This window comes from Coregonus clupeaformis, chromosome 9 (assembly GCF_020615455.1).
Source record: "Coregonus clupeaformis isolate EN_2021a chromosome 9, ASM2061545v1, whole genome shotgun sequence".
Taxonomy (NCBI): domain Eukaryota; kingdom Metazoa; phylum Chordata; class Actinopteri; order Salmoniformes; family Salmonidae; genus Coregonus; species Coregonus clupeaformis.
Genome location: NC_059200.1, coordinates 30,016,675 through 30,146,210, shown reverse-complemented (window position 1 = coordinate 30,146,210; position 129,536 = coordinate 30,016,675). Strand labels below are relative to the sequence as shown.

The 129,536-nt window shown below is 42.1% G+C and overlaps 3 protein-coding genes and 1 non-coding gene across 4 annotated transcripts; 1 reads left to right on the top strand and 3 right to left on the bottom strand.

Moving 5' to 3' along the window:
- Nucleotides 1-25,433: 25,433 nt before the first annotated feature.
- LOC121574367 (protein Wnt-11-like) lies at nucleotides 25,434-27,924 on the bottom strand. The gene is made up of 5 exons (XM_041886988.1): nucleotides 27,705-27,924; nucleotides 27,316-27,551; nucleotides 26,920-27,197; nucleotides 26,412-26,704; nucleotides 25,434-26,261 (listed from the first exon to the last, which is right to left on the bottom strand). Exons 1-5 carry the CDS (start codon nucleotides 27,776-27,778, stop codon nucleotides 26,087-26,089), a joined length of 1,056 nt encoding a protein of 351 aa, XP_041742922.1. The 5' UTR covers nucleotides 27,779-27,924; the 3' UTR covers nucleotides 25,434-26,086.
- Nucleotides 27,925-38,903: 10,979 nt separating this feature from the next.
- On the bottom strand, nucleotides 38,904-102,986 carry LOC121574366 (ectodysplasin-A). Its single transcript, XM_041886987.2, has 8 exons — nucleotides 102,587-102,986; nucleotides 57,797-57,905; nucleotides 42,487-42,522; nucleotides 41,925-42,110; nucleotides 41,797-41,819; nucleotides 41,659-41,710; nucleotides 41,256-41,377; nucleotides 38,904-40,700 (listed from the first exon to the last, which is right to left on the bottom strand). Exons 1-8 carry the CDS (start codon nucleotides 102,647-102,649, stop codon nucleotides 40,440-40,442), a joined length of 852 nt encoding a protein of 283 aa, XP_041742921.2. The 5' UTR covers nucleotides 102,650-102,986; the 3' UTR covers nucleotides 38,904-40,439.
- Nucleotides 102,987-109,095: 6,109 nt separating this feature from the next.
- trnae-uuc lies at nucleotides 109,096-109,170 on the top strand. Its single transcript has one exon. It is a non-coding gene; the product is annotated as a tRNA-Glu (tRNA).
- A 1,938-nt stretch (nucleotides 109,171-111,108) lies between these two features.
- Nucleotides 111,109-112,321, bottom strand: LOC121573731 (transmembrane protein FAM155B-like). Its single transcript, XM_041885925.2, has 2 exons — nucleotides 112,147-112,321; nucleotides 111,109-112,002 (listed from the first exon to the last, which is right to left on the bottom strand). The coding sequence occupies exons 1-2, from the start codon at nucleotides 112,214-112,216 to the stop codon at nucleotides 111,692-111,694; spliced, it is 381 nt and encodes a 126-aa protein (XP_041741859.1). The 5' UTR covers nucleotides 112,217-112,321; the 3' UTR covers nucleotides 111,109-111,691.
- Nucleotides 112,322-129,536: the final 17,215 nt, after the last annotated feature.

The following is a 129,536-nucleotide window of genomic DNA, read 5'->3' as shown; positions in this document are numbered from 1 at the left end:
AGGGGTTTTTAAAGGGAATACAATGCCACATAATGGGACACAGGTGTAAACAATAAAGACCCAACAAGACAAACACCGAAACATAGATTGGTAGCAGCTAGTACCTCGGGGACGGCCAGGAGGACGCAGAGCAGGGCGAGTCGGATGACTCCGGTGGAAATCCCTCAACATGGAGGGATCTAGGACGCCCCTCCTAGGGACCCAGCACCGTTCCTCCGGACCGTTTCCCTCCCACTCCACGAGATACTGCAGGCCCCCCATCCGACGCCTCAAATCCAAGATGGAACGGACTGAGTACGCCGGGGCCCCCTCGATGTCCAATGGGGGCGGAGGAGCCTCTCGTACCTCACTCTCCTGGAATGGACCAGCTACTACCGGCCTGAGGAGAGACACATGGAACGAGGGGTTAATGCGGTAATTAATGGGCAGTTGTAACCTATAACATACCTCGTTCAATCTCCTCAGGACTTTAAATGGCCCCACAAACCGCCGACCCAGCTTCCGGCAGGGCAGGCGAAGGGGCAGGTTTCGGGTCGAGAGCCAGACCCTATCTCCCGGTGCATACACCGGAGCCTCACTGCGGTGGCGGTCGGCGCTCGCCTTTCGCCGCCTGATAGCCCGTTGCAGATGGACATGCGCAGCGTTCCAGGTTTCTTCAGAGCGCAGAAACCACTCGTCCACCGCAGGGGCTTCGATCTGGCTCTGATGCCAAGGTGCCAGGACCGGCTGATACCCTAGCACACACTGAAAAGGCGTAAGGTTAGTGGAGGAGTGGCAGAGTGAGTTTTGGGCTATCTCTGCCGAGGGGATATATCCCGACCACTCCCCCTGCCGGTCCTGGCAATAGGACCTCAGAAACCTACCCACATCCTGGTTCACTCTCTCCACCTGCCCATTACTCTCGGGGTGAAAACCTGAGGTAAGGCTAATCGAGACCCACAGACGTTCCATAAACGCCCTCCAGACTCTAGAGGTGAACTGGGGACCCCGATCAGACACTATATCTTCAGGTACCCCGTAGTGCCGGAAGACGTGTGTAAACAGGGCGTCAGCAGTTTGTAGGGCTGTAGGGAGACCTGGCATAGGAATGAGACGGCAGGCCTTTGAAAACCGATCCACAACGACCAAGATCGTCGTGTTCCCCTGGGAGGGGGGAAGGTCCGTGACAAAATCCACCGATAGGTGAAACCACGGCCGTTGTGGAACGGGTAGGGGTTGTAACTTCCCTCTGGGCAGGTGTCTAGGCGCCTTACACTGGGCACACACAGAGCAGGAGGAAACGTAAACCCTCACGTCCTTAGCTAAAGTGGGCCACCAGTACTTCCCACTAAGGCAGTGCACTGTCCGACCAATACCAGGATGACCAGAGGAGGGTGACATGTGAGCCCAATATATCAATCGATCACGAACCTCGAGCGGCACGTACTTCCGACCCTCTGGACACTGTGGGGGAGTAGGATCGGTACGTAACGCCCGCTCGATGTCCGCATCAACCTCCCACACCACCGGTGCCACCAGACAAGACTCCGGAAGTATGGGAGTGGGCTCAATGGACCTCTCCTCTGTGTCATATAGTCGGGACAGGGCGTCTGCCTTAGCGTTCTGTGACCCTAGTCTATAGGTGAGCTTAAATACAAATCGGGTAAAAAACATAGCCCACCTTGCCTGGCAAAGGTTCAGCCTCCTCGCTGCCTGGATGTAGTCCAGGTTACGATGGTCAGTCAAAATGAGAAAAGGGTGTTTAGCCCCCTCAAGCCAATGCCTCCACACCGTCAGGGCTTGAACCACAGCTAACAGCTCCCTGTCCCCCACGTCATAATTGCGCTCCGCCGGACTGAGCTTCTTAGAATAGAAAGCACAGGGGCGGAGTTTTGGTGGCGTACCCGAGCGCTGAGACAGTACAGCACCGATCCCAGCCTTGGACGCATCCACTTCAACTTGGAACGCCAAAAAGGGATCCGGATGTGCCAGCTCTGGAGCCGAGGTAAACAGGTCCTTCAGATGTCTAAAAGCCCTGACGACGAACGCCGAAGCCTGCCCGAGCAAGGAGGAGGAGCAGCCTCGGCTGAATCCGTGACAATGTATGATACATGATAACCATACATAATGACTCGTTATTGCTAATTGATTTCACATAGTGATTACCACAATTGATCACCATATAAAAGGGCGTGTGTGATCAAAGAGCTCGTAGACAAGGGGCCCGTTAGTGAGGTGGGCATGGGCCCCGTCAAAGAGGTGGACATCAGAGAGAGGGAGGCAGATGGCAAGGAACTGTTGTGTCTAATGAAGTCCGGCCCATCGTCGTTGACCATGTGGTAAACAAAGGCCTTACCATGGCAGAGGCTGCCAGAGTAGTTCATCCCAATCTGAAAAGATCAACTGTCAATTTGATCATGAGAACATTTTGCCAAGAAAACAGGTAAGTCTGCAGGATATGCACTATACTTTACCCTTACATGTACAGGATGCAATCTACTGTAGAGATAGCCTGCAGAGCTCTATCGTACTATCCAGGTCTGTGCCCAAACAGTTTCAGCTTCTACTTCTAAAAATCCACCTTTCCAGAAATAAGTCTCTCACTGTTGCCGCTTGCTACAGACCCCCCTCAGCCCCGAGCTGTGCCCTGGACACCATATGTGAACTGATTGCCCCCCATCTATCCTCAGAGTTCGTACTGCTTGGTGACCTAAATTGGGATATGCTTAACACCCCGGCCATCCTACAATCCAAACTAGATGCCCTCAATCTCACACAAATTATCAACGTACCTACCAGGTACAACCCTAAATCCGTAAACATGGGTACCCTCATAGATATCATCTTGACTAACTTACCCTCTAAATACACCTCCGCTGTCTTCAACCAGGATCTCAGCGATCACTGCCTTATTGCCTGCGTCCGTAACGGGTCCGCGGTCAAACGACCACCCCTCATCACTGTCAAACGCTCCCTAAAACACTTTAGCGAGCAGGCCTTCCTAATTGACCTGGCCCAGGTATCATTGATGGATATAGATCTCATTCCGTCAGTAGAGGATGCCTGGTTGTTCTTTAAAAGTAATTTCCTCTCAATCTTAAATAAACATGCCTCATTCAAAAAATACAGAACTAAGAACAGATATAGCCCCTGGTTCTCCTCAGACTTGACTGCCCTTGACCAGCACAAAAACATCCTGTGGCGTACTGCATTAGCATCAAATAGCCCCCGCGATATGCAACTTTTCAGGGAAGTTAGGAACCAATATACACAAGCAGTCAGGAAAGCAAAGGCTAACTTTTTCAAACAGAAATTTGCATCCTGTAGCACTAACTCCAAAAAGTTTTGGGACACTGTAAAGTCCATGGAGAATAAGAGCACTTCCTCCCAGCTGCCCACTGCACTGAGGCTAGGAAACACTGTCACCACCGATAAATCTACAATAATCGAGAATTTCAACAAGCATTTTGCTACGGCTGGCCATGCTTTCCACCTGGCTACCACTACCCCGGCCACCAGCTCTGCACCCTCCGCTGCAACTTGCCCATGCCCCCCCGCTTCTTCTTCACACAAATTCCGACAGCTGATGTTCTGAAAGAGCTAAAAAATCTGGACCCCTACAAATCAGCTGGGCTAGACAATCTGGACCCTTTCTTTCTAAAATTAGCCGCCGAAATTGTCGCAACCCCTATTACTAGCCTGTTCAACCTCTCTTTCGTAATGTCTGAGATCCCCAGAGATTGGAAAGCTGCCGCGGTCATCACCCTCTTCAAAGGGGGTGACACTCTAGATCCTAACTGTTATAGACCTATATCCATCCTGCCCTGCCTTTCGAAAGTATTTGAAAGCCAAGTTAACAAACAGATCACCGACCATTTCGAATCCCACCGTACATTCTCCGCTATGCAATCCGGTTTCCGAGCTGGTCATGGGTGCACCTCAGCCACGCTCAAGGTCCTAAACTATATTATAAACGCGATCGATAAAAGACAGTACTGCGCAGCCATCTTCATCGACCTGGCCAAGGCTTTCGACTATGTCAACCACCGCATTCTTATTGGCAGACTAAATAGCCTTGGTTTCTCTAATGACTGCCTCGCCTGGTTCACCAACTACTTCTCAGATAGAGTTCAATGTGTCAAATCGGAGGGCCTGTTGTCTGGACCTCTGGCCGTCTCTATGGGCGTGCCACAGGGTTCAATTCTCGGGCCGACTCTATTCTCTGTGTATATCAATGATGTCGCTCTTGCTGCTGGTGACGCTTGGATCCACCTCTATGCGGACGACACCATTTTGTATACATCTGGCCCTTCATTGGACACGGTGTTAACAAACCTCCAGACGAGCTTCAATGCCATACAACACTCCTTCCGTAGCCTCCAACTGCTCTTAAACACTAGTAAAACTAAATGCATGCTCTTCAACCGAACGCTGCTTGCACCCGCCCACCCGACTAGAATCACTACTCTCGGCGGGTCTGACCTAGATTATGTGGACAACTACAAATACCTAGGTGTCTGGTTAGACTGTAAACTCTCCTTCCAGACTCACATTAAGCATCTCCAATCAAAAGTTAGATCTAGAATTTGATTCCTATTTCGCAACAAAGCCTCCTTCACTCATGCTGCCAAACATGCCCTCGTAAAACTGACTATCCTACCGATCCTTGACTTCGGCGATGTCATTTACAAAATAGCCTTCAACACCCTACTCAGCAAATTGGATGTAGTCTATCACAGTGCCATCCGTTTTGTCACCAAAGCCCCATATACTACCCACCATTGTGACCTGTACGCTCTTGTTGGCTGGCCCTCACTACATATTCGTCGCCAAACCCATCTATAAATCACTGCTAGGCAAATCCCTGTCTTATCTTAGCTCACTGGTCACCATAGCAACACCCACCCGTAGTCTGCGCTCCAGCAGGTATATCTCACTGGTCATCCCCAAAGCCAAAACCTCCTTTGGCCGCCATTCCTTCCAGTTCTCTGCTGCCAATGATTGGAACGAACTGCAAAAATCTCTGAAGCTGGAGACTCTTATCTTATTTTGCTAATTTGCACCCCAGTATCTCTATTTGCACATCATCTTTTGCACATCTATCATTCCAGTATTATACGAAATTGTAACTATTTTGCACTATGGCCTATTTATTGCCTTACCTCCATAACTTACTACATTCACACACACTGTATATACATTTTCTGTTGTATTTTTGACTTTATGTTTTGTTTACCCCATATGTAACTCTGTGTTGTTGTTTTTATCGTACTGCTTTGCTTTATCTTGGCCAGGTCGCAGTTGTAAATGAGAACTTGTTCTCAACTGGCTTACCTGGTTAAATAAAATAAATAAAAATAAAAACAGTAAATGACATGTTGTAATGCATTCACAAAACATTATTCTTACAGTATGATCTATTGACAGTATACTCTGTTCTACCCTCAGAATTGACAGATGGCCCCATGGTGGTGGCCGTGTGCTGACCGACCAGCAGGAGTGGGCAGTGGTGAAAATGGTGAGGGCCAGAAATGACATACGGCTGTCTGAAATAAAGCAGGCCATTGAGGAGAACGATGACACCTTTGCCAATGTGGCATCCATCAGCCTACCAACAATCGCCCGCCTTTTGAAGAGTCACCAGGAATCTATGAAACACATTTATCTGGGGCCTTTTGAGAGAAACAACGACCGGGTGAAACTAAGACCAGGTGAAACAACTGCGGGCCGAGTATGTTCAGCACTATATACTGTATAACTGTTACTATTTGATGTACATGCTACTTCACAATATCCTATTTGAACTATACTGTAAGAATAACTAACCAAAATATATGTTTAGAGGGTGATGGCGCTTGATGCTGCTGTGAACCATCACAAGTATACAGTGGCGATTTTAGCTTGTAAATCTTGGTGGGCCAAACTCAAAAACAAACATGCCAGCAAAGCCACTACACAGCACAACACTAAACAATACATTTATTGCACTATAACGGTGACAAACGGTGCCCACAAACTGTTAGGGCCTTCATAAAGCTGTCCCAACAGCAGAACTTTCTTTTCAGCACCATGGAGTGAATCCTTACCACCGGTAGCGAAACTGTTCATTCAGCCTCATTTACTGCCTTTTTAAAAAACATAGCTGATATGGCTGACTTGCTTATGTCACGTTCGTTCATCGACGGGTCAGACCAAGGCGCAGCGTGATATGCATACATGTTTATTTAAATTTAATAAACACAACGACAAAACAAGAAACGAAACGAAACGTGAAGTCCAAGGTAGACACCAACAACATACCTGTCACGGAACAAGGTCCCACAACCCACTAGTGCCAATAGGCTGCCTAAGTATGGTCCCCAATCAGAGACAACGAGCGACAGCTGCCTCTGATTGGGAACCACCCCGGCCAACATAGAAATACACATACTAGAAATTACAACATAGACAATCACAACATAGAAAATCACACCCTGACTCAACAAATAAGAGTCCCCAGAGTCAGGGCGTGACAGCTTAAACAAATGTGGTTTCTACTGACAATTGAGATGTACAAACTATGGCATAAGCGAAAGATGAGCGGATAAGAGGCAATCCGTAATTTAAATTAAGACATTAATGAGCGAGCTAAGATGGACGTAGTCAATATAACTATTTGTTCAGCATTTTTCAAATGTACAGCGACAGAATTCAGAACTTGGGCCGTTCTTACAGTATTCTCCCTGTACACCAAGTCAGAACCGTAGGAGAAATAAAGGGGGCATATAAGCAGACAATGAAAGCTCTTACAATATTCAATGATGACATTTCTCTAAAACAGGCTATAGGCTACATGTGCACCACCAAGTCAGAACAGTAGGCTAAGTTATGAGGGGAAAAGGGACCAAATTATTAGGGTGAGGCACATGGGCTATTAACAGCTTACTACACAACATACACTTAGTATTACTTTCTTAGCTACAGTATACATATCTCCCTGGCATATTACATAATTTATGCAGCAGCATACAAAACATTTATGGACTCACCGTTGTGCTCACTTGAACAGGAAGGTGGCGCGGCGGTCCTTCTTGTGGGCGAATTCTGTCATGAAACTTTGTCATAAAAGTCTGACATTCTCTGGATTTATGGTGCTTTCAAGACAACTGGGAACTCTGGGAAAAAAACGAGCTCTGACTGGAAAAATACGTTTTGAATGCTCATCCAACTTGGAATTCCAAGTCGGGATCTTGGGCCTCTTTCTAGAGTCCCGACCTGAAGATCACTGACGTCATGATTCGATCTTGTTTTCTTCAGAGTTCCCAGTTGTCTTGAACTCATTGAAGTCTGAGATTTCCCAGTTCCGAGTTTCCAGTTGTTTTGAACGCGGCAGAAGTCATGCTGGATTGACATCATCGCCAATGTACTGTATTCTACCTTTTCTGGCCCGTGGTGTTGCGTGTGAATGTTTATCCTTTTACGCTTGGAAAAGAGACCCTTAAACCCAGACTTGGACCACACACCCACTCCACCGAATAGCAGGCAGGGGAAGCAAAATAGTGATTGCTTTGCAGCGCTTGCAGTGAGCCACTGATTCCTTCCAAACCACTCATTGTTGAATTAGCGATTTCCAATTTGTTGTGTAATGTTTATGTCCAATGGCCGATGAGCACCGATACGTTTTATCTATAATTGATCTTCATATGATAAGGACTGAAAATTATTTGCAAGTAGATTGTCGACGTGATTCATGATGATGACTGCTTGTTTAGCTTGCTAGCTAAGATTTTGAAAGTATGCTGTTGACATGATCAGTCCAATCAAAGCTACAGTAGATATAACTTGATTTGACACCATTTTATCTGTGGCCAATGACCTTGAGCCTTCTTCAATGGGCACTTCTAATGTAAATCTATGGCAGCACCCAAGGGGGCTTGAACTTACTAGCTCTCCCTGTAGATTTTGCGGTGACGTAGTGTCCCCATGAGTGACAGAACACTGAGCCAATCACGGAGCAACTAGAGAAGATGACCAACCCATACGCTCTGTATTTCCACTGGCTGCCCCTCTACCACAGAAAGCACTGAGCTAGGCTGAAACACATGAATTTTGGAGCTGCCTTACTCAAGAATGCAAAAAAGAGACCATGTTTGTATGTCTTTAACTCAATAATATTTTTTTTTACATTGTTTGCAAACTGATATGTGACACGTATTAATTTATAAATTTTTTGCTAAACAGGTGGGGCTCAAAACAGGTGGGGCTCTGCCCCACCTGCACAGAATAACGGGTTGCCACTGCAAATATTTAGTATCTTTGTTGATGAAGCGGACTTCAACCTGGCCAAAACTCAGCGCTGTGGGTGGAACGTCATCGGCAAACAGGCGACCGTCTACGTGCCTGGACAACATGGGGGAAACATCTCCATGTGCGCAGCAATCTCTGAAGATAGTATGGTAGGACGTAGGCCATTACTTGGATTCTACATTGTGTTTCTCTATGAAATTGAGCTGGCCTGTCAAGGTGAAGGGGTCACCTATGTCATTGTGTGGGACAATGTCAGGTTCCACCATGCAGAGGTGGTTCAGGCATGGTTTCGGGCCCATCCCTGATTCGTGACCCAATACCTGCCCCCATATTCTCCTTTCCTCAACCCTATTGCAAAATTATTTTCAGCATGGAGGTGGAAGGTGTACGATCGCCATCCCCATGAGTGTGCCACCCTCCTTCTGGCCATGGATGAGGCATGCGACGACATCAATGCAGACCAACGTCAAGCTTGGATTCGTCATGCCAAAAGGTTTTTCCCGCGGTGCATGAACAATGAGGACATTCACTGTGATGTGGATGAGAATTTATGGCCAAATGCTCAAGACAGGCTTGATGCAAATGAATGTGTGCTAAATGTTATGTTTTATTTTCATTCATTTAATTTGTTTCATTTAATTTCTAACATTTGATTACAGACAGTACACCTATGTTTTTTTTGCATGAATGATTGTAGAGGATGTCTTCATTGATCACGCCATTGATTACACATTGGATAGATATTACGGAAATTATTACTTTTCTGTCCATTTTGTTGGGTAATGTAAGTGTATTGCCTAAAGTGAAAACTGTGTAATCTACTGTAATTTACAGTACTGTAGCATATTAGTTTCAGCTCTTCTAAGGGTGATTTCAAACATGTATCTTGCATTGTTTGCCATTGGATTAACTCGTAGTTAAAACAACTAAATTGAAAAGATATCATTATGTTGTGTGTTGGTGATTAAACCAATGCTCTCATTACATTTCACAATAAGCGTATATTTTGAATCAATTGTTGTGTGGTGAGAGATGTTTACAATCCAAATTAATGCACAATGACAGGTTTTGAATGAAAGACTGGCTGCGTTACAAGTGTGACCAGTTTGGAGTTTTGTACTAAAAGTTGTGAAAATGTACGACATACTTCTGAAAATAGTACCAAAGCGAAAAAAAAAAACTGTAAGCTATAGATATTTTTTGCATTGGATGCGTCTCAATCCACCATATCCGCCTGTCGCACTTCCGCATCTGTGGTGAAAGGTGGGAGAGCTAGAGTGGTGTTTGTCAGACCATGAGACATCCCGTAAATCGGTGTTCTCACGAAAACGTCTGTAGCATCTGTACAAACTATTATGACCACTCTATGGAAAGGGGAGACTCTCACGAACACGATGGTCTAATCCTTTTGCTCTACGACCCCCACAAGTGTCAGACTCGCCTGAAGTCGGTACCGTCGATGTGCCAACTTCTGTTTGTAGTGTCCGAACCGTGTGGGCTACAAACATCTAAAAAAAAAAGAATCGGTCTTCTCACAAAAATGTCTGTAGCGTCCGTACAAACTATTATGACCCCACCGTGGAAAGGGGAGATACTCATGAACACGATGGTGTTCTCCAGATTACTCTATGACCCCCACAAGTGTTACGGGACTCGTCTGAAGGTAACCGGTACCGGTTTTAAAAAATTAATGGAAGTATGAAGGTAGTTTTGTGCCTACCCAAAAAAGGGGTTAAATATGTATATATAAAAAAAACTGTGAATATTTCCTGAGCTTTCTTATATCTCCTAGATATAGGACAAACACTTCAAAACCTTGTTTCCTATTATTTATTTTTTTACTGTCTTTTTTGCCATTTATGAATGTGTTATTCAATGCGTTTCTCTGGGCTATGGTAAAGACCAAACTCAATATTTTACCAACGACTTAGACTTTTAAAAATGGAATTGAATCTAAATGGTGAGCCTATCATTATCTGATGTATTGATGACTATATGAAATGTTCTCATGGTATTTCCCGGAAAACATTGATTTTGCATGAATGACTCAGGGGTGAGAAATGTGTGAAACCCCAATGAATGCACAATCAAAGGTTCTGAACATAAGATAGGGGGCATTGCAAGTGTTATCAGTTTAGAGTTTTGTACTTAATTTTGAAAATATACCACTTACATCTGAAAAATTTGCAAAAGTGATTGAGAAAAACTATGTAGTTCTCAAAATCTGTAGTAGACAAACCAGTTTGAAATCTATAGGTTTACCAAACAGTTAAGTTATTATCAATTAAGAGCAGTTGGATTAAGTAATAGTAAAATGCATTTTAACAAATGAGAAGACAATCATAACATAAAATGACTTTATATGAACATGTATTGCAATGTATTTCTAGATGAAACCCTGATTAAGTTTGGTAAAAAATTGACTGTTATTGTGTTTGTTTTACTTTGTCAATTGAAAATGTGCTTAGAGTTTTGAAACAACTGCCATTTTGATGATCTGTTTTGAGTTTTGTACTAAGTGTTGTGAAAATGTACCACATACTTGTGAAATTTGCATCAAGCAATTGAAAAAAATTGGGGGAAAAGTTACCTCCTAAATCATGTTACCCACAAAAAATCAACACTAGTGAAAAATAGGGGTAGGGTTGTAGAGAATCGAAGGACCATGAATGTAATAAGAAACCTTAGGTGCTGGCTTAAGGCCGGTAGCAACCACTACAGAATATCAGGTCAGAACAAGGATGAGGCGGATGTCCAGGTTAAGGGAATTTAATGGAAGAAGATGTCCACCTTTACACACACACATCTGACCACTCATGGTCTCAGATAACTAGGGCCTCCTGTAGCTCAGTTGGTAGAGCATGGCGCTTGCAATGCCAGGGTTGTAGGTTCGATTCCCACGGGGGGCCAGTATGAAAAATGTATGCACTCACTAACTGTAAGTCGCTCTGGATAAGAGCATCTGCTAAATGACTAAAATGTAAATAACTGAGAATCATGTCCAGTGAGAACTGACATTAACTATGGGGTCCTGAAAGAAAAGAGGAGAAAGAAAACTTAGGCTATAGCACTGCTATAATATTGTAACGACCCTGGTTTATAAGCGCGGATATCGACTCTGCCACGGGAGCATGCTTTTGGGGCACAGTCAATGGCGTGCTGGCTAGAAGGTTGAGGGTTCGAGACCTGCTCCCTGCCTGTTTCATTACAATATGAATGACATGGCTGTATAAGCTAGCACAGGTAAGTATATAACAGCAAGGGCTATACACTACAGCAGGCATGATGCCTAGTCACATGGCAATAGACTAAACAGCCTGTTTGACCTGTACACATGAAACTCAGGCAAATGTGCTCAAATAAACATTACAGTAATGTTGAAATGTATATATAATTACAATGAGCATGAGTGATATATACACTACCGGTCAAAAGTTTGGTGTCACTTAGAAATGTCCTAGTTTTCCATGAAAACATACATGAAATGAGTTTGAATAGGAAATATAGCAAAATGAATAGGACATGTAGTCATTGACAAGGTTAGAAATAATGATTTTTAATTGAAATAATAATTGTGTCCTTCAAATTTTGCTTTCGTCAATTACAACCTTGCAGACCTTTGGCATTCTAGTTGTCAATTTGTTGAGGTAATCTGAAGAGATTTCACCCCATGCTTCCTGAATCACCTCCCACAAGTTGTATTGGCTTGATGGGCACTTCTTACGTACCATACGGTCAAGCTGCTCCCACAACAGCTCAATAGGGTTGAGATCCGGTGACTGTGCTGGCCACTCCATTATAGACAGAATACCAGCTGACTGCTTCTTCCCTAAATAGTTATTGCATTGTTTGGAGCTGTGCTTTGGGTCATTGTCCTGTTGTAGGAGGAAATTGGCTCCAATCAAGCGCCGTCCACAGGGTATGGCATGGCGTTGCAAAATGGAGTGATAGCCTTCCTTCTTCAAGATCCCTTTTACACTGTACAAATCTCCCACTTTACCACCACCAAAGCACCCCCAGACCATCACATTGCCTCCACCATGCTTGACAGATGGCATCAAGCACTCCTCCATCATCTTTTCATTCAGTCTGTGTCTCACAAATGTTATTTTTTGTGATCTGAACTGCTCAAACTTTGATTCGTCTGTCCATGATACTTTTTTTCCAATCTTCCTCTGTCCAGTGTCTGTGTTCTTTTGCCCATCTTAATCTTTTATTTTTATTGGCCAGTCTGAGATATGGCTTTTTCTTTGCAACTCTGCCTAGAAGGTCAGCATCCCGGAGTCGCCTCTTCACTGTTGACGTTGAGACTGGTGTTTGGCGGGTACTATTTAATGAAGCTGCCAGTTGAGGACCTGTGAGGCAACTGTTTCTCAAACTAGACACCCTTATGTATTTGTCCGCTTGCTCAGTTGTGCACCGGGGCCTCCCACTCCTCTTTCTATTCTGGTTAGAGCCAGTTTGCGCTGTTCTGTGAAGGGAGTATTACACAGCGTTGTACGAGATCTTCAGTTTCTTGGCAATTTCTCGCATGGAATAGCCTTCATTTCTCAGAACAAGAATAGACTGACGAGTTTCAGAAGAAAGTTCTTTGTTTCTGGACATTTTGAGCCTGTAATCGAACCCACAATTGCTGATGCTCCAGATACTCAACTAGTCTCAAGAAGGCCAGTTTTATTGCTTCTTTAATCAGCACAACAGTTTTCAGCTGTGCTAACATAAACGCAAAAGGGTTTTCTAATTATCAATGATCCTTTTAAAATGATAAACTTGTATTAGCAAACACAACGGGCCATTGAAACACAGGACTGATGGTTGCTGATAATGGGCCTCTGTACGCCTATGTAGATATTCCATTAAAAATCAGCCGTTTCCAGCTACAATAGCCATTTACAACATTAACAATGTCTACATTGTATTTCTGATCAATTTGATGTTATTTTAATGGACAAAAAAACTGATTTTCTTTCAAAAACAAGGACATTTCTAAGTGACCCCAAACTTTTGAATGGTAGTGTATATAGAATAGAAAATAGCCTAGCACCATAAATGAGCAATTCTAATAAATGGCTAATCGCTAACGGCATGCTAAAATGCTCATGCATTCCAATGCAAAATGCTAACAGTAGTGCTAACGCTAGCGGGAACGCAAGCTAGCTATCAAGCTCAACACATTTTACATTTACATTTTAGTCATTTAGCAGACGCTCTTATCCAGAGCGACTTACAGGAGCAATTAGGGTTAAGTGCCTTGCTCAAGGGCACATTAACGTCATTTAGCAGACGCTCTTAGCCAGAGCGACTCACAAATTGGTGCGTTCACCCTATAGCCAGTGGGATAACCACTTTACAATTTGGGGAGGTTAGAAGGAATACTATATCCTATCCCAGGTATTCCTTAAAGAGGTGGGGTTTCAAGTGTCTCCGGAAGGTGGTGAGCGACTCCGCTGTCCTGGCGTCGTGAGGGAGCTTGTTCCACCATTGGGGGTGCCAGAGCAGCGAACAGTTTTGACTGGGCTGAGCGGGAGCTATGCTTCCGCAGAGGAAGGGAGCCAGCAGGCCAGAGGTGGATGAACGCAATGCCCTCGTTTGGGTGTAGGGACTGATCAGAGCCTGAAGGTACAGAGGTGCCGTTCCCCTCACTGCTCCATAGGCAAGCACCATGGTCTTGTAGCGGATGCGAGCTTCAACTGGAAGCCAGTGGAGTGTGCGGAGGAGGGGGGTGACGTGAGAGAACTTGGGAAGGTTGAACACCAGACGGGCTGCGGCATTCTGGATGAGTTGTAGGGGTTTAATGGCACAGGCAGGGAGGCCAGCCAACAGCGAGTTGCAGTAGTCCAGACGGGAGATGACAAGTGCCTGGATTAGGACCTGTGCCGCTTCCTGCGTAAGGCAGGGTCGTACTCTCCGAATGTTGTAGAGCATGAACCTGCAGGAGCGGGTCACCGCCTTGATGTTGGCGGAGAACGACAGGGTGTTGTCCAGTGTCACGCCTAGGCTCTTCGCACTCTGGGAGGAGGATACAGCGGAGTTGTCAACCGTGATGGCGAGATCATGGAACGGGCAGTCCTTCCCCGGGAGGAAGAGCAGCTCCGTCTTGCCAGGGTTCAGCTTGAGGTGGTGATCCGTCATCCATACTGATATGTCTGCCAGACATGCAGAGATGCGATTCGCCACCTGGTTATCAGAAGGGGGAAAGGAGAAGATTAGTTGTGTATCGTCAGCGTAGCAATGATAGGAAAGGCCATGTGAGGATATGACAGAGCCAAGTGACTTGGTGTATAGGGAGAAAAGGAGAGGGCCTAGAACTGAGCCCTGGGGGACACCAGTGGTGAGAGCACGTGGTGCGGAGACAGCTTCTCGCCACGCCGCTTGGTAGGAGCGACCGGTCAGGTAGGACGCAATCCAGGAGTGAGCCGCGCCGGAGATGCCCAGCTCGGAGAGGGTGGAGAAGAGGATCTGATGGTTCACAGTATCAAAGGCAGCAGACAGGTCTAGAAGGACAAGAGCAGAGGAGAGAGAGTTAGCTTTAGCAGTGCGGAGAGTCTCCGTGACACAGAGAAGAGCAGTCTCAGTTGAATGACCAGTCCTGAAACCTGATTGGTGTGGATCAAGAAGGTCATTCTGAGAGAGATAGCAAGAGAGTTGGCTAAAGACGGCACGCTCAATAGTTTTGGAAAGAAAAGAAAGAAGGGATACTGGTCTGTAGTTGTTGACATCAGTGGGGTCGAGTGTTGGTTTTTTGAGAAGGGGAGCAACTCTCGCTCTCTTGAAGACGGAAGGGACATGGCCAGCGGTCAAGGATGAGTTGATCAGCGAGGTGAGGTAGGGGAGAAGGTCACCGGAGATGGTCTGGAGAAGGAGGAGGGGGATGGGGTCAAGCGGGCAGGTTGTTGGGCGGCCTGCAGTCACAAGTCGCAGGATTTTATCTGGAGAGAGAGGGGAGAAAGAAGTCAAAGCATAGGGTAGGGCAGTGTGAGCAGGACCAGCAGTGTCATTAGACTTAACAAACGAGGATCGGATGTCGTCGACCTTCTTTTTCAAAGTGGTTGGACGAAGTCATCCACAGAGAGAGAGGGGGGGGGGAGGATTCAGGAGGGAGGAAAATGTGGCAAAGAGCTTCCTAGGGTTAGAGGCAGATGCTTGGAATTTAGAGTGGTAGAAGGTGGCCTTAGCAGCAGAAACAGATGAAGAAAATGTAGAGAGGAGGGAGTGAAAAGATGCCAGGTCGGCAGGGAGTTTAGTTTTCTTCCATTTCCGCTCCGCGGCCCGGAGCTCTGTTCTGTGAGCTCGCAATGAGTCATCAAGCCACGGAGCTGGAGGGGAGGACCGAGCCGGCCGGGAGGATAGGGGACACAGAGAGTCAAAGGATGCAGAAAGGGAGGAGAGGAGGGTTGAGGGAGGCAGAATCAGGAGATTGGAGGGAGAAGGATTGAGCAGAGGGAAGAGATGATAGGATGGAAGAGGAGAGAGTAGTGGGAGAGAGAGAGCGAAGGTTGCAGCGGCGCATTACCATCTGTGTAGGGGCAGAGTGAGTAGTGTGGGAGGAGAGCGAGAGAGAAAAGGAAACAAAGTAGTGGTCGGAGACATGGAGGGGAGTTGCAGTGAGATTAGTAGAGGAGCAGCATCTAGTGAAGATGAGGTCAAGCGTATTGCCTGCCTTGTGAGTAGGGGGGGACGGTGAGAGGGTGAGGTCAAAAGAGGAGAGGAGTGGAAAGAAGGAGGCAGAGAGAAATGAGTCAAATGTGGACATAGGGAGGTTGAAATCCCCCAAAACTGTGAGGGGTGAGCCATCCTCAGGGAAGGAACTTATCAAGGCAACACACGGTAATTATACACAATGGACCACAAAACTTAGCTCCACATAACGACACAGATCTCAAGGCACTTATGTTTAGATGCACTCACAATTATACAATTATATACAATTAAACTTCAGACATACAGGGATTCAGTCCACAGGAGGGAAACTGTGGAAGTGCTCATCAGGATGGGGAAAGCACGTTTCTGACCACACAGGCGAGTGTTGCCAACTGCTCAGTAAGGAAAGTAGCTATTGGCTGTCCTAAAAGTCGCTAGAAGTCGCTAAATGACGTCATCACCTAATTTGCATAATTGGCCATGTGCATGTAATTCTGATAGACGCTGTAGGAGAGAGGAATAATGTCGTGGGAGAGACAAAAAGTGAGTAACAAACACCCTAAATATGTTTAGAACTATAAATGAACTTTCTTCTGTCGATTCTTGGTTTTTTTTATGTCACTATTCCAACCCTCCTCCTTTATCCGGGCTTGGGACCGGCAAAAGTGACCCAAAAAAGACACTCTGACGGAGTTACTTATTTTATTTTATTTTATTTTAGTTATTGCATAGTTTGGAGCTGTGCTAGTTTAGTTTTCTTAAGTTTGGTTTGGTTTTTAACCTTATGGTCCACTTAGGAGCCTACAACAAGTCACAGTAAAACATGAACATTTTTAACCATAACATTAAAAAAAATGTTTTGTATACAATCTACATTAACAATCTAAATTGACCAAAAAGAGACAATAGAAAAAAAAGTCAATGGCAATGTCAGAAAATGATGGTAACTAGTCTGGCCCTAATTCAGGTTAATTGTTGTTGTTTTTCAGACCCCCCTCCACACACACACAGGCTGTGCTGGCTCACAGAAAGAGTGGGTCATCGTCATTTTGGTCAAGGCTCTCTATGGCAGGTTCAGCAACTGAGGGAGCTGACTTAAATGAGTAAGCAGCTGATGTGCCAAAAAGCTGCAAAACATTATCAGGCAGCTGGTACTCATAGCAAGCCTCACCAGACAGCTTCAGTCCATATCGAATGTACAGGATGGAGTTAATGGTCTGCAAGGACATCCGATTTCTAAGTTTGCTTTTTACCACACTCATCTGGCTGAATACTCTCTCGACTTCAGCATTCGAGTGTGGCAAGGACAACACAGACACAGCAGCCATGGCAAGTTCTTGAAACGGGTTGATATCAGCTGCATCCCTGAACTTCCAAATCTCACTCCAGAAGCCCAGTGTGTTTTTTGTCTCATTCCATTCACTAAGATGGATGGCACGCCATTGCTGGACAATATTGTCTATCTCTGCAGGGGAGTAGCCAAGGAGCTTGGCTATTTTTTCTATTTCTCCAGGGCTCTTATTGTGCTTTAGAGTTTCCTCCACATTGAAAACGGACATGTACTGCAATGCTTCCATGTTGTCTGGCAGTCTTACCCTCAACTCATTAGTGAGGGAGATGGTGAAGGCTACACACTGCTTTCTGACATTGTTTTCATCCTCAGGCGCAAGGTGGAGCTCAGCTGCCTTTGACTCAAAAAGTTAACCAAGGTATGGTTTGGGACTGATGTATCCATCTATTGGCCCTTTGAGTACATCAACATTTGCCTGTGGATTCAGCACCCTGTTGCTCACAGACTTGATCAGGCTAACCAAGCTGTCAAGTAGCTTAAGAGGATCTACTTGCTCTCCCTCAAAAGCCTTGATGGCCAACTGTACCTCGCCCAGCACTGACTTCAAAAAAGTCCGATACAATATGTTTTGAGGATCACTGGAGTACAAAACCTCAGCCATGTAGCAGTGTTCACTGGACTTGGTGACTGCGAAATGCAGCCTAAGCTCCTCCCACTGGTTCAATGGAGAGGCAACGTGTGGCACACACCTTGGTTATCTGTAAAGGTTTCTCCCCACAGTTGATGGTCTCATATATGGCCTTGTAGGCCTCCCTGCGCTTTGGAGACACTGAAAACCAGTTATAAGTCTCTCGTACCAAGTACTCCACACTACGAGGGATGGTGTCATTGGAAGCATGACTTACAGCAAGCTGCAGAGCGTGGCACACACAGCGAATAAGAACCAGATCTTTGAGGCCATACTCCTCCTTCAGCACTTTATGGACCCCATTGTTAATCCCGTCATAACAGAAGCATTGTCAGTCCATATCCCCAGGAGTTTCTCTTTTTTAAGACAACACTTCTCGAGGAAAGCCACAACAGCACGGGCTATAGATTTGGCATCTCCTCCCTCCAACTCAACAAGCCCCAGAAATGTTGATACAATTGTCTGCTTGGTGTCACTAAAATACCTTATTACAACCCCCAGGTACTTAGAAACACTTACATCCGTGGACTCATCGAGGAGGAGGCTGAAACACTGGTCACCCACATCTGCGACCAACTTTTTCAGAAGGTATGGTGCTAGAACACCATTAATCATTTCTGTGCACTTTGTCCTGTGCATTTTGAAGTGGGTAGCAGCAGTGGAGTCTGAGAAAGCAGCTCTACATGCTTCTCCAATGTGATCACATGCCAGCATGGAACAGTGTTCAGCGATAGCTAATGCCATGGTGGCCTCAGCCTTTTTTGCAGAGTCGATTTTTTTAACCATAAATGGCAGCTTGTTTTGGGTGGAACTGTTATAAGGCTTTGCCTTTTGAGAATGTTTTTGAGTCATCATGTGTTTTTTTACATCACTAAGTTTGGCGTAGAAATCAGCCTTACAATACAGGCAGTATGCCGTGTATCATCTCCAATAAACGGCTTCAACCAGCCTTTGAATTCAGGGTTTGATTCCCACTCCTTTCTGTATTTTTGAGTGTACAGTTTAGACTGAGACATGATGAGCTAGCCAGCTAGATGTTTAGCTTATGTCACAGAGAGGCACACACACAGTGGACGAGGTGAGTAAGTGACTGAGGCTGTGTGAGTGAAATGCAGTGATTTATTTTTGACAAAGAACATTTTACATTTACATCCCGCCCTGAATGTAAGCCAGGGCGGGATCAGCCAGCGGCGTCTTCCCGCATGCGCGATTAATTTGCAGTCTGGACGCGGAGAGGTGAACATCTCCTGCTCTGACTACAGCTGGGAGGGAGTGCTGTGCGAGGACTGGGTCGCCTGTGAGTGCTTTGGGACGGGGGTGGGGCCCGGGTGGGGCCCTCGGCAGCACCCGCTGCTCGTCGAGAAGAGTAAGTTTCCAAAAGTCTCCAAAAACACCAGAAAAAGTCGCTAGATTTATCGCTAGTCGCTTTTTTGAAAATGTGTCGCTAGAAGGGTCTGAAAACTCGCTAAATATAACAACAAAGTCTCTAAATTGGCAAGACTGCCGACTCCCGGGAATCAGGGTTGCTGATAGGCTGAACGAGATGTGGTGATAAGTATTTGGCGTGACCTTGACCAATAAGTGGGGGTCCTCTGAATAGGAGACTAAACTCGTACTCCCTTCTATTCTCCAACTCTCTGCTCCATAACATCCCTGAAAATAATCCCATATAGGTACAGTTTAAAACGTTCTCTCATCTATCTTTTTAAATGTATCAGATTACGCAAACTAATGATATTAAAGTTTAAACACTGAGATAAACACTAATGCGCAGGCACTATTTAAAATAAAATAAAATATGGTCACACTTTATTTGGATAGTCCCATATACAGTGGGGGAAAAAAGTATTTAGTCAGCCACCAATTGTGCAAGTTCTCCCACTTAAAAAGACGAGAGAGGCCTGTAATTTTCATCATAGGTACACGTCAACTATGACAGACAAAATGAGAAAAAAAATCCAGAAAATCACATTGTAGGATTTTTAATGAATTTATTTGCAAATTATGGTGGAAAATAAGTATTTGGTCAATAACAAACGTTTCTCAATACTTTGTTATATACCCTTTGTTGGCAATGACACAGGTCAAACGTTTTCTGTAAGTCTTCACAAGGTTTTCACACACTGTTGCTGGTTTTTTGGCCCATTCCTCCATGCAGATCTCCTCTAGAGCAGTGATGTTTTGGTGCTGTCGCTGGACAACACAGACTGTCAACTCCCTCCAAAGATGTTCTATGGGGTTGAGATCTGGAGACTGGCTAGGCCACTCCAGGACCTTGAAATGCTCCTTACGAAGCCAATCCTTTGTTGCCCGGGCGGTGTGTTTGGGATCATTGTCATGCTGAAAGACCCAGCCACGTTTCATCTTCAATGCCCTTGCTGATGGAAGGAGGTTTTCACTCAAAATCTCACGATACATGGCCCCATTCATTCTTTCCTTTACACGGATCAGTCGTCCTGGTCCCTTTGCAGAAAAACAGCCCCAAAGCATGATGTTTCCACCCCCATGCTTCACAGTAGGTACGGTGTTCTTTGGATGCAACTCAGCATTCTTTGTCCTCCAAACACGACGAGTTGAGTTTTTACCAAAAAGTTATATTTTGGTTTCATCTGACCATATGACATTGTCCCAATCCTCTTCTGGATCATCCAAATGCACTCTAGCAAACTTCAGACGGGCCTGGACATGTACTGGCTTAAGCAGGGGGACACGTCTGGCACTGCAGGATTTGAGTCCCTGGCGGCGTAGTGTGTTACTGATGGTAGGCTTTGTTACTTTGGTCCCAGCTCTCTGCAGGTCATTCACTAGGTCCCCCCGTGTGGTTCTGGGATTTTTGCTCACCGTTCTTGTGATCATTTTGACCCCACGGGGTGAGATCTTGCGTGGAGCCCCAGATCGAGGGAGATTATCAGTGGTCTTGTATGTCTTCCATTTCCTAATAATTGCTCCCACAGTTGATTTCTTCAAACCAAGCTGCTTACCTATTGCAGATTCAGTCTTCCCAGCCTGGTGCAGGTCTACAATTTTGTTTCTGGTGTCCTTTGACAGCTCTTTGGTCTTGGCCATAGTGGAGTTTGGAGTGTGACTGTTTGAGGTTGTGGACAGGAGTCTTTTATACTGATAACAAGTTCAAACAGGTGCCATTAATACAGGTAACTAGTGGAGGACAGAGGAGCCTCTTAAAGAAGAAGTTACAGGTCTGTGAGAGCCAGAAATCTTGCTTGTTTGTAGGTGACCAAATACTTATTTTCCACCATAATATGCAAATAAATTCATTAAAAATCCTACAATGTGATTTTCTGGATTTTTTTCTTCTCAATTTGTCTGTCATAGTTGACGTGTACCTATGATGAAAATTACAGGCCTCTCTCATCTTTTTAAGTGGGAGAACTTGCACAGTTGGTGGCTGACTAAATACTTTTTTCCCCCACTGTAGATGATTTACAGATGGTCATACTATCAACAAACTATATGTTGATAAGCAACTGCTTGCTAAGGTTACAGTTAGTGGTAGGGTTAGGTTTAGAATGAATCAAATCAAATCAAATCAAATTTTATTTGCCACATGCGCCGAATACAACAGGTGTAGACATTACCGTGAAATGCTTACTTACAGCCATTAACCAACAATGCATTTATTTCTTAATAAAAAAGTAAAATAAAACAACAACAACAAAAAAGTGTTGAGAAAAAAAGAGCAGAAGTAAAATAAAATAACAGTAGGGAGGCTATATACAGGGGGGTACCGGTGCAGAGTCAATGTGCGGGGGCACCGGCTAGTTGAGGTAGTTGAGGTAATATGTACATGTGGGTAGAGTTAAAGTGACTATGCATAAATAATTAACAGAGTAACAGAGAATAAAGGTTAGGGTAAGGGTTAAGGTTAGGATTAGGGTTAAGTTTAGGGTTATGATAAGAGTTAAGGTTAGGGTTAGGGTTAGGGCTAGGGTTAGTGGAAATGTTGTTGACAGTTATTTAACATCTAAAAACCATCTATAAACAATCTACTTGGGACTATCCAAATGAAGTGTTACTAAAATTACAAATAAAAGCTTATTCAGATTCAGAAGGGTTCTTTGTATAACACTTATTGCATTCCAAAGAATCCTTGTTGCCTTCCAAAGAATCATCAAAGAACCCTTTCTTACAAAAATGGTTCTTCAGATGAAAAGAGTGTAGGGCTAGAGTGTAGGGCTAGGAGATAGACTGAATGTAATTCTCAAATTGTGTTAGTGGTAACTGTATCTACTGCACTCTTCAAACAAACATAAAAAAGGTATGCTCTCTGTATGTCAATTTCTGTCCTCTGGGAGGAAATAAGGGGTTCAGAGTGCACCATATCCTTAAACGTTAGACTATAAACAAGGCTCTAAGAGGGCAATTAATCTACTGGTTCCCTGGCCTATGTTTTGCTTTTGGAAAGTGGTCCTCTGGAAACCCCATGGAGATTAATTGTTTTTTTTTTTTTTTACGCAGTCTATGAAAAACTAGTAAGTCATTTGAAACAGTGTAATGGAATAGTGAAGTGTCCCCCCCGTCCCCCCCATAGAGTAAGCAGAGCTAATTAGGCAGTAATTCTACCCTATAGCTCCCCTTCTGCAGTCTATAGAATTCTATAGAATTCTAACCAAAGATTGCATGCTGTTTTTTCTTTTGCCATCTACAAATGTAACACTCAAAAAGAACAATGTTTTTCAGCAATTAGCTACACAACAGGGCAGGCTAAAACATTAGTGTATTTTGGAGGCAGAAATAATTTAAACACCTGTTTCTTTTGTAATTAGTCTCCATGGAGGGTTTTAAAACATGTGAAAGACTAACAACAGCCCTATTGTAAATAGTTGTCCACACATTTCCACCAAAATACTGTTAGGAGCCAAGTGTTGCCACCATCAATCATATTTGAAATACTCCAACACAGACAGAAAACCTTTATATTTAGTGACCACTGACCAATTCCATATAATTTTGTTTTACAGTTTTTATGTAATTTTCTTGTTTATAATAGTAATCAATCTTTACCACCAATAATGATGAGGATATAACGGTATGTGCCCATATGTCTGTGGCTCATGACCGTTTGAAGAGGCCATCACCAGTTGAAAAAATAACAAAGCGCACTCCCCGCCCGTTTCTGTAAAAAGCTGCACGATGGGGCTGGAGAAATGTAACCACTCTCAAGTTCCTATAGAGAGCTACGGATGCAAGGACTGATCAAAATTATAGTTTTAATAACAATGTTTTGAGACTATATAGTGTTTGTTTACATTTACTTTGTTAACAAGCTTATATTTTGGATTCTGATTGGGTACGACAGTTAAACTAAGCTCATGAGGCATTTATAAATTATGTTCTTCAGGAATTTATACACTTAGGTTGGAGTCATTAAAACTCGTTTTTCAATCACTCCACAAATTTCTTGTTAACAAACTATAGTTTTGGCAAGTCGGTTAGGACATCTACTTTGTGCATGACACAAGTAATTTTTCCAACAATTGTTTACAGACAGATTATTTCACTTATAATTCACTGTATCACAATTCCAGTGGGTCAGAAGTTTACATACACTAAGTTGACTGTGCCTTTAAACAGCTTGGAAAATTCCAGAAAATGATGTCATGGCTTTAGAAGCTTCTGATAGGCTAATTGACATCATTTGAGTCAATTGGAGGTGTACCTGTGGATGTATTTCAAGGCCTACCATCAAACTCAGTGCCTCTTTGCTTGACATCATGGGAAAATCCAAAGAAATCAGCCAAGACCTCAGAACATTTTTTGTAGACCTCCACAAGTCTGGTTCATCCTTGGGAGCAATTTCCAAACGCCTGAAGGTACCACGTTCATCTGTACAAACAATAGTACGCAAGTATAAACACCATGGGACTACGCAGCCGTCATACCACTCAGGAAGGAGACGTGTTCTGTCTCCTAGAGATTAACGTACTTTGGTTCGAAAAGTGCAAATCAATCCCAGAACAACAGCAAAGGACCTTGTGATGATGCTGGAGGAAACAGGTACAAAGTATCTATATCCACAGTAAAATGAGTCCTATATCGACATAACCTAAAAGGCCACTCAGCAAGGAAGAAGCCACTGCTCCAAAACCGCCATAACATAACCAGACTACGGTTTGCAACTGCACATGGGGACAAAGATCGTACTTTTTGGAGAAATGTCCTCTGGTCTGATGAAACAAAAATAGAACTGTTTGGCCATAATGACCATCATTATGTTTGGAGGCAAAAGGGGGTACCTTGCAAGCCGAAGAACACCATCCCAAACGTGAAGCACGGGGGTGGCAGCATCATGCTGTGGGGGTGCTTTTCTGCAGGAGGGACTGGTGCACTTCACAAAATAGATGGCATCACGAGGAAGGAAAATTATGTGGATATATTGAAGCAACATCTCAAGACATCAGTCAGGAAGTTAAAGCTTGGTCGCAAATGGGTCTTCCAAATGGACAATGACCCCAAGCATACTTCCAAAGTTGTGGCAAAATGGCTTAAGGACAACAAAGTCAAGGTATTGGAGTGGCCATCACAAAGCCCTGACCTCAATCCTATAGTAAAGTTGTGGGCAGAACTGAAAAAGCAGGTGCGAGCAAGGAGGCCTACAAACCTGACTCAGTTACACCAGCTCTGTCAGGAGGAATGGGCCAAAAAACACCCAATTTATTGTGGGGAGCTTGTGGGAGGCTACCTGAAACGTTTGACCCAAGTTAAACAATTTAAAGGCAATGCTACCAAATACTAATTGCGTGTATGTAAACTTCTGACCCACTGGGAATGTGATGAAAGAAATAAAAGCTGAAATAAATCATTCTCTCTACTATTATTCTGACATTTCACATTCTTAAAATAAAGTGGGGATCCTAACTGACCTAAAACAGGGAATATTTATTAGGATTAAATGTCAGGAATTGTGAAAAACTTAGTTTAAATGTATTTGGCTATGGTGTATGTAAACATCCGACTTCAACTGTAAATCCAAAAATGGATGTTAGCAACTGCAGATTGCCCCTTTCAAATTATCACCACAGTTGATACCCTTCTGGACTGAACTCAGTTGGGAGGGCTTGTGTGCATTCCAAGCATATTCACACCAGGTTCTGAATCAACATGGGGGACTTTTACAGTTGGATGTCAACTCTTTAGTTATCTCAAGCACTGGAACTCCATGCTTCAGACACATTTAGAAAATGGGTCTGTGTAGTTGACTGAAACGTCATTAAGCTGAGGCACTTGACTTAAATATTTCAGAGATTGAAGTACCACGATTTAACTTTTAGCTGACTGTGGATGGTATAAACAGCGTGAGCCTTACGTTCAGTGTAATTAATGAAAGTGTGGATTTGTTATTGTGTCGTGTTACTACAGCTTCTGCTGCATAAATACTACAGTTACTATTGCTTTGCCCAAAGACAAATTAGGCCTACAAGTTTGGCAGCACCTGTCATAGGCAGTCTCATATGATACACAGATGGTTAAAACTAAACAGGACACATTGTGTGTAGTTTTTTTAATAAAATAAATATACAATTGCACTTATCTACATTAACATGTCCAATGTAATCATAAAAAAAACTAAAAATACAGCTCAAATTCATACTGTTGATATTATGTGTGTTGCATGCCTATGATCAGAATATGCCTAAACTGAGTAGTATGGCATTAACCCAGTGTGATTAAAATGGATATAAGATCAATCAGCTATTCTGCTTCTCATTTGCAATTTAGTTAACGTGTAAGATGTAAAATTGTTAAAAGCTTTTCATTATCAGTTGGAAATCTTAAAGCTGACTGGGCAGTTAGCATTTGGGGAAGCTTCTGGGCGGTCTTTATTGTGATTCATGCCCTTTGTCATCTATTCAACTTGTCCTACTGCGGAACATTTTACTAATCAAGCACGAATAGCCTACAGCTCCCAATCAATCACATTTGCTCTTCAAGTAACACAATCTTCTTCACAGTAGTCCCCTCCAGTCTCTTTAAAACAGCTAATGGAGTCCAGATCATCTGCTTATCTTTGGTAGTGTCTGTGAGTTGCTCCTCTTGTTTTTCATTGCACTTAGCCTGTAGGCTATGTAGTAGCACGGAAGCACACAGGGAGTCAGGTCAGGTGACTGCTGGGTCTGCACAACTCGACAAGATAATGGTGGTGAAAATAGTGCTTCATGTTCACTCACGTCTCTGGGCAAAGTTCATTTGCATACATATCTCTCCACTGTCCTTTCGCACCTCTTGCAGGTGACATAGCAGCACCAGTGGTACCTGCACTGGCATCTCTCCACAATCCTCTCAGTGTAGGCATTGTAGCCGCGACCACAGCACATGAGATTGCAACTCCCACTGTCATTGGATGTCTTATTGCACTGTCTGGAGACAAAAAAGATTGTTCCAATCAATAAACAACAATATAAAACTCTTATGAATGGGGGAGAGGATCAACATATTAGACCTTGAAGGTGTCAAAGGTAGAGTAAAAATCACATTTTCCACTGAACCTTGAGAGAAACACAAACATACCTGTCCTGTGTGCCGAGTGAGCCATGGTTCTCATTGTGTGTGCAGTAATCCGGAGAGCTGACCAGGTAGACCAACTCACTCTCTCTCACTGGTCGAACATTCAACTCTCTGGGGACCAACTGCTTCCTTGTCCCAACATGACGATGGATCACCTTAGTGGCAGACAGGTACTTGGATTTGAGATCCATGGCAATGTAGTTAATATCACGGAGGCCCTTCCAACATGTTTTGACAGAGCAGGACCCGGACACCCCGTGGCATTTGCATTTGGTCTCCTGAGCCTCAATAAGTGCCTGAAAGTAGAGCAAAAATGATATTAGGATGTTAAAATTTGTTGCCACCTTTTGCAGATATTAATAACATAATATGTTGTTTATTATGTAAAAAAAAAAAAACAGTGAGTCAAAAATGCAATGCCACTATTAAAAACAATGGGCACAATAACTCGTGCATAATTACCCATGCATAAAAATGTACCTTTCATGTCAATGTGAGATTAGACCATTACCTGTCTTCCAACTGCATTATTGTGCAAGTGCATCAGTCTGAACGCCTGAGAGCCAGATCTGCTGTTTCTCATCGGTGCATCAGAAAAGGCAGATCCCATTTGGAGACCGTAGCGCAGGTTATCACCGCATCCTCCCCATATGAAGTCGGGCCCGGCCTGTTCAGCAGGGGCTGGGGCGCACGAGCAACTGGGGAGCTCTCCAGACGAGCAGGCTCTGGCAATGGAGTGACTCACTAAGGCAGCCGCTAGTGAGAACACAAATGCCGACTCCCTGGTGCCTGCAATAGAGCACAGTCAACAGATAAATCAATGCAAATCACAGCCAATCACAGAAGTTTACAGGCCACATGATATTCTCCAATTTATAAGATACTTTTTAAAGTGTCTTTAGCCTACCTTTTGCTAAATCTGGTGTAAAACGAGGGGCTTTTTCAACAGATGAACAATTCCATCGCATGTCATTGAAGGTGTTCTGACAGGTATTTTTGGTCAACTTGGCTGCGTGGACAATACTGTGCATCAGCTCGAGATTTCGCCGGCAAAGTTGCGATTGATCAGGGGCCAACTCATCTAGTAGCTTGCAATGATGAGTTTGATTCCAGCCTACAGAGCTCCCCTTTACAGTAAGTCCACTGCAAAGGTAAAAACAACATTTAATTAGGTCATCAGCTATTTCATATGGCATAGGCCTATCAAATGAACAAAAATATGTCAGTAAACAAAGTAGCGTAGGCATCTGAATAGACCCATAACTACATACAAATTAAAAAGTAAGGAATACTTACAGCCAATATATAGCAGCACAGCAGTTCGCGTTCACAATAAACGTCAATATAAATAAATCCATGTGGAATTTCATTGTAAAAAAAATAATTAGTGAATCCTCTGCCTAAAATAAAATTATAGATCCAAACGATTCTTTTGGTAGTCCAATGTGATTATCCAGTGATAAGTGTTGTTTTTAGTTTGCCTATGCGGTCTGGGCTGGGGTCTGGAGGTATGGCCCTCCTATAGCCTATGCTGCAAGCCACTGGTGGTGTGACCTCGGCTCCAGGGAGTCTTATGTCGCCGCCACGATAGCCACGCCTCATTCAATTGGCGATTTGTGAATGACAAAAGCTGAAGAACATATGCACATCCAGGTACTTTTTGCAGGTGCTGGAGTTGTAGGTGAACTCATGGAAAATAAAAAGGAAAACGCCGCACACTGCTGCTCATGCTCCCAGGTGATTTTATTTTTGAATGAACCATGGAATGAACACAGGCACACGGATCCGAACACAGGCACACGGATCCGAACACAGGCACACAGATCCAACTCGAATCATGGGGATGGAACTGTAACATAGGCCTATTAGAAGTTATCCGATGCATTTCAAAAGATGGCCATTAATGTGCCATTACTCATGATTGATTAAAAGACAGCCATCCAAAGTGTTAGACATGTAGGCTAAAGCGGATAAAATCATTGATATTCAACACTTCTATTAACTAGCCCTGAAGTCATTTGAAGATTTCCTTTGAAAAAGGATCTGCAACATTGTAATCTAATCTAAATCAATGTGTGACAATCTGACACTGATAACATTGCCAATATTTGCCAGTAAAATATCCTTCACAATTTTACAATTATATTTAAACTCTGCTCTGTGTTCGAAGGATATGTGAAGGCCTATTTTGTGCAGTCCAAGGAGTATGAGAAAGTTTGATAATTTGACATCTCTAAATAGCTGGAATAGCGGAAATCCCTGACTGATGTCCATATTACGCGCTCGTAAAAGTGCATTACAACGTTTTACATTGGACTACAAACAAACGTTCAAGATTGACTTCTTCACAAATGAAGGATAGGTCGGCTTGTATGGGTATGATTCTCGTTTAGGAGCGAGAGGAGCCCGGTTTTTGGATGTGCCATGTATTCACCCAAGTTTTCATCAAGAAATTTAACTAGTAGATTATAGATGTAGGCATAATCGTCTCGAAACCAGTTATGTTTGATCTACAGTAGTAGAGTGGACAAACGAAACGATTTATTCACCCTTGGTTTGTGAAGATTAATGACTGAACCGACCGATTGACGAACTAAACAATTAGCTCACTTTAGCTCAACTAATCCAATTAACAAGGCCCATTATCAAGGTAGGCCACTGAATTCTAACCACCAAAACAGAACATCAGAACTTAAACGTTCTTACACTTAAAAGTTTGATGCTATCAGTTTTTCAAGTATGTGTGTTTGTGTATGCTATACACATGAGTCCCCTGATAGAATCACACTATAGCCTCTGGACTTATAGTAAAGTCTACCCAACAAATCCTCATCAACAAAGAAAACAGGGAACCAGAAACAGGGATTTCAGTGGCATGGTCAAATAAGGCAGTATAAATGGTTAATTATCTGCATGTGGTATGAGCAAAGGATTAGTGGTTGAAAGAGGGTTTCTTAGTGAGAGGATTATTCAAACTTGTGTTTATCTAACCCCTATTATATTCCCTCCATGAGAGAGGCTGGCTTTTCTCTTAGAAGTAGCCTTATGGTAAGACTTTGCCAGAACACCTTATTAGTGTCTTGATTACTGTCAATGGGAACACAGTAGGGGGTAATGTTAAAAGTGTTTTTGAAAGGGGACTTCCCACTGCTAATTTCACTATTATTACTTTTCCATTTTCATGAATCTATTCAACACATGTGGTCCCACAAATAATCAGCAAAGGATGGCGATTCAGTATTGTGCATGTATTGTAATATGTTCATATTTAGACTTCGATATACACAATTTCTACCCCTGAGTAGCTTAGATCTTATAACCTTCTGGCAGAACCATAATTCCTGTTTACAGCCAAAACCAGATAAATGTTCTGTACTTCCGTGGTGAGATGACTGATTTTCTAACACCAGCAAGGCCTTCTGAACAGCAGCAAATTTCTGCTGCTGTGTCCTGGGGGTTTTCTGGCAGCAGGTAACCTACTGGTTAAGAGTGTTGGCCCAGTAACCGGAAGGTTATTGGATCAAATCCTCTGAGCAGACCAGGTGAAAAATATGTCGATGTGGCCTATAAGTCCCTCTGGATAAGAGTGTCTAAATGACTAACACGTGAATGTCTGTCTCATCAAGCTCATATTGTAGCTTCAGTATATCCTCTGTTTTTGTTGAATCAGTTCAATGCTTTTCTTTATGATTTTTGAAGTTGCCCAGAGGTTGTATGATTATTCTAATCTTTGGCTGATTGCTTCTTCCCTTGTTGCATCTCATATTACACTTGGTTGGTTAACTTCAAGTCCTGTGTCTCATTATGGAAACAAAATATTCACTGACAAAACTTTTATTTTTGTTTGACAAAAATGAAATGCATATTCTCTCCAGTGGGGCCTGTGAGCTACTTTTTGTTTAATCTTGTCTTGCTCTCACCTACCCTATCTAATTCTAAAATGAAGGGGAGTTTATTGGCCACAGCCACTCCCCTCCCCCTGGAACATTCTCTCTGCTGTGAAAACCATTCTAGCCCAAAGCAAATCCTTCCTTTTGTTGGATATCCCAGCTTTAGATTGGGTGTTAGGCTTGAGAAGTGAGAAATCAATCATGTTTATGAAAGGTGCATTTTTGGGTGTGAGCTGGCATGGAAAGGTTGGCCCTTCCTGTTTCTCATTTTCTTTCTCCGAGAATGCTTATTCATGGTATCTACAGTTAACATTCCACCAAAGGAATGGAAGTATACACACAAAATGACAAATAGTGTGTATTGGGTGTTGGAGAGGCAGACGTTTGAAGTTTTTGCTGAAAGGGTATTGCGTCTTGTGAGCGATGAAATAGGATTGCATACGTTTTATAGGCTATGCATCTTTACAACTGATAACAGCGAACATGCATTGATTTTAAGTTCATTACATTTATTTCAAAATGACCTGAATTGACCTGAGAAAATGTCAATTCTTCTTATATTTTGGTTCTCCCTATATCAAATCACAGCTCCAAAGCTCATAATTCAATATGAGCTTGATGAGACAGACATTCACGCGTTAGTCATTTAGACAAGTTAATAGTGACCATTAATGCATTTTTACCAAATATTCTCTCATATTCTAGAGATGGTACTCAAATAAATGTTCCTACGCCACAAATGTACTGATTAAACTTCAGTGACGAGTCCTCTCTGTTGCTAAAATGTTCTGAATATGATTTCTTACCAAAAGGGGGCACTGTACATCAACACAATGTGGCAACAGTAATCGCTCCATAGCTGTCGCTAGACCTTACATTTCCAAACATAAGACCGACATTGAAATGTTGTACTTCTACGCATTCTTCTTCCTTTGCGGCTTACTTCAACCATGTGAACAGCTCCTTCACTGTCCTTGATCTGTAGACAAGTAAACGGAGGCCCCAGCCCAGTCTAGCTCTGTGGATAGACAAGATAGGTTTGATTTTCTGGTACTGGTGGAGCAGGGTGAGGGACTTTACAATGCCATATGATCCACAACTATTGTCTCAATCAGATAGTGATTGGATCAACTTGACAGGTGACGATAACCACATGTTAATTCAAGGTGTAACCAGGCCTTTACATACAGTTTGTAGCTAGCTGGGCCCTTTTTAGGTTTTAGGGTTTAGCATTTTAGCTAACCCTAACCCCTTTCCTATCCTTAACCTAATTCTCCTAACCTGCCACGTTAAATCTTCTAACTTCAGGTCGTAGCTGTATTCCACCTAGTCAGAACCCCTTTTTAGGTATACATGTGTACCCAGAGGACTAGTAATGATGGACATTGATATTGTACTGTATGTAATGGTATGCCAATAATATTGTCTTATTCTCATAACTACATTTATGAAGGTGAATACCTGTATGGTGGGTAACGCTGGTTGACTGAGGTTATGCTTACACAGTCACTCTTAGTATGTCCACGGCCCCCATGGGTGGAAAGCAAACAGCATCTAGACTGCATCAAACCTGCAAACAGTAGCTTGCAGCAAGCTGCATACAGTATATTTGCTCTACAGTGCATTCGGAAAGTATTCAGACCCCTTCTCCACATTTTCTTACGTTACAGCCTTATTCTAAAATCTACACACAACACCCCATGACAAAGCGAAAACAGGTTTTTAGAAATACCTTATTTACATAAGTATTCAGACCCTTTGCAATGAGACTTGAAATTGAGCTCAGGTGCATCCTGTTTCCATTTATCATCCTTGAGATGTTTCAACAACTTGATTGGAGTCCACCTGTGGTAAATTCAATTGATTGGACATGAATTCGTCGGCGAGTGGGTAACCCGCCTCTACCATCCGTTCTATTGGCCAACGTGCAATTACTGGAGAATAAACTGGATGAACTCCGTTCAAGACTATACTACTAATGGAACATTAAAAACTGTAATATCTTATGTTTCACCGAGTCGTGGCTGAACGACGACACGGATAATATACAGTTGGCTGGGTTTTCTATACATCGGCAGGACAGAACAGCTACGTCCGGTAAGACGAGGGGTGGTGGTGTGTGTCTATTTGTCAATAACAGCTGGTGCGCGATGTCTAATATTAAGGAAGTCTCGAGGTATTGCTAGCCTGAGGTAGAGTACTTCATGATAAGCTGTAGACCACAGTATCTACCAAGAGAATTTTCATCTATATTTTTCTTAGCCGTCTATTTACCACCAGAAACCGATGCTTGCACTAAGACCACACTCAACGAGCTGTATAAGGCAATAAACAAACAAGAAAATGCTCATCCAGAAGTGGCGCTCCTAGTGGCTTGGGACTTTAATGCAGGCAAACTTACATCTGTTTTACATAATTTCTATCAGCATGTCACATGTGCAACCAGAGGAAAAAACCCTCTAGACCACATTTACTCCACACACAGAGACGCATACAAAGCTCTCCCTCGCCCTCCATTTGGCAAATCTGAACATAATTCTATCCTCTTGATTCCTGCTTACAAGCAAAAACTAAAGCAGGAAGTACCAGTGACTCGCTCAATACGAAAGTAGTCAGATGAAGCGGATGCTACGCTACAGGACTGTTTTGCTAGCATAGACTAGAATATGTTCCGTGATTCATCCAATTGCATTGAGGAGTATACCACCTCAGTCTCCGGCTTCATCAATAAGTGCATCGACGACGTCGTCCCCACAGTGACCGCACTGAGCTAAAGGCTAGAGCTGCCGCTTTCAAGGAGCGGGACACTAATCGAGACGCTTATAAGAAATCCCGCTATGCCCTCAGACAAACCATCAAACAGGCAAAGCGTCAATACAGGACTAAGATTGAATCCTATTACACCGGCTCTGAAGCTCGTCGGGTGTGGCAGGGCTTGCAAACTATTACGGACTACAAAGGGAAACCCAGCCACGAGCTGCCAGTGACCCGAACCTACCAGACAGGCTAAATGCCTTTTATGCTCGCTTCGAGGCAAGCAACACTGAAGCATGCATGAGAGTACCAGCTGTTCCGGACGACTGTGTGATCACGCTCTCTGTAGCCGATGTGAGCAAGACCTTTAAACAGGTCAATATTCTCAAGGCTGCGGGGCCAGACGGATTACCAGGATATGTACTCAGAGCATGCGTGGACCAACTGGCAAGTGTTTTCACTGACATTTTCAACCTCTCCCTGACCGAGTCTGTAATACCTACATGTTTCAAGCAGACCACCATAGTCCCTGTGCCCAAGAAAGTGAAGGTAACCTGCCTAAATTACTACTGCCCCGTAGCACTCACGTTGGTAGCCATGAAGTGCTTTGAAAGGCTGGTCATTGCTCACATCAACACCATCATCCCGGAAACCCTAGACCCATTCCAATTCGCATACCATCCCAACAGATCCACAGATGACACAATCTCAATCGCACTCCACACTGCCCTTTCCCATCTGGACAAAAGGAACACCTATGTGAGAATGCTGTTCATTGACTACAGCTCAGCATTCAACACCATAGTGCTCACAAAGCTCATCACTAAGCTAAGGAACTTGGGACTAAACACCTCCCCCGGCAACAGGATCCTGGTCTTCCTGACGGGCTGCCCCCAGGTGGTAATGGTAGGCAACAACACACACTGATCCTCAACACGGGGGCCCCTCAGGGGTGCCTGCTTAGTCCCCTCCTGTACTCCCTGTTCACCCACGACTGCGTGGCCAAGCACGACTCCAACACCATCATCAAGTTTGCTGATCACCGACAACGATGAGACAGCCTATAGGGAGGAGGTCAGAGACAACAACCTCTCCCTCAATGTGAGCAAGACAAAGGAGCTGATCGTGGAATACAGGAAAAGGAGGGCCGAACACGCCCCCATTCACATCGACAGGGCTGTAGTGGAGCGGACAGAGAGATTCAAGTTCCTTGGTATCCACATCACCAACAAACTATCATGGTCCAAACACACCAAGACAGTCGTGAAGAGGGCATGACAACGTATTTCCCCCCTCAGATTTGGCATGGGTCTCCTGATCATCAAAAAGTTATACAGCTGCACCATCGAGAGCATCCTGACCGGATGCATCACCGTATGGTATGGCAACTGTTCGGCATCCGACCGTAAGGCGCTACAGAGGGTAGTGCGTACGGCCCAGTACATCACTGGGGCCAAGCTTCCTGCCATCCAGGACCTATATACTAGGCGGTGTCAGAGGAAGGCCCAAAAAATTGTCATAGACTCCAGTCACCCAAGTCATAGACTGTTCTCTCTGCTACCGCACGGCAAGCGGTACCGGAGCGCCAAGTCTATGTCCATGAGGCTCCTTAACAGCTTCTACCCCCAAGCCATAAGACTGCTGAACAATTAATAAAATGGCCACCCGGACTATTTACATTGACAACCTCCCCCCTTTGTTTTTACAATGCTGCTACTCACTGTTTATCTATGCATAGTCACTTTACCCATACCTACAGTGAGGGAAAAAAGTATTTGATGGAAACATTATGCTTTGGGGGTGTATTTCTGCTAAGGGGACAGGACAACTTCACTGCATCAAAGGGACGATGGACGGGGCCATGTACTGTCAAATCTTGGGTGAGAACCTCCTTCCCTCAGCCAGGGCATTGAAAATGGGTCGTGGATGGGTATTCCAGCATGACAATGACCCAAAACACACGGCCAAGGCAACAAAGGAGTGGCTCAAGAAGAAGCACATTAAGGTCCTGGAGTGGCCTAGCCAGTCTCCAGACCTTAATCCCATAGAAAATCTGTGGAGGGAGCTGAAGGTTCGAGTTGCCAAACGTCAGCCTCGAAACCTTAATGACTTGGAGAAGATCTGCAAAGAGGAGTGGGACAAAATCCCTCCTGAGATGTATGCAAACCTGGTGGCCAACTACAAGAAACGTCTGACCTCTGTGATTGCCAACAAGGGTTTTGCCACCAAGTACTAAGTCATGTTTTGCAGAGGGTTCAAATACGTATTTCCCTCATTAAAATGCAAATACATTTATAGCATTTTTGACATGCGTTTTTCTGGATTTTTTTGTTGTTATTCTGTCTCTCACTGTTCAAATAAACCTACCATTAAATGTATATACTGATCATTTCTTTGTCAGTGGGCAAATGTACAAAATCAGCAGGGGATCAAATACTTTTTTCTCTCACTGTACATGTACAAATGACCTGGACTAACCTGTACGCCCGCACATTCACTCAGTACCGGTACCCCCTGTATGTAGCTTCGTTATTGTTATTTTATTGTGTTACTTTTTCTTTTCTTTTTTACTTTAGTTTATTTAGTAAATATTTTCTTAACTCTATTTCTTGAACTGCATTGTTGGTTAAGGGCTTGTAAGTAAGCATTTCACGGTAAGGTCTACACCTGTTGTATTCGGCGCATGTGACAAATAACATTTGATTTGATTTGGAAAGGCACACACCTGTCTATATAAGGTCCCACAGTTGACAGTGCATGTCAGAACAAAAACCAGGCCATGAGGTCGAAGGAATTGTTCATAGGGTTAGGGTTAGGGTTAGGGTCAGGATTGTGTCGAGGCACAGATCTGGGGAAGGGTACCAAATAATTTCTGCAGCATTTGGTATTTTGGTATTTTATTAGGATCCCCATTAGCTGTTGCAAAAGCAGCAGCTACTCTTCCTGGGGTCCACACAAAACATGAAACATTACATAATACAGAACATTAATAGACAAGAACAGCTCAAGGACAGAACTACATACTTTTTTTTTTAAAGGCACACGTAGCCTACATATCAATACATACACACAAACTATCTAGGTCAAATATTGAAGGTCTCTAAGAACACAGTGGCCTCCATCATTCTTAAATGGAAGAAGTTTGGAACCACCAAGACTCTTCCTAGAGCTGGCCTCCCGGCCAAACTGAGCATTTGGGGGAGAAGGGCCTTGGTCAGGGAGGTGACCAAGAACCCGATGGTCACTCTGACAGAGCTCCAGAGTTCCTCTGTGGAGATGGGAGAACCTTCCAGAAGGACAACCATCACGGCAGCACTCTACCAATCAGGCCTTTATGGTAGAGTGGCCAGACGGAAGCTACTCATCAGCAAAAGGCACATGACAGCCCGCTTGGAGTTTGAAAAAAGGCACCTAAAGGACTCTCAGACCATGAGAAACAAGATTCTCTTGTCTGATGAAACCAAGATTGAACTCTTTGGCCTGAATGCAAAGTGTCATGTCTGGAGGAAACCTGGCACCATCCCTACGGTGAAGCATGGTGGTGGCAGCTTCATGCTGTGGGGATGTTTTTCAGCGGCAGGGACTGGGAGACTAGTCAGGATTGAGGGAAAGATGAACGGAACAAAATACAGAGAGATCCTTGATAAAAACCTGCTTCAGAGTGCTAAGGACCTCAGACTGGGGCGAAGGTTCACCTTCCAACAGGACAACGACACTAAGCACACAGCCAAGACAACGCAGGAGTGGCTGAATGTCCTTGAGTGGCCCAGCCAGAGCCCAGACTTGAACCCGATCGAACATCTCTGGAGACCTGAAAATAGCTGTGCAGCGACGCTCCCCATCCAACCTGACAGAGCTTGAGAGGATCTGCAGAGAAGAATGGGAGAAACTCCCCAAATACAGGTGTGCCAAGCTTGTAGCGTCATACCCAAGAAGACTCGAGGCTGTAATCTCTGCCAAAGGTGCTTCAACAAAGTACTGAGTAAAGGGTCTGAATACTTATGTAAATGTGATAATTTCCTTTTTTTTTTTTTTTTTTTTACATTTGCAAACATTTCAATAAACCTGTTTTTGCTTTGTCATTATGGGGTATTGTGTGTAGTTTGATGAGGGGAAAAAAACAATTTAATCAATTTTAGAATAAGGCTGTAACGTAACAAATTGTGGAAAAAGTCAAGGGGTCTGAATACTTTCCGATTGCACTGTATTTTCAAAAGAGGCAATATATACCTCAGTATGTCAATACTGTAGAATAATCTGGTTTTATTGGAACTTTTGGCTGCCATAGGCATTGTTAAAAAATATTATATCATATGACAAGTGAGAATTTTATAGAATTTAATATTATAAATCAATTCAATTTACAAAAACAGAATTCTATTTTATATACATATTTACAATCGCAACAGCGTATACAAATGTACATTATTTTCAACAAAGCAGGGAAACAAATATACCCTATTTACCTAAAAAACAATCCTAATAATGCATATCTCAACACAAACCACAATGTACACTTCAACTAAACAATGTTTGAATTAAAGGACATATAGCTACCAGAGTTCGGGACAATTCTATCTTGATTCAACTTGACACAGGCATTACATTTAATCGCAAAGCATGAATAGGAGAATTAACCATTCTAAGCACGGAATTGAACCAAACTACTAATAATACGTAATACTACAACACCATTGCTCACTGTCCTTTTTGGGCATGTTTCTAAACAGCAAGTTGTAATGTTTGATACCAACTCTTATTGCAGACATTAGGCTACTGGACGATGTAGAATTACCATAATAACTGAAAAGTAATATGTTTGAACTTCCTTTGGTAAATTGTTTTATATATGAAGAGTTTCGTTCCAAAACGCTATTTCCACCAATTTTTCACATTGTTATTTTTACATCAGAAGTGATTGCTTATGGGTACCTTCATGTGTGTGTAAAATATATCTGTTCTCAGGTTTTTTATTAATCGATTTTAGATATGTATTAAAATGGGGTTTGTTGCAAAAAGCTATATATACATTGTTTAGCTGAAATGGAATGTTCGTATCCTGTACATTTGACTGTGATATGTGGTTGTCTCACCTAGCTATCTTAAGATGAATGCACTAACTGTGAATTGCTCTGGATAAAAGCATCCGCTAAATGACTAAAATGTAAAATATAAATATTTTACATACAGATCTCATATAGAGCTTGCCAGCTTGTAGTCCTAAAAACTGGAAATGAGTTACCTCTGGTTCAGTCAGCCATACCTCTGGGGAAAATTAATGGGGAAAGAATAGTGTTTTGGGATAAACACAGAAAAGAAGGTCTGAGGTTAACACAAGCTTAGGAGATCATATACATTTTGTTCTATGAGATAATATCAGTCAGTTAACATGACCTTTATGAATTATGAGGCCTTTATGTGCTTTTTTAAATTACATAAATGCTTCAAAATTCACGAAAAGTGACATTATCTGATGAAGATGATCCCATAGAACAAAACGTATAAGATCTCCTAAGCCTGTGTTTACTACAGACCTTATTTTTGGAATTTATCCAAAAACCCTACATTTCCCCATAGGCTTTGTCCAATGAACCATGGCGGAGTTAGTGCCTACAAAAAGACGCCATTACTATTGCTCTCTATTCCTGTATTGGTTCATTTAAAAAAACATATTTTACATTTAAATATGGATGTCACAAATATAATTTGTACAGTTCTTTATTATAAATGTAGTTATTTGTCACATTTGACTGTATAAAACCTAGCAGTACTACTTATTTCTCTGAGATTGAGGCAGATATATAGCGTTTTGCAACAAAACATGATTATTTTTCTCTCTGAAATGAAACCATCAAGTGATAGATTTTAAACAAATAACATGTCTGTCATTGACCAACCCCATGCCATGATAAGATGGTGAAAAAAAACACAATTATCTCTTTCATAAGTTATCTAAACAATAAAAGCTAATTTACCAACATTTCTGAAAATGGATATATAGTGTTTTGGAATGAAACTCTTTATCTATTGTTCCTTCCATAACTGTTTTCAAACTTATTCAAAACAACTGGACTTGATTCTGCTTTTGTCACCAATTTTCCAGAAGGTTGACAGCATGGTGATTGACCAAACCCTGTAATAATAACAATACATGCACAGTGCAGAGCAGTTTCATAAACATCCAGAAACTGCATGTTGACAGATACTCTGTGCCCTTAAATTATTCCTTAAAGACTAATGTGTTCACTCACATATAAACATGAACATGAGAAGGAGTTATATGCTGAAAAATATTTTGACTGTGTGTGATATTTACAAAAGCTTCAAGCTGCCTATGTATACGGAAAGACAGAATTCTTCGGAGAAAAACTGAAACACAAATGGCCTTCCAGAAACAGGACATGACTGGTTCAGCTCAAAGGGAATTAGTTATTTCAAACAAACCAAAGCAGAACTAAATAAAGAAAATAACTATAACCCCATCCAGAAAAGTCTTGTGATCATGAACGGTCATGTTATTAGTAATTTGGAAAAATAAAACATTTAATCAACAGGATTATTCCAGGTGATTCCATATTTAACAAACAACTTCATTTAAGATAAAACAGAAACATTCATACTGACCTTATTATTCAAGAGAGAGAGAGAAAGAGAGAGAGATTTGCCTACAGATCAATAATTTGCTTTAACCAGTGCACATTCTAACAGAGAAATGTTTGTGTTTCAGCTATACATGTTCATTTCATCAGAGAACTGCGACACATTGTATTTCTATATTGTTTTCAAAAGCTTTTACAGTATGTACCTATGTTGTCTAACTAACAGACAGTTCTTTGAGTGGAGACATGACTGACTCCTGTCAATCTTGGTTTCTCAAGCATGTTATGACCAGGGAAACCAAGTTATTATCTACAAATGCACTATTCTAAAAGTAAAGTCTAATGTATTTTTTTCTTCAAACATCAGCAACTCCTCACTTTCTTAATGCTAAGACACGTTGGGTGCATATTTGTCCATCATTATCTCCGAAGGTCATAGTCATCATCGCTCTGTGGAAGGAATCTTCCATTCAGAGATAACAGGCAGTGGTTAATATCATTAGACCAGGTCACCCCTCTATTATAAGGGAGGGTGGGGCTTATCAGCTCAGTAGTAGCCTGAAGGGGCGGGCCTGGCCCAGGCTGAGGGCGGATACTTTAGTACTGTACATGATGTCATCTCTGGAGTAGGTGGGTCTCCTCATTTCCTTATTGGTCGATATGTGATAGGTGGTGGTGATGGTTGTAGAGGAAGAGTAGAGTGGGTGGAGCCTCCCCCAGGCTATAGGTGGATATGCTGGAAGAGGGGTGGGTCGTGGCTTGACAGACAGGTTGGTAGGCCTGCCTCTTCAGGAGTGGCTGGCCGGGGGGGCCTCCCCGAGGCGGATGCTCCCCAGGAAGGTGGTGTGGTTGGTCATGCTGATGGAGGTGTCCTCGTACACCATCCTGATGGAGATCTTCTGCCGGGCACGCAGCAGACACACCCCAGCCGTGTAGCAGGTGTTGAACTTCCGCTGTCCCGTCTCGATGCTCCGCGTACAGCGCAGGAACGGTGTCTTGTCCACCATCACCTCATAGCTAGCAATGTCAGTGAAGTTGAGGTAGTAAACCTGGTAGGAAAAGTTATGTGGGGACAAACCATAAATATTATTTTAAATTCTGAGGAAATAACACAAATATGAGAATGCAGATAATGAACTACTAGACTACTTATTTAACTTAACTTATTTCCAATCATGAGATATATCAGGCAAACTGGGTTATAATTACCACAGCATATGATCCACTTTGTACAATGTGGTTCACTTTGAAGGGCATGCAATACATTCACTTCACTCATCCAGACATTTCCCTCTGCAGCCAAGAGCACTGGCAAAATCAACCATGTGTGTTCTGAGAAATGTAGCCTTCAGTATGCCAGATAATTGCTATTTAATACAAGTAATTTCATGGGGGTCTAATTTGGATTTCTGTCAGTAATAAAGTTTAGACTCAAAGCTAAGGATTCATTATAGATTATGCCTAGAATGGTCGGCCTTACCACAGCCAATTTAGATATTTTGACCTTACTAACCTTTGAGATAGCATAATCCACTGGGACTGCAGAGTGAAAGGATGAGTGACATGCAGGCGATAGGAAGAGTTAGGCCTAAGACCGTACTCACTTCTACCTGACTATAGATGAAGTAGGTGCCATCTACCAACACCTCCAGCTCCCCAGACCTCGAGTGCATCTTGAACACCTTGTGATGCATGGATATCATTTTCCAGTTTCTCAGTACGCCTTCTGAAAGATCTCAGCGTGAGAAAAGGGCAGTCACTCAACATCCGTCATTGTCATACAATTATAGACAGAGTTCTTCATTGTTGCATTGTCAAAAAATGTAAATACAATGTGTATGTGTATGTCTCCTGCAGTGAATTAATGTCTTAACTTTTTCCGATCTATTCTTAGAGGAACTAATAACAAATAAGAGACTTCTTGAAAATGATTTCTGACTGTAAATGTGCCTTTCTTTTAGTCATTAAGTGATGTGAGGACGAGAGTATCTAAAATTTAACTCTTACCTTCCTTGACCTGTATTGTTGTTTCTTGGCCTTGGAGATGTACCACAGCAGGCTGTAACACAACAATAAATAATTAATTTGTGGAAAAGTGGACATAATCTTTTTTTAAATCATCAAAACATTGAAAGAGTAACACACCTGGCTATCTCTGACTCTGCCCCCTGTGCAGATTAGAAAACAATTAATGTGTCAGTTTTTTTGATGAAAGGTTGAACACCACAAATAAATCAGGATTTGGCCCAAATGGAATTAAAGTGAGGAGGTACCTGAGGGTCCTTGAAGACCAGGGGGTCCCTGTGGCCCTGGCGGTCCAGCAGGGCCTGGAGGTCCGGGTGGTCCTGAGGGGCCCATGGCGTTGTTCCCAGGGATACCTGGAATGCCAGGAATACCAGGTGGACCCTGTGGCCCTGGAGGGCCTAGGGGGCCAGGTGCACCCGGAGGGCCTTTCTTGCCTAAAAAGTAAGACAAGGAGAAAATCTGAATTAGTGGGTACTATGACATGAATGAAAATATAAACAACCTCCTCAGCACTGCACCATCACCTGTAGCAATGGAAGCGTTCACTTAAAGGAAAAATCCACCCAAAACCACTCATTCCTTTAATTTTTGTGAAAAAATGTTTCATTTTATAATAAGGTTGGTAGCAACATGAAAAATCATTATGGAAATCTGTTGCAGCTCAAGTCTACTACAAAATCCACAATGCAATGCTTTCTCTATGGGCTGGCTGGATAGCTAGCTAGCTAGGTAGCTAGCATGAAATGACCCAGGGAATCGATAGAAGGCACAAAAACAATATAACATAAAAATATATTTTTTTTACTGTACCTTTTTTCCTTTCTTTTCGTTTGTTTCCATGTGATTCTGATGTGATTCCATCCATGTGAAAGAGAGAGAACATACAGTTAGAGAGAGTCAAACAAGAATAGGGGATGCAGATGCAGGACAATACAGGTTAAAACACTTCACCCCTGGCACAAGATGTATGCCACTTCTGATCAGTTCTCAAAGCTATGTATTTACAGCTTTCCATCTCATCTTTCCCCTAGTCTAGATTGCAGAATTACAGATAACCCATGAGTCATATAATACTGTAGAAGCATGTGGAGCAAATGATTGGAGTTAGCTTGAGGGGGTTTGTGGCTAACACAAGCTGAACCCAACTGATATGAAAATAATCAGCATTCTATTGACCTGAATTGAATAAACTCGACAAATATGATTTTAAAATAGTCTGTCCATGAAATTAGAGGGCTTCGTTTTGAGAGGACATACAGTATCTCTATCCCTTGTAGATGTATCAAGATAACGTCTCGAGACATAAACAGATTTTCTCAAAGGACATTTTGTGAATGCACAAAAGTTTGTAATTTCCATTTTAAAATGTTTCTCTTTAATAAGTGATTTAAAATCTGGAACACGTTAAGAGTGAAACATCTGAAAAGCCAAACCCTTTGTGAAAGGTCTGGAGCAGGAGGTGGTCTGGGAGTAATTATCATTTAAAGACTCAGGAATTGTACTGATTTGAGGAAAATGTCTCTGAAGGTGGTTTTCATTGTTTATACTGCTGTATGTTGCAGTAGCTTTGGCTATGTCAAACAACACAAACAGAGAGTTTGAGTTGACCATTCCTTGAGAAGCTTCTCTCCCAAATTTTGACATGGATTGAAAAGAAGCTAAGAGCATCATGTATTACATGAGTCATAAGAACAACTTTTAAGAAAGCAAAACTGGGGAAATCTCACATTCCAAAAGTTAGAGAAATATTTATTTCAGAGACGGTAAAGAATCCCAATCACTGTGTCCATGAAAGCCATAAGGGCCCTGAGCTGAAACACTTGTTATTAGTGAGAGATGGTGTGGCACTGTGCCCACTGCTGTGCTCTGTGGTCTATTTGGACCCGTTTCTATGTATAAAGTGTGTTAGGGTTTCCCGAAAACAACTTCCTTAACCACAGCTTCCTGCCAGGTACTGCAAGCATGGGACTGGCTGAGCACAATGTAATTAATGTCAGGACTCCAAAAACAACAAGACTTGGATGTTACTGGACCCGAATCAGAGTCTGGGATGGACAGTGAAAGTCAAATTGCCTGTAATGAGTGCACATCACACATTTCTTTTAGTTGAATTGCATGAATGGACCCATCCAAAGCGCTACAATTATACAATTGGAAAATAATATCCTAACAACCTTGTTCAGCTCAATAAACAACATCTGTACAGCAAAAAAAAAAGAAGACTGTCAATCACACTGTAAGACCTGTGATATGCACTTTTGTGTCTGTTTGAATTGGCTTAGAAGTTGTTTTCTCAATAAATGTCATCATTTCGCTATTTTAATTACCATTGTTTCTTAATGTTTTCTGGATGTCTTCTCACGCAATATATCTATTTTTCTCAAAACATAAGAGATCAAAAGTAAGAAGAACAATTTGCTTAAGACGCTAGCTTAAATGTTGTATTTATTCCAGATGACTTTCATTTCAAATGAGTTCAATAGTTTATTTGATGTGCAACGTAAACATGTATTGCATCTGAATGGTGAATAACTTTACAGTGAAGTCTGAGAGCACACGAAACAGACTCCAAAACATTCCAATTCACTGGATCTTCCTTTGTTTTGTAAAATGTGCATACATGCCCAACTGTGTTAAAATGTGAAAGACTTTACATGCAGGAACTATATTGTATAAACAAGATAGAAGTGCTCCTCATATTAAAGGAAACTGTCCACCTACAACACCACCCACTCACTAATCAATCTGTCTAAACCCTAGCAGAGAATCTTGGAATCTGTCATAGCCAGAAAACAGCCAAAGGGAGCTTTACTCATTAAACAACTTACTAATCGGTTGGATCAGTGATAACAACACTTTTCACTTTGTTTTCATTGGCAGACATCTAGGAACAGACTGTTTTACCGGAGAGAGGAATTGAAAGCTAGGAGCACAGTTGACTATACAGATGCAGGATCTTACATTTGATCACTCTTTTATTGCTGAAGGCTTCTATAAAGTTTGTAATTTCCACTTTAAAATGTCATACTTGATTTGCCCTAATGAAAAATGTATCAACCCCTACAAAAAAGTTCAATTAATCATAATCCACATAATATTTCACATTTCCTGTTTCTGCAGGATAATTTTTCTGCTGTAGAAATCTGGCTCAAATTAAGATCCTACATCTGTAATAGATCAAAATGCCTTCAGCAAACTCTCAGCACACAGATAGTTTGAAACAAACCCCATGTCGATGAATCATCAATCAGATATAAGATACAAAAGATTAGAAAAGAATACGATTTATTTGTACTCTGTATTTTTATATAATTACCATAGCATCCATTTCCATAGGCCTATGTGAGAAAGAACAAAATGATTGACCTTTTCATTTTTTACATTTTAGTCATTTAGCAGACGCTCTTATCCAGAGCGACGTACAGTAAGTGAGTGCATACATTTTTCATACTGGCCCCCCGTGGGAAACGAACCCACAAACCTGGCGTTGCAAGCGCCATCCTCTACCAACTGAGCTACAGGAGTTCTGTGTATTTACACATTGTAATGTGTGTATAATATATGAGTTAACACTCCTTTGTTCTGTTTGGATGAAACATGCAATAGTTGGAGAGTGAGACGGAATCATTGATGTAAAGTCTCCATTTCTGACTTAACCGAATAAACACCTGTCTAAGATAGTTATGATGACATTGTGCCTTGAACAAATCTAGTTTGACAAGAGATTTGTACAGATATAACAAACATTTAAACACAATCTCCCTTCCATCCCAAGTGTGTCTGCTTACTCTCATGGTCGTACTATATCAGTCAACATGGACAGCTTTGTTACCAGTAGATAGATAGTTACAGTAATGCTTAAACCCTTCTACTCTGCAGCCATAAGTATGTTTCATGTTCAGGTTGTCAGTCACAAAATGTTGCCACCAAAGGCCAGCATGTCCACAGCCTTGGACACACCCTGGCTGCCTTGACAATAGACTAGCGGTACATGTTGCTGGGGAAACCGTGGTCATTTCCCAATCATACATTTTCACCAGCAACAAGCATATTCTTGTTGAGTAAAAATAAGAACATGATGACAAAAAATTGTATATACAGTACTAGTCAAAAGTTTGGACACACCTACTCATTCCAGTGTTTTTCTTTATTTTTACTATTTTCTACATTGTAGAGTAATAGTGAAGACATCAAAACCATGAAATAACACATGGAATCATGTAGTAACCAAAAAAGTGACCAAGTCCATATTATGGCAAGAAGAGCCCATATAAGCAAAGAGAAACAACAGTCTATCATTACTTTAAGACATGAAGGTCAGTCAATACAGAACATTTCAAGAACTTTGAAAGTTTCTTCAAATGCAGTCGCAAAAACCATCAAGCGCTATGATGAAACTGGCTCTCATGAGGACCGCCACAGGAAAGGAAGACCCAGAGTTACCTCTGCTGCAGAGGGTAAATTCATTAGAGTTAACTGCACCTCAGATTGCAGCCCAAATAAATGCTTCACAGAGTTCAAGTCACAGACACATCTCAACATCAACTGTTCAGAGGAGATTGCGTGAATCAGGCCTTCATGGTCGAATTGCTGCAAAAAAAACACTACTAAAGGACACCAATAATAAGAAGAGACTTGCTTGGGCCAAGAAACACGAGCAATGGACAGTAGACCTGTGGAAATCTGTCCTTTGGTCTGATGAGTCCAAATTTGAGATTTTTGATTCCAACCGCCGTGTCTTTGTGAGACGCAGAGTAGGTGAATGGATGATCTCTGCATGTGTGTTTCCCACCGTGAAGCATGGAAGAGGAGGTGTGATGGTGTGGGGGCGCTTTGCTGGTGACACTGTCTGTGATTTATTTAGAATTTAAGGCATACTTAACCAGCATGGCTACCACAGCATTCTGCAGCGACACGCCATCCCATCTGGTTTGCACTTAGTGGGACTATCATTTGTTTTTCAACAGGACAATGACCCAAAACACACCTCCAGGCTGTGTAAGGGCTATTTGACCAAGGAGAGGGATGGAGTGCTGCATCAGATGACCTGGCCTCCACAATCACCCGACCTCAACCCAATTGAGTGAAGGAAAAGCAGCCAACAAGTGTTCAGCATATGTGGGAACTCCTTCAAGACTGTTGGAAAAGCATTCCTCATGAAGCTGGTTGAGAGAATGTTCAACCTGTTACTAGCCTGTTCAACCTCTCTTTCGTATCATCTGAGATCCCCAGAGATTGGAAAGCTGCCGCGGTCATCCCCCTCTTCAAAGGGGGTGACACTCTAGATCCAAACTGTTACAGACCTATATCCATCTTGCCCTGCCTTTCGAAAGTATTTGAAAGTTAACAAACAGATCACCGACCATTTCGAATCCCACCGTACCTTCTCCGCTATGCTATCTGGTTTCCGAGCTGGTCATGGGTGCACCTCAGCCACGCTCAAGGTCCTAAACGATATGATAACCGCGATCGATAAAAGACAGTACTGTGCAGCCGTCTTCATCGACCTGGCCAAGGCTTTCGACTCTGTCAATCACAGCATTCTTATCGGCAGACTAAATAGCCTTGGTTTCTCAAATGAGTGCCTCGCCTGGTTCACCAACTACTTCTCAGATAGAGTTCAGTGTGTCAAATCGGAGGGCCTGTTGTCTGGACCTCTGGCAGTCTTTATGGGGGTGTCACAAGGTTCAATTCTCGGGCAGACTCTATTCTATGTGTATATCAATGATGTCGCTCTTGCTGCTGGTGACTCTCAGATCCACCTCTACGCAGACGACACCATTTTGTATACATCTGGCCCTTCATTGGACACTGTGTTAACAAACCTCCAAACGAGCTTCAATGCCATACAACACTCCTTCCGTAGCCTCCAACTGCTCTTAAACGCTAGTAACACTAAATGCATGCTCTTCAATCGAACGCTGCTTGCACCCGCCCGCCCGACTAGAATCACTACTCTCGGCGGGTCTGACTTAGAATATGTGGACAACTACAAATACCTAGGTGTCTGGTTAGACCGTAAACTCTCCTTCCAGACTCACATTAAGCATCTCCAATCCAAAGTTAAATCTAGAATCGGCTTCCTATTTCGCAACAAAGCCTCCTTCACTCATGCTGCCAAACATGCCCTCGTAAAACTGACTATCCTACCGATCCTTGACTTCGGCGATGGCCTTGAGATAGAAGCTGTTTTTCATTCTCTCGGTCCCAGCTTTGATGCACCTGTACTGACACCGCTACCATCCAGAAGGCGAGGTCAGTACAGGTGCATCAAAGCTGGGAACGAGAGAATGAAAAACAGCTTCTATCTCAAGGCCATCAGACTGTTAAATAGCCATCACTAGCACATTAGAGGCTGCTGCTGCCTATTGAAATCACTGGCCACTTTAAGAAATGGAACATTAGTCACTTTAATAATGTTTACATATCTTGCACTACTCATCTCATATGTATATACTGCATTCTATTCTATAATATTCTTCTGTATCTTAGTCCATGCCGCTCTGTAATTGCTTGTCCATATATGTATATATTCTTAAATCCCATTCCTTACTTTTTTGTGTGTATTGGGTATATGTTGTGTAATTGTTAGATATTACTGCACTGTCGGAGCTAGAAGCACAAGCATTTTTCTACACCCGCTAAACATCTGCTAAACATGTGTATGTGACAAATAAAATGTGATTTGATTTGATTTGTCATTTACAAAATAGCCTCCAACACTCTACTCAGCAAATTGGATGTAGTCTATCACAGTGCCATCCGTTTTGTCACCAAAGCCCCATAAACTACCCACCATTGTGACCTGTACGCTCTCGTTGGCTGGCCCTCACTACATATTCGTCGCCAAACCCACTGGCTTCAGGTCATCTATAAATCACTGCTAGACAAACCCCGCCTTATCTTAGCTCATTGGTCACCATAGCAACACCCACCCGTAGTATGCGCTCCAGCAGGTATATCTCACTGGTCATCCCCAAAGCCAACACCTCCTTTGGCCGCCTTTCCTTCCAGTTCTCTGCTGCTAATGACTGGAACGAACTGCAAAAATCTCTGAAGCTTGAGACTCTTATCTCCCTCACTAACTTTAAGCATTAGTTGTCAGAGCACCTTACCGATCACTGCACCTGTACACAGCCCATCTGTAATTAGCCCACCCAACTACCTCATCCCCATATTGTTATTTATTTTGCTCATTTGCACCCAAGTATCTCTTTTTGCACATCATCTTCTGCACATCTATCACTCCAGTGTTAATACTAAATTGTAATTATTTTGCACTATGGCCTATTTATTGCCTTACCCCCATAACTTGCTACATTTGCACACTGTATATATATTTTATATTGTGTTACTGACTGTATGTTTTTGTTTATCCCATATGTAACTCTGTGTTGTTGTTGTTTTAATCGCACTGCTTTGCTTTATCTTGGCCAGGTCGCAGTTGTAAATGAGAACTTGTTCTCAACTGGCCTACCTGGTTAAATAAAGGTGAAAAAATGAATAAAAAATGTCAAGAGTGTGCAAAGCTGTCATCAAGGCAAAGGGTGGCTACTTTAAAGAATCTCAAATATAAAATATATTTTGATTTGTTTAACACTTTATTGGTTACTACATGATTCCATGTATTATTTGATGTCTTCACTATTATTCTACAATGTAGAAAATAGTAAAAATAAAGACAAACCCTTGAATGAGTAGGTGTGTCCAAACCTTTGACTGGACTGTGTATATATTATTGTCCCATACACCGGATAGGTGCAGTCAAATGTGTTGTTTTACAGGGTCAGCCATAGTAGCACGGCACCCATGGAGCAAATTAGGGTTAAGTGCCTTGCTCAAGGGCACATCAACAGAGTTTTCACCTTGTCGGCTCCTGTATTCGAACCAGTGACCTTTCGGTTACTGGCCCAAAGCTCTAACCACTCATTCCAACCAGCAAGGTCAAGTCCTCCTCCCATCACCCTGGTACAGAGGACAGATCCTGGCCCAGATGTGCTCCATTACACACATGCACACGCACACACACACAATGCTCATTACTCAGTTGTTTTTACAAGAGGTGTCCCCACTTAGGAACATGGCTCAGCACAGCCTCCAGAGGTGCACAAGGAATTGAATGGCTGGGGATATGGGTAATAAATACTGGTCAATGTGTTATGGAGAGGCAAAGGAACAGAACAACAACAAACGAGAACAAGGCTGTCCCCAGTGTGACACAGCTCTAATGGACGTACACTCATGATAATTGATTTCTGAAAATAATCCCCCATATTCCATCTATAAACAGATTGTGACAAAAAAAGTGGTACAATGCTTTAATGAATGGAACAAATTAGCATCAAAGAGAGCCAACATTGAAAACACATTTTCACAACACGTACTACAAAAACACATCTGCTGTGAAATGGCTTGCAAAGGCAAACTGCATATTTATGAAGGCAAAGTGCATCTGACATGAAAGAGAAATTATTATTTTGGCAAATGCTTCAGTACCAGCTCCTTTGGTCTGATAGTGCAAAGGGCTCTTTTAAGTCCTCTCCCAGGGCCAGCTGATTGACTTCCATCATTAACATATCCAGTCATCGCTCAACAGCTGAGGACTCTGCTGTATCCCACACTGTACTGTTAACTGTTAACAGTTAAATGATACAGATGGTCCCTCGGTCGGCCTACCATTTGGAATCAAAACAAAACATTTGCACTGGGGTAACCTCTGTTATTTTGGTTACATGTGACAAACACTGTTCTACATAGCACTGTGCATATTCTGGCATATGTCAGACATCACATCACACTGCCGAAAGCATACTTAGCTATGATGTTTGTTAGCATGTGTTAAAAAAACAAATTGCAATACACTAAATTGTAGATACATACCAGTCTCTCTGTCATTCAATCACTTTGTCATTAGTGAATTGAAATCTAGCAGTGAGGGAATCCAGATATCAGTGCTAGCTGTGCCACTAGAGATCCTGGTTCGAATCCAGGCTCTGTCGTAGCCGGCCGCGACCGGGAGACCCATGGGGCGGCGTACAATTGGCCCAGGGTAGGGGAGGGAATGGCCGGCAGGGATGTAGCTCAGTTGGTAGAGCATGGCATTTGCAATGCCAGGGTTGTGGGTTCGATTCCCACGGGGGGCCAGTATGAAAAATTAAATAAAAATAATGTATGCACTCACTAACTGTAAGTCGCTCTGGATAAGAGTGTCTGCTAAATGACTAAAATGTAAATGTAATATCACGGAGAACATAGAGGGAGTTAATGTGAGAAAACACTCAGTGTGTCAACCACTCTGGGTTGGGAGTGTTCATGCCTGCTCAAAGCCACTTCTGCAAAATAGCCTGATTTAAAACAAGGATACTTAATCTATTATAGTGGCTAGAACTTTGAGAAAATATTTTAGCTTTGTGTTCCTTCTGTACTAACTGAAAGTACATACTACCACATGGCAACATGCCTTTCCCCCAAAAAAAACTAATAAAAAAGGCACAACGTAAACCTTGGCATGGCGCTAAAATATCTGACTGCCAAGAAGCCCTCACCAGTTGTCCAAATGGAATAGGATCTGCTTTGTGTAATCTCATCCTGCATCGGTCCTGCACAGTGCAGCTCTAACCTCTGAGCTCAGATTGTAATTCATGGCAGGGGATTCTAATACATGGTCTTTTTTTCTTTTAATCAAAATAAAAGGACAGACCTGCCAAGAAGCAGGTGGGGGAAATTGGTAACATGCATTCCTTAGGCCTGAGAATGTCGCTCTTTGCTTTAAAGCTCAGCCTTAATTGAATAAGCTCGTAAGGTAGAGCTAAACTCACATATCCATTTGCTAATTCAACCATACTCAGCTTGTTCGATAACATCATCTGTCTTTTCAGCTAATTTGGAAAGGCCTTTAGACCGGGGCTGCTTGGTCCTTAAAATTAATGGACAAGAAAAGTAATGGATACTGCGTTTAAATCAAATTGAATTATAAAAACAAACAGCTGTTATTCTAGACAATGAGTAAGCCAATGGTCACATCTGAAAATTTGCTCTGCTCTCTCCTGCTCTTCTCCGCGAAGGGGAAAAACAGCATTATCTAATCCAGTGAGCGGGTGCTCCCAGTCCTGTCAAAGGCCTTGTCATGTTATGCTGTCTGAGTAGAGTGGCCCAGGGGAACCTAACACAAGCAGAGAGGGGATGGGGGGGTAACAAGAAGATGAGCCAATTGGCCAGTCTGTCATCTCTCTGGCTAATTTCATTTAAAAAGAGTGAAGTAAGCCAGCAGCTTCATTGTTGCAATTTGGACAGGTCTCACAGTAGGAGGCCGGATCAGTTGCGGACCATTACCAAGCAGTATTCAAATGACACTGGGAGAAGGAACATTACATTAAGCTCCTTTCTTGTATTTTCAGCCTGCCTTAGTTCCTTGAATCCTTTTAAAGTTATGTCTTTGTAATTTACCTTGGTGGATTTGTGAGGTATGATATGTTCTCCGCACATTATATATTGTATGTGCAGAGGACAAGACCATGTTGCAGTTGGCAGTTATATTTGAGGTGTACTAACAGTATGAAAATGTATGCACTCACTAACAATAAGTCGCTCTGGATAAGAGCATCTGCTAAATGACTAAAATGTAAAATGTAAATACTGTGATGAACCAAGTATATAACAGTAGAACTATGACTTTGCACCAAATGACTAAAATGTAAAATGTAAATACTGTGATGAACCAAGTATATAACAGTAGAACTATGACTTTGCACCAAAACAGACAAATAATTATTTGACATAATAAGCCTCTGATTTAGTAAGGCTGCAGTCTTTCCCCTTAGATCCATGAAACTGTACCTGTCTATGTTTAAAGATATCCCCTATAAAACGGACAAATCCATTTTGTGGTGAGACAGAGAGGAGGCATATCCGGTGCACGAAGCCGATGTAGGGCTAACAAACTCTGAAGACTCACATATGTATGTATACATTTACATTCTGACAGACCCCATGATGAGTGTTCCAGTTTACACTATGGCACACAGAGCATAAAAGGACAAGGCTTTCATGACTCACCCTCACAATCCATTTTCAATGCAACCACAAACTCTACACTCCAGAAAGAATGAATAAATACCTTGGAATAAAACTTCTGTTAAACTTGATTAGATTTGACTGTGAAGCGAAGACAGATGGGTTTTGCGGTGTGAACACATCTCTGTGAATAAATTCAGTGACACATGTAGGTGATAAGGAGGAGGAACTACATGACAGGTGAACATAAAGCTCTTCCTTTCAACAGCAGCAGTCGTCTGTGTCAGGGCATGTCTCCCAGCGATCCAACTTCAACCGGTTACAACACTGACCCCGCACTCTTTGACAGATGAAAAATCACAATCATTTTGTGCTTGTAAAGATTAATGCCACCCTCAATACATTGCTTAATCTCCCCAGGGAGGAAGCACAGTAGGAGTAGGTTCCCTCCCTTCCTCCTGCTTTGTCTCCTAAACCCAAGGTGGTAGAGATCAAAACAGATCAGGTGTCACAGAAGGTTTGTTCACCGCACAAGCGTCTCGTCTGGTTCTGAGGCAGGCGGAAGTGTGATCATACACGAACCGTCTGGTGTATTTTCAGTCCAGTGAAAATATACATTTACAGTTGATGTAGCCCTCCATAATGCCTATTCTTTTCTATTTCTTTTTGGGGCTCTTTTGGAGAGGCCTTTCCTTCCATACAGTACCTGTTCCCTTTCCAAGGCTTTTTCCTTGGATGTTTGAGTCACTCTTCAATGCTGATCTTGGGAATGTGTGTAGTTCAAGGCCAGGCAGGCAGGCATTTCTGAGACAGCCAAAAACCCAGTCATTTCTGGGCTCTGCCAACGCCTCTGTTGCTATACTCTGTGCTCTGCACACTTCATATGGCATGCAGCACCTTTGTGCTTGCGTGTATCTTTATCACCAGTGGAAACCTTTCCTGGCACCAATCTAACATACTACTTTCTAACTCCCAATATCCTATTCCCTAAATGTGCTTGGTGACTGACACATCATGAGTGACCATCAGGGGAGATCCTCAGCATTAAAAGGAAAGATTTGTTAAATTACTGAACAAAAATATTAACACAACATGCAACAATTTCAAAGATTTTCCTGACATACAGTTCACATAAGGAAATCAGTCAATTGAAATAAATTCATTAGGCCATAATCTATGGATTTCACATGACTGGGCAGTAGTGCAGCATAGGCCCACCCACTTGGCAGCGAGGCCTACACACTGGGAAGCCAGGCCCAGCCAATCAGAGTGAGTTTTTCCCCACAAAAGGGCTTTATTACAGACAGAAATACTCCTCAGCAACTATTCTCTAAAACAACGTTGGAGGCAGTTTATGGTAGAGAAATTAACATTCAATTATCTGGCAACAGCTCTGGTGGACATTCCTACAGTCAGCATGCCAATTGCACACTCCCTCAAAACTTGAGACATCTGCACATTTTAAAGTGGCCTTTTATTGTCCCCAGCACAATGATCATGCTGTTTAATCAGCTTCTTGATATGCCACATCTGTCAGGTGGATGGATTATCTTGGCAAAGGAGAAATGCTCACTAACAGGGATATAAACAAATTTGTGCACAACATTTGAGAGAAATAAGCTTTTTGTGGAAACCTTCTGGGATGTTTTATTTCAGCTCTTGAAACATGGGACCAACACTTTACATATTGCATTTATATTTTTGTTCAGTGTAGTTTTTGTGCATTTCTGAGATGCACCTTTGTCTCAGAGATAAAAAATAAAATAAAATACAGCAACATTCAAAATGGGTGAATCTTTCTTTTAAGCCAAAAGAGCAGCTCTCCATCTGGGATCACAGCACCATTTCTTCCCTACAGTGCCTCTTCAATGAAAACACTGGACCTGCACCATATTTACATGTAAATACATCCTCAGAGCAAAAAGCAGCAGCGTCCAAAACACATGTCAGTCATCTCCTCAGCCTCTCCTGACTGGAGGTAATCTGATGAAAGGAACAATGCCTCACTAGCAGATCCTGATTCTGGCAGGATCATACCAACCTTATTGTGTGAAGCTGAAGTATGCAGACTCAATTCAACTGATATCTAAGCAGCAGCAGTAGCCCACAATGGAATGAGAGAGCGAGGGAGAGAGGAAGAGACTTAAACCTTCTAATGACAGAGCGCCCAAACAAATTACTGCATTGTACATGTACACATGCAATGCATGTCAGGCTTTGAACTGAACACCACATAAAAAATCCAGTGCTCACTCCTGTCAAACCAAGAAATCAGGAGAATGGCCGCAAAAATGTAATTACTTATGTTCTGGTTTCATACCAACAACATAGAAGCGGGAAACAATGTCTCCCTCCCAAAGTGCATAGATCCAGCCTCTGTAAACACAACTAAACGGCCCGCTCGGTGAAGGAAAGGCGCCTTGTGTAATTCTTTAAATATGAGAAACAGTGACTGTACTCTGAATGACCTAAAATGATACATCCCATTGTGATGATCGTCCTATGATCTCTGTCACAATCTAAAGACATGCCTTATATAAGTAACCAGACATTTGAAACGCTTTATGGGTATATGAGAAAGGACATTAATTTATTGAATGTAATATGTGTTTAGCCATGTCCTTCGGTATTGCTGATGTTCGCCTGTAATGAGAGAGAAATGCATGTTACAGCTCACATCGACATTCATTTGGTTTTGGGCGCGCCAACTATTTGTTTGTAGCACTGTGTTACTCATTCTTAGTTTGATTCAAGTGCACATGTTTTGGTGATGTAATCGCTAGGTTAAAGGTAAATAATTGTTTGCAAACATACCTGTAATCCTCGTTGAATGAAGAGGTGAATCCTTTGTTCCTGCTGCATCAGGAGGTGTGTCAAACACAGCCGTGTTCAGGAGCGCTACTTATCCTGTGTTACTGAGATCTGTAATGTGGTTGAATTCCAGGGGGGAGAAATGTTGCCCTGATCCATTTCTGTTTTGTGCAGGATCCTACACTTTTGATTGAAGTGTGTATATATTTAGTAATATATTGATTATTGTCTGAATATGTTTATTGTGATTTCATGCCTGTATTTGAACATACTAATTGATGATTGGTTAATAATGATATGGTCCATATTGAAACTGATAACTGATGATTGGTTAATAATGGTATGGTCCATATTGAAGGATCCAGGTAGGGTATTTAAGCCTTGTCATTTCTGTCTAGGCCAGGCAGGGGACTGGTTGCGGACAGGTATTATTGAGGCCTGGTTTGTTTGAGTGCAACCGTTATGGGAGTTATCCCCAGTTTATGTTCCTGTTGCAATTTCCAGTTTGTTACTTTCTTTTGTAAATAATTGTAAAGTTTTCGCTGACTTATTTTCACGTTTGCTAATAAAAGCCTCACACCGGGCAAGAAAGGTAAAGAGGCCAACCTAAACTGTATTGTGCAATTAGGCTAATAGTAGGTATACTATTGAAATACATAAATTAAGCTGTCAACTGAGTCAGAAATTCACAGGTTTCAGATTTATTCAAAATGTTTTAGGTTTTCGCTGTCACAATTTTTTATTTTTTTTGAAAAGCAGCAGAATTGGATGTTCTATGTCCACATCAATGCTTAATCCACATCAGCAGACCACTTTTGAGGTCTGGGAAAAATCTAAGAAATTGTTTGAGTGTAGTTACCCTTTAATTCAAGTGCACAGGCATTAGCACTGTTGTTGGTTAGTGGTGTTTCTGTATTACACATTAGATGATGTTTGCAAAACCAATGTCCACTGGATTGATGCAAATAATAATGATATTCTGCCAGGTAGGCATAGGCTACTTTATTGCTAGTTAACATTTAATTAGAAGGGTTTTGGGAAAGCCTTTCCATCTACCAGAAGACGATAGGCCTATCATTAGCATCGCTATATTTTTCCAGTTCCTTAATTGTTTGAAACCTGGATGTTTTACTTCATATTATGAGGCATGTCTTACCTTGCTTCAAAATAGCCACGCCAAAAACCGACCAAATAAATACATGTTGAGGGAAATATTTTATAAACACTTCCTCATATGCGCTCACCTGTTCTGTTGGTTTTTAAATCCACTTTCTTTCATTGTCTAGAAGCCAAAGGTATTATCCTAGTCATATGTGACATGTTCTATCATAATCAGTCACATTGACCCCTAAACACATTTGAAGTTATATACACTGCTGGAAAGAGGATATTCTAAGCTTCAAAACAATGTATAATTTGTGTATTAACTGTTCCAATTGAGCGCAGCATAGCTAATTTCAATGGAGGTCTCCCTGATGAGCTGTTTAGAGAAAATCACCCTCAAAGTTTGTTGTTGGTTTTCAGCATGGCACCATTTGCATTCCGCATGTCGCAACGCAAGTCCCACTGTAGAATACATATCTTGTTATTTAGCATCACTTGTAGCTGGCTTGCTACTAATTTAACAGTTTGACAAGATAATGTGCTAGCTAGCTGGTTAATATGATTAAAACAAGTTTGTGGGTGTGCTAGCCAGCTAAACAGCTAGTTAGCTAGCTTGTCAGTAGACTAGACTGTTAGCTAGCCAATGACTCATTTTGATAGATTGTTGTTCTTATCATCTGACGTTTAAACGTGTACTTAAACTATGATTTAGGACATTTAAACAAATTGGGTTGGCTAGAAAACATGTTCTATTGAATTCTCTTTTAGGCCTACCGCTGTGTGCACATTCCTTGCTGCGCTTAAAATGTGAAGAAATAATAGTTTATCAACATTTTAAGCTTAACATTATGATCCGTTCCATCAGCCTTATTAATTGATACGGCTTATACCTCCACTAAACTACTTTGATACGCATCAGTGGGGATTAAGAAGTGAATATACGCAATGCCCACTGAAAAGAAACTGGGTTACGACATATACCTGCATATAGTCTCCACTACACCACTGCCCACCATGAACCATGCAGCATACTGGGTTCAGGCCTGCTCTGTCCCTGCTGTCTTTAGTGTTTTCCCTGGAGGTAAAACTTTGATGTATACCCATCCGTCCAGCCATCTAACAAATTAGAACATGAAAGTTGAAGGCATTCTCTGAATGTAATGAAATCGTTGTTCCGAGAAAGAATCCATACCTGAATCAAGTCGTTTATTCTGCTGGCTCCTTTTGGTGCGATGGACGGCATTGTCTCTGTCTTCTTTGAGGTGAGAGTTTTCGTCACTGTTCCCCAGAGGCAACCTATTCTGTTGGTCAGTGAAGGATACAAGGAAAAGTGTTATAAAATTGAAATAGAACTGTTGTTTGCATTGGAGTCTTTTTCTTTTCAAGCTTCTGTAGGACCAGTAACTAGCAAGTCATGAGAACTTGCATAAGATATACGAAGTGTGTTCATATTATCTCATAACATTTATGGAAATCAGGGGCAATGTGTGCAAAAGGAGAAAAAGTTGATGTTCTTTCAACTGATATTTCATATCCAGACTGGGATTAGATTTGTCTGTTTTTTGGCTTTTGTTGACACAGGCTTTGTTCACTGAGTATTTATGAGACCTGCACTTGTGAAACATAAATTAGACCAAACTGCAACGCGATCGGCAGAGTTCCTCTCCACAGATACTAAGAAGAGGGGATAGGGAGAAAGTGGGTAAGAGATGAACATTTCAGATGCATGCCCAACTCCAGGGGAAACCATGTGTCTGGCAGTCTCTGTCTGATGGATAGTAGACAATCCTATGTTGAGCTCACAATGCTGCCCTTGGCAGAGCAGGCCACTGGTTGCAGAGAATCCTACTTGAGATGTGGTATTGATTACTCATTGAATTTAGCACATTTTATGACAATAGAAAGCAGTAGCCATCAATTCCAAAAGTCCACCAATAACCTTAGGGAAGGCAAAGAAATGTTACTTTTGACTGGGTTTAAACACGGGTTGTCTGCATTCCACAAGACTGTGTTAGCCTGCTTGTATAAAGCCTGGGTGAACAGTTATAGGAAGTTCTGCCCCAATACATTACAGGACACTAATAGCTCATTTTCACTAGTTCCGTCTTCCATAAACGTGTCTTCAAACGACTATTTCAAAAGTCCTACGTAAAAGAGTGACACTGATTAAGGCAATACCGTACCTGTAAAATTATGTGAAAATGTGCAAGAGAGACTAGGGCTTGCTAAACATGAACAATGAGCATTACCTCACATGACACCCTGCCAAACGTTTCATTTCATGGCCCCTCTGCATTCCTTTGGGGTGATAGTCCACTTCCACCAACTATCATTATACTCTCCAGAGGTGAGTCTCATATGCTGGTATACACGTGTCAGCGTTTATAGAGTAGTCTCAGTTCTATATGGATACTGCACTGATATCAGGGTACTTACTACCTACATGACAGACTAAAACATTGGAGTTAAGGACAGGAATGTTACATGAGAACAGTAACCAATGGACTACAGTCCTTTAACATACAGTAAGTACTACAAATACATCCCGGACATACTGCAGCTGAGCGATACCAACAACAGGCATGCTTCTGTGGATGCTTTGCTCGCTGCATGCCGGCTTAAGAAATGCTGGAGTTTGTGCTTAACTCTGCACCTGGCCAACATTAAAACCGGGCAGGACAATAAAGGGTGAAAGCAGTGCTGGGAGTTTATTTTGTTTATCAGCGGGGCCTTTGATATCCCAGCCAGCCCGTAAAGGGAGAGGACAGCCAAAACTTTAGTTAACCTGACAGGCATTCATTACAGTCTGTAGAGCCTGAGACAAGACCTCTGAACCGCAGCTTTGACTCTCACCAAGTACTTTTCCATTGAGGTATTATAACAACCAAATATATGTATTTTAGACAGTATGCTTTTGCTCACCTTTATGATACAAATGCTCTCTACATTACAAAAAGTTATAAATATGAAGAGTAAATGTGTGCCTTACAATCTAATAAATCCAATTATTACAGAGGAGATCCTCAGTCCAAAATAAATAAGATGGGATGACAAACACTATGATGTAATCTTATTTGATTCACCCCAACAGACGATCACTACATCCTGCCAATTACTGAGCATGTCAATCAAATATATACTGTATGCCCATATGAAACAAGATATCTGCAAACACAGCCTATAGCGAGAAAGTACACAATGTTGTTGGACAAAATACTTATTTTATTTTGTTGAGTATTTTATTTTTCAATTATTGAACAACCGAACATTACAATACAGCAAGAGTATGTACTACAACAAAAGGTAATTCAACCCTCCCCACAATTTTATTTTATTTATTAAAACAATTACAAATTAAAAATAATAATGATAATACTAATAATGACTAAATAAGACAAAAGACAAGAGAGACCAACACATACACAAAGCAATACAAACAGTACATTACAGAGAGTCAATATCTACATCGATCTACAAGCACACATCCACCAACCCCAATGGAAGTGTTTCCATATAGTCCAGGAAGGGTTGCCATTTTTTCATAAAGTAGTTTAATTTATTTCTTAAAGCATAGGTAATCTTCTCCATAGGAATACACTTATTCATTTCAGAGAGCCATCTTGTAATTGGGAGAGGGGAATCTGATTTCCATGTCAATGCAACACATTTTCTTGCAGTGGCAAGGGCGATTTCTGTAAATTTGATATTGAAGTTATTCCTCAAACTCACGTTTGTAAAGTTACCCAGAAGGCATATTTCAGGGTCAAGTGGTAAAGGGACCTCCATAACTAAGGCCAGGGTATCACAAACATCATGCCAGAAGGCTTGTAATTTAGTAGACTGCCAAGTAGAATGCAAAAAAGTGCCACATCTAAAACACATTTCTGATATTTCAGGGTTATATCTATATAGCCTCTGAGTTGTCAGATATAATTGGTGGTGGAAGTTGTAATGTATAAGTCTGTATCTAGACTTGATGGTCGCCGACACACTATCTTGGCATAGGTCTGACCATAGCCCCTCATCAATTGTAGTATTCAAATCAGATTCCCATCGCTCTCTTGACTTATGTACATCTGGTTTTGGGCATTGTTGCATTAGCAATGAGTACACTCTGGATATAAATCTAAATGAGTCATGGTTATCATGGAGTAGTTGTTCAATACTTGATAGATTTGGTAAAGTCATATCTCCAAGAGTGCTTCTGAGAAAGTTGCTTAACTGTAAATAACAAAATAAATGATTATTGGATAACTGGTATTTCTCTTTCAGCTCAAATGACATAAGCACCCCATCAATATAACAATGTTCTAAATGCATTATTCCCTTCTCATACCAATGTTGACATTTATTGCTATCCAAGATCATTGGCAGGAGTCTGTTTTGCCACAGTGGTGTTTTGGGTGACAAGTCTTGTTTCAGACCAAATAACTTACACATTTCATGCCAAGATCTTATTAAATTGATGGTACAGGGATTGCTCGTTTTTGTTGATACAGTGGGGAAAAAAAGTATTTAGTCAGCCACCAATTGTGCAAGTTCTCCCACTTAAAAAGATGAGAGAGGCCTGTAATTTTCATCATAGGTACACGTCAACTATGACAGACAAAATGAGAATTTTTTTCCCAGAAAATCACATTGTAGGATTTTTAATGAATTTATTTGCAAATTATGGTGGAAAATAAGTATTTGGTCAATAACAAAAGTTTCTCAATACTTTGTTATATACCCTTTGTTGGCAATGACACAAGTCAAACATTTTCTGTAAGTCTTCACAAGGTTTTCACACACTGTTGCTGGTATTTTGGCCCATTCCTCCATGCAGATCTCCTCTAGAGCAGTGATGTTTTGGGGCTGTCGCTGGGCAACACAGACTTTCAACTCCCTCCAAAGATTTTCTATGGGGTTGAGATCTGGAGATTGGCTAGGCCACTCCAGGACCTTGAAATGCTTCTTACGAAGCCACTCCTTCGTTGCCCGGCGGTGTGTTTGGGATCATTGTCATGCTGAAAGACCCAGCCACGTTTCATCTTCAATGCCCTTGCTGATGGAAGGAGGTTTTCACTCAAAATCTCACGATACATGGCCCCATTCATTCTTTCCTTTACACGGATCAGTCGTCCTGGTCCCTTTGCAGAAAAACAGCCCCAAAGCATGATGTTTCCACCCCCCATGCTTCACAGTAGGTATGGTGTTCTTTGGATGCAACTCAGCATTCTTTGTCCTCCAAACACAACGAGTTGAGTTTTTACCAAAAAGTTCTATTTTGGTTTCATCTGACCATATGACATTCTCCCAATCCTCTTCTGGATCATCCAAATGCACTCTAGCAAACTTCAGACGGGCCTGGACATGTACTGGCTTAAGCAGGGGCACACGTCTGGCACTGCAGGATTTGAGTCCCTGGCGGCGTAGTGTGTTACTGATGGTAGGCTTTGTTACTTTGGTCCCAGCTCTCTGCAGGTCATTCACTAGGTCCCCCGTGTGGTTCTGGGATTTTGCTCACCGTTCTTGTGATAATTTTGACCCCACGGGGTGAGATCTTGCGTGGAGCCCCAGATCGAGGGAGATTATCAGTGGTCTTGTATGTCTTCCATTTCCTAATAATTGCTCCCACAGTTGATTTCTTCAAACCAAGCTGCGTACCTATTGCAGGTTCAGTCTTCCCAGCCTGGTGCAGGTCTACAATTTTGTTTTTGGTGTCCTTTGAAAGCTCTTTGGTCTTGGCCATAGTGGAGTTTGGAGTGTGACTGTTTGAGGTTGTGGACAGGTGTCTTTTATACTGATAACAAGTTCAAACAGGTGCCATTAATACAGGTAACGAGTGGAGGACAGAGGAGCCTCTTAAAGAAGAAGTTACAGGTCTGTGAGAGCCAGAAATCTTGCTTGTTTGTAGGTGACCAAATACTTATTTTCCACCATAATTTGCAAATAAATTCATAAAAAATCCTACAATGTGATTTTCTGGAATTTTTTCTCAATTTGTCTGTCATAGTTGACGTGTACCTATGATGAAAATTACAGGCCTCTCTCATCTTTTTAAGTGGGAGAACTTGCACAATTGGTGGCTGACTAAATACTTTTTTCCCCCACTGTATAGTCTTGGGGTTCCACTTGTAGATAACATTACTCCCAACCAGTGGCGGCTCCTGAAAAAATTCTCAGGAGGGGCAATTTTTCTGATGATTTAGGTGACCTACACACATTTAAAAAAAGATATGTCCAGCAACAACATGAAGACAGGGGCAGCATATAAGTCAATACCAGAAGCATTTATTGACTGATCTCAAAAGTGTTGGCTTACCAGGGTTGGTGGAGCCCTCAGTTTCATCTTTGCCTCGCAAAGCTAACTCAAACACTCCGCAAAACTTCACACACTGGATTAGCCGGCTGAGGATGTGGCGGTTCTTGCTAATGTCGTAGTAAATATATTTGTTATAGTGAATATGGAATATGATATGTTGAGTAAAATGTTGTGCTAAGATCTATTTAGGTCAGGAGCTGGTTATAAGTTATGTTCCTATCCAATAACAATGGACAAAGGGGTCCTATCTTGTCAGCCTTGTCAGCAGGTGGCCAAGGACAACACCCACGCCATAGGCCTCTCAGTTCTTCCAACTCACGAGTTCTTGCTCTGAGGACACACACACACACAAACACACACACACACACACATCATCACTGTTAAACACACACACACACACACATCATCACTGTTAAACACACACACACACACACAAAAATCCCCTCTCTTAGGCTGAACATTTGAAGACAGAGAACCCGACTCAGAGCCAATGCAACAGTGACAGTAGCCTGGAGGGGACCTCGCCCAACTCATCAGGACCAATCAGAAGATCAGAACTACTAGATTGAACCTACTTCATTTATTGCATAAAATGTCTGCACACAATGTTTCGGGGCTCTCTTCAGATAATAATAATAATAATAATAATAATGCCATTTAGCAGACGCTTTTATCCAAAGCGACTTACAGTCATGCGTGCATACATTTTTGTGTATGGGTGGTCCCGGGATCGAACCCACTACCTTGGCGTTACAAGCACCATGCTCTACCAGCTGAGCTACAGAAAGTGGATACTCATGGATGCGCATTGCAATTGTAAAATGTCAACACAATTGGAGACACCACGTCATTTTGGAGACATGTTATTGACAGTAAACTATTGTAGATGCGACTGCTAACTAAATAAAACATTTTAGCTGGCTAGCTAATCATCTTAGCTAAATGTGGGGCAAACAATTCAGTTATTTACCGTTAATTTGAGGGATTGGGGTGAAAGAAATCGAGTTACATAGTGATACTTTACGATATACTGTATTGACAATATCGCAATATTTTAGCGCTAGTTGGCTGTACCTGCACCAAAACACCATTATTGTTCCTTCATAGCTTGTTCTCAATCTTTTCACATTGGGAGCCAATTTGTTTTCAGCACTTTTATTTCCATGACTGATCAAAACTCGTTCTCATGGCTTTCTGATCCCTCTGCAACAGACATATGGTGCGCAATAAAATCACAGTATCGAATCGCAATACGTATAGAATCATGAGACTCGCAATGCTGATGCATATATCTTATCGTGAGGTTCCTGGCAATTCCCAGCCCAAGTTCATTTGCCACAACAAATCTCTTCGCTAGCAAACGCAATGTGTCTCCAGCAATGTTTACTTTTTTGACGTTCTATGGCATCTCCACTTTCCAAGCATATATGACCACATGTAATATTTTGGTAAGTGATGCAAATAGTGAACTATGTAGGGCCAGGATGTAAAATATATGTAGCTGCAGCAATTTCTCTTATCTGATATGGTAAGTAATGGGGCTTGATTTATAGCTCCCTAAGAGTTTGACGAACGGGTCCGTGAACGCGATTGCAGATATCTTTACCTCTGAATAAACTGCCTTATATTATACAATTATCCACCTTGTCCAAAAGTCTCTACTTTTTCTCCGTTCTCCAGTAAACTTGTTTTATCAACAATAGTAAGGTTCAATGACACAGAAAGCAGTTCAATGTCGGGGTACAGTCGCTCTCTTACCAGGATCGCGGTCCGCTCTGACCAGGGTGAAGGTGGCCGGCTCCACCTCTCTGCCAGCAGCGTTTTCATTATTTAGTCCGTTCGTAGCGGGTATGTACACGATCAACAAGATCAGTCCAAAACCGAAGATCAGTCCAAAGCAGAATGTTTGCAGAATGTTTGTAAACTAAGTCTACAAATTAAAAACATAAAATAACGCCACACTGCAGGTCGCAACATAGACGCTGATAGCCGCCATTGTCTTAGTTACGTTCAACGTTACGTCACGTATGACGAAAGCGCGTAAGTGCATGCACACAGACACCCATAGAGAATGTATTGAAAGCTTTGAAATGTGAAAAAAATAGATTTTACATGACAGGCTATGAGAGACTTCTGGGCGATTTTCAACCTGACTGAAATCGCCCAAAAAACGGGCGGGGCCATTTGAAGCACGACTTTAGCCTGATTTGACATTTAGTGGCTGGCAAATCAGACGTGAACACTGATAACTGCTGTTGCCGTGATATATTTTTTTATAAATTTATAAAAAAAAATTATAATTTTTTATTTTTTTTTATTTTTTTATAATTGATTAGAAAAAAAATCCCTTCCTTTTCCCGTTTGGCAGTGCGTCGCCCATATCGCCCTATTGAACAAGCCGTCCCTGCTCCCAACCTCTTCATTAAGAGCAAACATTTCCATCTGAGTCCAAGAAAGGGCTGGTTCAGTTTCAAATAAGAAATACATCGAATTTGTGCTGCCCAGTATTACATCTTGTTGGATAAGATTATTAATTAAAAGTAATTTGAGGTCTTAAAACGATCACACAAGCATTGTACACATTGAAATTAGAGTAAAACTTCAACTTAAATAATTGGACTTAACTTGACTAACAGGTTGTTACATCAATCTAATTTCAACATAATCATCAGAACTACGTACTGTATACATTGAAATTGTGTTGAAAATTCCACATAAAAAAAAGAAAATCATCCTATACTCATTGGTGTTTATTAGGTACACCCATGTACCGGGTCAGACCCCCCTTTGCCTCCAGAACAGCCTGAATTCTTCGGAGCATGAATTCTACAAGGTGTGGTGTTCAAACATTGCTAAATTGGTGTCAAGGGACCTAACGTATGCCAGGAAAACATTCCCCACACCATTACACAACCGCCACCAGCCTGTACTGTTGACATCAGGCAGGATGGGGCCATGGACTCATGCTGTTTATGCCAAATCCTGACTCTGCCATAAGCATGACGCAACAGGAACCGGGATTCGTTGGACCAAGAGATGTTTTTCCACTCCTCAATTGTCCAGTGTTGGTGATCGCATGCCCACGGGAGCCGATTCTTCTTGTTTTTAGCTGATAGGAGTGGAACCCGGTGAGGTCCTCTGCTGCAATAGGCCATCCATAACAAGGACCGATGAGTTGTACATTCCGAGATGCTGTTCTGCACACAACTGTTGTACTGCACCGTTATTTGCCTGTTTGTGCCCCACCCAGGGTGCAAATTACAGGGGAGCCAGGTGGGGCACAGCTCCCCTGAATGAGACGTTAGCTCCCCAGTAGCGGTGCACGGGTAAAATCAATGGGGAAAATTCAACCACACCTTTGTTTTATCACAAAACCGGATAGCAACCTCTGTCCAGTGAAGTCCACAAAGCATATTGCATGTACAGTAACAGACAGTTACATGACCTACAGCATGGTCAAGCAAGTTAATGTTTCCGAAATTTTCGGACCACTAAACAACTATTGATTTAGAACCACAGAGAGTTACCACGAGTCGCAAAGAAAACAGGAGCTGCCTCCACTATCCCATCACCATTTCAACTTCAACATTTCAACATCATCAAATAACCTCTGCTTAGTCTAATACAGTTGTCACGGTTTCGGCCGAGACTGCTCCTCCTCCTGGTTCGGGCAGGCTTCGGCGGTCGTCGTCCCCGGAGTACTAGCTGCCACCGATCTATGTTTCATGTTCGTTTGGTTTTGTCTGGATGTTGTACACCTGTGTCTTGTTAGTCCTCGTTAGTGTCCTATTTAGTTCTCGTTGTGTGTGCTTGTCGTTGTGTGTGATTGCGCTTCTGTTTCGTGTTTGGAGCTACATTTTCCCTCCAGTGTTTTGGAGAGGGTTATTTTGCACATGTTTGTGCGTCATTTGTTTTGTCGCCTGTGTGCGTCTTGTATTTTGCCTTCGGGCTTATGGTGCTTTTGTTGTATATATAATATATATATATTGCACTAAAACCTTTGGACTGAGCCTCTGCGTCCTGCGCATGATTCCTACACCACACCCACCTTCAGCACGCCTTGACAGAATCACACACCCCATAATGGAATCAGCAGGATCAGCAGTGACGCCTGTGTCGCTCGAGGAGCATCTCCGTGGGCAAGAGGACCAGATCCGACAACTGGAGACCGCTCTACAGGAGGTAATCAACATCATGCACCGATGGGAGGCCAGCAGGGTACCCACACCTCCACCTACCCTGTCCATCCCATCGGTCGGTCCACCAGTCCCAGGTTCGGAACCCAGGGGGATTCGGCTCTCGCTCCCGAGGGCGTATGACGGAACAGCTGCCGGGTGTCAGGGGTTCCTCCTGCAGGTGGAGCTCTACCTGGCCACTGTACACCCGGTGCCCTCGGGATACGAGAGCGTTTCCGCCCTCATCTCCTGTCTCACGGGCAAGGCGTTGGAGTGGGCTAAAGCCGAGTGGAGGAGGATGGACACCAACACCATCACCTACGCCGAGTTCTCCCGCCGCTTCAAGGCCGTGTTCGACCATCCACCTGAGGGCAAAGCGGCGGGGGAGCGGCTAGTCCATTTGAGACAGGGGAGGAGGAGCGCTCAGGTGTTCGCTCTAGAGTACCGGACTCTAGCGGCGGATGCAGGGTGGAATGAACGGGCTCTCATCGACCATTTTCGATGTAGCCTACGAGAGGACGTTCAACGTGAGTTGGCCTGCAGGGATACCCATCTTACCTTCGACCAGTTGGTCGATATGTCCATCCGTCTGGACACCCTGCTGGCCACCCGTGGACGTCCCCGAGGGGAGTCCGTCCATTCCGCCCTCCGGCACCTCCGAGCCGAGCCCTATGGAGCTCGGGGGTGCCGGCGCTAGAGAACGAGTAGGAAGAGCCCGAGGGGGCCCTGTCTCCTGCACCAAGTGCGGTCGTGGAGGGCACACTACGGCCAGGTGCTGGGGAGGGTTCTCCGGGAGTAACGGCAACAGGCCACGCACTGGGGGGGCCTCCCAGGTGAGTAGACGTCCCACTTACCCAGAGCTTTCTGTTGCACACTTTTGTATACCTGTTTGTTTTCCACAGGTTGCACCTCATTCCCAGCATAAGGCGCTAGTAGATTCAGGCGCAGCTGGGAATTTTGTTGATCGTAAGTTTTGTTTTGAGTTAGGGATCCCTCTCCTACCTGTTGACAAACCTTTTCCCGTTCATGCCTTAGACAGCCGCCCGTTGGGGTCGGGGTTGATCAGGGAGATCACAGCGCCACTTCGGATGTGTGCGCAGGGGGGTCATGAGGAGACTATACAGTTGTATCTGATCGACTCTCCTGCGTACCCAGTGGTGCTGGGGATTCCCTGGTTAAGCACCCATAACCCTGCTATTTCGTGGCAACAGAGGGCTCTCGATGGGTGGTCTGCTCAGTGCGAGGGGCGATGTCTGGGTGTTTCCGTGGGGGAGACTTCGGTGGAAAGTCCGAACCAAGTGCCCGCACTGCACATTCCGCCTGAATATGGGGATTTAGCACTCGTGTTTAGCAAGACTAGGGCGACGCAGTTACCTCCTCATAGACAGGGGGATTGTGCGATTGATCTCCAGGCAGGAGCAGCGCTCCCACGGAGCCATGTGTATCCTTTGTCTCAAGAGGAGAGAAAAGCTATGGAGACGTATATAGCCGAATCTTTGAGACAAGGATACATTCGGCCCTCCACTTCTCCCGCCTCCTCGAGCTTCTTTTTTGTGAAAAAGAAAGATGGAGGGTTGCGCCCGTGCATTGATTACCGTGGTCTCAATCAGATTACTGTGAAATACAGTTATCCACTCCCTCTGATTGCGACCATGACGGAGTCATTGCATGGAGCGGGTTTTTCACAAAACTGGATCTCAGGAGCGCGTATAACTTGGTGCGCATTAGGGAGGGTGACGAATGGAAGACAGCATTTAGTACCACGTCAGGTCATTTCGAATATCTCGTCATGCCATATGGGTTGATGAATGCTCCTTCAGTCTTCCAATCCTTCGTAGATAACATTTTCCGGGATATGCAGGGACAAGGGGTGGTCGTGTACATTGATGACATTCTGGTGTACTCGTCTACCCGAGCCGAGCATATAACCCTGGTGCGTCGTGTATTGAGGAGGCTGTTGGAGCACGACCTATATGTCAAGGCAGAGAAATGTCTGTTTTTCCAGGAGTCGGTCTCCTTTTTGGGTTATCGGTTGTCCGCGTCAGGGGTGAGAATGGAGGTGGATCGTGTGTCCGCTGTGCGTAATTGGCAAACCCCAACTACTGTAAAAGAGGTGCAGCAGTTTTTGGGCTTTGCGAATTACTACCGGAGGTTTATCCGGGGTTTTGGACAGGTGGCAGCTCCCATCACGTCCCTTCTGAAGGGGGGTCCGGTGCGCCTGCAGTGGTCAGCCGATGCGGACAGGGCCTTTAGGAGACTGAAGGACCTGTTTACGTCGGCTCCGGTGCTAGCGCATCCGGATCCCGCATTACCCTTTCAGGTCGAGGTAGATGCGTCTGAGGCTGGTATAGGGGCCGTTCTCTCTCAACGGTCCGGCATGCCACCTAAACTCCGCCCCTGTGCTTTTTACTCTAAGAAGCTCAGCCCGGCGGAGCGTAACTATGACGTTGGGGACAGGGAGCTGTTAGCTGTAGTTCAAGCCCTTAAGGTGTGGAGGCATTGGCTTGAGGGGGCTCAACACCCTTTCCTCATTTTGACTGACCATCGGAACCTGGAGTACATCCGGGCAGCGAGGAGACTGAACCCTCGCCAGGCTCGATGGAGTATGTTTCTCACCAGGTTCGTATTTAAAATCACGTACATCCCTGGGTCCCAGAATGGTAAGGCAGATGCGCTGTCCCGGCGGTATGACACGGAGGAGAGGTCCGTTGAGCCCACTCCCATACTACCGGAGTCTTGCCTTGTGGCACCGGTGGTGTGGGAGGTCGATGCCGAAATCGAGCGAGCGTTGCGTGCACGACCCCAGCCCTCCACAGTGTCCTGAGGGTCGGAAGTACGTTCGCGCGAGATTCGGGATCGACTCATTTACTGGGCTCACACGTCACCCTCCTCTGGACATCCGGGTATCGGCCGGACGGTGCATTGCCTTAGCACTAAATACTGGTGGCCCACCTTGGCTAGGGATGTGAGGGTTTATGTCTCCTCCTGCTCGGTGTGTGCCCAGTGTAAGGCGCCCGACATCTGCCCAGGGGTAAGTTACAACCCCTGCCCGTTCCACAACGACCATGGTCCCACCTCTCGGTGGATTTTGTGACAGACCTTCCCCTCTCTCAGGGGAATACCACCATCCTGGTCGTTGTGGACCGGTTCTCTAAGGCCTGTCGTCTTCTCCCTATGTCGGGTCTTCCTACTGCCCTACAGACCGCTGAGGCCCTCTTTACCCATGTCTTCCGGCATTACGGGGTACCCGAGGATATAGTGTCTGATCGAGGTCCCCAGTTTACCTCTCGTGTTTGGAGAGCGTTCATGGAGCGTTTGGGGGTCTCGGTTAGCCTTACCTCAGGGTACCACCCGGAGAGTAACGGGCAGGTAGAACGTGTCAACCAGGATGTGGGTAGGTTTCTGAGGTCGTATTGCCAGGACCGGCCGGAGGAGTGGGCACGGTACATTCCCTGGGCCAAGATGGCCCAGAACTCTCTCCGCCACTCCTCTACCAACCTAACCCCCTTCCAATGTGTGTTAGGTTACCAGCCGGTTCTGGCACCGTGGCAGCAGAGCCAGATCGAGGCCCCTGTGGTGGATGATTGGATGAGGCGCTCGGAAGAGACGTGGAACGCTGCCCACGTCCACCTGCAGCAGGCCGTCTTCCGTCACAAGGCGAGCGCCGATCTCCACCGCAGTGAGGGGCCGGTGTACGCACCCGGAGATCGAGTCTGGCTCTCTACCAGAAACCTACCCCTCCGCCTGCCCTGCCGGAAGCTGGGTCGGCGGTTTGTGGGGCCCTTTAAAGTCCTGAGAAGATTGAACGAGGTGTGTTATAGATTACATCTACCTGTTGAGTATAAGAATATTAACCCCTGCGTTCCATGTGTCTCTTCTCAGGCCGGTGGTAGCTGGTCCACTCCAGGACAATGAGATAGGGGAGACTCCTCCGCCCCCACTGGACATCGAGGGGGCTCCGGCGTACACCGTTCGGTCCATCTTGGACTCTAGACGCCGGATGGGGGGTCTCCAGTATCTCGTGGAGTGGGAGGGGTACGGCCCGGAGGAGCGGTGCTGGGTGCCGCGGAGGGACATCCTAGACCCATCTCTCCTGTCGGAGTTCCACCGGGACCATCCCGCGCGCCCTGCTCCGCGTCCTCCTGGTCGTCCCCGAGGCCGGGGTCGGTGCACGGCTGGAGCCGCGCGTCAAGGGGGGGTACTGTCACGGTTTCGGCCGAGACTGCTCCTCCTCCTGGTTCGGGCAGGCTTCGGCGGTCGTCGTCCCCGGAGTACTAGCTGCCACCGATCTATGTTTCATGTTCGTTTGGTTTTGTCTGGATGTTGTACACCTGTGTCTTGTTAGTCCTCGTTAGTGTCCTATTTAGTTCTCGTTGTGTGTGCTTGTCGTTGTGTGTGATTGCGCTTCTGTTTCGTGTTTGGAGCTACATTTTCCCTCCAGTGTTTTGGAGAGGGTTATTTTGCACATGTTTGTGCATCATTTGTTTTGTCGCCTGTGTGCGTCTTGTATTTTGCCTTCGGGCTTATGGTGCTTTTGTTGTATATATAATATATATATATTGCACTAAAACCTTTGGACTGAGCCTCTGCGTCCTGCGCATGATTCCTACACCACACCCACCTTCAGCACGCCTTGACAACAGTGACAACTAAAAGATACCAAAAACAATTTAGTCCAATCAACGTAAGCTAAATATGATGTGGCTGTCCATGGGTCTGATTTCTGTGTGTGTGTGTGTGTGTGTGCGCAGTAGTTGTCTTCGTGCAAGTAGAAAAACATGTTGCCTCACCCTACTTGCCAATGCCATCCTCCTCTCTTTCATGTTGACGAAACGGTCCATCACTCTGTCACACTTTTATTTTTTGTTGTCCTTGGCTACATGGCTAAAATGCTTGCTCGCTAGTCTAACTTCCATTCATTGAAAAATTTTAGCTAGTTAACATTAGCCTTCTACATCTAGCGACATATTCAACTTCCATCCTCTCAGACCAGGGACACAACAATGTATGAATTAATGGTTGGATCAGAATCGCCATTATAATCATTGGCCAGTACGGAGAATTAAGTAAAACCACAAGTCCAAATCCCTATCTCCATCCATGGGTAATTTAGGGAAGGGCAAATTTTAGCCAGCTGGCTAGCTAGCCACCGGAGTACAACAACAAAACGAGATGCAACAATTCAAGTTTTTCTGTCAATGATGCATGCTCTCAATGGGATTTGATAGGAGTGACACTTTTTTTTGGTGCGCCAGGACCATTCACAGTTGAGCTCGCTCAGTTTAGCTCAACGCCGATATCAAGGGAGGCCAAATGCTCGCTGGCTTCCCTTGCCTTCAACGCTACTGGTGGCAACAATGTCATACTCGTTTGGACCAGACAGCATCAGATAGATGGCCTACACGTAGAGAGACAGAGGGGCGCTGTTTCGCTCGCTTGGATGCTTTCTCCTGTGAGATACATTCTGCCTCTTGCGAATTGAAGGAAAATTATGAAACAGAGAGACGAAAGATAAAATTATTGTATGTTTTTTTATTGGTCAATATTTTGTGGAAGCCTGGCTTCCCTTGGCATCCATGAATACACGCCATTGTAGCTCCCCTAAATGCAACAAAAGTCCAACTTTGGGTGGGGGGGTCTCTAAATAATGCTAATTTAACCATTCTCCTATTTGTTTAAAATGTAGTGGTAAATGTTTTACCGTGGTAAATATTAAAATAAAAGCTTCCAAATGAAACGAACACCCCCACCTCTCTGTCATGGTTTAAACCATTTCTCCAGGCAGGTCACTCGTGATACAAGTCAGTATTCGACGTCCATCCATGTCCGAGGACGTCAGGAGATGACACAGAAACCGGCCACTAGGAGCAACAATGAGCACTGTTACCTTTAAGTAGGTTTTGGTTTTCTAGGGCATTGTGGACGTGGATGGTGGATGGGCATAAGCATCTGCCTTTGATTCCAAAGAGCCAAAAGTTGCATGTTCAAATCCAGCGATAGAAAGTTGTTTTTCATATTTTTGTTATGGTTAGGGTTAATGCCTAACCTTAAGAATTCTGAGTTAATGCCTAAACTTAACCTTAAACACTTAGAAATTTGACGTTTGGAACTACTTCGAAATGGGACGTTTTAGAAACATGGATGAACGTCTAATTCTGACGTGAGACTGTGCGAGCTGGTTGGTCCACTCAGTAGTGCTGAATTTCGGCCTCAGCTGAGATCCTTTACGCATAGATTTTCCTTTGTACTTCCTAATTTTTGCCATTTGTTTGCTATGCGTCCTTGATAAAAATAGCCTTTATTTCAATGCATTAGATTTATTCATTGATTTATCATTGTTTCCTTTTGTCAGTCAGCTGTTTAGAGCGCTCATTGCTTTGTTTTTTTAGGTGCGCGCGGGTACAGGTGTTCTCCGTGCCATCCGTGGCCAGAAGTAGTAGACCATTTATTTAGCTTTATTATTATCTATCAATATTTGTTTTCTTTCCTGGATCAGCTGATGATGGTCGACAATATCACTAGACAACTAGTCTACAGCTAGACAGTAATGGGCATCCAATCCATCCAACAAGTATACGTTAATGACAGTGACCATCCCGTTTTCCCCGGAACAGTTTCAGCCCCATTTCATGTGTCCCAATTTATTATTATTTTTTGTTATTTAGCAGATGCTCTTATCCAGAGCGACTTACAGTTAGTGAGTGCATACATTTTTTCATACTATACTATAAGGTGACTCTTTCAGTTAGAATAAGTTACCGTTCGGTTAGAAGCATTCAATTTTGCAATGGGATAGGCCTACATTATTTTGGATTTGTGTGCCCATGAGAACTGTTTTCATGGCGAAACGTAATGAAATGTTACGTAGGCATAGTTACACTTACAGTGCATTTTCCGAGTTCTCCAAGATCCATCATTTGTAAAGGGTTTAAGTTCAATGTTCTAATTCAATTGTTAAATGCTTAATAATGACAAATAACAGTCATAAATGTCATTAATGTAAGGAAAGAAAGGTAGTGTTTTATGTCACACAATCTGTGAAGACTTCAAGCATTAACTCATGTATTATGGACAACTCATGAACTAGGGTGTAAAACCTGTTTTGATTCAACTCATGTATTATATTGAATGTAGGCTACCTGTTCTCCGTGTGTTCATGTGTGCAAGATTGCCTCGGCTGAGAGGGTAAGCCTAGTGAAACACAAGTCACCATTGTTTATCCACCTTTTTCAGAAAAATGCATTGAAAGTATAGGTAGCGTTATTTTTTTTTTACCGCAACTGGCAATCAGAGTTTACCCACCTATTTTTAACCACTACATCACTGGCTACCGGTAGGCCTATTTGAAGTTCATGGTAATACACATTGTAGCCTAGTCTAGTAAGTTGACCGTGTGTTAGGGTGACCATCCCGTTTTCCCCGGAACAGTTTCAGCCCCATTTCATGTGTCCCAACTTTTTCAGACTACAAAAAAAGGTAAATTTGTCAGCAAGACGTATCAATTAATGTAGGCCTAATCAATGGCAATTGCAATTGCTCACTTAGGTCACTCGTTTTGCCCATTTCAATCAAACAGTAACTGAATGCCTCAATGCCTGTCTGCCTGTTTTGTATATCAAGCCATAGCCATGTGACTCACTGTCTGTAGGAGAGAACCATTTTTGTGAACTGGCCACTGAGTGTATATTGAGTTGAATTTTAGGTTTGATTAGACATGTTATTTGACCTTGTTTCAATGTTGATAGTAAAATGTTTGTTTGAATCAGCATAATTGTTTCAGCGTCATGCTATCAACCTAAATAAAGAGGTATATTGAGATAAAATGTGAAGTCACAGTCTAACGATTCCTGCCTGAACATTGACTCCTACTGGTAAATGAGGGGTAATGCACTTCAGTGAGAACAAGTCTAACATCCAAATGCCTACCTCTATGTACCCTGCTTAGCTTTCGAAACAAGCTCTTTTTCATTTCATCTGAGCAATCATGTCAATACATTTAGACATTGATCGGCTTCTATCTTCATTTGAATAGACTACCTTAATAACATTGAATAGTTGAAAGTAACTCTAACTTTTCTTAAACAACCTGTATGTGAAAGTAAATTCGGAGTGAGGTTGGGTTTATGTAGGCTACATTAACATCTGATTTGCCCAAAGGACAAAATATTTTCAACGTGAAGCTAGCTACGTACAATATACTATCATTCGTCTATGGTTGACTGGATCGTTTGAAGTTTAGAAGTAGTTACCATAGGCCCTATTTTTTAAAACATTTTATTCATTTAGCAGACGCTCTTATCCAGAGCGACTTAAAGTTAGTGAGTGCATACATTTTCATACTGGCCCCCCATGGGAATCGAACCCACAACCCTGGTGTTGCAAGCGCCATGCTCTACCAACTGAGCTACACGGGGCCAGTATGAAATAAATAGGATGCCAAATTCATGGTATTAATAATAAACTTTTATCTTTGGATATTGTCTTGTATATGATATGTGTAATCAAATATGAAATGCAACAGAATTTCAACCACCCAATATATTGAATATAGGATGAAAAATATTTTTTACGTTTCTATGTGGAATTTTCAATGCAATTTCAACATATACATAGTTCTGATGATTATGTTGAAATTAGATTGACGTAACAACCTGTTAGTCAGGTTAAGTCAATGTAAAAAAATTGAAGTTTTACCCTAATTTCAATGTTTACAACGCTGGTTGAAATGAGACTGAAACAGTACTGGTTAATGACTTTTTTTTAAAGCCAATGTATTTTCCACGTCACAATACGTTGACAAATTACATTGAAACAACGTTGATTCAACCAGTGTCTCCAGTGGGAGCGTTCCTTAAAGCATTTCTTAAAGGTATTGGGTTTCAGACTTACAGGATTAAGAATTAAGGTCTCAACACTTGACAGGAGAACATGCTCTCCGAGCAGATATTGTCTTTCAGTGGGATGGGTAAAACTAACAATCTGCTAGGTAAACTGTGTTCGTACTAATCTACAACAGTTGCCATATTTAGGGTGCATAAAGACATGTGAAATCCATATGTGATGGCCCATGGCATGAAAATTACAAATATGTAATTAGAGTTCTATCATGAAACCCTCCCAGAATAAATCAAGACCCGCAAGAATACGCAAAACATGATAATACTGTACTCACAGCAGTGGACCATCCTCCTCAGTAAATTTCATAAAAATCTAAATAGTGAGAAATTAAAAAAGTGATCCTTTTTAGATAAAACTATACTAAATATATTCACGTCACCAAATAATTGATTAAAACACTGTTTTGCAATGAAGGTCTACAGTAGCCTCAGCAGCACTCTGTCGAGTAGCACCATGGTGTAGCAAGAAGACAGCTAGCTTCTGTCCTCCTCTGGGTATATTGACTTCAATACAAAACCTAGGAGGCTCATGGTTCTCACCCCCCTTCCATAGACTTACACAGTAATTATGACAATTTCCGGAGGACGTCCTCCAACCTATCAGAGCTCTTGCAGCATGTTGTCCACCCAATCAAAGGATCAGAGAATGAATTTAGTACTGAAAGCTACAGCTAGCTAGCACTGCAGTGCATAACATGTGGTGAGTAGTTGACTCAAAGAGAGAGAAAGACAATAGTTGAACAGTTTTGAACAAATTAATTTATTCCAAAATTAAGGAGAAGAGAGTGCTAGCTATATTTGGTTGTATAGCAAATGCAGCTAGCTAGTTTAGCCTACCCAAACACCCGGCTCAAACAGAGAGGGATGCTATGTTAGCTAGCTGGCTATGGCTATCCAACACTGGAACTCTTCCAAGTCAACGTAAGTTTTTGGTTTGATTAATTGATTGCCACTGGGGCCCTCCAGTGTAACTGCTTAGTTGCGAGAAGGAATTATATATACATTGAGCAAAGTGATCATGCTGTTTTTATGTGGCCGCTATGAAAGTGAACTGTTTTGCGTGTGATCAGGGGTGTATTTATTCCGCCGATTCTCTTGAAAAACATTACTTAAACGGAACCAAACGGGTTAAACATACCTGAATTTGTCCAAAATAAACTCTAATTTGCAACTGTTGGACTAATGATTACACCCTATATCACCTAGATGCAGGCAAGAGTGTGCAAGGCGGTATTGAATGTTTCACTGTCTGTCACCTTGATTACTCAAAATTCTCTCAACCTGTGCATCTACGTTGTAAACTTTAATTCATAGGCTAGGTTCTAGCAACCTCATGATGGGTACAGGGAAAATTAGAATCTCATGTAGTAGTCTAAACCTATCGATGTTACATTGAGCTGGGTGAATGGAATATGAATGACAGTCATCCAATATGCTGTAATAGAAATAAGGCCATGGTCCCAAAAAAAAGAATTATCCTCCCTCATCTTAAACGGCACCGACCGCCACTGACTCACAGTGAAACACAAATCTACTGTCTCATTTTAAATCCCTTTACAATACCATCTATTGTACAGTACATACTCCAATATAAGCCTCTACTTTTATGCTACCATGTAGTATGTCAAATGTGCACACAGGTTGGAAAAGGATCAAATGAGGTAACAACTGCAGCTTGGAGATAAAAGTGATTCATTAGACAGGTGCAAAAGAAGGTCAACCAGCATGAGATGTGGAGGAAAAGAGAGACTGTGTAAAGCAAAAGGGGAACAGACATTAAGTAAATCAGACAGGAGAGAGGATGGATGGTAGCAGAGAGAGAATTAGAGAGAGTTTCCCTGGGAAGCAAGGGGAACACATCCAATATTAGAGGAACCCAGTGTGGGCTGGGGCGGAGTGGGAAGAAGTGGGGAGTATCACCACTACTGGAACAGATGCTGACCTGCCAAATGCTAACCTAATGCGCCGGGGCTCTGAAAGGCTGGAGAGACGCGTTGTCTAGACTATGCAACATGAGTCTGCCGTGAGACATGGAGCATTTCTATACAGGTGCCGTTTCCAGGTGCGTTTTAAATTGCACCTTTTATACTGATGGCGGACATTGCCATCTCATTCATCACGCAGTAATAGGGGAGATCAGAGTACAGACCTTTCACCCTGTTTCTTGTAGTGCAGCTGGGACTGGGACCGGGCTGATGTACTCAACTGAACTCCACACAGTCAAGAGACCAGGAAGGTCTATACTGCATGGGCCCTCCCACCAGGCCATTATTGTACACAAAATAACCCACTTCCAAAAAAGGTTTGTCACAAATTGTTTAGTAAAATTGTTTATCACAAATCAGACTAATTAAAATCGGGGACACTTTTGTTGATTAGCAGAACAATGGGTGTTGACATACTTTGTTTAAGACTTGTTTGCATATCATGCCTGATAATGGGACAAGCTCAGTAGGCATGTTTCCAATGTGTTATAACCTCAGTTTTGTGTCTGGCAACATGTAACGTATCAAACAAATGTAGGCCCGCTATGCATACATGGGCAAGGAAGAATGCATACATAATTTCAGTAGAACAATGTTTATAACAACTTTAATTAGTGTGGTATTCTTGCCCGCACAAACTGGATTGAAAGACATTGAATGATGCCTCGATCATAAGGTTACAACAAGTCCACATCTGGAGCCTGAGGTCACATCAACATGCACTTGGGTCTGAGGCTTGATTTAAAGGCTCCTCTGTCAGTTATGTGTTCTGCTTAGAGGCCAAGCCCAAGAGGGAGCCCACAGCCAGTCAGACACACACGCTAACCCCTGAGGGGGCTGGAGAGACAGTGGGTAGAAAAACACAAGCGGTTTGACTTATTCCTCATTACTGCTGCAAACAGACCACCCAGTGTCTTGCCCTTGACGAAGGCCAACACTGTTCTATTCTGTGTGGAGTTGAGTTTGAAAAATGTCTTTCCCCTCTCTGTCTAAACAGCATGTACTGTTGCTGAGGGGTCAGTCTGAATGATTATGCGACATTGGAGTGGAAAAGTATGTACTGTACATATGCAGTGTTTCCCCTAGGATTGTTTTCAGCAGTGATGGCAAGGGTAGCGGGTGGAGTGGGGTGTATTGCTACTAGTGTTAGCGCAATGACATACTAGCTGTTCCCATAGACTTCCAGTCATTGAGCCAACAACTATCCATTTAAATGTGTCTTGGCAGAACTATATATATTAAACAAATTGCATCATATTTTTTGCAGCGGTGGCAACAATTTTGCAGCGATGGGCCATCGCTGTTAAATGAATATAGGGGAAACACTAATATAAAAAAATACAACTCATTCCAAAATCGTCCTAAATTCAGTCCTGCAGTGACATGTCAAGCATTTTTGGCACAGAGGGTAGTGCTATCACTTTTGGGAACGCTTTTGGGAAAGAGGAGCCATGGGTGGAACACTAGAGCCGGAGGCTACTGCTTTATTGATTCATATTCAGTCTGTGTGCGTGCCATGCTGGTCCACACATTTTTAGTTATCAGATACATGTTGGATAGCAGCTCTACTCATCCATTATACATGGCAACTGAAGACAACTATTTTTTGCCAAAGTTACAGTATATGTATGCAAGGTGGTTTGGTATTGCTGGAAGAGGATCAAGAAGGATCTCGTTTTCTGCAATGCTGGTGTTTAATCAAATGGACACAACAAGATGATTCTGATGAGAAGCATTTGGAGAGGTAGAAGGCCTACTATATGGTTGGTAGTTTGAGTTAAATGAAAATAAAACATGTTCATCATTTATTTCAAAGATGTTTCTATGGCCAATATGTTTAGCAGTGCTTGGATCACTGGGACTGAGAGGGAGAGTGATTACCCTGGATGTGTGGGCATGTTTCACAGTAGCTTCCTCTGCCTTCATATTTATTTTTACTTGTCGTACAAACCCAAGCATGCCTTCATGAGTAGTGTTTTTACTTCATGAAAAATGTAGTTAGTCATTATGTTGTGAACAGCCCATAAAAACACCCGCAATGAATGTGTGGAACATTTCATGACCTTCCACAAGAATGATTTAAAGAATAAACACAACTGCTATTGTTTATACTGCACAGAATGTATTGTATATATAGAGAGAATAGAGATGTAAATGACTGTTGTAAAGAAGGGGAATAAAACATGTCTTGAAGCGCACTGCCTTACATGAACCAGTCAGCAGACACCATTCTCAGAGGCCCATGTTTGAACTGGGCACTGGGTCCATGTTAGACCAAATGTGTGAATGTTAACAGTATTCAACCTTGTCCAAGTGCTCTCAATCATAGGAAATCATTGCTAGCACGCTATTGATCATGTCATTTCAAACATTTCATAAAACATCAACAATATGACTATGTCAAATTTCAAGGGGGTGAACATAAATCACTTGACATAACTACTAATTAATAGCTAACAGTTAAACTACAACCAATATGTGCAGCAGCCCTATTGGCAAACTGTATAAAGTAGCATTTGGCACAGACAAAGAGAGAGTGGTATATTGACTCAGTCAAGAAACACTGTGGATGGGCACCATTAAAGATCAGAACTGATTCATACATATTTTTAACCCATAACTTTGGAGTGTGTGCAGACGTCTGAACATCTTGAGTGATGTGTAGGGTGGAGGAGGGGGGAGTGAGCCATGAAGGGAGATGCATCAGGGGTTTCACTGAGATACATTTGTATTCAGAGACTCACTCATCGTAACCATGACGGCAGTAGCTACAGTACACTGCCTCAAAAAGTATTCCCCGGTGTGGAGTGTGCTCATGACGTTTGTGAAGAACACTTCCATGGAGAACAGGTGAGTAAGCCCATCAATGACTGAGTGAATAAGTAAGTGACTGTGGTTGAGGAGATTGACTCTCTATATATTCATTCCAGGACACAAACCAGTGCAACATCTTCTGCTTTTTTTGCATTATGTCATTTCAGCACCACAGGCAACCAACCAGATCCGCTGATGTGTCAGAAACTGCAATGGTACAGCCCAGACAAGCCTTACTGATTGTCTCTGGCACCAATAAATCAGAATTAAACTCATGTTAGAAGCCTTTTGGAAATTGAACCGTGTAAGCACAATGAGAAATTCACAAATGCAGAACATTACAGCCTTTGTACATAGGAGTCAAGAGACTTCAGTATTCATTACCTATTTAGCTATAATATAGGAATACTGACAACAGAATATAATGAACAATAGTGCCGACTGAAGTGGGGTCTACCATCTACATGAGTAGAGAGCACTGTTCCCCTCATTTACAGTTTTGCACAAACTGAATACAACAACATGTGTTGGGTATTGGGCGCTATATATTGCACATTCTTAAATCTAGTGAAAAGTACTATACAAAGTAAATTGATCCACATTGTATCTGCCAAACAAGTTAGACCATCCAGAAGGCATCAGTGACAAAGCAATGGAAAAAGTTTGAACTGACAATCAGAGGAGATCTGGCCCTCTCTTTCTTATAGGGCATTCCCCAGACTACTTTAATCGCACATACTGTCAGAATCTTGCATCACATCAGTGTTATTATGATACAGGCAGCAGGTAGCCTAGTGGTTAAGAGTGTTGGGCCAGTCAGCGAAAGGTTGCTGGTTCGAATCACAGAGCCGACTAGGTGAAAAATATGTCGATGTGCCTGCCCTTAAGCAAGGCGCTTAACCCTAATTTCTCCTGTAAGTCGCTTTGGATAAGAGTGTCATCCAGATCATGCACTGACTCCAGCAACTTTAATAGTATGCAGATTCCTGTTCACCCTGGTGCCAAGTTGGGAAAAGTTCAGTGTGATGTTTCTGTGCAGCAACAATAATGATGACTCCAGGGGACAATGGAGATATATGTGAACAATTATGTGATCATCATGGCCTCACTTGACATGGTCTATGAATGTCACGATCGTCAGGGTAAGGAGTAGACCAAGGCGCAGTGTTGCAGGCAAACATACTCGTTTATTAAGCGAAACGTGAACAAAAGACGGAAACGTGACAGTACACGGTATAACACAACCAACTCGAAACAAGAACCCACAAAACACAAAGGAAAACCGACAGTTTAAATATGGCTCCCAATCAGAGACAACCAGCAAACAGCTGACACTCGTTGCCTCTGATTGGGAGTCACTCAGGCCAACATAGAAAAACACAACCTAGAACACCCAACATAGAAACAGAACACATAGAATAAACACACCCTGGCTCAACAAATAGAGTCCCAGAGCCAGAGTGTGACAATGAAGCTCTATTCTTGGCTTCCCTTTTTAACATTGTATTCAACCTTGAGTGTATGAGAGTTCTTATCCAGCCAATCATATCCATTTCCCAGGGACTCATAAGAGAAGAGAATCTGGTGGTGGTGTGTGCTCAGAGGCGTCATGCCCATAGGGGTCATAGGGGCACGTGCCCCCTCAGATTAACAAACATTAAAGTAAATAAAAAACGGTTCAATTAAAATAATAGTAATTACTTATCTTAATTTTTAAGGCCATGTTTTATCATAATTATTTATAAAAATATCTGTCAGCTGTATTTTGAGGAGGGGGCATACTGACTAGACCGGGCAAAGAGTACCTCCGCTATTCTCCCTAGTAAGTGGTTCCTTCTGAGGTGCACGGATCCCGTCAGTAGAGGATATTGTAGAGCAGAGACGGAAGAGGATACGAGACCTCTGGCTCCCTAATTTTTTCTGTTTCAATGGAATTCAATGAGCTAAGTAGACCAGACCCAGCTGGTATCGCATTGGTGTCTATGGGGGCGCAACCTCCTTAAGTAGACCGAAGCTGACCATTTTTTTCCAATGGTAAACGGCCTGAATCTACTATCTTCAAAGAGTACCCATTATCTTTGGTGTAGAGTGACACACACAGCGTAGCTGCTGGTGATGGACAGGACTCACAGGAGGTATGTTTGTAAATGAATTTGATCACCAAGAAGCCATTTCAGGCTATCAAGTTCAAGTAGCTAGCTTGTCTATCTTAGCTGGCATCACTGGCGTAGTGGAATCCCCCGCAGCCCACGCAAGGCGGGGGGGACCACGAGCTCTGGGGGCCCATGCGCCTGTCATCTCACACCTACAGTATGTGTAATGTATATATTTTTTTGAAATACATTTGACAGGAACCATCCTTTTTAATTTCCACATGTAGCAAGTGAAGTGTTTGTGTTGTCCAGTCTGCATGGTAGTAGGTGAGAGAGACAGACAATATAGTTGTCATGCATGTAATTACCTATTTCTAAGCGGTGCCAGTGGTAGCCCGCCTCGGCCTCCTCACCTAATTGGCTATCAAGTTAAAAAAAGTTAGGTGAATCGGTCGGACTCGAATGGAGAGTGAGTGTGTTGCTCAAGATGGATAAACAAAGGGCAAGACCAAGTGGTACACAAAAACACCTGATCAAGTGTGTGCCAAATTACTGAAGATAACCACATCAGCAAAGCTACCACCTTGTCCTCGACTGACGAAACACCTAACAGGTGGAAGCTAGGAGGCTTACCTATGCAGCAGCAAGCACTAGCAGCCTCCCAGTCCTGACAGAGACCTCACTGCTCGGGCCCGGCAATGACAGTGGCCTTGCTCCTCCTCGTCTTCCTCCCCTTGAGAATAGTGACAGTTCCTCTAGTGAGAGTGCAGGACCTCGTTCTCCTCCTCTCCCAGCAAACCAAGCTGACGACTGCCAGAGACGCAGCAGCGCTCATGAGAGCGACCCCCCTTCTGTGAACACTGGTAAACCTACGAGTGATGAGACGGATAGCCCCAGGTGAAGTTGGTGGAGAGAATGCCAAGAGTGTGCAAAGCTGTCATCAAGGCAAAGGGTGGCTACTTTGAAGAATCTCAAATATAAAATATATTTTGATTTGTTTAACACTTTTTTGGTTACTACATTATTCCATATGTGTTATTTCATAGTTTTGATGTCTTCACTATTATTCTACAATGTAGAAAATAGTAAAAATAAAGAAAAACCCTGGAATGAGTAGGTGTGTCCAAACTTTTGACTGGTACTGTATACAGTGAGGGAAAAAAGTATTTGATCACCTGATGATTTTGTACGTTTGCCCACTGACAAAGAAATGATCAGTCTATAATTGTAATGGTAGGTTTATTTGAACAGTGAGAGACAGAATAACAACAAAAACATTCAGAAAAACACATTTCAAAAATGTTATAAATTGATTTGCATTTTAATGAGGGAAATAAGTATTAAGAAGAAGTAAGAAGAAGAAGAAGAAGAAGAACTAAGAACACCATCCCCACCGTCAAACATGGAGGTGGAAACATTATGCTTTGGGGGTGTTTTTCTGCTAAGGGGACAGGACAACTTCACTGCATCAAAGGGACGATGGACGGGGCCATGTACCGTCAAATCTTGGGTGAGAACCTCCTTCCCTCAGCCAGGGCATTGAAAATGGGTCATGGATGGGTATTCCAGCATGACAATGACCCAAAACACAAGGCCAAGGCAACAAATGAGTGGCTCAAGAAGAAGCACATTAAGGTCCTGGAGTGGCCTAGCCAGACTCCAGACCTTAATCCCATAGAAAATCTGTGGAGGGAGCTGAAGGTTCGAGTTGCCAAACGTCAGCCTCGAAACCTTAATGACTTGGAGAAGATCTGCAAAGAGGAGTGGAACAAAATCCCTCCTGAGATGTGTGCAAACCTGGTGGCCAACTACAAGAAACGTCTGACCTCTGTGATTGCCAACAAGGGTTTTGCCACCAAGTACTAAGTCATGTTTTGCAGAGGGGTCAAATACTTATTTCCCTCATTAAAATGCAAATCAATTCATAACATTTTTGACATGCGTTTTTCTGGATTTATTTGTTGTTATTCTGTCTCTCACTGTTCAAATAAACCTACCATTAAAATTATAGGCTGATCATGTCTTTGTCAGTGGGCAAACGTATAAAATCAGCAGGGGATCAAATATTTTTTTCCCTCACTGTGTATATATATATATACACACAGTGAGGGAAAAAAGTATTTGATCCCCTGCATATATATATAGGTTACCAGCTAAATACTGTAGTGGCTTGCGAAAGTATTCACCCCCTTGGCATTTTTCCTATTTTGTTGCCTTACAACCTGGAATTAAAATTGATTTCTGGGGTGTTTGTATCACTTGATTTACACAACATGCCTACCACAATATTTTTGTATGTGAAACAAACAAGAAATAAGACAAGAAAAACAGAAAACTTGAGTGTGCATAACTATTCACCCCCCCAAAGTCAATACTTTGTAGAGCCACCTTTTGCAGCAATTACAGCTGCAAGTCTCATGGGGTATGTCTCTATAAGCTTGGCACATATAGCCACTGGGATTTTTGCCCATTCTTCAAGTCAAACCTGCTCCAGCTCCTTCAAGTTGGATGGGTTCTGCTGGTGTACAGCAATCTTTAAGTCATACCACAGATTCTCAATTGGATTGAGGTCTGGGCTTTGACTAGGCCATTCCAAGACATTTAAATGTTTCCCCTTAAACCCCTTGAGTGTTCCTTTAGAAGTATACTTAGGGTCATTGTCCTGCTGGAAGGTGAACCTCCGTCCCAGTCTCAAATCTCTGGAAGACTGAAACAGGTTTCCCTCAAGAATTTCCCTGTATTTAGCGGCATCCATCATTTCTTCAATTCTGACCAGGTTCCCAGTCCCTGCCGTTGAAAAACATCCCCACAGCATGATGCTGCCACCACCATGCTTCACTGTGGGGATGGTGTTCTCGGGGTGATGAGAGGTGTTGGGTTTGCGCCAGACATAGCGTTTTCCTTGATGGCCAAAAAGCTCAATTTTAGTCTCAACTGACCAGAGTACCTTCTTCCATATGTTTGGGGAGTCTCCCACATGCCTTTTGGTGAACACCAAACGTGTTTGCTTATTTTTTTCTTTAAGCAATGGCTTTTTTCTGTCCACTTTTCCGTAAAGCCCAGCTCTGTGGAGTGTACGGCTTAAAGTGGTCCTATGGACAGATCCTCCAATCTCCGCTGTGGAGCTTTGCAGCTCCTTCAGGGTTATCTTTGGTCTCTTTGTTGCATCTCTGATTAATGCCCTCCTTTCCTGGTCCATGAGTTTTGGTGGGCGGCCCTATCTTGGCAGGTTTATTGTGGTGCCATATTCTTTCAATTTTTAATAATGGATTTAATGGTGCTCCGTGGGATGTTCAAAGTTTCTGATTTTTTTTATAACCCAACCCTGATCTGTACTTCTCCACAACTTTGTCCCTGACCTGTTTGGAAAGCTCCTTGGTCTTCATGGTGCCGCTTGCTTGGTGGTGCCCCTTGCTTAGTGGTGTTGCAGACGCTGGGGCCTTTCAGAACAGGTGTATATATACACTGAGATCATGTGACAGATCATGTGACACTTAGATTGCACACAGGTGGACTTTATTTAACTTATTATGTGACTTCTGAAGGTAATTGGTTGCACCAGATCTTTTTTAGAGGCTTTATAGCAAAGTGGGTGAATATATATGCACGCAGCACTTTTCCGTTATTGATTTTTTATAATTTCACTTCACCAATTTGGACTATTTTGTGTATGCCCATTATATGAAATCCAAATTAAAATCCATTTAAATTACAGGTTGTAATGCAACAAAATAGGAAAAATGCCAAGGGTGATGAATACTTTTGCAAGGCACTGTAGCTATAGATAGGCTAATAGGCTAGCCAACATTGTCTGCATAATAAAACAATCACCTAGTAAGCTATTGTTTTGACGGTGGACTGATTCTATTATTTGGCATTAATAGACTGGTTTTACGCAGCACAAACTTTCTATCCAAGCTGCGAGAGAGCTCGAGGATGGCAAATGTAGGCTGCAGGCCTACAGGACAGTTGTAAATGTATATTTAAAAAAAATCTATTGGTTACTGATTAGAATGCTGTTGCATCAAAAATTAATTTTACAATCTGCAATGTTTGAATTTCCCACTTGAATTACTGAACAAGTAAACACATTTTTGACGCCATCCAGCATTCTAAATAGCAGCATTGCAACACCGTAGGCCTATAGCTTCGTGTAACATAAACGTTAGGCTTAACATGAGAAAATGACGACCAAATAAAAAGAAACATGTATCCATTAAAGCAAAGCTATAGGCTACTACAAGCACTAGCGCCACATCCTCTGACAGGCAGCCGCGTAGACGTCGCAATTTCAGAACCATGGACAGCGATCAGTAGTCTATACTTTGGGAGTTGCTGACGCATCAGATAAAACATTTTTTTTTGTGGGGGGGGGGGCAACTCCGACTTTGCGGGGGTCCAGAGAAACTGCGCTACGCCAATGGCACGCATGTCTGCTGGCAAGGTTGGTAGACTTTACAAAGCAAGCAATCTCTAAATGTACTGTATAACACTCTCACTCCTTTCAATCTTTTACCCAGATTTGAGCAGAGATGCAAAGAAGCGTATTTAGTTTCTTTTAAAAAATAAACACCAGTCAGGAGGATATAGACAGCTCGAGAGGTATGCTTAGATATGCAGAAAAATAGAAGTAAGCATGATAATTATGTCTCTAGATTGCAGGAAAAAGCTGTTTCATAGCCCCCCTCCGGACCACTCCCCAGCCATCATGACCTATTTTGTGCCCCCTCAGATTTTTAGGGTGCATGACGCCCCTGTGTGTGCTGAGTGGCATAATGATGGTGACTCACGCTGGATGAGATGTTACAGCTAGAGCACTTGTCTCGTACCAGACATGAACATGTTCTCACCTCATAAGCCCAGTGTTAGCCCAGATAAAGTCCAGTGGAGGAGAGAGAGAGAGAGAGACTTGTCTGTCCACAGAGCTCCAGATGTTGCACCAGTCTGCAGCCCTAGCCAGATGGGACACAGCTGTACTGTACTGTAGCAAAGCTAGCCTACATCACAGCACTGACACTAGACCTGAACCTGACACAGCAAACCAACCTCATCCATTACATGCAGTCTACAGACCTCATACACACTAATCCACTCCTAACTGTGCTCCTTCTCCTCAACCATTTTCAGAATACCAACAAAGTATTGCCAGTTTTTGCCACTAGAAAATACTATTATACAGTAGGAATAGGGTATACAAGACCAATGTCAGAGAACAGTATTCGACAATCCAGAATTGTATGGGACATTACCCATGATGATGATTTATTTTAAAACATCACTCATCATGACAGAGTTCAATGATAGTCAGCCCTGGAGTTCAATGGAGAGGGCAATCCATCTGAACCCATAATCAAGATTGTTTAATACTGCCATCTGTGCAAATAAGTGTGTGTAGTATAACATTTACTAGTGTTTTCACCCCAAGTATTGCCATCTGGTCCTATACATCAATATTTGACAGTGTTTTTACTGAAAGATCACGGAACATGAAACATGAAGAATGGTGCACAACGAGATGAGAAAATGACAACAGAATTAGATATTTATGAATATCATATTGATATGAAGTAATAGCTGATCAGGCCATCTGTGACACAACAATTCTTCAACAAAATGAAGGCCGGTTATATCATCCATCTAGTCTATTGACCAGGTTGACATTTATTGTCATGAGTCTTGTCCTGGAGGCAGAACTGAGTGGTTTCCACTAGATGGGCCAGTTGCAAAGTAAAAATTGGCTATATTGCAAAAATTAATGAAAACAAAAATGCATTTAAGGTTGGGGTTAGGCATTAGGGTTAGCAGTGTGGTTACGGTTAGGGTTAAGGTTAGGGTTAGGTTTTCTGACTTTGTGGCTGTGCCAGCTAGTGTCTACTCTCCAGAGCTGTCTCCAGTACATGAGTCATCTCAATAAATGCCAACGTGCCAACAGCATGAGAGGAGTCTTTTAGGCAATGAACAATGATTGCCCAATAGTCACTCAGTCAGAAACAACAAGAATCAATGAATACATCTTCGTCCTCCACAAACAAGAAAGCTTTGGTTAAAACATGAATTTACTTCAAAAGAGATTCAAAAGTCAAACAATACACTTTGAGTAGTAAACTATCCTACACAATGAGAATCATGGTGAGCCGAAAGCCTCTATGAGTAAACATTTAGGCATTCCTACCCAAAATGACAGCTATTCATCAACAAGGTCTGTGCAACACAGGGTTGGTGGATGGGATTCATTACCCTACATTGTATCTTCAGCAGTGTGATAATTCAAAGATTATACTGTCTGACTGATTAAAGAATCCTGCACAGACCAACTCAAATCCACACCACACGTCAACTCCTCTTTAAAGCAAAGTGATGGCTTTACCATTTTTTTCCGTGTGAAAAAGTCATTGGAGATAGACATGATGATAGACAGCTTCTGATGAGAGTCTGTGTGTGACTGTGGCTGTACCATGGTGAGATAATGGGGACAGCCCATCTCTGTCTCTGTTCTGTCACATCAGTTCAACTGCACCGCCGGCCGATGTGGTGGAACTGCACACTCACTTGTCATCGCAGTAGCAAAAGCCACAGCTTTGAAAAACTCATCTGTATGTGTTTGTGACTCTCTTGCGGATTTGCCCTCTTTACAAGAAACAGGATTTGGTTACACTTAGTAAACACACTCCATGTTGTGGCACGACAAGTTTCGAAAGTGGTCCGTTTTTATTTAATAGGAAATTAATCTTTGATTAAAAGCATGTGGGGCATTAGCCTGCACTGGGTTGAGACCCAGCTGTGCCTTCTTCAAACCAATATAATTAGCGTTATATGAAATGTAAAAGCTGCAACTAACCATGAGAAAAGCTCAAAAGAGGAGAAAATAGTCTCGACAATTGCATACTAAATTCACTGGATCAAACCCCTGATGAAAATGTTAAAAAACATGAACCAGCTGTTACATATTAGTTTGAGGTTTTTTCACAGTAACTGAACTACAAACTGTAAATATTTTGGATCTGGTACATTGTGATTCAGAGTAACAAACAAAATTCACAATGATTCTCAATCTTTTCCGTTCAGTTCGTTATGGCCAGTTTCAAATAGTTTTCATTGGGAAGTCTTAAATTGTGACTAGCCTGGCTATCACTATCCAATATGTGGCCATCAGATGGAAACCAAAGAACTTGTCAATATGAAATATTTTCACAGTTTTGTATTGTTATAATGTAATCTGATGGAACGAGAACATCCAGTGCAGCTTTGGGAATCAGTGTTACTATGGAGACAACTCTGGTCATGTCAACACACTTCAAGAAGACTTCAAACAAAGACTGGGCCCTTTCAGCAAGAGTTATGAGAAGAAACGTCTTTAAGTGCTGAGTTTTCCTCTGTCTGAACACAACAAACAGTATCTAGCCTCTTTAAACAATAGCCAAGAGACCTGTCATATGACTCATTGGTCTCTTTCTTCAAACTATGAAAATTTATATTGAGAAAATATTATTCTAACTACTCCCAAGCTCAAATTGTTCCCACAAAAGGTCAGAAACCAGAAATCCCTTATTGACTAAGCAATGGAATTAATCTCAAATAACTGAGAGATTGGCAATCAGCTGCACTGTTCTAGAGATGGTTTGATAACAGAGTTTGAATTTGGGCTGCAGGACCCATACACATGTGGGAAGTTCATAAAAACCACTCCATAAAGTGGATAAGTATTAAATCGAATCAAATAGACATGCAATACTCTAGGATGTAGCCAGCCAATTCATGTATTACATGCAAAATCAAATATAAATTAGTACATAAGGCCAGAAATAATAAACTAAGATGTTGTCACTGACTTAAAGAATTCATTAATATACCAGGGGGAAAAGCATGTTTTCTTTCAGCTTTTACCTTGAGGCTCCAAACATACAGTTCAACACCCCCACATTCGTGACCTCTCAGGAGAAATGCTAATGTAAGTCTGAGGCCCTCAGTTTTCGTATTTTCTTCACTAATCCCAAGTCATTTGGTCCTTCTCATGCAGACTCTTAATATGTCTTGGCCGTGTGATGGCTGTGGATGACTGCAATCGTCTAAGTTCATAGTTACTACACTGGTCACGTTGAAATAGCATGAAGGGAGAAACAACCAAAAAGAACAGTGACTGGCAGCAGCTAAAGCTGCAGCTTTATAGCAGCAGGTTGGCAAACTGAATCAATGGTAAAACACGGTCATTGGCTGTAACTCTTTAATAAATCCCAATATATTTGAAAAACTAATTTCAGCTGCCATATTACAATCCAATATGCAAGGCACACCGTCATCAAGTGTGCACCCGCAGCTACCTGCAAACAGGGAACTGATTTATCATACAATTATAGAACAATTGTTAGAATGGCATTCGTGTTGAAGGGTAGCCTACATGGGTGATGCATTGTGAGAGTCAGTTTGAGAAAGATAAAGCAGAAAGTTAAAACGCTACTTTAACGCAACATCTGTATGTAATCTAGTAAATAATCAAATTATCCTAGTAGTTAATTCTACATAAATTAGGAAATTCAAGAAATGAAACAGGTCATAATTCATAATCATTATCCCAGCACCTCGTAAAGCCAGCCACACACATAGTAAAGTCACAACATTGTGTGATGATGAGGCCACCTTGTTTCAGAGAATACAGAATGTGTGGTCTACAACAATTACGCGACTACATGCAATTAAATTCAAACATATCTAGGAACCTTCAAATTATTTACACATACTGTACATGTGCCCATTAGTTTGAATGTAGCCACAGGTGCAGATGTAGATTTGATCAAAACTCCCAACAATGTCAAAAGTAAATGATTGACAACTCAGGAATGCTGTTCAAAAGATGGCCACTGAATATGCCCTCCACTATGCGAATACTGTATATATGTCTCTCGTACTTTCTTTAGCTCTGTCTTTTTCAGCAAAGCCCTTGTACTTCATCCTTCTGTGGATATTACAAATCAAAAAGGGAACCCCCTCATCCCTGTAAGTGAGTTTTATAGCTCTCTGAAATTGGACTAAATCACAAAGAAAGACAAACAGGGATGTGTTCGCTAAAGCATAAGTCATACAAGACTTTCCAACATGGAAAATTATATATTTTTTCCATAAACCAAGCTGCACTGAAACTGACATCAAACACTTTGCATATCAACAAAGGGCCTGGGACGTCTCAGACACGCCTTATCTCATCTAGTCCCAGTAATGTATCACAGCTGCTTTCAGTAAGGCAGTCACGAAGGCCTTTTGACGTTGCTCTGCGAGAAACTAAGATACTCGCTCTTCACAAATGACACTATAATAATCCACTGTCTCTATGACATCAAAAGACAAAAGAGGGCAAGAGAGATAAAATGAGTGGGGAAAAAATGTCTCAAAAGAAGAGATTTATTTATGGATGTTTACTTTTGGGATGTAGAACATCATTGGGTTTTCAGATAATCTTGGTCCATGAGACAATTTACTCATAACACAGACACCATGCATGTGATGTCCTTGAGTCCTTCATCAACTTTCGTTTTTGAAAGATCAGACAGCTCAGTTATCTGTGCCATTTGGCTTTCCCAAATCACTCTCAACAGATAGCCTCGCAGAACAAGATTCTGGAGATGACACACTGTTCTGTAATATTTTAGGAGGCAGTCTAATGGCACATGATCATCTGGTTGTTTCAAAGAAAAGCCTGGAATGTTTTAACATCTTTAACACATGATCATGCTTTTTGTTGCCCCAACGTTCTTAGTTTCAGTTTTATACCAGATTTTACAGGGTCCATTAAAAGTAACCCCCCCACCTCCGAAATACACTTTCTTTTGAAGGCTTTTAAGGATTAAAGATAGACGTACGAGTGCCTTAAGGACATTGGCTTTCATTTATAAAACAATTATGCTCAAATCTGAGCATTAAGTGAGCATAGGCAATCATCACACAAAGTCCCAGATTGATCAATTTGAACATGAACCCATGATCAAATCTCAAGTCAAACCTCTGCTGGTGCATGATGATCTCCTGTGGTGAACAAGTGGCATTGCTTGACATGACCTCATAACATGTTTACACTACACTACCTTGACAACACAAACTAGGTCCAGGAGAGATACTTGTGTAGTGTAAAGAGACGGATCTAGATTCAAATCTATCTTTAAGAGATATCTCCCACACTACCTCTGTAGATACTGTAGTGTGGGAGACATCTACACCATGAGTGGTACAGTGCAAAGACAACGGCTCTCCCACGCCACATATCCCTGCAAGAATTACCTTAATTACCTTAATACCAGCAGACAGCATTTTTGCTCTGTTACCCCCACAAAAAATTTAAGGCTTTTAAAATACACTATATATACACAAAAGTATGTGGACACCCCTTCAAATAAGTGGATTTGGCTATTTCAGCCACACCCGTTTCTGACAGCTGTATAAAATTGAGCACACAGCCATGCAATCTCCATAAACAAACATTGGCAGTAGAATGGCCTTACTGAAGAGCTCAGTGACTTTCAACGTGGCACCGTCATAGAATGCCACCTTTCCAACAAGTCAGTTCGTCAAATTTCTGCCCTGCTAGAGCTGCCCCGGTCAACTGTAAGTGCTGTTATTGTGAAATGGAAACGTCTAGGAGCAACAACGGCTCAGCCACGAAGTGGTAGGCCACACAAGCTCACAGAACGGGACCGCCGAGTGCTGAAGCGCAAGGCGCGTTAAAATCGTCTGTCCTCGGTTGCAACACTTACTACCGAATTACAAACTGCCTCTGGAAGCAACGTCAGCACAATAACTGTTCGTGGGGAGCTTCATGAAATGGGTTTCCATGGCCGAGCAGTCGCACACAAGCCTAAGATCACCATGCGCAATGCCAAGCGTTGGCTGGAGTGGTGTAAAGCTCATTGCCATTGAACTCTGGAGCAGTGGAAATGTGTTCTCTGGAGTGATGAATCATGATTCACCATCTGGCAGTTCGACTAACAAATCTGGGTTTGGTGGATGCCAGGAGAACGCTACCTGCCCGAATGCATAGTGCCAACTGTAAAGTTTGGTGGAGGAATAATGGTCTGGGGCTGTTTTTCATGGTTCGGGCTAGGCCCCTTAGTTCCAATGAAGGGAAATCGTAATGCTACAGCATACAATGACATTCTAGACGATTCTGTGCTTCCAACTTTGTGGAAACAGTTTGGGGAAGGCCCTTTCCTGTTTGAGCATGTGCCCCCGTGCACAAAGCAAGGTCCATACAGAAATGGTTTGTTGAGATCGGTGTGGAAGAACTTGACTGGCCTGCACAGAGCCCTGACCTCAACCCCATTGAACACCATTGGGATGAATTGGAACGCAGACTGCGAGCCAGGCCTAATTGCCCAACATCAGTGCCCGACCTCACTAATGCTCTTGTGGCTAAATGGAAGCAAGTCCCTTCAGCAATGTTCAAACATTTAGTGGAAAGCCTTCCCAGAAGAGTGGAGGCTGTTATAGCAAAGGAGGGACCAACTCCATGTTATTGCCCATGATTTTGGAATGAGATGTTCGATGAGCAGGTGTCCACATACACTACATTACCAAAAGTATCTACCCATTTGTGAATCATTGCATTAATACAATGTGGTCTCAGAGAATGTTATATTATTCTGTATGTAAATCTGAGACATTCCATTAGTATGATATGTTATGTTTCATATGGTATGTATTAATTTGTGGATGTCCATCACCCATTTCGTATGATGTTACGAATTACAATTCGTACAATATGTTAAGAATTTGCGAAACGTATGATATGTTACGAATTCCAATTAGTTGTGGCTAACCTTTGGAGCTTCCGGACCGCATTGTAGTTGCAAAGTAGCTAAAAAGTAGTAAGTAGTTGCAAAGTTGCTAATTAGATAAAATGCTAAAGTTGTCCTTTGGGTTGCTAGACGTTTGCATTATATGCAAACCCATCCAGCCCCGACCAACAACCCTCCTTTCAGTTTTGCCTTAAGTAACATTCTGTCTTTTGTAACCATACCAAACGTAACATACTAATTTGAGGGTCCCGGATTTACGTTTACTATGTTAGTTCTAGTCTATGAGACCAGTCTGATTAATCAAGTGTGCAACACTTTATGCAATATAGTTTAGATGAGAAGGTCCTGTATAGTTTGAATTGCTATCCTTATTTTGTTTGTCTATATACTATGGTATTTACGTTATGCTAATAGCTGCACTCACACAAGGCAGGAATGTGGCTTTGGCCACACCACATCCAAGGCCAGTGTAAACAGAACAGTTGCAAATCTGATGTTAAAGAGAGATAGTAAAATATGTCTAGTGAGAGCTAATGTAAATCCACCCTAAAATCTCTATCAGTCAGCTGAGCTAACACAATCATGCTCAGATCAGTACCTATCATGAATCCCCACAATATGTCTAGCTAGATGCACTGTAGGCCTACATATTTCTGTACCAAATTATGCACAGCAACCAATCAATTGACATTGCACCTAAAAACTGTAGCTCTGAACACAGAGATTCTTGCAAGGCACGTGAATGGGTTTAAATAAATCTCAACAAAGAAAATCCCAACAAATATCCCAACAACTTGGTAGCTAAAATTGCCACATCTTGCTTTGAGTGGCTCTTAGCCAAATTCTGAAAGCTTGTTCAATTCCCCATGCTGCGTTTTCTATTTGAACCTTCAAACCAAGGCTGTGGAGCACCTGTCAGCAATTTGGCAAATATGTTTTTCCACCTGCTACCTCGTTTTCCTCCCTTTGTTCCTCCAAGTGTTCACCCTACCCTTCCTCCTAGCACAGTTTCTGTGTGTTGTGGCTTTAAAACAATTCCAATTTGGGACAACCAGAAAACCACATGAAACATGTTTCGTAAATGTGGCCCCACATCTGTTCTGCAGCAAGGTTGACAACTTGCTTTCACTACTCCTCTATTTTTCATAGTCTCTTTCGAAACTCAAATCACTAGAATGGGAATATGATGACTAGGCTGATGAATAGGCCTATATTATTTATTTGATTGATCTAATAGCAGTGTTCATGATTTCAATTTCTTCTTCAGTACATTGTTATTACATGTAAGAAATTAATTATTTGTGATGGTCTTGTGAGAATGAGGTCAAATTTGTTATGAACAATCTCCTCCATATGCTTCTTAATAATGTTAAGAATTTGGGATGCTCATATACATGAATGTCCAGAAAAATAAGTCCTTTCAGAGAATATTTTTTTATACAATAAAAACATTAGGTACAATTACTTTCTAACCACTTTCCGCTCAGACTTTTGTTCAAATTGAATTAGGCTACATGCACAGACCTCAAGTCAGTATAAGGCCCTAATTTGATCTCTCAAGTGGTATTCATTCAATCCTAAAATCATTTTGAAGGATGTGTTCTAGTTAGTAAACAAATTGGTTTACCCACAAAAAATACAAAATCCAGAATGGCATGTTATTGCTCTTCTAAACTCAAGCAAATGTAATCCTGCCTTTTGTAAAAACTCTCTCACAAAGGGGCTGTGCCGTGGTCTTCCGTCAGAGGACAGAGAGACAACAGTTTCATGAGAATTCCTCAAGTAATTGCACAAACTACTCCACCAAAAATGTCTGGGCTTACCCACACAAATTGAACTTCACAGAGAAGAGCAATAATAAAACATCCATGCTTGGTCTGAAAATACAAGAGCGAAAAATAAAGGACTAATTGTGGCTAGCCAAAAACCACAAAAATGACTATACTGTTCAACTGTTGATAATATGACAAATTGACAAGACATGATTGATAGTCGAATGAATGAATGTCTTAGTTTAGTACTCTTGCTCCTAAAATGAAATGTAACTCCCTCGTGGCTGGTCTACCTGCTCATGTAGAATGCGGATGCACCTTGGTCTCCAACTGTTCTGAGTCATGGAGGTCCATAGCCCTCCATAGCCCTCCAGGACTACTAGGAAAAGAAAGTAAAATGGCAGAACTGCCTAATAGTATCTGAGCTACTATCATGATGGAATTATGAAGCCTGATCTTATGTAACAACTGGGATACTGAGTGAAAAGATCACTGGTGCATGCAGGTCTCTTTGATATTCTACAATATGGCTCAATAGACATACAGTATGTTCAATATACAGAATTCAAGTTATACCACCTCTCTACGTTTATATGACAAACGTGTGGAGTCACAGATTATATAACGGGGAATTGAGGCTACTTTGAAGACAACTTTTTGTGAACCTCAAACCAACGCTGTTTTGAGTTTCGGAGTGGAGGGGTTAGAAACAATTGTGTGATTACTGATCTCTCAGAGTTTTCTTTGAAATAAACCACTAAAGTACTTTGGCTCCACAACTGAGCACCATATTTCTGCAAAAGCTGACTAAAGACTATATAATAGGTAACATCATATACAGTACTGTATGTCAGGATCACTTCAAGGCAGTGGTTTACCATACAGATTAGTGGTGAAGACAATACATTCATTCTGGCACATTAGTAAATACATATTGTTAAACTGTTACTTCACCGCTACATGATTGCTCAATATTTGTCCCCCTCAAAAATAGTTGCATGTGATTTGGAACACACAGTTGGTGTACACGTACACTGAGTGTACAAAATATTAGGAACATTGATATTGATATATCAGAACAGCCTCAATTCGTCGGGGCATGGACTCTACAAGGTGTTGAAAGCGTTCCACAGGGATGCTGGCCCATGTTGACTCCAATGTTTCCCACAGTTGTGTCAAGTTGGCTGGATGTCCTTTGAGTGGTGGACCATTCTTGATACACAAGGAAACTGTTGAGCGTGAAAAACCCAGCAGCGTTGCAGTTCTTGACACACTCAAACCGGTGCGCCTGGCATCTACTTCCATACCCCGTTCAAAGGTACTTCAATATTTTGTCTTGCCCATTCACCCTCTGAATGGCACACATACACAATCCATGTCTCAACTGTCTGAAGGCTTAAAAATCATTCTTTAACCTGTCTCCTCCTCTTCATCTACACTGATTGAAGTGTGTTTAACAGGTGACATCAATAAGGGATCGATCATAGCTTTCACTTGGATTAATCTGGTCAGTCTATGTCATGGAAAGAGCTTGCGTTAGCTCCCAAAGCTAATGCCATTGCCTAGACTTAAGCTCTGTGGGCTAACACAATCTTGAGTCGTGACCCAGGTCACACTAATTAGTAGCTTCAAGAGGGAGAAGCAATGAAAATGTGTTATTTTGTTCAGTCTCATGCAGGAGGTAAATCCCTTTACGATATAAAAAGCTTTCACCTTCAAAATAATACTCAACAGGAAACCTTTTTAGGCTTTTTTTTACTTTTTACTCTTTAGTTAGCAGTAACTCTGTCTCTCCTCTGTTCTCTAAACATACCGAAAGACACAAAATGTTTTGTTTGTATGAATAGCTTCCCATAAGAAAGAAAATAACATCTGTGTAGCCACTAGCTTATACCCTCAAGTTAATCTAAATAGAAGCAGGTGCATATCATGGCAAACATCATCCACAATTAGGGACATTCAAACATTCTTTCCTAACTCCCTTGCAAGCAAAACAAAACTAGTAACAGTCTTGACACCTGTCCCCAGTAACAAATATGGCCTGAGGCCCACTGTTCCTTTGAAAGCATTCCAAATAAATCAATTAAAACCTACAGCTAAAGTAAACACATCGTTCTTGACCACAGTTCATCATCAGGGGATGATCTAATTGCGGGGAGGGAGGTGGTGGTGTGGCATGTGTGTGTGTGTGTTAAATGTATGCTTGTTTAAAATGTGTGTTTACTTATTTTTTATGAGCTTGAGTGGTGGGTTTTACAATAGATTATGTAAAATGACATAGGGCCCATCCCTAACCTCTATAACTACAGCCCTCAGATTGAACCCTGACCACATACCCTCTGGATGGTTATTTGGTTCAGGTTAGGCTTTTGCTTAAATCTATGGTAATAAGGACTCAAAGCAATTGACACTACAGACAAATACAAACGCAAACAATAAACACATCCATAATCGCATATTTCACTGATATTTCCAAATATGGTGCCTAAATCAACTCTAAAGGTCTCTCACTTCTAATATACAGTGGGGAGAACAAGTATTTGATACACTGCTGATTTTGCAAGGTTTTCCTACTTACAAAGCATGTAGAGGTCTGTAATTTTTATCATAGGTACACTTCAACTGTGAGAGACGGAATCTAAAACAAAAATCCAGAAAATCACATTGTATGATTTTTAAGTAATTAATTTGCATTTTATTGCATGACATAAGTATTTGATACATCAGAAAAGCAGAACTTAATATTTGGTACAGAAACCTTTGTTTGCAATTACAGAGATCATACGTTTCCTGTAGGTCTTGACCAGGTTTGCACACACTGCAGCAGGGATTTTGGCCCACTCCTCCATACAGACCTTCTCCAGATCCATCAGGTTTCGGGGCTGTCGCTGGGTAATACAGACTTTCAGCTCCCTCCAAAGATTTTCTATTGGGTTCAGATCTGGAGACTGGCTAGGCCACTCCAGGACCTTGAGATGCTTCTTACGGAGCCACTCCTTAGTTGCCCTGGCTGTGTGTTTCGGGTTGTTGTCATGCTGGAAGACCCAGCCACGACCCATCTTCAATGTTCTTACTGAGGGAAGGAGGTTGTTGGCCAAGATCTCGCGATACATGGCCCCATCCATCCTCCCCTCAATACGGTGCAGTTGTCCTGTCCCCTTTGCAGAAAAGCATCCCCAAAGAATGATGTTTCCACCTCCATGCTTCACGGTTGGGATGGTGTTCTTGGGGTTGTACTCATCCTTCTTCTTCCTCCAAACACGGCGAGTGGAGTTTAGACCAAAAAGCTCTATTTTTGTCTCATCAGACCACATGACCTTCTCCCATTCCTCCTCTGGATCATCCAGATGGTCATTGGCAAACTTCAGACGGGCCTGGACATGCGCTGGCTTGAGCAGGGGGGACCTTGTGTGCGCTGCAGGATTTTAATCCATGACGGCGTAGTGTGTTACTAATGGTTTTCTTTGAGACTGTGGTCCCAGCTCTCTTCAGGTCATTGACCAGGTCCTGCCGTGTAGTTCTGGGCTGATCCCTCACCTTCCTCATGATCATTGATGCCCCACGAGGTGAGATCTTGCATGGAGCCCCAGACTGAGGGTGATTGACCGTCATCTTGAACTTCTTCCATTTTCTAATAATTGCGCCAACAGTTGTTGCCTTCTCACCAAGCTGCTTGCCTATTGTCCTGTAGCCCATCCCAGCCTTGTGCAGGTCTACAATTTTATCCCTGATGTCCTTACACAGCTCTCTGGTCTTGGCCCTTGTGGAGAGGTTGGAGTCTGTTTGATTGAGTGTGTGGACAGGTGTCTTTTATACAGGTAACGAGTTCAAACAGGTGCAGTTAATACAGGTAATGAGTGGAGAACAGGAGGGCTTCTTAAAGAAAAATGAACAGGTCTGTGAGAACCGGAATTCTTACTGGTTGGTAGGTGATCAAATACTTATGTCATGCAATAAAATGCAAATTAATTACTTAAAAATCATACAATGTGATTTTCTGGATTTTTGTTTTAGATTCGGTCTCTCACAGTTGAAGTGTACCTATGATAAAAATTACAGACCTCTACATGCTTTGTAAGTAGGAAAACCTGCAAAATCGGCAGTGTATCAAATACTTGTTCTCCCCACTGTATGTCTGCATCTATGTTAACATTTACTGCCATGTGTACATTCTCCCACAATGCTCCATTTTAATGGAGTTGAGTAATTGAGTGGATGTAATTACTTGCGTTGCACAATGTTGCTTTTAAGGTAATATCCTGTTAGAAATCTCATACTGCAACAGAGCACACAGTCTGATTTAATAGTGATGTTCAGGGTTGGAACCGGATATTTGTGTGGAGCTAACTGTGCTAGTTAGAGATTTCACACTGAGCTCTGGAGGCAAGCCACAATGCCTGGGGAAGTTGAAACAACGAAGCAAGGGGTCGTATACCTGCTTTAGTTCATTCACAATCTCATTTTGGCTTTTGGAAGTATTTTTGTCAATATAAACCTCTATGAACAAACCACCCTTAGGCCTACAACAAACATTGTGACTGAACTTAAAAGCGAAGGATTTATTGATAAGTCTACTAGGGGATAAATAAATAAAAAGCAACCACTAGTGCTGTGTAGTACTTTCACAGCTGGTAGCAAGGTCAAAGACAACAATGTGGATTCTGGAGAACTCAAGAGCGACATGATCGCAACCAAATCAATAAACTTTTCATATCATCTGATTATAACGTCGATGAGGGCCAGATGGATTTAAAAATTGTAGAATTATGTGTAATTTAATTTATCTGTAATTGAAAGGCATCCACTGACTGTCGTCTTCCTACCATATGTTTCTGCATGGTAGTATTTTTTACATGGCTTATCATGCTCCTGTGAAAGCATATTTCAAACCATGCACGTTTGGCAGAGCCATCTTACACACTATAGCCTCAGACGAGTGGGAGCTCTGTCCCACAATGTCAATTCACAGGCTAAAAGAATAGCTGATGAGAACTTTAGCACCTTTTATGATTTGATTCCAGTAACAACTCCAATGGCCCCAGGTGTTTTCTGCCCTCATGACGAAATTGTAGGCGATTATAATATGCCAACAATGCAGTAAAATGTGTGAGTGGCTTGTTAATACATGGAGGGGATGGGTGTAATCTTACTGTGCCACATGCTGATGGCATGCAGTATTCTCGTAGGTGTCTGCTCGTCTCAACATGCACCACCAGGTCACTCAAACCATACACTCACTATTCAAATCCTCGCTAAACCACTTTGGAAAAAATACTTTCACCAAAAGCATTATTAAGCATTATCAATCTCAAGTAACAATAGACAATTGGTCCTCTGTAGCTCAGCTGGTAGAGCACGGCACTTGTAACGCCAAGGTAGTGGGTTCGATCCCCGGGACCACCCATACACAAAAAAAATAATGTATGCACGCATGACTGTAAGTCGCTTTGGATAAAAGCGTCTGCTAAATGGCATATTATTATTATATTATTACAATTGGACACCACAGCTGTGAAATGATGATTTGCATTACTATAAGCCTACTGCCAACCTGCAACGAGGCCGTATCATACTCAAACAAAGTAGTTCTCATCTGAGAACCATGGACCAATATATTATTCTGTCTGATCAAGGACTAATGAAAGGTTCTAACTGATGACAGTCAATAGCCTAATCATCATACACATCCATGAGAGAAATTTGAACATTGTTTCAACATCCCACAAGTGAAAAATATGTTAACCATGTGATCATTCCAGGCACTTTATGCAAAGCACACCCTGGTAGGAAAATACCTCTGCATGAGGTCACCCAGGTTCTAGACATCATACCATTTATCATCAGTAGGCTAATCATGCATGCGCACCCTGGGGCCAGTTGTTCATCTGGTTGGTTAGGTTAAATTAATCATTAGGTTACACAGAATACTGAGAATAAGCAAACTGAAATGCAAGGTCTTACAAAGACTTTTAAAGACCAAAAGTGATGTCCATATTGAACTTACAAATACAGTTATTTGTAATGATAAATTATCCATATTCTGTATAAAATAATTTGGTGTATAAGGCTACACTTTGGTCCCTGATGTGTATTTTAATGCATTCTTACAAAAGTAAATATGTGTTTAGTGTTAAGCTATTACAGAGGCGATAATTATCCTACCTGTAGATCAGTTGGGTAGCTGATATCCAACAGCTGGAATACTGGAGAATATCGGTGATTCATATGGGTTGCGGCCGGTGACAGTGTCTCCTCTCTGTTCTTTTGGAGAATCTCGCGTTTCACCTCGGATCTCAGGTCCAAATAACAGAAAAGCGTAACTAGATGCAATGAAAGGGATAAGACGAAGAATCCCAAAATATTTTACAGTTCTTACACTGTTTCCTGCAAATGCAGGTAGACTCTTTTAAGTCCTCTAAATTTGCAAACTTTTCAGACAGCGATTTGGGTGCCATGTCTAGATACTGTTTCAGTCGTTGCTATTTCAGCATACTCGGCTTTTGTCTATGATGCTATGGCCCTAACCTGAGCTGACTGATGCTCAAACGTTAGCACAGCGACAGTTATCTCCATCCACATCTAGTCAGGGGGACGGTACGGTAACCCACACACTGATATCGTAAAGTAAAACGATCCCGTTTGATAGATCCGCCCCTCTATCTCTCATTGGCTATTACACGCCACACGTCATTGCTATGCGGGGTCGTTGGCTACCCCCCCCTCCCCCATTGAAGTTGAAATGTAAAATAGTTAAACTAAGGGTTTAGGTTAAGGTTAGGGTTATGGTTTGGGTAAAGATAGGGGTTAAGGTTTAGGGTATGAACGTCCCAAGGATCCCAGATTATACTAACTCATTGAAAAACTGGAACTGGATCAAACTGATGAATGGTGACCTTGTTGTGTGGCTAGATCAGCCAAAATAGAAAAACGTATATCTTTCTACATGCTTTGGAGAGAGAGAGACACACAAAGACACACATGATAAGACACACAATCTACACAAATGCACATGGATGTTGCATTGTAAATATGTGGTGGTGGAGTGGTTGCCTGAGGGAACACACTGAATGTGTTGGTAAAGTGTTATGAAATGTAATGTCATGTAGTATTTTAAACTGTATGCCTTGGCAGCAGCTAATGGGGATCCATAATAAATACAAAAACAAATCTTGAATATAATGTAACCTGTCTTGAATATAATGCAACCTGTTAGAGGTCAAGATTCTGGCTTACCTGCGACCACACATAACCTAAGTGTATTTCAGAGATACACATTCTGAATGCTTAGCCATGCACCATAAATAACAAGTGTCACTACGTACAGTAACCATGACCTTCTGGACAAAAGCTTTCACCTGAAAATGACTAAGGGATGCTTTTATACATTTCACATGTCCGCCACAATTAGGGTCCCCTAAGAAACGAGGACCAAAATTATGGTTCTTATGCTGTCACACTACTTGGGTTATCAATAACCTTGGAGTCATGCTATGTCAATTATTTTGGTGACATCTCTTTTCTGGGTGCATGCCCACAGCCCCATTGCTTACTCACTGATCATGACCCCAACATTATTACAATAACAACAGCTGAAGAAATACCAGGCCTTCTGAAAGCACATAGAGCTGACATCTTTAAAGTGTTAAAATAAAAGGCATTATAGCGTAATAGTAACATATGTAGAGCAATAGATTTTCATCCCCTAAAGCCTGTCACTTAAAAGGAAAGGACTTGTGCGATTCATATGTGAAACAACTTTGAATAATAAACTTTCACACATGATCAAGTTCTATTTATCTGCCAATAAATTCAGCCATTCTTCTACCAGTGCCCATTGTCATATGAAGCACATCCTGTCATCAGCCATGAGGATCTATGACCTTATCCATCTACTGTATGTACATATTGGATAGAGATATACATTTTGGTTATGTGACAGTGCACTGTTTATGTCTCATAATGAGATCATGTGGGATACAGTTGGATATAGTGATGATGATGCATCACGTGAAAATGGCAATGGAAAACCATGATGGCTCCCTATTAATTTCCTCTTTTAAACACTGTCATTTGTGTAAAATACACATTCATATTTTCCATAGTTACACATTTAAACCTAATATAAACAGATGCAGTGCAGTGTGAGTTTCTTCATGACCTGACTGGATTTACCGAAGCCACCCTTTCAAGTCAACTCAGAAATGTTGTTCACAGCTGTTTGGCTATAATTATATGCTATTTAAAACATGTCAAATGAATCCCCCTCTCTCTCTCACACACTAACTGCCTGTCACACATTCAGGTCCACAGGAGTATCTCAGCGGGCCTGTGGAGGTGGGGGGATTGAACTGGGACTGGTTTTCCACTCCCAACACTTTCCAGTGCTGAGCCCCTTCCATGTCAGAGCTATCCGTAATCCTCAAAGTGTTAGACTCCCTTTGAAACAGCAGGATCTGTCAGCTCTTGGCATGGGGAGAGAGAGCGGTGCTGCCCAGCTCACTCCTGTCTAGGCATCTGTCACAGAACACTTGGCTGCAAGACTTCAAATATCATGGACGGTGTTTGGCTATAAATTGGAAAAATATGATTAAAACAGGAGAGTGTAATAATTTCCTCATGCCCACTAAAAAGATCAACGTAGTATATTATGTTGCCTCCCTTAAGCCCCACCCCCTCATCCATCTGATGATTTCACAGTGAAAAGCATTAAAGCAAATACAACGGCACAATTGCAAGGCCCTCAGCATACAGTACTCTAGTACCTAGAACCCTTTTTAGTTGTTGTTTGTTTGAAGGATTTGATGAATGGCCTCATACACTACCAGTAACATTAGCCTGTTGATGTTTGATTTGTCACTTCCTATTTGAGTGCCTGAGAGCCTCTGGCCTCTCACTGGAAAGGACAGTGTGCAAAATGACTGTCAACCACAACAATCTCTTCACATGCACAGTAATGGTGTAAAACATTGGCTGTGACCTATATCCTTCCTAGTTGATGTAATCTCTCAGGTCATAGGGTAACATTATGTGTTGACCTTCTGACTTTATTTGACCAACACATGAACACTGGCCATAGATAGATTGTTGGCAAGCCTGGAAAGCTACAGGAAAGCTTTAGGATCTGCTGGTTTCTGTTTTGTCATTGTTTCGGCACAATAGGCAGTAAGTGACTCCATCTGGTTTTCCAAGTCTAGATCTGTTGTGGATTGGTAGGCAACCCCAGGATCCTGCAGACTCCAAGACCCCCAAGGGTAAGGAATGCCCATCACTGTCATAAAAGAGTAAAGCAGTGATTCCAGCACTGTTGTTTTTATGCATAACAGAACAGACATGCATAGAATCCCATAGACAACCGCTGTCTGTCACCCACTAACATTCAGTGATGCTATGAAAATCCAGGCAAAACAAATCACTGACCCATATTCTTTCTATTCAAGTATTTCCAAGAATATCTCCAGTGTTAACTAGATAATCTTCATGTTTCTACATAGTGATACATTTCTACAGACATGACAGCGGTGGGTGGGAAGGTCATAGGTAATACATAGACAAAATAAAACATTTTGTGGGGCACATACCTTAAATCATGTAACCTTCCCAGAACCAAGGGGGCTGTCCCACTGATATAGGGGGCTGTCCCTATATCTTTCATGAGCCATGTATGTTTCTTAAAGTATTAACTTTAGAAAGGACTTTCTGTAGAAGCACCATTCCAAGAGCAATAAAACAAGCTTCATATAAATATGCCTTTTATCACTTTCCACCATTGGGAATGGATCATGCTTTCAGAGTAACTTTATGAGATCCAATGTTCAGAATGAGATTTGAACATCAATACAACAGAGCACTGGGAAACTGCCCTTTTCTGATGTGAAGATCTGCTGTGATCCATTATTTTTCTCAACATATGACAGATGTCAACAGAACAGCAGATGTATTAGCGAGACCAGGCCCACATACTGCACTGTTTGAAGAGAAATAGAACAACATTATTGCAAAAATCAATCAGACACAACTGCTGTCAGAGTGGATATACTGTACACTATAGTACCACCAAATAATGTTGGAGACTACTTCAGCAGATAATATGTATAATTCATAAGGACATGAATAGGCCACTTACAAGGTAATAATTTCCAATCATTTCAAAAGGTGCACCATTTATGAAACACTTGACCATGCTAATATAGTTGCTCACTCCGGTGTTTAAAGTGAAATTAAAATAGCAATTTTGCTTTGTTAAGAACATACTTACACATACAGTAGACTTTTGTTTTCTAAGGCAATTTGCTTATCAAGGCATATTGTCACACATCACATTTGAAATGTGATTGTGATAATCCAATTTGCAGTAGTTGGTGTCTATTTGTTGATGTTCCAGGAATTTGACTGATCATATAACAGATATCAGTAGGAAATTAAATCATATTGTTTAATAGTATTCAGTATAAAACCTTCTCACTGATACTTGATGCAGAAATAGTATTGTGCTGCAGACAGTTCTCTCACAAATATACAGCATACTGATTTTCTCACACTTCTCACTTAACAATGGCTCTCTCTACTGGTAAAACAGAGTAACACGGAATATATGATTTATGTGACCTATCAACTTTAATCAAAATTTCAGGTTGTTCAAGATTGTACCGCTCACAAAAAGAGAGGCTGTTGATGAACGATTGTATTACTTTATTGGGCTTTAACAGTGAGCAGGCACTGGTCCGCCCAAAATACAATAGAAACAGAAAACAGATTTCATATATACAGGTTAGCTAGAAACACAGATATGGGATAATATTTGTTGTTAGAACATAATTAATTAGCACAGTTTCAAAACAATCTCAGAGAAAAATAAATGTTATTAGAACTAGTGCAAAAAGTTCTAAACATTAAAGCACAGTGTATAAAATGGCATAAGAAGTATTCCCCTTACAGAATACAGGCTTAGGACAAGTGTAGATTTATGTCCCCCCTTCCCTTCTCTGATAGAGGTATGATTCCTTCATATTCTAGTAGGATGGGCAACAGCCAATGAAGGGTACAAGTGGCCTTTTTGGAAATAGGGAGACCATACAATGTTTCACACATTAGTCATACAAGGCAGGCAGGATTTCCAATCCCAAGGTGCAGTTATCAACATGGTTGTCTCTTTTACAGTGTTTGGCATCTTCAACCAGTTTATAATCAGCATGTCAACAATGTCCGTTAGATATTAAATTAAACACCACAGTCAGTCGTAAGAAAAAAACTATCTTTTAGCAATATAAACGAAAGAAACTAGCAGTTCATTAGACACTGACATAAAATTAGTGCCTACTAATTCTTTGTAGGCATTAAAGGCTACAGTGATAATATATTTTATTTAGGATAAATAAAGAATTTGAATCTCATACATCTCATAGATTTCAGACTTTTTTTATATCATATATTCAAATCCAAGTTCAATTCATATACATATACTCTGTAAAAACCTCTGCTGTGATATAGTTTTTCAATAGTAAAATAGTTAAGATAGCTTTCTTAGGACATAAACAGTATGCCTGTATTGTGGTAGACCAAGGTCACATACAGTATATGTGTTTGGGAGGTGAAACCATGATTACCCTAAAACAATCATTTTGGCTTAGAATGACTTTGTAAGATACAAATATATTTAACACATTATTTCTATTTGTGAATCAATTTGACACATTGGAAGACACACAGTTATCTTATTTCAGCTTCCCAAAGACAAGCCCAAATTGAACATACATTTTATTTTATTTTTATAATACACAGATTATGCCAGGAAAAGAGAGGTCAGATGAATTAAATCTTAGAAATCAGAAACACATGAGAACCATTTATATAGTCATTTATATAGTCATTTATATAATCATATATATACTGTATGTATGTATGTGTATATATATATATATATATATATATATATATATATATATATATATATATATACAGTATATATATATATATATATATATATATATATATATATATATATATATATATATATACACACACAGTGAGGGGAAAAAAGTTTTTGATCCCCTGCTGATTTTGTACGTTTGCCCACTGACAAAGAAATTATCAGTCTATAATTTTAATGGTAGGTTTATTTGAACAGTGAGAGACAGAATAACAAAAAAAAAATCCAGAAAAACGCATGTCAAAAATGTTATAAATTGATTTGCATTTTAATGAGGGAAATAAGTATTTGACCCCCTCTCAATCAGAAAGATTTCTGGCTCCCAGGTGTCTTTTATACAGGTAACAAACTGAGATTAGGAGCACACAAAAGAACTGTCAATCTCCCTCGGCCTGGGGCTCCATGCAAGATCTCACCTCGTGGAGTTGCAATGATCATGAGAACGGTGAGGAATCAGCCCAGAACTACACGGGAGGATCTTGTCAATGATCTCAAGGCAGCTGGGACCATAGTCACCAAGAAAACAATTGGTAACACACTACGTCGTGAAGGACTGAAATCCTGCAGCGCCCGCAAGGTCCCCCATGCTCAAGAAAGCACATATACAGGCCCGTCTGAAGTTTGCCAATGAACATCTGAATGATTCAGAGGAGAACTGGGTGAAAGTGTTGTGGTCAGATGAGACCAAAATCGAGCTCTTTGGCATCAACTCAACTCACCGTGTTTGGAGGAGGATTGCTGCCTAGGCCCTGTGTAGCTCAGTTGGTAGAGCATGGCACTTTCAACGCCAGGGTTGTGGGTTCGATTCCCACGGGGGCCAGTATGAAAATGTATGCACTCACTAACTGTAAGTCGCTCTGGATAAGAGTGTCTGCTAAATGACTAAAATGTAAAAATGTAAGAACACCGTCAAACATGGAGGTGGAAACATTATGCTTTGGGGGTGTTTTTCTGCTAAGGGGACAGGACAACTTCACCGCATCAAAGGGACGATGGACGGGGCATGTACCGTCAAATCTTGGGTGAGAACCTCCTTCCCTCAGCCAGGGCATTGAAAATGGGTCGTGGATGGGTATTCCAGCATGACAATGACCCAAAACACACGGCCAAGGCAACAAAGGAGTGGCTCAAGAAGAAGCACATTAAGGTCCTGTAGTGGCCTAGCCAGACTCCAGACCTTAATCCCATAGAAAATCTAATACTGTAGAAATAGTTTAATGTCCATCCATTAGCCTCAATTACACCCATTATCACCTCGGGCACTGCTATGACAAAAACCTGCTGTGTGTGAAAGCCTCCAGGCACTGTGCTCTTGTCTTGCAGTCAGTCTACAAAGCCTGGTTATGCTCAGAATACTTCAACGTCACCCAGAGCCAGTGTCACCACAGGATTCCCTGCAAGCAATATTGTCTGGAGGTCCACACCATGTGCCCCTTCGTGTTACCAGACAATGACGACTTGGTCTACGGAGGACAATCCAACATAGAAAATCTGTGGAGGGAGCTGAATGTTGGAGTTGCCAAATGTCAGCCTCGAAACCTGAATGACTTCGAGAAGATCTGCAAAGAGGAGTGGAACAAAATCCCTCCTGAGATGTGTGCAAACCTGGTGGCCAACTACAAGAAACGTCTGACCTCTGTGATTGCCAACAAGGGTTTTGCCACCAAGTACTAAGTCATGTTTTGCAGAGGGGTCAAATACTTATTTCCATCATTAAAATGCAAATCAATTTATAACATTTTTGACATGCGTTTTTCTGGATTTTGTTGTTGTTATTCTGTCTCTCACTGTTCAAATAAACCTACCATTAAAATTATAGACTGATCATGTCTTTGTCAGTGGGCAAACGTACAAAATCAGCAGGGGATCAAATACTTTTTTCCCTCACTGTAAGTATATATATATATATATATATATATATATATATTGCTGACTATATATATCTTCTTTACAAATAACAATACCGTGCCAACAGATTACCTTTATGAAAAAAATCAAGGTGGATCTTTTTTCATATCTCTGATATTTAGAACTTAGAAGTATATATAACGTTTTAGTGCTTTCCAAATAATGTAATCGCTGTATTTCACATTGAGGGCATAGACACGCCCTAAATCTCTACTGTGACAGAAATTGTTTTTGATGATGCGACGCATTCGCATCTTGAAAATATTTTCTTAAACATTTAGCAATGATTAAGGGCCTCCTGCTCCAATTAGCCACTCTGGGTCTTTGTTATATGTTATATGTGGTAAATTGTCTGTTTTATGAGTAAGAAATGATTGGTGTAGTTATAATCCAGACAGTCTTCCATGGCACAATCATCTACCTTCTGTAAGCGATTAGACACCCAGGGGGAGTTTCCACTGGTTTCAATCAGCTTTGCATAGACACATGTTCCTCCACAGCATTAGCAGTATACCTCTGACATCTATCAAAAACAACATGGTTTACCTTCGGTTAGGATCTGTAATCTAATATTTGCGTGCAATTATTCTGCTTGGTATATGACAATAAGGGTAATGGTACTGAGAATAATAACTATATTTACTGTAAGCCAAATTTCTTGAGTGTATACTATTAGCTTGAAAGATGTAATGATCACCTGATTTCATGTGTTGGGTCATATAAATTATATTGCTGACTTGTTCACTATATTCACACACACACACACACACACACACACACACACACACACACACACACACACACACACACACACACACACACACACACACACACACACACACAGAGACACACAGACACACAGACACACACACACACCTGATTCAAAAAAATTATATATAAAAAAAAGAAGCATACAAGCCTGCAACTCATGCTTTTTCCAATTGTGCAGTTCACAAACTCCACCTCTTACGTAACTCCCCAAAACCATCACTCAACTTATTAAATAGAGTGGTGATCAAAAGTGAAAAAGGCCATTTGTACCCAAACCCTTCTTAGAAACAGCATACAGTACCTCTTTCAGCATGATGGGAGACCCGCCTCTTTCCCCATGCCCTCTCATGTCCTCCTTACACGTGAGATATGGCTGGCTCTCAGTTCCGAAGCCTCATCTACCTCCATATCCCTCTGTGTTGCGGGAGGGGAGGGCCCGTGCTTCGCCACTCCTCCGGTGTGGTGGAGGGCGAAGAGGTATACCTACCTGTAGCCTGCCCTGGAGCGGTGTATAACATCCTCATTCCTGATGTCCTGTGGAGGGGACTGGGTGGAGAAAGAGGGTTATAAAGGCCTCACTCCTCAGGTACTGGGAAGGAAGGGAGCCTCTGTAGACTGGAAGCAGGGGGGGGGGAACAGTAGAAACTCTTGTTCATCATCAGTCACTCCTCTCGGGCAGAGCTCTCCTCCAGGGGCAGGGGTACCATGGCCTCCAGGCCCACAGCGCAACTGCTCTGGACGGTGGAGAAGGAGACGACAGTGTGCAGCAGGATGAGGACCAGAACACACAGTCGGAGTCTGCTGCTGCACAGCCGCGATGCAGCCGACACGGGCGGGGAGCTGCGCCGCTGCCACGATGATGACCCCGGAAGCTGGGTCAGGGCGCACGCCGCCCCAACAGAGGGGTCGCAGCCACTCCATCTGATGTCACAACACTCCGGGTCTGCATTGGTTAAATGGTTTTCTAGTAGCCCTGCATCACACACAGAGAAGAAACAGATTATCTTATCAGATGACAAACAACAAGTTACAGTTGCTATGAAATTATGAGAGGTGAGAGAAAAATGGCAACACAAACAACAACGAAATGTCACTCAAGGCCCCAATCATACTGTACCTGTACAGATGAAACTGGATTGTCCTCCGTAGACCAAGTCGTCATTGTCTGGTAACACGAAGGGGCACATGGTCTGGACCTCCAGACAATATTGCTTGCAGGGAATCCTGTGGTGACACTGGCTCTGGGTGACGTTGAAGTATTCTGAGCATAACCAGGCTTTGTAGACTGACTGCAAGACAAGAGCACAGCGCCTGGAGGCTTTCACACACAGCAGGTTTTTGTCATAGCAGTGCCCGAGGTGATAATGGGTGTAATTGAGGCTAATGGATGGACATTAAACTATTTCTACAGTATTAGCAGCTATTACAAACATCTACTATCTTCTGCTGAGGTGGCCATAAGCGGACAGATGATACGAATTGGGCTGACTACAGTGCAAGAAAACTTTGTCAAAACAAAGTCAACCCAGTATACACTTCATCAACAGTTTACTCCCAAGGCTATTACCACAGAACCGTATAGTGAAACTTACTGAGTCAGCAAGTGAGGTAATGCACACTGTAAATCACTGTAACAAGCACTGTATGGGGTCAGCGAACTGGAGTACAGTACAATGTATATTAAGGAGATCCAGGGCATATATTCAACCTACTCAGAAAGCTCTTCACCAGGCCCTGTGTATGATAAAGTAAGAGAGATAAATATAGCTGTTAATATGAGCGAGATGGCAGCAGCAGCCCTCCATAGACAGAGGCACAGGAAGCAGGGAAGCAGTGATATAGACAGAGGACCACAGCAGTTTCTTCACCTCCGCTCTGCTGTGGAGCCAAGGGCTACTGCTGTCATGGCAGCAGGATGAGCCAGAGCCTCTTTCACAGCCATTAGATTTATCATATGGTCAGCCTCCCATCAGTACAGTACACACAACACTACAACCCTCTTTTGCTCTATTCACAACAGGATAAGATGAAGCTTATCCAGTGAGACATAAGCCCAGGGAGATGGGGGTTCATCTAAAGGACTAAAGTCACCTGCCCCACCAAGAATAAACATGGTAGATAGCTAAAGGAGGAGGATACCGGCTGCAACACAAATCTAAGAACAGATACTCAATTATTTTTGTGCACAATTACAACACACTACATTACACACTATATTACACCTTAGCCCAATGTTCTGTACGTCTTCCTCTGCGTGCTTCCTCGGTTCACCTTTCCATTACAAACCTCACTCCTGAGAGACACAGAGATAAGAGAGGAATTCCCTGACTACATTTCCATACACATTAACCTGCAGTATATTGCTGACAGATGGTACGCTGGAATTGTGTTTCGAGAATGACAAAGACCATCTAGGGACTCAGCAACATCCTCATGAACAAGGGGCCTCAGAACTGAACTAATCTGTTTAAATAAGTTAAAACCACAGAAGTTGACTCTGTAACATAAGATGTTATCAAACATTTTGTACTGTATGTACAACCTAATCCTGTAATACAAAATAAAATACTTCAGAGATGAGGGGATTAGAATAGAATTATAAATGGTGTATCTCATCCATTCTTACCGAATTTTCTACAGTAGGCCTACTTTCTTCCTCTAAGGGTAGAAATAATCAATAATATTTCAACATTAGTTTCTGACATGTTTAGCATTAAAAAGCTACTGAAAAGCACAGGATAATAAAGCCTAGTGCATGGTGACTGACAGTAGCTGGCAGAGAAAGGAACCAGTGATGGGAGGGATCAATTGATTTTAGGTGTTATCAATGAGCCTCCAGCGAGCACTGATTCATTCAATCTCAATCTGGGATTAAGTCAAAACTCCTTCATCCTTTTCTTTCAATGACATTGCACCAGTGTATTGTCTGCAATCTGTACAAAGACTCACTTTTATACGGTTGAATTGGAGACAATTTAGCTTCACAGCACACAGCAATCAAAGATGGCAACTGGCGTGCCAATGTGTGCATCACACTCATGCCAAATTCAAACCCTGTTCACCCTTGTGCGCTCTCCACTAAATTATGAAGTTCCCCAACTTTGCTACTGATTTTAAACACATGCGACTATGAAATATCAGTTATCTGTGTTATTCGAGTGGCGTTCTCTCCTCCAACTGGTGCATTTATTTAGAGTGCATCGAGTTTCTCATGTATTGACACTGCTTTTCCCTATATAAAGAATAATGCAACACTGGTCACTTTAATAATCTTCACATACTGTTTTACCCACTTTATATGTACACTGAACAAAAATACAAATGCAACATGCAACAATTTCAAAGATTTTACTGAGTTACAGTTCATATAAGGAAAAATCTGTCAATTTAAATAAATTCATTAGGCCCTAATCTATGGATTTCACATGACTGGGAATACAGATGTGCATCTGTTGGTCTCAGATACCTTTTTTTAAAAGGTAGGGGCGTGGATCAGTCAGTATCTGGTGTGACCACCATTTGCCTCATGCAGCGTGACACCTCTCCTTCGCATAGAGTTGATCAGGCTGTTGATTGTGGCCTGTGGAATGTTGTCCCACTCCTCTTCAATGGCTGTGCGAAGTTGCTGGACATTGGCGGGAACTGGAACACAATGTCGTACACCACGGTGCAGAGCATCCCAAACATGCTCAATGGGTGACATGTCTGGTGAGTATGCAGGTCATAGAAGAACTGTGACATTTTCAGCTTCCAGGAATTGTGTACAAATTCTTGCGACATGGGGCCGTGCATTATCATGCTGAAACATGAGGTGATGGCGGCAGATGAATGGCACAACAATGGGCCTCAGGAACTCGTCACGGTATCTCTGTGCATTCAAATTGCCTTCGATAAAATGAACATTGTGTTCATTGTACGTAGCTTATGCCTGTGCATACCATAACCCCACTGCCACCATGTGGCACTCTGTTCACAACGTTGACATCAGCAAACCGCTCACCCACACAACACCATACACGCTGTCTGCCATCTACCCGGTACAGTTTAAACAGGGATTCATCCACGAAGAGCACACTTCTCTAGCATGCCAGTGGTCACTGAAGGTGAGCATTTGCCCACTGAAGTCGGTTATGACGCTGAACTGCAGTCAGGCCAAGACCCTGGTGATGACGACGAGCAAGCAGATGAGCTTCCCTGAGATGGTTTTTGACAGTTTGTGCAGAAATTCTTCGGTTGTGCAAACCCACAGTTTCATCAGCTGTCCGGGTGGCTGGTTTCAGACGATCCCACAGGTGAAGAAGCCAGATGTGGAGGTCCTGGGCTGGCGTGGTTACACTTGAGAGCTTCAAGTTCCTTGATGTCCACATCACCAACAAACTAACATGGTCCAAGCACACGAAGAGTCGTGAAGAGGGCATGACAACCTAAGGAGACTGAAAAGATTTGGCATGGGTCCTCAGATCCTCAAAAGGTTCTACAGCTGCACCATCGAGAGCATCCTGACTGGTTGCATCACTGCCTGGTATGGCAACTGCTCGGCCTCCGACCGCAAGGCACCACAGTGGGTAGTGCGTACGGCCCAGTACATCACTGGGGCCAAGCTTCCTGCCATCCAGGACCTCTATACCAGGCGGTGTCAGAGGAAGGCCCTAAAAATTGTCAAAGACTCCATCCACCCTAGTCATGGATTGTTCTCTCTGCTACCGCACGGGAAGTGGTACCGGAGTGCCAAGTCTAGGTCCAAGAGGCTTCTAAACAGCTTCTACACCCAAGCCATAAGACTCCTGAACATCTAATCAAATGGCTATCCAGACTATTTGCATTGCCCTCCCCCCCTCTCTTTTACGCTGCTGCTACACTCTGTTTATTATCTATGCATAGTCACTTTAATAACTCTACCTACATGTACATATTACCTTGACTAACCGGTGCCCCAGCATATTGACTCGGTACCGGTACCCACTGTATATAGCCTCGCTATTGTTATTTTTACTGCTGCTCTTTAATTATTTGTTACTTTTATTTTGTATTATTTTATATTGCATTTTTTTGTGATTTTGTTTGGTATTCTTTCTTAAAACTGCATTGTTGGTTAAGGGCTTGTAAGTAAGCATTTCACTGTAAGGTCTACACCTGCTGTATTCGGCGCATGTGACAAATACAATTTGATTTGATTTGAATTGCACGCTCCCTCAAAACTTGAGACATCTATGGAATTGTGTTGTGTGACAAAACTGCACATTTTAGAGTGGCCTTTTATTGCCCCCAGCACAAGGTGCACCTGTGTAATGATCATGCTATTTAATCAGCTTCTTGATATGCCACACCTGTCAGGTGGATGGGTTATCTTGGCAAATGAGAAATGATCAGTAACAGGGATGAAAACAAATTTGTCCACAACATTTCTGGGATCTCTAATTTCAGCTCATGAAACATGGGACCAACACTTTACATGTTGTGTTTATATTTTTGGTCAGTGTATATACTGTATTCTAGTCATGGTTCATCCTAAATAACTACTAAATGTTCCATACTCGTTCTGATATTTCTTTATTTCTTTCTTTTTGGATTATCTGCGTATTGTTGTGTATTGCTCGGTATTATTACTGCAGTGTTGGAGCTAGAAACACATTTCGTTGCACATGCAATGACATCTGCAAATCTGTGTATGTGACTAATACATTTTGATTTGATTTATTGTTTTCCCCCAGGTACTGTAATTGTTTTCTATGTATTATTTGTTAATTGAGATCGATCGTACAGAAAGTGTATAACGGTTTGTTTGAGAAAGGCCTGTGAATATTTTGTTATGATGATAGCCTACAATGTCTAAAGCAGACTATAACGTTAGTCTCTGTGTTGGGTAACCAGTTAATTGGTAAATTACACCCCTGCTCATTGTGGTTTAGCCCACGACGAGGCACCAGGTATTTCTACATACTGTAGCTCTGCCAGTCTTCTGTAGCGTTGTTGGAGAGTGACCATGTGGTAGGCGGCTGTTGTTGCATTGCTCGTAGCCTGATTCTAGGCCAGATCCAGTGTGGATTATTTCAGGTTAGATTTTTATGTCAGAACCTGTCCAAAAAAAATGTTTGTATGTTTTTGTAAGTACTTTTGCTTATTTTGCCGACATTATTATTTATTTATTCTTACCACCGCTACCATTGATTTGTGAATGAAATCAGATGTTTTTCCTTTTCTTATCCTTAGCCTGCCTCCCGGACCGCAAGACACATTTACCTTTCCAAAGTGTAAAAACAGCTGGAGCATTTTAGCACTTGGAGATGTTGGATAATGCCTCTGGAAAACTTAAATCTAGTAACATTAAGTTGACCGATCTGTGTAAGAACATCAATGATGAACTGACACATACAGTAAATGCCACCTATGGCCACCCCTGAGTTCACTACAAACACTGTCTAGGCCAGTTTGATTGATGCTGTCATAGACCTACAGCGCCGACCAACGATACTGTAGGTAATTTTTCTGTGGAGATAAGGTACGAAAACAAAACAGAATAAAATGGTTTAAGTTACATTTAGGGCTAAAGTCTACTTTAAATGCTGCACACAGTTGGATGAAGTCTTCTCTTCAAGCTAATTGGGGGCTCTTTAATGTCTGCTTTTTAACAACCTTTCCATGGATTTTTTCATGACATCATGGCTCTGTCTGCCTTTTTTATTTGGCCTATTAAAAAGTCTGCCCTCAGGTGTATTCATTAGTCGGATTCCGTTGCAAACAATGTAGTCTGTTGCAAAACGTTTAGCAACAGAAACCGTTTACAGTTCAATTTATGAACCAAACGGAAGCAAACAGAACCAAACGGGGAGGGACCTACATTAATTTGTCCAACAGAAACTGTTGTTTTCATTGCAAAACGTTTTCTGTTTGGAGTAAACGGTTGACAAAACCTTTTGCAACGGATCCCACTAATGAATACACCCGTGGGCATCCCCAGTCAGTCGACAACTCCCTGTTAAAACCGAGCCTGTCTTCCACACAGCAATCCTCTCCACAGTTAGACCACACATCGTGACATGGGTAGTCAAGTCCTATAACATTTCTGTTTTGATTGTACTTCTTTGGGCACTGCTTTGGACATACTGCAGTAGTCTACTACAGTCTTTCAGTCAAAACAAAAGTTGCCTGCAGTACTCTTTTCACCAGCAGATGTCATCACTGCTACACCGAAATCCTGTTTTGCGTCACCAGAAATCATACAGCATGGTTGTTAGTTAAATAATTTCCGGTTAACACCCAATGATTCAAAAATAATTCCTATAAATGTGAAAAATCACAAACCCATAACTTATTCGCCAATCATAATAAACTACCTTAATTAAACATTCTTCAATCTCCATCTTTAGTGAGTTTGATGTGAACAGTTTTAACAGTCAGAAATCAATCAGTAATGTTATAGAGCAGTGTAATTGATTGAGATGGCTTTCAGAGCGACAGCATTACATTCATGCATTGAATTCCTGGTCAAATAGACTTTGAGTACATTATGAGCCCAAACCCAAATCATTAAATGATGTTCTACATGAAGGTGATAGTCTGCCTGCTAGAAGTGCTAAATGCTAACTTGGCTTTGATTGTTGTCTGTCACAGACTCAAGGAAAGCAGAGTGTGCTAACCTGACAACCTGGCTTTGTGTGGGTCCCAGACTAAGGAGTGTTAGCCGCTTGACTGGCTCTGAATGTGGGCCTGTTAACCTGGCTGGCTGGCTATCCTTATACAGCTCAATGAGCTGGCTCTATGCCCGGCCCGGCAGACAGACACACAGCACAGGGCTGCTCTAACAGGCTGGAGACAGTCAACTGCATGAGATCACTGATGCTTTGAGTACTCAGTAGAAAAACACAAAAGAGACAATGAAAAGAAGCCTTCTACCACTCCTACAGTTCTTCACATGCTGCCATAACGTGTTTCCATTCCTGTACAGAGTGTAAGCTCTTTTAAAATGTGTGACGGATGTCTTGCGTATGCAGCAAGCGTCTAGTATGTAAAGGTGAAGGTAGAACGTAATGAGTCATATTCACTGTCTGCTGCAGGTCCTATATTTGGCCAGGACTGAAAATGATGAGGAAAGCATCCAGAGCAGATTCAATTAAAGTAAAGTACGTCTGCACTGTTTTAATCACCTCGTTAAGCATGGTGTTAAGCAGGTATCTAATCATGAACCTTTTGGAGTCAGTTCTATGGTGGAGCCAGTTAGAAGCCTTAACGTCTCTCAGAGCAGATATGATTTGCAATATTTTTTTTATTCTCCAAGATAAGACCATAACTACCTCAATGCTGGGATAAACAGGCCACAGCAAGCCAAAGCAAGCCAAAGCAAAACAAGCCCTTTCACATCCAGGTGGCAGAGTGGTCCTCTGTAGCTCAGTTGGTAAAGCATGCATTTGGTACCTTCAACGCCAGGATAGTGGGTTTGATTCCTGGGACCACCCATAAATAAGAATCTATGCACGCATGACTGTAAGTCACTTTGGATAAAAGCGTCTGTTTAATGGCATATTATTTATTCGGGAGCTCTTAATTTGTTCCATTTATCAATTAGTCAACTCATGAGTTTTTTCATCAAACATATGCAGTAGTTATGCTTATTCATCTCACAGTGCAAGAACCAGTGTGAGTGCCTCTCCTCTCCACTCCTGCCACTACACAGGAAAACCTGTAATTATGGACAGCTCAGGAAAAGAGCAGAGAACAAGTTAAGAGCATAAGCCTCAAGTCTAGAAATTCCTAGCATTATGGAGTGTGTTGTATTCAATTTACATACAGCTTATTACAGTATTGCCTATTCAATCTACTATTTTAATTTTCCCTCCTATACATTTAGCTAGGAATTTTTTTTTATTTCACCTTTATTTATTCAGGTAAGTCAATTAAGAACAAATTCATATTTACAAATGACGACCTGTCAAACACATCAAAATGCTCCATGCCCGTGGAGCACCTGGCTTGCTGTTTAATCAATAGGTAGCTTGTTGCTAAGGGGAGGAACCACACAGCTCCAAATTAATTGTTCCAAGAGAATCCTTTGGAGTCAGTATCAGTTCTGAAGATTGTGACCTCAGATCACACTCAGTTGGGACAAAATACAGACCAGTTTCAGTCCAACACAATTGAGACATTGACAAGCGATACCGTCAAGTATATTATTTTGCAGTATTAACCAGTGGTAGCTTTAGTAGATAGTTGTTCAAGTATTTATGACATATTGTGGATAAGAGCGCCTGCTAAATGACAAAAAATGTAAAATGTAATAGTGAATCTAGAATCCAAATATACTTAGCTACCCCATATTGTTACCTTTGGGACAAAAGCTATACTGTATGTTATAGTAATATATTATTGAAGACGATAATAAGAGCTCTCTCTCTCCCAAATAACTTCTCATCGCTAAAGGGGATAGAAAGTCCTGCTATAAGAGCTCTCTTTCTTTCTGTATCTCTCTCCCAAATCTATTCTCATAGCTAAAGGGGTGAGGTGACAGTGGGCCTACACTGCAGCTCTATGGCAGCTGGGCTCCTTCTCAGTAACAGTGACATGAAGCAATTATCCATGTATAAATTGGGTGGAAATGGCCCAGCATACAGCTGTCATAAACATGTATCCTCTGATTAATCAGAAAGATCAAGTCTCACTGAAGACCTGGACCAAGGAACACCTTATTGTTGGAAAGAGAATACTGGCATGGGTCAACATCTCTGACTTAAATGATCACAAGATCATGTTGTGTGGCATTTAGATGATCTTGAACATTATAACATTAGGTGATCACTTTTCCCCCTGCAAGACTATACTACCTGAGTTGTCTTACAGGATAATGCAGTGCTAAGCACAATGGCGTATTAAAACATGATACACAGGAATGTGACACACAGGTATCTGTGTGTCGGTCTGGAAGATAGACATACCATAGAATACTACAGTTCCTGATGGAGAGGTTTCCAGTCAGTGACCAGAGTGGAGATACAGATACGATTAAGAGCAACAGAAGCCCTAGTTTTGCCCTGTGTCTTCAATGACAGTTGCCAATAGATGAGTCACTCTGCTTTCTCTGATGTCTACTTGCAATAGTGCTATTCCCTTTTACAGTGCCTCCAGGAAAATAATATATTCTTCAAAGTGTATTGCTTGTAATGAACTGGTAATTAATGTGCTTTAGATCTATCTCTCCCAAATATTTCAAAATATGCATTCATCATACATTTCCATACACAACATGTACAGTAGCTAGATAGGGAGACTGCTAGGTTTCAGGAAGAGCCCTGATGTTCATAACAACATGGTGCATCAAGTCCACTAAACATCTGTTGTAGGAAGTTCTTGTTAATCAACGTCCACTGCAATAGCCGGTGTATTAAGACCTCTGCTATGTTGTACTATAAGTAGCATTAAAAGCACTGACACACCTTTGGATGGAGGTTTCTATCTGTTGGTTAATTGGCGTCTACAGGAGCAGGTGTTTGTGGCATACTAATCTCAGATATCTATGAAGACTAATTTTAGGATTAACTGTGACATTTCTGTCAGAAAAAGCTAATTGATGGAGGAATAACCTTTCTCTTTGACTGCTCCCAAATATTGTATAATATGTGGGCTACAGATGATATTGGTTCAAACAGTTGTATTTGCTCAATCCTTTGAATGTCCCTCTGTTTTCTTATCTTAACTGTGAGATGTTTAATATTATTGACTCTACTTTATCTCTGAAGAGTGAATTCAAATGTGTTGCACATCTAAATATCATGGTGGAACTTCAAGCTCAATGCACCCAACATTTTCCAGGAATAATAATTTCAGATTGAGTGGTGTCAATCTAATCAATGTGACAGTAGTATTTATACCAATTCCGGAATTTCTGATAATAACTTGAACAATCCTATCACCATTCACTACTTATCTCATCTGCACCAGGTCAAAGTATCTAAATACCTGAAAAGGGGCATTACCGGTAAACCCTTCAGAGGCTAGTTTAAATTGAAACATATCCTTTCTAATTGTGATTATTCTCTAAGCCATACAGAGGAAGGTTGCTAGGCACGGACTGTGGTATCTATGGTAACTGTCCTGAGGGAAGGCTAGCAGCTCGTGAACTGCCAACCCTTCATTTGGACAGACTCAGCTGCCTGGACAGCTAAATAAAGACAGAGGAAACGGATCATGCAAACAGGGAGTTTCCACCCACACATCACAGAATACAACACTGACTGACTGCAGCCATTTCATAGACAGAACATACCCAGGGCCATACACATGGAGGAGAGCAGCTGAGCACAGGCCACACATAGCCTACAGTGATGTGAGAAGTGGGTGGCAGAACATTATGACCAATAGTAATGGGCACTACATTTGCATGTAAATTAACACAGCTACACTGTTATATAATCATTGTCAAGATCTTTGGAATATCCTTGTGGCAAAGAAACGACACACACACACACACACACACACACACACACAACCTCAGCGGTGGAACTAGTGGTCTGAATATCAGACAGTTGCTGTTCTGGAGCAAAATATCACAGAATTTCATATCTGAGGATGCAATCTAATGTAACTGCTGCCCTCTGCCATATGAAGACATTAAAGGGTGACAGGTCTACCTGTAATGCTGGAGTCTCCATAGATCTCATCAAACATCCCCGATTGGATTAATAAAAAACATTAGAAATCTGGCATTCTGGCAAAGGTTATGGTTAATAGATAGTAAATGATGGCAGTCAGTCCATTCCGCTAGATGCCACACAGAATAGTTGCAGCATAGAAGTAATAGTATACTGCTTCAAGTTACAAATAGTGGCTTCATAAGAATTCAGTGTTACAAGTGATTTTAAGTTGTAGACAAACATTGTCTTTGGCAAGAAAATTATGAGGAAACAAAACAATCTGGACAGATGATGGAGCACTATGTCAATTAAAGCATAGGGTGGCTGCATGGGAGACGAGTTGAAGAGTACAGGTCTCTCAGGTCGGCACCAATCAGACAGGGCACCAAGACCTTGTGAGCATTACACCAGCTGTGGGCAGAGAAGGCCATTACTATACTACACTTTGTTATCCCTGGTGGCCTAACACAGAGCAGAACCTCATACTAAAGGGCTCTGAACACTTGTTTGATAGTCTCACAATGTCGGCAGTGGTAGAGACCATTGGAGGAAGGGCAATGGTGTGTGATTGGGCAGATGAAATGATGAAATCTGTGTAATGAACCCCTATAGAAACATGCTCACACAAAATAGTCAGCAGAGGTATCTCTGATACACTGGATAACTGGAGAATTAAGAGCTTCCCTGTGTTAACAGAGCTCATAATGGACATGCCAATTCTGGAGTGAGGATGATGATTAATGGAGTCATGGTCCTGGACATCTTGTGCATGCACAGTTATGGGAACAGGAAGAGAGAGAGAGTGAGGTGTCTTCATTTAGAGTGTCTCTCTGATCATTCCAGAGTCCTTCCCTCCCCTGATAGGCACCCTGAGATGGAGAGCTGATTAAAGACGCAATCCTCTTATTTTAAACTTCCTCTCAGAACATACAGTCTGTGGACATGGCTAAATAATGGCTAAGTAAATTAGTTAGTTATATCTCACTTTGATTTGTTGTCTTACTTACTTACTACCACTTTACTTACAGTACATACATCTCTCTCACCATTCTTTTTGAAACTGCCCTTAGACTTGGATAATGTGTCATAATTTCATTTGCAAAAGTATCTTCACCCCTTTGATACAAAGTTATCTTAAAATAAATGCAGATGGATACAATCTCATTTAGTAATATGCACTTATGCAACAAATTAAAAGTGGCAGTATTCTACAGTATATTAGTCATCGGGTGTCCTCTGGAGTTTAGTTGAAACTTGAAATGCTGATGCCAAAACCATTTACAGTGCCTTCATAAAGTATTAATACCCATTGACTTATTCCACATTTTGTTCTGTTACAGCCTGAATTCAAAATGGATGAAATAATTTTCTCACCCATCTACACACAATACCCCATAATGACAAAGTGAAAACATGTTTATAGGTACATTTTTTTAAATGATAGAAAATGAAATGCAGAAATATCTAATTTACATAAGTATTCACACCCCTTTGCTATGACACTCCAACTTGAGCTCAGGTGCATCCAATTTCCTTTGATCATCCTTGAGATGTCACTACAACTTGATTGGAGTCCACCTGTGGCCAATTCAATTGTTTGGACATGATTTAGAAAGAAACACCCCTGTCTCTATAAGGTCCCAGAGCACGTCAGAGCAGAAACTATACCATCAAGTCCAAGGAACTGTCCGTACATCTACGAGGTAGAATTGTGATGAGGTACAGTGCATTCGGAAAATATTAAGACCCCTTCCATTTTTTCCACATTTTGTTAAGATACAGCCTTATTCTAAAATTGATTAAATTAAATGTTTTCCTCATCAATCTACACACAATACTCCATAATGACAAAGCGAAAACAGGTTTTTAGACATTTTTGCAAATTTATAAAAAAATCAGAAATACCTTATTTATATAAGTATTCAGACCCTTTGCTATGAGACTCGAAATTGAGCTCAGTTGCATCCTGTTTCCATTGATCATCCTTGAGATGTTTCTACAACTTGATTGATTAAAGTCCACCTGTGGTAAATTCAATTGATTGGACAATTGATTGGAAAGGCACACACCTGTCTATATAAGGTCCCACAGTTGACAGTGCATGTCAGAGCAAAAACCAAACCATGAGGTCGAAGGAATTGTCCGTAGAGCTTTCTGCAGCATTGAAGGTCCCTAAGAACACAGTGGCCTCCATCATTCTTAAATAGAAGAAGCTTAGAACCACCATGACTCTTCCTAGAGCTGGCCGCCCGGCCAACCTGAGCATTCGGGGGAGAAGGGCCTTGGTCAGGGAAGTGACCAAGAACCTGATGGTCACTATGACAGAGCTCCAGAGTTCCTCTGTGGAGATGGGAGAACCTTCCAGAAGGACAACCATCTCTGCAGCACTCTACCAATCAGGCATTTATGGTAGTGGCCAGACAGAAGCCAAAAGGCACCTAAAGGACTTTCAGACAATGAGAAACAAGATTCTCTGGCCTGAATGCCAAGTGTTATGTCTGGAGGAAACCTGGCACCATCCATACGGTGAAGCATGGTGGTGGCAGCATCATACTGTGGGGATGTTTTTCAGCGGCAGGGACTGGGAGACTAGTCAGGATCAACAGAAACATCAACGGAGCAAAGTACAGAGAGATCCTTGATGAAAACCTGCTCCAGAGCGCTTAGGACCTCAGACTGAGGCGAAGGTTCACCTTCCAACAGGACCCTAAGCACACAGGCAAGACAACGCAGGAGTGGCTTCGGGACAAGTCTCTGAATGTCCTTGAGTGGCCCAGCCAGAGCCCGGACTTGAACCCGATCTAACATCTCTGGAGAGACCTGAAAATAGCTGTGCAGCGACGCTCCCCTTCCAACCTGACAGCGCTTTAGAGGATCTGCAGAGAAGAATGGGAGAAACTCCCCAAATACAGGTGTGCCAAGCTTGTAGCGTTATACTCAAGAAGACTTGAGGCTGTAATCGCTGACAAAGGTGCTTCAAAGTACTGAGTAAAGGGTCTGAACACTTATGTAAATGTGATATTCGTTTTTTATTTTTTATAAATTAGCATACATTTCTAAAAACCTGTTTTTGCTTTGTCATTATGGGTTATTGTGTGTAGATTGATGAGGATAAAAAAATATAAAAAATTATAGAATACGGCTGTAATGTAACAAAATGTGGAGAAGGTCAAGGGGTCTGAATACTTTCTGTATATATGTGGGGAAGGGTATAAAACTATTTCTCGAGCATTGATTGTTTCCAAGAGCACAGTGGTCTCCATCATTGGGAATTTGAAAAAATATGGAACTACAGTGCCTTGCAAAAGTATTCATCCCCCTTGGCGTTTTTCCTATTTTGTTGCATTACAACCTGTCATTTAAAATTGATTTTTATTTGGATTTCATGTAATGGACATACACAAAATAGTCCAAATTGGTGAAGTGAAATGAAAAAAATAACTTGTTTCAAAAAATTCAAAACATAAATAACGGAAAAGTGGTGCGTGCATATGTATTCACCCCCTTTGTTATGAAGACCCTAAATAAGATCTGGTGCAACCAATTACCTTCAGAAGTCACATAATTAGTTAAATAAAGTCCACCTGTGTGCTATCTAAGTGTCACATGATCTGTCACATGATCTCAGTATATAGACACCTGTTCTGAAAGGCCCCAGAGTCTGCAACACCACTAAGCAAGGGACACCATCAAGCAAGCGGCACCATGAAGACCAGGGAGCTCTCCAAACAGGTCAGGGACAAAGTTGTGGAGAAGTACAGATCAGGGTTGGGTTCTAAAAAAATATCAGAAACTTTTAACATCCCACGGAGCACCATTAAATCCATTATAAAAAAATTGAAAGAATATGGCACCACAACAAACCTGCCAAGAGAGGTCCGCCCACCAAAACTCACGGACCAGGCAAGGAGGGCATTAATCAGGGAGGCAACAAAGAGACCAAAGATAACCCTGAAGGAGCTGCAAAACTCCACAGTGGAGATTGGAGTATCTGTCCATAGGAGCAGTTTAAGCCATACACTCCACAGAGCTGGGCTTTACGGAAGAGTAGCCATAAAAAAGCGATTGCTTAAAGAAAAAAATAAGCAAACACATTTGGTGTTCGCCAAAAGGCATGTGGTAGACTCCCCAAACATATGGAAGAAGGTACTCTGGTCAGATGAGACAAAAATTGAGCTTTCTGGCCATCAAGGAAAACGCTATGTCTGGCGCAAACCCAACACCTCTCATCACCCCGAGAACACCATCCCCACAGTGAAGCATGGTGTTGGCAGCATCATGCTGTGGGGATGTTTTTCATCGGCAGGGACTGGGAAACTGGTCAGAATTGAAGGAATGATGGATGGCGCTAAATACAGGGAAATTCTTGAGGGAAACCTGTTTCAGTCTTCCAGAGATTTGAGACTGGAACGGAGGTTCACCTTCCAGCAGGACAATGACCCTAAGCATACTGCTAAAGCAACACTCGAGTGGTTTAAGGGGAAACATTTAAATGTCTTGGAATGGCCTAGTCAAAGCCCAGACCTCAATCCAATTGAGAATCTGTGGTATGACTTAAAGTTTGCTATGGGCATAAATCCAAGTGGCTAGATGTGGCAAGCTTATAGAGACATACCCCAAGAGACTTGCAGCTGTAATTGCTGCAAAAAGGTGGCTCTACAAAGTATTTACTTTGGGTGGGGGGGGTGAACAGTTATGCACGCTCAAGTTTTCAGTTTTTCTGTCTTATTTCTTGTTTGTTTCACAATAAAAAACATTTTGCATCTTCAAAGTGGTAGGCATGTTGTGTAAATGAAATGATACAAACCCCCCAAAAAATCTATTTTAATTCCAGGTTGTAAGGCAACAAAATTGAAAAAAAGCCAAGGGGGGTGAATACTTTCGCAAGCCACTGTACCCAGATTCTGCCTAGAGCTGGCGTCCGACCAAACTGAGTAACTGGGCAAGAAAGACCTTGGTCAGGGAGGTGACCAAGAACTCAATGAGAACTCCGACAGAACTACAGAGTTCCTTGGCTGAGATGGGAGAACCTGCCAGAAGGACAACAGTCTCTACAGCACTTCACCAATTTGGGCTTTTTTGGGAGAGTGGCCAGACGGAAGCCACTCCTGAGAAAAAGGCATACGACAGACCAAAATTGAAAACGCTATGTCTGGAGAAAACCAGGCACAGCTCATCACCCGTCTAACACCATCCCTACCGTGAAGCACAGTGGTGGCAGCATCATGCTATGGGGATGCTTTTCAGAGGCAGGGACTGGGATACTGGTAAGGATAGAAGGAACAATTAATGGAGCCAAATACAGGCAAATCCTTGATGAGAACCTGCTTCAGAATGAAAATGACAGACTGGGGAGGCGAAGATTTACGTTCCAACAGGACAATGATCCCAAGCATACAGCCAAAGCAACGCTGGAATGGCTTCAGAACAAAAATGTGAAAGTCCTTGAGTGGCCCAGCCAAAGCCCAGACTTGAATCCCATTGAAAATCTGTGGAAATCCTTGAAGATTGCTCCCTATCTAACTTAACAGAGCTTGAGAAAATCTGCAAGGAAGAATGGGAGAAAATCCCCAAATCCAGATGTGCAAAGCTGATACAGACATACCCAAGATGACTCAAAGCTGTAATCGCCGCCAAAGGTGCTTCTATAAAGTATTGACTGTGGGGTGTGAATACTTATGTAAATGAAATACTTCCATTTCATTTTCATTAAATTTGCTAACATTTCTAAAAACATGTTTTCACTTTGTAATTATGGGGTATCGTGTGTAGATGGGTGAGAGAAAAAAAAATCAATTTAATCATTTTTGTATTCAGGCTGTAACAACAAAATGTGGAATAAGTCAAGATGTATGAATACTTTCTGAAGGCACTGTAAGACATCATCCTATCTAATTATTGAAACTGGTTCATGGAGAGATTGTTTCTGAAAATAAAACTGCCCCAATTCTGCAGTCTTTTAAAGGGACCTTTATATGAAGCCCAAGTGTAATGAAAGTGTAATAAAACTTTCATAACTAGCTATATTTACAAATATTTTTTCAGGTGGACACCTCAGACTATACTATTAAATAGATTACATATTATTATGAGGACACAATATGTTGTTGAAGATTGTAACCTTAATCATGAGGAAAAAAGCTTCTTAAATTATCATTCATACATTATGATTTAACCAAATCAATGGACTAAACAAAATAAATTAAACCAATTGTAATTGTAATGAAAACCCAAAATCATAAAAATACAAACAATCATAAGATCAGCTTTTACTTGAAAACCTCCAATGTTAGGCATGGAATTGATTAGCTGCATAAAGCAAATATCCCTTTGTTTAGGTTTTGTTTACAGTAGAAACAGAGTCTTTCTCCCGGTGGTGCCACTTTCATCTGTGAGCACATTTATAATATTGCCATCCAGGACAACGGAGGGAGGCCACATTACACAGCGGCTGGAGCCCATTCACCAGGATAAGCAGGCAGACAGCATGGCCTTCCGTCAAGGCATGCACATCATCACTCATCAGCAGTAGGGCCCTGGAGAGTGGCTTCACTGCTTTCAGGAAGAAGGAAAAAAAGATCAGGGCAACGACTGTAGCAGCATGTAATTCACAACGTTAAGATTACTATTATTATGACTTCCATTTAGGATACATTTCATGGTTGCCCATGCAAGATGTCGCTCCTTATACTGCAAGTATTCACAGCACAGATGCGATGCAGTATGCTTGTTACTCAATGCATGGGGTGAAGATGGATGATCGCATGCTTATGAAAGAGATGGTCCAGGCTAGCACCCTTTTATTGGTCAGCTGATGCCAATCAGCAGCCAATGGTCTGGACTAATACTGGTGGTGTGGGTATGTGACAACCCTGTCGTAAATCCT

Coding starts and splice junctions, on each gene's coding strand:
- LOC121574367 (XM_041886988.1), bottom strand. CDS start 27,778: ATGAAATTCCACATGGATTTATTTATATTGACGTTTATTGTGAACGCG. Junction 27,198..27,315: donor TACACCAGATTTAGCAAAAG/GTAGGCTAAAGA, acceptor GCTCTATTGCAG/GCACCAGGGAGTCGGCATTT. Junction 26,705..26,919: donor ATAATGCAGTTGGAAGACAG/GTAATGGTCTAA, acceptor CTCTACTTTCAG/GCACTTATTGAGGCTCAGGA.
- LOC121574366 (XM_041886987.2), bottom strand. CDS start 102,649: ATGAATCACCGATATTCTCCAGTATTCCAGCTGTTGGATATCAGCTAC. Junction 42,523..57,796: donor GAATAAACGACTTGATTCAG/GTATGGATTCTT, acceptor GAATCACATCAG/AATCACATGGAAACAAACGA. Junction 41,820..41,924: donor TGGTCTTCAAGGACCCTCAG/GTACCTCCTCAC, acceptor TAATCTGCACAG/GGGGCAGAGTCAGAGATAGC.
- LOC121573731 (XM_041885925.2), bottom strand. CDS start 112,216: ATGTGCCCCTTCGTGTTACCAGACAATGACGACTTGGTCTACGGAGGA. Junction 112,003..112,146: donor ATCCAGTTTCATCTGTACAG/GTACAGTATGAT, acceptor TGTGTGATGCAG/GGCTACTAGAAAACCATTTA.